Here is a 144,179-nt window from a genome sequence, read left to right as displayed (position 1 = left end):
TTATTAAAATAAACGGTGTTCTGGAAAAACATTTCGACTGTTAACAGTCAAATATTTCTTCTTCAAAAGTCCCATAGCAAGGCAATACGAATATCTACAATTTATCTTCTTTGAAGACTTGTAGCAACTATATAATTCGCAGTTGCTCTATGTAGCTCGGATTATATGAAATCTCGATTTATTCGGAAAAATATGCGCCCAGACAAGGTGTAATGGTCATCTTCTGATGAGCCCAACCATTAGATAAGGGTGAAACGCACATATGAACACTTTTATGCTGGTTCGATTTTAAATCATATTTATTAAAATTGAGTTAGTTTGAAACTTTGAAATGTCAATCAAGAAAAAAAAAAGCTTGACGTTTAGGTGCGTACCATTATACCTTTTATAGTATTTTTTTTACTCAATATAAATAAAGAATTTAAAATTTCAATGATATTTCTACAGTCTTTTAATAACAAGATTTATTTTAAATAGCTCAGTATTTAGTCAACTATCTTTTTTTGACATTTGAAAAGCAAAAACTAACTAAAAGAACATTGTTAAAATTGAGAGATTTCGTATATCCCAATAATCAGCAAGGGATTGATTAAAAACCGAAGTGATGAAAATCTTGTAGTCCTAAAAGACAAACAGACACAAATTGGTTATGAAATTTTCTATGAAAATGTTAGATATTGTTAATGGCATATTTTTTATTTTACATCAAGATAAGTATAAATCTATTTCACTTAAATTACATCAATATTTTTAAAATTTAAAATGTAAGCATTACAAACGCATTATGCATATAAAGTAAATGTAAATTCCGCAACAAAAGTACCACATTGAATTTTACTTCCTACATATTTTAAAACTAACAGTTTGATTAAATTGAAAGAGATCAAATAGTGTTAATATATTCAATTAATTAGTAGTAATTATTTAAAATAACAATTCATTAAAACAAAACATTGATCTTACTGTACTCTTATGTCTAAAAAACATATTTTGTTTTGACAAATTAGCTAACAATCAACAATCAAATTAGCTAACTTAGGCCCTTTCATTCATATCAAAAAAAAATACTATTAATCACTAAAACTTGCCAACTTTAGGCCTTCAGCTAACTTTTTCATATATAATATTCATACATATATGTATGAATGTACCTCTGCAGTTTGCAATAAACTCACTTTATAACAATAAAACTAAAAGTCAATCTCTTTATCTTACAAAACTCATTAAATCCAAATCTTAAATTGTTTTCGAATAAATTTAACACAAACATATAAAATATAAGATTTATATTTATTCATTTACAATCACTTAAAAGTTTTTATTTTGCGCTATATCATTGATCATTGATGATTGACGGCCATCAATTTTAATAATATAATACCCCATCATGATTGTATACTTAACTTACGAAATTGCAACCAAAAAAATCGACTGCGGTTTCAGGTGATTTAATGTGTTCCGAATCGTCTTAAATATCAAAATAAAACAAACTAAAACAACCTTTCACACTTAGCGCGAGGTATAAGAGGTATAAATTTTGGCACAATTAATAAATCAAAAATGTGCAATTAAATTTGACGATTAAATTTTGTTTTTTTTTTCAAAAATAACAAATTTCCTCCTCTCTGACAGTTAAAATTTCATTGTTTGTAAATCACTTTCACTCTATCATCTAAATCGCAGCAAAATCACATCTCAAGACTCTGACTACTTCTGTATAGTGTATTAGCAAACAAGATTATTATCAAGACCCATGTTATAAGTCAAAACAATCAAAAAATGAAAAATATACAAAAATTAATAAAACAAAAAAACTTATTTTATTCAAAAAATTGAAAAACGAAACAAAACAATTCCCACTAAAAAAAATACCCACAATCATCTTTTTTTTAACATGGCATCAAATTAACAACCTGCCACACTACCACCGCCGCCGCCGTCAAAACACTCTCAAACCACTTAAAACGTGAATCATACTCATCTTGATAGTCGCATTCGAATCCGACAGCACCATCTTCATCATAACGATGATGCTCATCCAAGATCAGGTGCACTTTAACAATGGCTAGAAAACAAAAACTGTCTAATTTTAACATCAAAACATTTCGTCAATAATTCGATTTAATTGATTCATTGATTAAAATTTTGACCCAGAGATACTTGAGACGACTTAGAAAAGCCATCGAAAAACCCGTTCTCTTAAGATGGTCATCCGCATAAATATGTAGATCGAATTGACACGAACGACACGACCCAAAGTGATGCGGAGGGAGCTTAAATACACCTTTTTTTATTTAGCATATTTTTGTAATATCTTTGAATTAAATTGCTTAACAGATTAAGGCCCTTAAAATGGTGTCACTGTGCTATCGAAGTCCCGCATCAAGTTCAATTCCTACCCCGCCAAATTAAAAAAAAAAAAAAAACAACTTACACAATACCTATCAGGTTTTTGTTGTAGCTTGAACTTCGGCGGCTTGTCAATTTAAATTTTGTGATTTTTTTTTATTTGTGGAAGGAAGATGAACGAACTTCATCAAAACTTCAAAAATTACTTTGGCCATAGAGAAAAACAAAAACTACAAATTAATTTGACCAAATCTTATCTCGATGAAGGTATCTTTGACTGGCTTGTTTCATTTTCAGTTTTTTGATAACCATGAGAAAGTGAGAGTCGTCAGAAGTATCAGCAGCAGTCGCAGAAGCAGCATCAGTCCGCAAGTTCAAACATTTGTTTTATCTTCTTCTTATTATTATTATTTTTGGGCTTTTAAATAATTTTGGAGGGGATGGAGATATAAGTCTTCAGGCTTTAATTTTATACAGATCATTTCATTAGTAAAGTTTTTGTTGTCTGAACCGGAGCTCATCTCCAAAAATAAATCCAAAAAAATCACAAATATGTGGACTTTTAAGGTAAAAGAATTTCCTGAAAATAAACAAAATAAAAACTAAGACATTTTTTGTGTTTTTTTCTAATTTTTCTTCAAAAAAAAACAACACAGATACTTTTGGTGATGATGTCCATATCAATACTTGCAATTCAAGCCGAAATAAGTGGATTACAAAATAATATCAACAATGGATATTCATACGATCGACCAGAAGCAGTTCCTGCTGAGTTAGCTTATTATCAAAAAATTCCTGCCGGCGGCGGCACTTTTGCTGCCAACAATTTAAGGCACATCGATCAACATCAACAGCAACATTTCCATGGAGGAAATGCTCAAAGTTTTGGACAAAATCATCATTCACATTATAATCAGCATAGCATCCATGATTTAGTGTCTCAGAGTATATCTGAAAATCATGGAGAGTCTTTCAATTCTCATCAACATCATAATCATCAATTCAACGAACCTTCAACTGTGAACCAATACATTCCCCCCGAACCAGTGCCTAATCTGCCGTTTATTCAAGAAAACAGTGGTTTTAGGCCTATAAATTCACCTCATCAATATGAAGATCTGCCCTTTATTCGCGAAAACACTGGTCTGAGGCTTGTCAATTCGCCTCCTCATCCGTTTTCCAACCATCATCAACACCAGCAGGAACATCAGCACACTTTCGGAGCGAATCAACAAAATTTCCAAGCTGTCTTGAGAAACCATCAAAATGAAATTCCTCAAAATACCATAAATTTCCTTCAACGTCACCAAAATCAAAACTCTCCTTCGCCAAGTGAAAAATTACAACCCCCACCTTCCTTCAACGCTCAATCGGCATCCTCAGTTAATCCTTCGGCCACCCATCCACAACAACCGAATAATAGATTTATGGCTTCAATTATAGGCTCTGTCAATGTTCCTTTACCCTTTCCACTCGGAACTGTCCCCATAAAATTCGAACCTTTGCCCTTGAAAACCCATCTCCGACAGGAGAGACTTCTGCCCATAACCTCATATGAAGCCAAAGAGTTTTATACAAAAAAGTGAGAAACAAAAACTGAAGTAATTTTAGAAAATTGTGTGTGTGATAGTTTAAGTGAATAAAACAAAATCATTGACTGATGCGTGATTCGATTCTAAGTCAAAAAGCAAAAACAAAATAAGATTTAACTACCTCATGAACCAGTTGATTTGAATTATTCAAAAGAATGAACTCTTTTCCTTAAGTGAACTGAATTGTATGCAAAGTTTCTGTAGGTTTGTGTTTTTTTGTTTGAATAAAATGTCAGCTCTTGTTTTAAAGAAGGACTAAAAGTGCGAATTAAAGAACTTTTTTCAACTCCATACAAATTTCAAAAAACTTTAAATCTTTGATCTATATAAATCATAATATGCAAACTATCTTAATAAATAAAAAGAAAATATAAATCCATTAAAATCAATATTTAATAATATATAATTTAAAAAAGAAATATTAATGACTAATCTTTCATCATTTAATTATTATTCAAATTAGCTGACTGGCATATTATTCGTATCTATGCTAAGCTTGTTATTATTTATTTGTTGCAATAAAAGAAAGAAAAAAAAAACGTGTAAAACTATTCTGAATTTGTTTTTTTTTTGTTTTGTTAAATAAATTTATAAGCTTGGGAAATTAATTTCACAACAAACACTTTTTGACATAATGCAAATATATTGTGATGTTGTAGCTAATGATGTTGTGTGCAGGGCTGTAGCTAAGCACAGGATTGATGTAGACCAAGAAGTGAAAGGGCCCGTCAAGACCATTACATCGTTATGTGGATTTATGAATGTGGAATTATGAGTTATTAGGTGTAATGAGTAAAAATTACAATTTCTTTAAAGAGAATTAAGAATTTGAAAATAGTCCTTAAAATTGGAGAAAATATTCCTGTACACTTGAACTTGAAGAAAAAGAACTTTTATCTGAAAAATAAATTTTAATCAAAATGAAAAAATCACTTTTTGACATTTGTATGTATATTTCATTATATTTTCAAAAGAATTTTTGTTTTTTCAAAACTATTGGAGTAAAAAGTTCTCCGAAATTGCACTTAGTTCAGAAAAATCATCTGGTTTTCAGAAAAATAATTTTATTGATTTTTGGTCCAAGTACGGTAGTATTTTAGTTTTTCTGAATTCGATTTATTTAATTTTTACTGTTAAATTATTATTTACTGCATTTACATCAAACTATTAAGATATTTCATAGTGGCATTCAAATACAGAGTTTTCCATATTTCAGTTTCAAAAGTAAACGCAAATAAAACACTTGTAAAATATTTTTGTTTTATAAAATTTCTTTTTATTATATTTTTTGAACGATGACAATTATGTGTGAAACACAACATCAATTAAAAAAAACATCACGCAAATTGTTGCAAGCATTGATTCGTTTGAGTTAATTTTCGATCACTTTTTTGACATATTTTGAGTGGTATCTCAGCCATAACTGCATAAATGTTGGTTTTTAAGTGCTCAAGAATTAGATGTTTATCTGGATAAATACAAAAACAAGTTCAGCTGTGTCAAATCACATGATCTTGGCCAGATTATATCACCACCATGAAAAATTACACGGCCAGAATTGTCTCTTGCAATAAAGCCATGTTCTGTCGAGTTGTGTGGCATGTGGCACCGTCTTGTTGAAACCACTTATTCTCCAAGTCGTATTTTTTAATAGCAGACCATAACGTTCCGAAGGTGACAGTCGCTAAATCGTCATTTTCAAATAAGTAAGGTCAAATAACACCTCCTCACCACAGAGCGCACCAAACAGTGAATTTTTTTGAAGGTAATGGCCTCTCTTCAATTACTTGAGGATTCTCAGCACCCCAAATCGACAATTTTGTTTAATAACATATCCACCAAGTAAGATATGGGCTTCATCGCTGAAAAAAATGTTTTTCGAAAAATAGCCGTCCATTGCCTATTGTTAAAGCTTATCTACGAAGTTATGAATGGTCAGGTGAAGGCAGTTGTTTGTGTGAGCTGGTCTTTATATGATTTTAGATATAGATGCAAATACAAAAAGACAGTCCTAATTGCAGAGAACAAAGAAAAATCAACACATTCAGGTCTTCGGCAAGACTTTTACTTACAGCAGCGATATTTTCAATAGTACAAGCGAAACGACGATAGACAGGCCTTACAATATCAATAACCAATCAAGTCTCTTCCAATTTCTTCACAATTTTGCAAATTGCTTGCTTAATTGGACGATTATGCAAACCATAATCTCCTTTTAAAGCACTATACTCGTATGTCTCTGTGGCAGAATCACAAAAAAAAGGCTGGGATGCGAACCACACTGATAACTTCCCATCCTGTCTGACGATTTCTCTTGCTTAAAAATTTGTCTATATGTACTCGTATCAATTTTTACCAAATTTGCGTACTATTTTTGAAGTTTGAAGCCAATATTTTTAATTTTTGAAAAGCTATTTGAGCCGAATGTAAATTTTTACCAAGTTTTAGTTTTGTTTTTTTTTTTTAGAGTTTTATTTTTTGTAAAAAACTGTCAATTCGAATTTTTTCAAAACTTTACCAAATGTTGAAAACAATATTTCTTGCAAGATAAAATTTATTTGCAGCCAATATTTAAAATTTTTGAAGACATATTTGAGTCGAAAATAAATTTTTACCAACTTTTATACATTTGTTTAGGTTTTTATTTTTTGTAAAAAAAACTGTCAATTCGATTTTGCTCAAAATTTGTCCTAATGTTGAGAACAATATTTCTTATAAGTAAAAATTAGTCAGAAGCTATTATATCAAAGTTTTTAAAAGATATTTGAGTCGAAAATCATTTTTTACCAACTTTTGTTAATTTTTTTTCTGTTTTTAATTTTTTGTAAAAAAACTGTCAATTCCATTTTTTTCAAACTTTAACTGAATGTTGACAACAATGCCAATATCTCAAAGTTTTTAAAATATATTTGAGTCGAAAATCAATTTTTACCAACTTTTATACATTTTTTTTAGGTTTTTATTTTTTGTAAAAAAACTGTCAATTCGATTTTTCTCAACATTTTTCAAAATGTTGAAAATAATATTTCTTATAAGATAAAATAAGCTTGAAGCCTAAATTTCAAGTTTTTGAAAAGATATTTGAATCGATATTCAATTTTTACGAAGTTTGAGTAATGTTTTTTTTAGATTTTTATTTTTTATAAAAAAAAACTGTCTATTTGATTTTCTCAACATTTTATCAGATGTCAAAAACATTATTCTTCGTTGTACAAAATTGTTTTAGAGATTAAATCATATTTCAGTCGTAAAATTTTGGAGGTGACAAATTTTTTTTTCAGTTTTATTGATTTATAAAAAAAATCGTTATATTGATATTTTGCAAAAAATATACCTGTTTGGTATCACGTTCCAATATATTATATAAAATTTAATTCATATCTTTAGCGTTTTTTGTTCGTAAGATATTTAGGGTTAACCAAAATTTTCACCACCCACGCAATTTGCTTGAGAGCCCTTTCTGCATCTTTCTGCCTTATTATCTGTATAACAAAATTTATTTGAAATCGGTATCTCTTCTGGTTCTTGAGCTATGGAGGACGAAAAACGTCGCGAACGTGCGGACGTACAAACGTACATACACACGAACGCACATACATCTTTCTAAAAATCTTTTATTTCGACTCTAGGGGCCTTGAAACGTCGAGAAATGTCAAAATTTTCAATTTGATAAATCGGACCCATTACAATAACTTTCTATGGGAAGTTAAAAATGGCTACTTTTGGCACAGTTGCGTTTTTCCTAAGGTGTTCATAGCTTTGATTCAAAGTCTTTTATAACATAAGGTTTTTAAGATATTTTAAAATTCGATAAAACACATAATATAAACCTTTTGAAGGCTTTCTTAATTTATGAAGCAGCTTTTTGTCAATAATATTTCTAGTGGTTTTTGAAATACATATCTACACTAAAAAACATAAAAACAATTTCGAAAACGGATATTTTTATATTTCAACACTAAAAACTTACTCCAAAATGTGGTGTCAAAAATTGCAAAGCATTCAATTCAATGTTTGTTGTGCTATAAATTAGCATTAAGAACACAGTTTTTTGTTGTCTTTAGCGGCTTCTTAAAGTTGCATATTTCAAAAGTCCGATTTGATAGAAAAATGTTAAGTCAAAATCCATTATTAGAAAAAATCAATTTTGTCCACGAGTTCTATGTATAAGTTGTCCTGATTACTTGTGAGATGTTGACATTTTCAAATAATTGTTCCCCAGAAGATTGTTTGCTTTGTAATTTTTTTTAGAATGTCATTATTAGAAATACTCAAATGTATCGTTTTCAATAAAAGGGAATTATAATTTTAAAACTGTAGACTTTGGAAAAGCTAATAAATTTCAGAATATTTAGAAAATTGGGGAATAGTAAAATGCTTAGTCCGTAAATATTGGTAATTTTATATTTTTCAACATCGCTCTAAGATATAAAAACTGTTCATAAACAAAAAGTCTTAAATTAAGAATGGATTTTAAAATTAATTACAACATATCGCTTATGTCCCTTTAGTTAATAGTATAGTATAGGCTCAATATTATAAATTGAATACAAGAAAAATGAGAAGGTTTTCATTCACTTGTAAAATTATGCCAAAAATCTCTAGGTCATTTAAGATTTTATAAAATATCCTTTAAATAACACTAAAATTGTCAAGAGTTCAAGAGCCAACTTCAGTTTTTCGTATGATGGTTAAAATTGAAGTTCGAAACAAATACATTGGTGACAGTTTCCGAAGGTGTACAAGATTTCACCAAAAATTAACCTGAACTAATAAAGCAAAACTAAAACATAATTCACCTTCCGTTATTGATCTATTTTAATTAAGACAACAATGTCAAATAAATCAAAAGAAAAAGTAACAAATTTAAATCAAGGTTTTTCGTAGAAATCAAGTTCACATTGGAAATGCACAAATTTTTACTTTATAAAAATCCGTCCCTGTCAATTTTATGATGTTCGAGAGTCAAAAGCTACAAGAGTAGTTTATCATTGATAAAAATGAAGTGGTGAAGCAAGATCAAGCCCTTAGTTAATATGCTGTAGCCTATGTTATGTTGTATACAATGTTATGTTTTGTGGTTATTTTTTGTATGAAAAGTTGTTTTTGTGTTTACTTTCAAATTAATTTTTGTTTTGTATAAGGCCTATGCAATAAATTATTATTAAAAAAAAAACTGCTAAAATTTTATTCAACAGTGTAATCAAATGTTGTTTTGACTTTTGTAAATTTTATGAAGAGTTTCTTTGAACAGATTTTCCTTAGTTATTGGTGTTAATTTGCGTTTTGAATAAGATTAATTAAAATATTAACACTATTGATGAGAATGACAGGAAGCGTTTTGAATTGTATCTATTTATTTGTATGTACTTGTATTCCAAGTATTTTTGTATTTAATATTGAATCTTTAAATGATTTTTAATTTAGTTTAAGAGGAACAATGAACTTATTTTGTCTTGAGTTGGGAATCTGTGAACTGTTGTATTAATGGAGGTATTCATCACCTCAATTTAAAGTTAACCATATCGAACCCATACATACATTTAAAGAAACTTATCCGTATCCGACATGATTGAATTATAATCTTTAAGGAAAATTGAAAGTCTTTATTGATTTGACTTAAAAGTTTTAAAATTAGTAAATGTGGAACGACGAAAGCATATTTACTTGTTTCCATTGATTTTGAGAAGAAGCGAAACTCTAAATAAATATAAAAAGATTCATTCATATTTCTTTATTCATTTATTAACTTTCCATTGAAAAAGCTTAAAGTTTTAATTAAAAAATATTCTCAGTATGCAGGTTTTTAGAACATATAAATATACGTTTTACATTTCAATTTTGTAAAAAAAGGATACATTTTCGAGATATCGTATTTAAAAAAATCTTAATATTTTTATAAAACGAAAAAGTAAAATTTGACATTTTTGATAATCAAAATATTAGTATTGCAATATAGGTGCAGAAAATCGTTTAAACCTTTGGAGCAATACAAACAAATATGTTTAGAGAAAATTTAATTCAAAAAATTCTATCGATTTATTTTTAAGAAAAAATTATTATTATTATTAATTGAACTATAGTACCCGTGGCATGATAGTTAGTGCGTTGGACTGTCATGCAAGAGGTCTTGGGTCCAATCCCTGCTGTGCCACCTTAATATAAAAAAAAATAATTTTACTGCTCTTGCGAGGAATTGACAGTTCTCAAATTCAGCCTAAAATTGTAGGTCCCTTCCATTCCTGAAATCTCGCACACAGGAATGGTTGAGAGTTGTAAGTCACTTGCCCCTGGTTCACAACAGACTGTTGCGCCACCCAATTATTTATTTATTTATAATTGAACTATACATAAATGGACAAAACAATACTTAAAAGCTAATAGCTACCAGGGCTTCTAGCTGGTTTTAATAAAATAGGCTGGGATGAGAACCACACTGATGACTTCCAATCCCGTCTGTCAATTTGTCTTGCTTAAAAGTTTGTAAGTTTTTGTGTTTTGTTAAAAAAGTTGTCAGTAGAATTATTTTTACAAACGTTAAAATTAACAACAATGTTTTGCATTTAATGAAATAGTTTGATTTCTAAATTTTGTCAACGAAATTTTTGGTCGAAAACTAATTTTAGTAGCATTTCTTAAAAATTTGTATTTCTTATATAAACAAATACAAATTGGATCAACGAAATTAATTTGAAGTCAACATCTTCTATTGTTCAAGATATATCGAGAACCGAACATCAATTTTCACCAAATTTGCGTACTATTATTTATGAAAAAACGGATTTTTTGGATTAAAAAAAAAAGTTCTGAATGTCGAAAACAATATCTTCTGTGAGATTAAATAAGTTTGAAGGAAATATTTTTATCTTTTGAACAGATATTTGAGTCAAAAATCAATTTTTACCAACTTTTATGTATTAATGTTTTTTATTAAGGTTTTAATTTTCTGTTAAAAAAAAGACTGCCAATTCGGATTTTCTCAATATTGTACAGAATGTTGAAAACAATATATTTTATAAAATAAAATTAATTTAAATCCAATATCTCAAGTTTTTGAAAAGATATTTGAGACGAAAATCAACCAACTTTTAGTATTTTTTTTAGGATTTTATTTTTTGAAAAAGAAACTGTAGATTCGGGTCAAAATTTTACCTGATGGCAAAAACGTTATTCTTCGTTGCACAAAATAATTTTGGAGGAAAAATTATTTTTGTTCGTAAAATATTTATTTGTGTTCAGTTTTTTTTTTTTTTTTTGATTTATAATAAACCGTTAATTGGATTTTTTTCCAAAAATATACTAGTTTGGTATCACGTTACAATATAGAATTTAAAAGTCAATTCAAGTCTCTAGCACTATGGGTGCGTTAGATATTGGGATAGCCAAAATTTTCATCTTTTTTTAAAATTGCTATGTTTAGTATAGTACCCGACACCCGTAGTGTGATGGTTAGTGCGTTGGACTGTAGATTTGAGAACCGCGGTTTCATACGGTTCGATGACGATTCCTTGGCAAATGCCATAATCGACGAGCAAACGGGACCAAGTCCCTTGTTATGAATAATGCATATTATCCAGTGCATAGGAAGACCGCTGTGGTTCATCCTCTCCCGAAAAAAGGGAAAGGACAACTCCAACCCGTCAAATCTTCGTTCGATAAGTCTTCTTCCGAGCATCAGCAAAGTTTTCAAAAAAATCATTAATAGGGCTCTGACTAAGTGGGTTGCGAACAACAAAATAATTCCGGATAAACAGTTCGGGTTCAAGGCGGGTCCTGACACAATTCATGCTGCGTCTAAACTCGTTTCTGATATCCAATGGAATACATCAAAACAACAATGCAGAGGCGCTGTTTCGGTTGATTTGGAAAAAGCCTTTGACACGCTATAGTTAAAGAGTCTTTACATAAAACTGAGCAGACTTGGCATAAGCAAGCCATTGTTGTATATACTTTATGATACGCTTAACCGTAGAAAGTTTGTTGTCAAAAGTTGCAATGTAACTTCTACCACAACATTCTTAATTAAAAATGGTCTTCAACAGGGAGCGGTGAATTCGCCGATTCTCTTCAGCATTTACATTAGCGATCTGAGAGGTAGTCTTACAAAGGCAATTGCGGTTGGGGTTATAAGAATTCTCTTGCAGCTTGATTTCGACAAGATTCAGCGATATTGTGACGACTGGAAACGGACTCGGTTGGCTAGAGCCTCTAGGGATACGTGCGAGAATTGGCGCAAGATGGTCATCGTTGATCTTCACGGGCAGCCTTTAGCGAGCAAAAGTGTAGTGAAGTACCACGGTATCCGGTTAGATCAGTATTTATATTTCGACAGACATATAAATGCTGCTCTGACCAGGGCCAGAGGAGCCTTCGCTCTGACGAAACGGCTGTTTTTTAGCAGTCAGCTTGACCGCAGAGTGAAGATAATTTGCTACATGGCCCTCATACGGCCGATGATCGTGCATGGTTGTCCTGTGTGGTTCAACATTGCCCCTTCCCAGATGGAGATGTTTCGGGTCCTATAGAGTCCTATAGAAAGGGGCTCGAATCAACAGAATTGACAATTTCGTGATAAAACTCGTGCGAGGTCACATTGCAAGAGGTCTGTCTTCAACCAACAACTTAATTTTCTTGGCATTCTATCCGAACGACGAGTATTTAGAGAGTACACGCTTGAGCAGCTTCATTCCACCAGAGGCATTCCTCTTTTTAGACAAATGCGGTCTGATAGAGTATAAATTGGCAGTTCCGCTAATCTACCACGTCAGGCGACGAACCGGGGATAAGCGACTCCTGTTCAATAGGGCTGTGTCCGAACGGGACCGAACTGATAGGGTGAAGCAGGAGAACCAGTTTTTGATTGCTTGAATCAGCACTTGGTAGTGAGTAGTATTGATGGGGTTTTAAGCCTTGGCCGGCTTACATACTTGTTTTATAGTTTTAGGGTTTAGTTTTAAATAGAATAGGCATGGTGGGCTAAAATACAAACAAAATATAAACAAAATTAAAAATATAATTAAAAAAAACATGGAATAAGAAAACAAAAAATTACAACATAATATGAAAAACAAAAAATATTAGATAGTTAGATTTGCTGCTGTGGTTGTTCTAGTTTTAAGTAGTTTAGAGGTAGTTTAAGTTAGTTTTAAGTTTTATTTTAAGTAGTTTTTAAGTAAAAATGACTAAGGATATTGATATAAGGTTTTTTTCAAATTTTCTAATAAATACAAAAATAAATAAAATTCAATTGAAGTGAAATAAATCTTAGGGCCGAAAGGCATTAGTATTAAGTTCTATACTTTAACTTAGAGTTAGTTGTAAGTTATGGTTAATTAGGCAAGTTTTATGAATTTTTGTCTAGCTTTAAGATAGGTTTAAGATTGCATTGATAAAAATGAATTTAAAAAAAAGTGCGTTGAACTGTCATGCTAGGGGTATTGGATTCAATTAGTGCCTGTGCCACCTAACTTTTGTTTCACGGGTACTGCCTCTTGCGAGGAATTGACAAATCTTACAAGAGTAATTCTTGTCATGAAAAGTGCTTTCTTAAATTAGAGGTTCGGAATCCCGCATATAAACTGTAGGTCCGTTCCATCTCTGACAACATTACTTGCACACAGGGATGGTTGATAGTTGTAAGTCTCTAGTCCCACGAACTCAATGTTTTGAAATTCCTTTCTGCATCTTTCTGCATTATTGTCTGTATAACCAAATATATTTGAACTCGATGTCTCTACTACTTCTTGAGCTATGGACGACGAAAAAAACTTCCCGAACACGCACGCACAGACATTTATCTAAAAATCCTTCATTTCGACTCTCGGGACATTGAAACGTCGAGAAAAGTCAAATCGGACCGATTACAATAACTCCCTATAGGAAGTTTAAATGTCTAACACGAGTTATCTCAAAATCTTAATTTCCAAATGTGAACTCAATCTACCTAATAGTTTGGGCTTTAGGGTCAAGGAGAGACAGACAGACGGACAAAATCGTGGGACCCACTTTTTTCGACTATTCGAATTAACGATTGGTTTTATTTTTGCATAAGAAAAAGTTTCTGCAAATGTTTTTTCAGTACTTAGGTACTCATTTATTAAAAAAACGAATAGTTTCAAAACTGTAGGATAATATGATTTGATTTTTACACACATATACCTTTTCTTTATGTACCTTCCGATTACATCAAAAACAAACAATTTTTATGCACAAATATGTAGTAAATATTAATTGTATCATAAAAATGTCAATTATAAAAGAAATGTTATTTTCATTTGATCTTCAATTTAAAACTCGAGCTCGATTTATTTATGTTATGGTCTTTTTGCGTTTGAAGTAAGAAATTCTTTGCAAATAAATTTGTCTTTAAACAATTCTTGTACTGTATTTTTTAATTTGGTTTATAAATTGTCAGAAGAAAACAAATTAAAACAAAAATTAACTCAACACTTTCAATTTAATTGAATTTTATTTTAATCTAACAGAATCAGATCAACCGGTAATTCGAGAGCATTAAATAGATCATGACCCCATTTTGTTTAAATCCGCCGGTCTTACATTAAAATTAATGATACAAATCGAATTAACCAACAACAAAAATACCGAATACTTCTTAACTAGTTTTATACCTAATTAATACCTACACAAAATACATCTTCAAAATAAAATAACAGTTTAGTTTTATTTTTTTTTAGAATAAAATCTTATAATCTAATTTATACAAATGAACTTGAAAATGATTCACATTCAGATTTATTTTTTTTCTGTAACCAAAATCATGTGATTTGATTTGATGTGATGATAATGGGTTTGGGTCGCTGATTTACCTTGATAATTATTTATTTTTAGTCACCGTCAATATACACGAGAATAGCTTTGAATTTGTACTTTTACTTTCGTTTGGTTTACAAAAACACGACTTAAACTTGTATAAATCTTTGACCATTTAAAATATTCCGTAGGAAATTTATAATAACTTAATGAATAATTCAACGTTACAAAGATTTCCCAAGCGTTACAACTGAATGTCAACTTGACAATTTAGTTGAGTTACCATATTGATATCGGGTTTTCATTATCAAAAGTTCCATAATTTCTTTGGTCATTGAGTATGTTGGAATCAGCATAGTTTTCCCATCCTGTAGGTGGTGGATACAACCCTTGAACACTCACAGTATCATCATGAATGTTCCTCAAGGACGTCAAGGATGTACCAAAGTTTCTTAATGAAGGTTGACCTCCAAAGTGAGCTCTATAGCCAGCAATCGGAACAGCAGCATAAGCAGACACGCCCTGTCTGAACAAGGAATTCGAAAAACCAGAGTGTTTTAAAAGCGAGGGAGCAACATATGCTCCTCGAAACAGCCCTCCAACGGGTTGTCTGCTAACTGCAACAGGAGCTGCAACGGAAGCTGTCAACGGAACAAGCGTATAAGCTGTGTAGCGTGATGAGGAATAAGTCGCAGCTACTGATGGAGTGGCGATAATTGATGGAGATGAGTACGAAGCTATTCGGCCGTAGTTGTAATTGGCTGAAGGACTTGAGACTGCAGAATATGACACTCCGTGAAGTAAGCCTCCAAATGTTGACTGGATAAAAGTTAATATACCAAGTAAAATGGTAAACTAAAAAAAATTGAAAACAGTTTTGAAAACAATACAAATATTTAGGACTCAATATCTTACATGAGGAGCCATTGTAAAAGACTGGAAGGAAGTTACCGGAAGAATGTGCCATCTGCAATTCAAATTTTGGCTTTTATACCATCTGTCAACTTTCGCAATCAAAATAACGCACAATACACGATGAGCCTTAAAAATGTGCGATACATGCGTGTTTATTGTCCACCAAAAAATAAAAATACCATATCAAAAAACGACATTAAAAGGTAGGTACCTAACTTAACTCCTTGTCGAATTCAAGATTTATTATTCACGAAGTCGTTTAAGTTATGGCAACACAGACCTTCTACCTCACACCACAGCGGGCGCCTATCACCGCCAAGCCACTATATCGACCAAGCTTCTTCGTCATAATAATTGTCACGTTTTTGGCACATTATTTTTAGGTGCACCACGAAAAACCTGTCCAAAAGTCTATATGAGTATACTTGGTTACTTGCTTTGCTTATGCCTTACTCTAGGAACCTCACAATAACAACTTTCAATGACTCACTGCACTAGTGGCACATTTCTATCCATTTCCTGCCATCTAAAGTCATTACAGAACTTGGCTTGATCGCGTAATAAAAATCATTTAAAAGTGAACAACTTCAGCAATATCTAAGACAGAGCCCAAACAAATCGAGTAAAAGTTGTTGAACCTTATAGTTTGAGCAGAGTTAAACGATAGAAAAAAGGAGGGGCGATGGGACGTAAGCAATAAATTATGTAATTATAGACTTCTTGATCTTATTGATCTGAAATTATGGGCTTGTGGCTGAAATTGAAATGAACTTTCGATGACCACGTTCGATTTTCGATTCATAAAGAGTATTAACCATCTGAAAATAAATCGAGTGTGTTTTTATTGCATTCATCAGGGGAATTAAATGTCTTAAAAGTGTAAGTAATTACCTGGAAAAACGGTCTTGAGTCTAAACCTATTGCTGAGCTGTTGATTAACAGGAGCTTTGACATTGATTTTTTTGTTTGTATTTGGTGTGAATATGTAGCTTTATAGTTATCTATGGAAGATAAGATAAGTAAAATAAGCATTTTTTTTTTAAGTTGTTGTTAAATGACATTTAATTGGTATTTATTTATTTTGTCGTTGTTAAATTGAAAACAAATTATGGAATGAAAATAAGTTGGCATGACACAAATTCTACGTGTCAATTAGACAGAGATACTCGTATTTAACCTCATATTTTACACGGTTTTATGAATAGTAAAAGTGTGCATAGTCGTAATCTTTTGTGACAGAATTTAATTACTTTGAGTATAATTATTAGAATTTATGGGAACTGCGCTAAGAACTTCGGTGATTGAATGAATTTATTTATTTAGAGAGGAAAAGGCAAAATTGTGAATGTTGAAGTTTTAAACAAAATCCTTATAATACAAAATGCGCATTTATTTAGTTAAAATGGGCTAAAAATAAAACCATTTTGTATTAAATAACCAAAACAACAGCAAATGAAAAAAAGGGAAAGTGAAAATAATAAGCTTCATTTAGAAAAAAATCTTTTCATGAGAATTCCTAAAATGGTTTTTATAACAAGGTTTTCCAATAAGAGGTTTCATATTTTGATAGTAAAAAACAAGGAGTATGTTTTGAGAGCAATCAATGGGTGGCGGTTCATTTCTCTGTGAGGAAAAATTATGTTAGTAACAATGGGCAAATAGCCCCCACGGCAACTTTTGCAGCTCTATAGCACTTTTATTAAATTTTAAATGACCAATTCGTTTATATGTGGCTGTATCTCCTCAGTAACAACTTCGACAATTGAAAACATTGGGCATAAGTCTTATCTATCAAGTGGTTCCAAAAAAGTCTAAGGTGTTAAATCACAAGTCTTCGGTCACCATTTGAAATTAAGTCTTCGAAAAATAATAACATAGCTCCGTCTTGTTGAAACACCTTAATTGAACTCTCATAAAATGCCTTAAACAGACTAATACTTTGGGCTGATCGATGTGAACTGGGTGTGAACTCACACAAAACCAAATTAGTTTTGTTTTCGAGGAAATACAAAATTCCATTTGTTAACCTTCCCTATATTAAATGAATCCAAATACATTTTTCAGGCTAGGATAAGTACCTGTGTGTTATTTTAGACAAAATTCGAATGCACAAGAAAGAGTAATAAAAGCTACCTTACCTCTCTTTCTTGCAAAAAATCTATTGGCAATAAATAGACCCAGAACCACCCATTGGCAATACACATCTGTAATCAGATCGATTTTAATGTACGGTGTGGCAGCATAGTGGACTGCTTTAGAAAAATCTATTAACCGTGACAAAATAAATAAAGTCCAACGTTCTGCTTGTCTATGTAAAAGGGGATCGCTTCGCACGATCCCATCTGCGGCACTAGACACCCTATTCTGCCTTACATCTCTTGATATATTTAGTAAACAAATAGCTGCAAGTTCTGCATTTCGTCTCAAAGTTTCGTCACAGTGGATTAACAACAACATTGGCCACTTTGTAATTCTTAGGTATTTAGAATCATTACAAAGCACACAGACTAAACTATCCCCCAACTGCAATTCGACAGAAACTTCCAGATTTCTACGCTTTCCAGATCTTTCTCGGAAGATAGGGCATTCCTGGTAGACGACTGAGTCCACTTTTATACAGATGGATCAAAAACAAAGAAGGAGTTGGTGGAGGTGTGTGCTCTGAACGACTAAAATTAATTATCTCATTCCGCTTTCCCAATCATTGTAGCGTGTTCCAGGTGGAACTTTTGGCGATAGAAGAAGTCTTGTCCTGGCTTAAAGAAAACGTGAAATTAACATCTGATATTAGTATCTTCTTAGATAGTCAGGCGGCTATCAAATCCCTGGACTCTGTCTCTACAAACTCTATAACAGTCTGCAACTCGATCATCTCTAATGGAGATGGGAAAACAGTTTATTATTCACCTTTTGCTGTATGCCGGTCCATAGAGACATTCCAGGAAATTGTAAAGCAAATGAACTCGCGAAAAACGGTATACTACAAACCATTCTATTGCTAATGCAGGACGCTATGAAGATAGCAAACACCAGGTGTCAGGTCACAAAAAACATCTGGCCTGCACTAGATTTACAGCGATCAAGGTGATTGCTATCTCTAAGCAGATCGCTTATAAGCTCGATAATAGGTGTCATAACTGGGAACTGTCTAATAGGAAAGCACGCCACGTGGCTAAGCGTATTCTCAAATGACTTTTGCAGGAAGAGGAGGAAATAGTTCAAAAACGCAGGAATTACCTAGGAGCATTCTTCTGTAACGATCTAAACGATCTACATCATTTTAGAATCAGCCTCTGTGACTTTTCGTAAAGAGACTAAAACTGGTATCATTGAGTTTAGAAGAAAGGCTTAATATTCATGTTGTATTGCAATGGATCATTAAACTGGCCTAAGTTTGTCCTACTCCATCACGGACAACTACTCTAACCTAACCTAACCTCCGTCAAAGTGGTCCACATTAATATTTTAGAACTCCAGCTATAGAAAGTCATTAATAATTGCTCAGAAACACTTCCATTTTTGACCTCTACCAAATAGTGATAAGTTTAAATTGGAGAGATTTTTAAAAATCATTATTCGGTTCTCAAATATGAACATTTTACTGATTAAAAAATCTAATGGAATCCGCTTGTCAATGACCCAATCACCGAAGACTCGACTCAATGTTTTTGGTGATCGACTGATTTGAGTTAGGGTGGTATCCGAAATGCATTGTCTCAGTATCAAATCTCATTATTTTGAGCTTTTGCTAGCTTTCGAATGCAAAATTGTTTTGAGACAAATCTCACAAAAATGAGATCGATCTCATCTCAGCCAAAGCACATAAAATGTTGAGACTGGAAATTAGTTGTCTCAGGAATAACAATGGCTGAGTACATGAATATTTTTGCTCCTGTTGAGTCAACAGGAAAATATAAAATTCTTTATAGGTTTACCCAAACTCAAATTGAGGTCTTAACAGATTATTTTGTTCATAGTAGTGATACTTTTCGGGGTGGTTGTTTATCCAATAAAACCAGAATGATGGTTTTCCTACGATTCGTTGCTGATCCTCGTTTTCAAAGTGGAATTGCAGAAGATTTCGGAATCGACCAAAGTTCGGTATCCAGGATCATCATCGAAGTTGGTGAAAAAATTGTAAAATATTCATAATGAAAAATCAAACAATTATTATAAAAAACAATTGTATCTTACCTTCGAACCTATTTAGCACCGGATTCGGATTTTCAGACCCACTATTGAATAAATCAAATAAATCCTTTTACCATGACTTAAGTTTTATTTTTCTATTTCCCGTTTTATTGCGATCACATTTTTCTTTTATTCTTATTTTGATATTTGTAATTTTTTTGAAATTTGATTTATTTCAATATTTTTGCCAAATTTTTTTTCAAACTACGATTTGACTATTAAAGCATTTTTTTCTTTATTTTTAGGTCAGGAGTTTGACTTTTTGTCAAAAGAACTGTTTTTCTTTTAATAAAATTCACAAAAAAATATTTGTGTCATCGTTTTTTTTTTGAAGAGTTATCACAAACAACTTTCACTTGAAGAAGACATTTTGAGCTGAGATAGTGAGATGAGACAAAGCTTAACCAAATTGAGCTTTGTCTCATTGCAAATGCTCTATCTCACAATCTCGAGCTCATTCTTAGAGCTCAATCTCATGAGACTGAGACAAAGCATTACGCATACCACCCATTATATCACCTTATTGCTTGAGGTGACACAAAAGTGCTTTATTCTATTGCTAAAACCTTTCAGCATTCGTATAGAGAATAATAAAAATGTCCATTTTTGATAATGGCTTTTATTTTTCAATAGTGACAACTACCCAAAAAGTAGGCTATTCAAAATAAAACGCCTAATTGGAAAATTTATAACTAGCTCATTGACCTTGAAAAAAAATTAAAATTTACATTAAAATTTATAAACCAAAAAGCCAAGAATATAACATAAACTTAATCAAATTGAATTCCCTACCATGTGCGATATTTTCTAGTGTAGTTTTGGGGATTATGTAATCTTTAAAATCTTGAAATAATTTTAAACTTATTCATATTTTAACGGGCCATTTTCACATGAAACTTGTGCTATGCCACAAATATAGGAAATGTTTTTAAAAAATGTATATTATGTATCCAAATAAAAATGCGTATACGCCTAAGCCATACCGACGAAATATTTAAAATAATAACATTTTGTGGGTGGATATGACAACAACTTAGTCAGTAGTATATGAGCAATGTTTTCAAAAGAAAATTTTGATGATAGTATAGCAAACTTCTTAATTCGAAATCGTATTTTGTTGATTTTATATGAAATTCCCAAAATTTTCTTTTTTTAAACTCATTTATTTTAGAATTGAATATCTAGATTCAATAACCTACCCACAAAATCAAATCCTTTACGATTTGAGTATATAAAACATTCCATCTAAAATGCGTGACCAAATATCGCAGAGCACGCAATAAAGTCCATAAAATATAAGATTTTTTTCATGTCACGTGGTTAACAAGAAAGCCTATTAGCAACATTAACATTTTAGTATAGGTCGTCGTCATATTATTGTGTTTCATTGAGAAATGATTTTTGTCAAACGTGAACTACGTGCGTCATAGATCAATCGTCATTCGTACATCCATTTGATTATAATATATGTTATACCTAAAAAATGATTTCACATGCCCATTTTACTTTCAGTCTCATAATACCTTAATAGAATAAAAATATGGGACAGCTTCAAAATAAAAGAAAGAAAAAAAGGTGCAAGGACTCTTGATAAAAGGATGATGATTTTTGGAATACTTTAATATTTCTGTTTCTTGTTTTGATATGTCCCTGTTCAACGTGCATTCTAAGTTTATTTTTGAAAAAAAAGAACAATGTTTATAAAAAGTTATTTATTCTGGTAACATCCCATTCCATCTGTCAATTTGTCTTGCTTTAAAGTTTGTAGGTTTTCGAGTTTTGCTAAAAAAGTTGTCAGTTGAATTATTCTAAAAGATTTAAAAATTACCAGCAATATTTTGCATATATGTATAGTAAAATTGTTTAAATTCAAAATCTATTTTTACTCGAAAACTAATTTTTACCAATTTTAGTAGTATTTCTTAAAAGTTTTTATTTCTTATAATTAGTAATACAAAATGGACGAACGAAATTAATTTGAAGTCAATTCCTTCTAAAAATTGTATCGAATGTTGAAAACAATATTTTTTTGTAAATAAAATTAATTTGAAGCTAATATCTAAACTCATCAATAGAAATTTGCGTCGAAAATCAATTTTTACGAACTTCTACTAATTTTGTTTAGGTTTTTATTTTTTGTAAAGAACTGTTCGATTTTTCTCAAAAGATATTTGAGTCGAAATTAAATTTTTACCAACTTTTGGAAATGTTTTTTTTTGGTTTTTTATTTTTTATAAAAAAAAAACTGAACAAGATCACAAATATTTTTTTTAATTTTTTTTTTACCTGTACAAAAATCGTTGAATGTCTGTTTTTCCAAAAATATACAAGATTGGTATCACGGTTCAATATAAAATTAAAAATTTAATTCAAGTCTTTGGCGGGCGTTTTTGGTTCGTGAGATATTTGTTTGAAGTCGATATCTCTACTGGTTTTTGAGATATGGACGACTAAAAAAGTATCTCTCTATACATTTTGTTTAGCTTCTAGGGACCTTAAAACGTCGAAAAATTATCAACATTTTCGATTTGATAAATTAGACTGATTACAATATTTTCATATGGAAAGTTAAAAAAACAATTTGACAAGTAAATTTGCTTTCAAATAACCTATAACTTGGATTTACTATAAAAAGTTATGTTTTGACGTCACTATACTCTTTAATTTGCTCGGTGGTTTTTAAAAATTATTTGCAAATCAAAGACGTTGTCGTTATTCGTTATTCGTATGCCTTCAATTGCTGAGGAAATTGGACCTTATTACCAAATAAACTGAGAGCTTTATGCAGAATTATTCTTTTATATGTGAATACAATTTTGAGCTATTCATATCAATGGAAAATGTATGTTTCTGAATTGAGGTTCAACCAAGCACCGTTCTCTACACGCTTGCTGTCGGCATGCTGGGCGAAGTCCGGCAAGGCGCAAAACTCGAGGTCGGTGCAAAGGAAGATATGCCTTGCAGGCCGTGAGCTCACGCATGGATCCCGAAAGAACCCTCTTGTCCAGATGACATTAGTGAAATTATCAGGATCAGCAACCCGAACCTCCCTTGTCACGACGTGGCGGTTGCGAAACTGGAGGAGCCAAAGGGTCTTTATCGAAGTGCGATTATCGTAATCAATAAAGACTCTGTGGCATCTCTGGCGCGAGATTAGGGCATGATAAGATACGGTTTCTAGTCAGTCACGCTCCGCGTTTATAAAAAAGATGAGATAGACGCTTTATGCAAGCCTTCACAACCCCCTTCGACGGCTGTGTCGCAAGACGTAGGGGGTCCCAGTGCTGCTATCACCTTCCCATCCTTGGATGTGGATGAGAATGTGGCGGGCCCTCTTCTGTCGCAGCACAGTCTTCTTCTGAAAATGTCAAAAGTTTATCCCCAATGGAGACCGATGAGTCAAACGACAAAGCTTTTCCCAGTGAGGATGAAGATCAACTATTAGGTTCCTCTTTGTCTGATCTGGATGAGCTGGATTGAACAGTGGTGGAGGTTGATCTGCCTATTTGTAGCCAAAATGCTGCAAATACTACAGGTCAATCTCCAACACTCTGAAACGGTTTCGGCCTCCCTTCTTCTCCGCCTGACAAAAATTGGAGAATATGTCGTTCTCATCCAAGAGCCCTGGATTGTGAAATTACTGGTTCAAGGATTGAGAACTTCTGACTACTACGTGCTATATGTAACAGGAAAAGGTAACCCAAGGTGCTGCATACTAGTAAAACGTAATCTAAATGTATTTTTACTCCCTAATTTCAGTGATAAAGACGTCACAACAGTCAGTATTGTAATAGACAACCATACCTCAGGGTTGTATCAGCGTATTTGGGCCACAAACACCAGGGCCCACTGCCTGGTACCATTCTGGAGAAGACGGTCGCTGAATCAACAAGACAGAAAACAAACTTAATTATCGGTTGTGACGCCAATGCGCATCATACTACATGGAGGTGAGTCTCTTTTTTATTATATTCTAACAAGTAATCTGGTAGTAAGTAATGTAGGTAGTGAACCAACCAGTGAAGTTTTAGATTTGACTTTTGTCTCGTTAAATATCTCAAATAAAATATTGAATTGGAGAGTATCAAAGGAGAACTCGTTCTCCGATCCGGATCGTCAGGCTGCTATTAAATCTCTTGACGGTGTCTCAACAAAATCTCAAACTGACCTCGATTGTCGATCATCTCATATGGAGATGGCGCTGCAATTTAACATTCACCTATGTTGGGTGCCGGGCCACAGAGACATCACGGGTAATTGTAGAGCCGATGAACTCGCTAAAAATTGAACCGTCATGCCTATTTCACCTGAAAGGGAGAAGATAGATATACCAATAGCTGCATGCAAACTTATGCTAAAAGAAACAGCTTTTGCGATAGCAAATTATAGGTGGAACAATTTACCGAAATGCGCAGCCATAAAACTCATATTGCCTTCACTGGACCTAAAGCGCTCTAATGACTTGTTATCTCAAAGCAGAGTTTATATTAGCATATTAAAAGGTGTCCTTACGGGACACTGTCTTATAGGCAGACACGCAATATGTCTTGGTGTAGCCTCAAATTACTTTTGCAGGAGCTGTATGGACGAAGAAGAAGAGAAAACAATCTCTCACCTTCTCTGCACCTGCCCTGCTCTTTCACTAAGACGCAAACTTCATCTGGGAGACTACACTTTTGATAATCCCAGTAAACTAACTAAAAAGCATATAAAATATCTTCTTCGCTTTATAAAAAGCTCAAAATGGTTTGACTAGTAAGAAGTAATTCTCTAGATTTATGTGGTATCACAATGGGCCTTTTCTTTGGCCTAAATGTGTGGATTCTAAATCCGCAGACACGTTAACCTAACCTTAACCTAACCTAAACACCGTTCAAAAAGTGACTACAGGAACAATGAGTAGGTACAGTTCACAAAATACATGCAGCAACAATTTGAAAGAAGTTTTAAAAATTTCCCAGCGTTGTTCAAGAGTCAATTGGCTCATTTCTAAATATTGGTAAAAATTTTGCTGGCTTAACAGCTAGATCCTTTTTGATGATTTTAAACACATTTAAGCAATTCGCTCTCATCTCTGTCAATTGTTTACTAATTGGTATTTTTTCGGGATTTACTGACCTAGAAACAGCTTTTTCTGCATGAATTTCTCTTATATGCTATGTGGTAATAATTTAAAACTTGAAAATCCAAAACATTTGTTTAAAAAGTCCAGTGCTCATTTATTACAGCAACTAGTTGAGAAAAAGTTAATTATATATGAACTTTTCTTATAAATTTATTTGGACTTAACTTCCAATTAAAAAAATATAATATAATTTCACTTATTGATTATTTACCTATTGTATTTCTATAATCTTTTTAGATATTCTTCATCATTAATTGTTTAAGCTTTGACTATCAAAATTGAACATAAGGCCCTTGGAAAACCGTAATGATGACGAGACGAGCAACGAAAACATATGATTACGTCTTCTATGCCTTTTACAACTTTCTTAGGAATTTAATTAATTCACAGGCAACTAAAAGGTTGCAAAAGATAAAAGATAATTCTCCCCAAATGCACTCAGTTGACAAAGATTATCAACAAAAACAAACTGTTGAACGTCCATAAGCATCCACCACAACCACTACCACCTCCTCCTCCACCATCTCGACACTCGACAGTGCTGTAGCCTACCTCCGATCGGAGACCATATAATATTATCTAATTTTCCTGATGCTGTAACAAATCAAACACGAAAAGCCTATATAATTCTTCGTCTCCCACCCAGCATCCCTCTACCGCACCCAACTTCAAGCTTTAACTAGACATATTACGTCTGCTATGCAAGTATGAAATGAAATGAAGCCAAACTTATATTTGAAAAACACCAAAATGCCCACAAATTTACCACTAAGCGGTCCCAGACATAAATCAAGGAGCAAGAAATCGGGTGCACACCTCAAAATGGGAACGCGTGGAAAACTGCATTTGTCAGTGCTATGGCTTCGACTGTCGCTGTGGATGTGGCTATGTCTGTGGCTGTAGCTTTAGCTGGACAGGTGGCATTCGGTTAAGTAATTGGATTAATGTGGCAGTAGCAAGTTGGTAGGCATCAGTTATATAGAAAAAAAGTGCTCCAAATGCGAAGGAAGAAAAAAACTTACATCTCTACTGATTAGCCAGACCAATCTGGTTGCGTTGTTTTGTCGTCGTGCAACCAACGTGTTTTTTGGTCATCTCTCTTGTATAGGACAAGATGGGATATTTGAAACGGTCTGATCGGTCGATCCGTCGGTGCAGTGATTTACGCAGCAAATAAGCGCACGCAGTTTTTGGAAATCAAAAGCGATTCCTAGTTCACGCGCTCCTTATTATGAAAGGCGGTATGATTTAGTTTTTAGTATAAAATGCCTGAGGTGTTCCTTCAACGATATCATTCAACCAACAGTTGTCTATCATTCGACAAGCTCCATCAACCACATTAAATCTAGCAAGATGTTCAGATATGTAAGTATCAAAATTTTGAACTTTGACTACTGTTTTCGAAGGTACTTAGAGTATAGAACATCATTCATATTTATTTCTGTTCTTTTGTATAGGTTGCCGTTGCCTTCACTTTGCTGGTCTGCGTGCAGTCCAGTCTGGGAGGATTCTTGGGTGGTTATGGAGGATATGGGGGATATGGTGGATACGGAGGTCACGGATACGGTGGATATGGCTTGGGTCATGGATATGGCATTGCAGCTAGCTATGTTGCACCATCTGTCACGAAAATTGTGGCTCCTATCAGCCATGGATACGGATATGGCGGCTACGGAGGATACGGCTATGGCCATGGCTATGGCGGACACGGCTATGGTGGACACGGCATTGGATATGCTGTTGCAGCACCAGTTGCAGTTGCTGCACCTGTAATTAAGGTAGCAGCTAGCTACGGCCATGGCTATGGAGGATACGGCCATGGTTATGGATACGGTGGTGGCTACGGACATGGCTACGGTTATGGTCATGGTTGGTAAGAAGTTTCTCTAAATTCTTATGAAGAAATATTTTAGTAGATAGTTCGAGGAGCGCCATCAGTTAGAAAGAATGTATCCAAATATATAAATATACATATGTAAATTCTTTCATTATATTTTTTTTTCTCTCTCTTAGACTTGATAATTATATAGTCAACATAATATAATTTTATGTGCATTTATTTTTATAGTCTTAAGTTTTTAAATGTTTTTTTTTATACCAAAAAATATACAAAATACATTATGTGTTAAACAAAAAATTATGTTTTTCTTTATGAAGACGTTGGAGTGCTTTAAAATGCCTTTTTACTCTTTCAACAAATACAAATTTTCCTCTAACGACATTTTCCTTTTTTACCCTTTTGCAAATCTTTTTTTATCATTATTTTATCTTACAAAAATGTATCCAATTTGAATCATTGGATATTTTTTATTAATATTCTGATTTTTGCACATCTCATTTAAATTTAACCAATCTTGTCAAGATATTTGGAATATAATTCTGCTTAAATAGTGTTCAAATATTTATATTTCCAAAGTATAGAATCAAAAACAATCGCTCCCTTAATCGAACTGTAAAAAACATGAAAAATGTCTCTAGAATTTCTTCATGAATTTTTATCAGAATTGTATAAAGGTGTTCTCTCATCTCTTATCTCTGCTCTTAAGAAAATTAGCAGTAGTTATTTTACCTTCATTAAAACAATATGTCATTAGAAAAAGACTAGAAGAAAAACCTGAACCCTGTGGTAACCCATCAACGTTTATTTAATACATTTAATGTTATCAAATTGATAGTAAATTTTGAATTGATAAGCCTCACTTCTACAGAATAAGATATTAAATGGCTCCAATGGCCCATTATGATATCAATCTTTATCACATTACGTTAACTCTCAAAATCATTTCAATCTCTTAATTATTTTATGATCGTTTTTTCTTTATTTCGATTGATCAGATGCTAAATATATCGCTTACCTATATTGTAATCTATCTACTTTGGAATTCTTATTTACATAATGCAACCATTAGTATTCTTTGAGTTTCTATCATCATTTAAAGAAGAAGCTATTCTGTATACATTGTTGATGCCATATGACGCTATGCAATTGAGTAGATGTGATGATGATGCTCACGTTAAGCAAAGCCACCACTTTTATTCTACTAAATAAAGCCTGAGGGGAGCTTTGTTCGCGTCTTCACGATGTTTATCTCTTTTAAATGATCGTGTGGAATTTTCATTTCGGATCTAACAAACGCTAGTGCTAGTGTGCCTGCAGGCCGCCACCATACACAGTTTAAGTGTTGGGTTGGTTTAAATTATGTTTCGATTTGTTCTTTTTCTTTGTATAAAATTAATTTAAATTTATGGGAAAATCTATTGAGAGCAACATTGTGATCAACGACGACGACAGTGAGTCTAGCACTCTTGACGCAAAAGTATAATTTATTTAAATTTTATTCTATGAGAATAGTGAATTGATTAAGAGTCTTGAACAAGTTGCTTTTTATATAGAAAGGTACATGTAAATGAAAAACATAAGGCAAGCATTATACAGTGGGCAAACAAAGTTTTTTTAAAACAAAAAGTAGGAGAAAAGAAACTAGCCACATATAAAAACGAAAATAGGTTATAAGTTACCATTAAAATGAATCCGAGGTAAAGTTTAAAAATTATTTTGTTTTGCATATTTCAAAAGGAAGTCAGTTTTCGACAATGGATCAATGATTACTTATTTTTTGAATATTGTTTAGAATTACAAAATACTCCTTTATGTGTCTGTTTTTTGAATAGTTTTCCAACTACATCTTAGTTTTATAACGCCCCTGACGTAAGAATTCATTCATTGCAAAAAAGATGTAGAACTTTGAAGTATTGAACATTAAATTAAATAACGTCCAGAGAATTGATTTTTGTGATAAAATTCATAGTTTTCAATTATACCTATAAAGTGATACACTCAATTTCAATAACATTGCTATTTTCTTTATTTGAGTGCTCACTATTTTTAATTTTCCTATATTTATAACCTAATAGAAATAATTATGCAGCTTATTCATTTAAATGCTTCCATTTCTTATACTGCTTTTTTGTAAATACTTTCGAAATAATTTTGAAATGCTTTCGTTCCGTTTTCCAAATATTGTCAGGCCCACTGTTTCCAATCGACATCACATTGCGCTTTTGATTAAATACTTTGACATGCTACAGAGTAAAGTTTACGAGTATTATGAAAACCTGATTTTGACGTGAAGTCAGACTGAATTATTAAATTTGCATCATTTTCAAAAATGGTAAGTATCTTTTGCATCTAATTGCAGCTTGAAAGCGATCACATGAAATTTTCAATTCAAACGCGTTTTGATTGTTTCGATGAAAAAGTAATGATGACCTTGTTCGAATTTAAGATCATTGAATTCACCGCCTTGTTGTGCGGTTAGAACCGGACCTTCTGTAGGCAATACAGTTTTTGTTTCTTGGAAATTAAGAAGATACGTTTTTTTTAGGCAAGGTTTAATTTCGACTTTTTATTAAGGATTCATATGACTACATACTCGTAAACTGTATCAATTATAAAATACTTAGGAAGATACACTTTTCATTAAATTCTAATATCTTATTTTTGTTGTTTTTTAGAATGTTTTATACTTATCACAAAGATAAAGGTGTTACTTAATATTGCTTGTTTTCTAGAGTTAAAGTTTTTAAATTTGAGTTCTATGTTAAATAAATAAATTACGTAGAGAACTAGGGCCTAGTGACTGACAACTCTCAACCAGTCCTGTGCCATTACAGGTATGAAGGGGACCTATGCCGAATTCGAACGGAACATTTTAGAAAGCACTTTTTATGATAAGAACTAATCTTGAAGAATTTGTCAATTCCTCGCAATATACTGTTACTGTGAACAAAAAACCTCTAGCATGACAATTTGATGTTGGTAATCCTGAAATTAAGAAATTTAACAGTTGTCAGCATTAAAAATGATGGCCACAGTTAAAAAAATACGATATTCTTGCTTTTGTCGCCACTAGTAAGTACTGCTTCAATACTATATTGACTTTTAATGCCATTTTTGAGAAGGCAAAAATGGAAAAACGAAGCGACTTATTTTGGCGTATTATTGATTGTATTTTTTTATTTATCCAACGAGATCCCTTCAAAGACCATGTTTAGCCGAAGAATTAGCGGAGGTCCTAGACTGCTATAAGGCAGACATCACCGGCATCCATCAAATACGATGGGATGGATCGGGCAAAAAGAGGATGAAGCTGTGATATTTACAATGGTGACTGCTACCGAGGAAAGCAATAACGCTTATTTGGATGCGGCCTTGTCATTGGAGCCAGACTTAGGCAACAAGTCTTGATATATAAGCGCATCAAAGAGCATTAAGGCTAAATTTTGCAACATCAGCCTAATATGAGCGCACTCCCTCTCAAAAGAGAAGGATGACAACACAAAGGATATGTTCTTCAAGCTCTTAGACAAAAGATATGAGCAGTGTCCTAGCTACGATATAAAAACTTTCCTGGGCGATTTTAATGCCGTGCTTGGAAGGGAAGACACCTTTGGTGAAATATTCATTAAAAACAGCCTGAAAAACAACGCTTCCGACAACGGAATCAGGCTCATCGATTTTACTGCGGGGCGAAACGTCAATCTTAAGATCAATCAGCCGTTTGATAATATTACAATAGACACACTAAAAACGCTTCCAGCATCATGGATGTACGGACTTCCCGAAGAGCTAACATCAACTCGGGCCACTACCTTCTTGTAGCCAAGGTAGCACTTTGGGTTTCGAGACCCAACGCAAAACAGGGAAATGCTGGCAGAAGAAACAACGTCGAAAGGCTACAATCATAAGAGCTCACCAAATCCTTCTCCGACCAAGTCACATAAGTAAAAGAAATCTCTGCCACCAAAACAATGCATCGAGAACCAGTGGCAACATTGCCAAGATGCAATCAGAGAAGCCGCATCTAACGTGCTGGGTTTCAAGCAGCCACCAATAAGGAACCCCTGATTTGATGAGGGATGAGGTCTTAGAAAGCAGCTGGAGGTAATGTGGGTAGGAGTATGCACCAACTTATCAGTAAGATATGGTCAGAAGAAAGCATGCCCGATGAATGAAATCTCAGCATTGTTTGCCCGATTCTGAAAACAGGAGACCCTCTAAACTACACCAACTATAGAGGCATCAGGCTACTTCACATCACTTACAAAATCTTCTCTGACGTAATATCTTAACGTGTAAAGCCCATCATCGACAACCTGATAGGTCCTTACCAGTGAGGTTTCAGACCACGAAAGTCTACAGTGGATCAAATATTCTCCTAACCGCAGATCCTGGAAAAAACTCAACGGCATCAAATCGCAACCCACCATCTTTTCATCGATTTCAGGATTTCGTCCGTTTGTGCAGGATGACCATTGATAATTCGCGCACCTCTATAAAGGTTGGAAACAGCTTATCAGAACCTTTCTATGTCAAAAAAGGCTTTAGACAAGGATATGCGCTGGAATACAATTTTTTAACATCGTACTTAACAAAATTGTGCAGAGCTTCCATGTCAACAATAGAGGCACTCTTTTTCAAAAGCCTTTCCAGGTACTAGTATACGCTGATGACATTGACATAATCGGAGGAAATCAGCGTGACGTCAATGAGGCCTTTCTCGAGAGACCAAATTGTCGCTATTTAAGACCCTCATCATACCCGTCCTGCATCATACCCGTCAGAAGCATGGACTATGACAAAGCGGATGAAGTCACCTTGAGTTCGGTCTCGTATGCATAGAAGGGGAGTGGAGGAGAAGATGGAACGACGAGTTGTACGGGCTGTACAGATGGCTGGCTCACGTAGAGCGCATGGGAACCAATGCTCCGTCCCGGAAAGTCAGGTGGCACGTGAATTTGAAAGTTACCTCACCCAACTTGGAGCTCGAAATTGAAGACATATACATACCTAGGGACCGAGCTAGATCGAGAAGTTTTGTTGGGTGAGGCCCTAGTTAACAAAGGACTGTAGCGCCACCTTAAGTAAATAAGTGAGTAACGAGTTAAGGGTAACCAATATTTTATCTAGAAAAGAGAAAGAACTTTGAATCCATCCCTGCAATTACTCGCACACAGGAATGGTTGAGAGTTGTAAGTCTCTAAGCCCTGGTTCTCTACGGACTATTGCGCCACCTAATTTATTTTAAAACAACTGAATTCTGGATTCTTATAAATAATTAACTGTGTTTTTTGAATACTTGCATAAAATTGGACGGACTTTCCTAAACTTAGTGCCTCAAATGTTGTAGGCAATATTTCATAAAGGCAAAAGTATTCTTTGGTAAAATGTTAAGGTCTTGTTTTTTGCATTTGTAACTATTTTAATGTTCTAACACAAATTTGTAAACAATAAATTAAGCTTTAAAACTATGAGTCATTCATCTCCATTACAAATTCTCATTAAAACTAGGTTTTTAATAGCTACAGTTTTTAGAACCGAAAATTTTGACATTTTTCAAAGTCCTTATAAAAAAATTATTTTGTTTGCGTTACTTTAGGACATTTTTTTTAGTAAACTTTATCTCAAGAACAATTAGTGACATTAGTTAAATTAATTAATAATTTAAATATCTCGTCAGAAAATAGTTTTAAATTTAATTATTTATGGCATGAAAGTTTGAAGCCCCTTTTTTTAATCCAAAATAAACCCATTAGTGTTTTAAAGAATCTTATCCTTGTTTTGAATAAATCAAAATAAGTAGAATATAATTGCACAAAACACCAAGTAATTTGTTTTATTAAGTGTAACATTTTATGCAAACTTCAATAACTTACTTAAAATAGTCAATTTGTTAAACTAAATAATTAAAGCAAGGCACATTCTCTTATCACTTTGATCTTAATTGTTTCGTTTAATTAACAAAAAACTACGACAAAAAAGAACTTACCATTAATCATTTCCGTTTAACCCATAATTAAAGGCCATCAGAATCAGTGCCGCGTCGAGCCGCCACCGATTAACAACTACTCCGAATGCACACACATGATAATTGCCCAGCGACAATTATTCTGCACGCATGTGCAACTGTTCAACTTTATCTCTGCCTATATCTAGGCAAGCCACCCAAATTCACAGCGCACCATCATTGGCCTCTTATGCATGCATATAGCTTATGCTTGTAAATCCAGCTTACCAAGATCACAAAAATGCCCAATATAATAATTATTATTATCTAATAATTATATGCATCTGTTTATAGGTAAGTCACATGCAAAAGTGTTGTTCGATGTTGATCAGAAACTACGGCAAGTTTGACCGCAGCGCCGCCGCCACCGCCGCCATCAGCTAACACCACCAGGACCGACCAATTGTTGCAACAGCCGTCAGGCTTAATTTATTCCTTTGCCAATGGCATCATTACAGGTAAGGTATAATAATATGCGATCCCAACATATTACAAGCCTGTGACCATATGCTGGCCTGGTCTCTTGAGATACACTCCACCCCAACAGTCAACAGCCCTAGGAACAACTTCAATTGCAGAGGTAACTCGAAGGTTCCATATACCTATCTATGGTACAAAGGCTGAGGTGCGGTTAGGTTAAATGCTCTCTTAGACTTATAGTTAGAGACATTAGACCCCTGTGCTATCTGTATCTTGCCCCACAACACATTAGACTAGTATGTTGTTGTTTTTGTTGGAATAATAAATGTAACTCCGTGCAACAAAAAAGTAAAAGTCACCCAAATCGATTTTCATATAAAAGCATTTGCCTCCGAATCTGGTATCATACTCCGGTTAGGACAGTTCTCCAGTGATCAACAGCACTTGCATCCAGTTCTCCAGTTTAATTCACAATTTTTAATATCAATATGTTGAAATTCGTAAGTACAACAACATATAGCGGACTTTTGGTTACAAAAACCTGAAAACTTAATGTCTTTTGGATTTTCATTCATAAATCTTTTCGACAGATCACAATTGCCGTTGTCGCTTTGATTGCCTGTGCTGCAGCTGCACCAGGACTTGCATCTTTGGGACATGGACCCATTTTGGGAGGATATGGTTCACCCTATGGCTCACCATATGGCCTTTCGGCGCCAGCTATTTCCTATGCTTCTCCAATTGCCAAAATTGCTGCACCCATCTCGTATGCTCCTGCCATCACTAAGATCGCTGCACCATCTTATGCACCATTGGGATTGGGTCTGGGACATGGAGGACTTATCGGTGCTCCATTGGGATTGAGTGCTCATGGCTTGGGATTGAGTGCTCACGGTTTGGGATTGGGTTTGGGTGGGCATGGCCCAATCTGGTAGACGAACCAATTTAATGTATTCGCATAAATGTATATGCGAGTATTTATGATTTTGTGTTGTTTGCCGTGAAGTGTTTGTGTCTGAATTGGATATTAAAAAAGATACCGCTTGATTTTGAACAGAAAAATCCTTTTTTGTTTATTTTTGTAAATTGAATTAATTTATTATACTTTTTCATTCAAAAAGTATTTTAAGTGACTTTTTTGGAGACAGACAAAAAAAAAGATTAAAAGATTATTTTTCTCTAAATATGGCACGAGTATTGGGAACGTGGTAAATGATGACAGTTCAGAGAAACAGGATTTATTTGCGCTGCTAAGGGACAAACGATTCTATAAATATGTAAATTGTGTTATATAACGCAGCTCGTGGAGAGGCAAATAATGACTTACGAGAAGAACTAAGAATAACTATTGAGATTGTATTGAATTTTATGGCTATAAAGGGGTACTACAAATAGGTGTATAAAAATGAATGAAACATTGTGTGGCTATTTTCTAGCACTTTACAACGTCCTCTACATAAAAGAATTATAAAATCAATTGATTTCAAGATTCATCCACTAACGCAAAACATTGATTAAAGCTGAGGTCTAAAATTTATAATATTTAGACTTTCATTGACCGATTTTCAACTGACTATTATTATATAAGGGTTTTACAAAAAGGTATTACATTTTAAATAGCCATTGCCGAATGGACAATTGTCACCGTCAAACTATCATCTTTTGACATTTGACAAGTAAAACCTATGCCAATTTTGTTTTTTTAATTAGTTTACTCGGAAAATGGTAAAAAAATTTCTGCTACAGTTCACAACATTAAATCAATTTTAAGTCGTTAAGAACCAATGTCGAAGTTGGTAAACAAGTCTGATCTGTTGAAAAAAATAAAGTTCAGGACTAGACCGCATACACTTTCTCATATATTAACAGAATCCGTATGCATAAATAAATAAATTAGGTGGAGCAACAGTCCGTGGAGAACTAGGGCCGAGTGAATAACTGTTATTTTTATATCAAAATTACCCCACAATACCCTATTTTATTTATTGCCATCTATGTATCAAATATGTATGTAAAACTTACAGTCAGTATTACCAACTTATACCAACTTATGTATTATACCAAATGTAAATACCTATATCTATTATAATGAATACTTAACCTTACTTGTAATAAAGAAGTCTGTGAAGATTAACCAACGTGTTTTTTCATTAGGTTATGGGCCCAGACCCAATTTCTTTTTGATTAAATAAAATAATTAAAGTTGAGTTTCACAAGAATGGCTACTAATTACGCATTAAACGTTCCTAAGCTAAAGGGACGCGAGAACTACGATGAGTGGGCTTTTGCTGCCGAGAATTTTCTTATCTTAGAAGGAATGCTAGACTGCATCACAGTTGGGAAGGCTGTTGGGGTCGCCGATGATGCAAAAGCTAAGGCCAAATTAATTTTAACAATTGATCCTTCATTATATGTTCACATTAAAGATGCTAATAAATCCATAGATCTCTGGAAAAAATTAAAAACCATGTTCGATGACTCAGGTTTTTCTCGAAGGATCAGTTTATTGCGAAATCTCATTTCAATTCGACTTGAGAACTCTGATTCTATGACCAGCTACGTCACTCAAATCATCGATACTGGACAGAAGCTAAGAGGTACTGGGTTCGATATCAATGATGAGTGGATAGCAGCATTGATGTTAGCAGGCCTGCCAGAACGATTTGCTCCAATGATAATGGCGCTAGAACACTCAGGAACAACTTACACCACGGATTCCATAAAAACAAAGCTCTTGGATATGGAACCAGAAAGCGGTGGGGCTAAGGGTGGTGCTTTTGCGAGTAGAGGCTGGCAGCAGCGGGGTAAGAAGACTGGAAAGAACGAGTCATTCAGCAATTCGAACACCAAAATGATAAAATGCTATAAGTGCAAGCAAACAGGGCACTTCAAGAGTCAATGTCCAAATTCTTCGTTCGCAGACGGCAAACGAAAACAGTCCAATGCTTTTAGTGCTGTGTTTCTAAGTGGAAGATTTAGTAAGCAAGATTGGTACGTCGACTCCGGTGCTAGCGCGCACATGACTGCAAATAAAGACTGGATTGAGAATCCCTCTTATCAGAGTCACATGCGAGAGATAATTGTTGCGAATGAATCAAAGGTACAAGTGTTGTGTGCTGGAGATGTCAAAATTACCACTATAGGCAATGAATGCTCTTACGATATCACTGTGCGTGACGTTTTGTGTGTTCCATCACTTACAACCAACCTGTTATCAGTTAGTCAGCTGATAAAGAATGGAAACAAAGTTAGTTTTAAATGTGATGCTTGTTATATTTACAACCAGCAAAATAAGCTTGTTGCTTCAGCTAATTTATCAAATGGTGTGTACAAACTATATATCAGCTCTTATAATTGCTTACTAACTTCAACTGTGGCTACTGCCGAGACCTGGCATAGACGATTAGGACATATAAACACAGTAGATATGGATAAGATGAAGAGCGGGGCTGTTGAAGGTATGTCATACTCGAGCAAGGCCTGCATAAGTAAGATGACATGTACGGTGTGCTGCGAGGGAAAACAGTCAAGGTTGCCATTTTCCCATGTTGGTACTAGGAGTACTAACGTACTAGATGTAATACATGGAGATGTATGCGGTCCAATGGAGACAAAGTCCATCAGTGGATCGATCTATTTTCTTCTCCTTGTAGATGATTATAGTCGCATGGCATTTGTTTACTTTTTAAAATCGAAAAGCGAAGTGTTCAATTGTTTCAAAGAATTCAAGGTAATGGTTGAAAACCAGAAGAGTAGACGGATTAAGGTGCTTAGAACGGATAATGGTGGTGAATTCTGTGGCAAGGAATTCGATGCTTTCTTGAGGAGCACAGGGATTATTCATCAGAAAACCAACCCGTATACTCCAGAACAAAATGGGCTTTGTGAAAGGCTCAACCGTACCGTCGTAGAAAAGGCAAGATGTTTGCTCTTTGATGCCAAGCTTGAGAAGAGATTTTGGGCGGAGGCCGTCAACACGTCAGTGTACTTGAGGAACAGGTCAATTTCATCTGGTCTAGAAGATAAGACCCCGTTTGAGCTTTGGACTGGCTGTAAACCAGATGTGAGTAATCTGAGGATTTTTGGTAGCTGTGTGATGGTGCACGTTCCAAAAGAAACGAGACTTAAATGGGACAAGAAATCCAAAAAGCACATCCCTGTTGGATACTCAGAAAGTGTTAAAGGATACAGAGTATACAATCCTCAAAACAACAAAGTTACTACAAGCAGAGATGTTATCATAATGGAAGCTGCTGTTGAAGAAACTGCAAACGTATACATTGACGAAAAACAAATCCCGAACGAAAAAAATTCAGTTTCAGTGGGGGACTTAGAACCAAAAAACAACAAATCTGATGTCAAGCTTGAAGACGATGCATCACTCCAACACGAAGAGCAGGAGAAAGAAGATGCTTATAATGTCAATACGCCACAGCATTCACCGAATGACGCAAGCGATTCAGAAGATTCCTCTGAGATCCCGGAACCTGCAACTATTACAGATGAAACGCGACCAACTAGAACGAGGCGTGAACCTGAACGTTTTGGTTATACAAATATGTGTGTTGCAAATTCTCCAGGCACAGGTGGCTGCATAACGTTGAGTGAAGCTATGAATGGACCAGATAAGGAAAATTGGATGCGAGCGATGAAAGACGAGTTGATGTCTTTCGATGAAAACGATGCTTGGGAGCTGGTGGATGCACCTACAGATGCTACAATTGTTCAGTGTAAATGGGTCTTCAAAAAGAAAGTAGACTGTCAGAACGAGATTCGCTTTAGAGCACGATTGGTGGCGAAGGGGTATACCCAAAAACCAGGTATTGATTTTGATGAGACGTTTTCGCTAGTAGTTCGGCATTCAACTTTAAGATTATTATTTGCTTTATCAACTAAACTAGATTTTGACATAAGACATTTAGATGTAAAAACTGCCTTCTTAAATGGTGTTCTTGAGGAAGATGTATATATGTATAAGCCGGAAGGTTTTGAAGTTTCAAGTTCCAAAAAGGTTTTAAAATTAAAAAAAGCCATATATGGCCTTAAACAGTCCTCAAGAGCGTGGTATAAAAAGGTAGACGAGAATCTTGAAGCATTAGGTTATAAAAAGTCTAAATTAGAACCATGTTTATTTACAAAAATTGAAAAAGATTCTAAAACTATTGTGGCATTATATGTTGATGATTTTTTTATTTTCTCAAATAATTCAAGTGAAACAAATAATTTGAAAAATGTTTTGAATACTAAATTTAATATAAAAGACTTAGGTCAAGTGAAACAATGTCTAGGAATGAGAGTTATTATTGATAAAAAACAAGGTGTTATAACATTAGATCAGGAACAGTATGTGCATGAGTTGTTGAATAGATTTAATATGTCTGATTCCAAGATTGCTTTAACTCCAATGGAGGCAAAATTAGATATATCTAAAGGAGATAAATGTGAATCTAAATTTCCATACCAACAACTTATTGTCAGCCTAATGTACTTATCTGTTTTGACCAGGCCAGACATTGCTTTTTCAGTAAGTTATTTAAGTCAATTTAATAATTGTTTTACAGAAATACATTGGAATTATGCTAAACGAATATTAAGACATTTACAAAAAACTAAAAATTTTGGATTAAAATATGTAAACGGAAATGCAGATTTGGAAGGATTTGTAGATGCCGATTGGGCAAGTAACACAGTAGATAGGAAGTCATATACTGGTTATTGTTTCAAGTTAAATAATTCTGCAATTTCGTGGGAAAGTAGAAAGCAAAAAACAGTTGCCTTATCGAGTACTGAAGCCGAATATATGGCTATATCTGAAGCTTCTAAAGAAGCTATTTATTTAAGAAATTTACTCATTGAAATAACACAAAAAACATGTATTATAAAATTGTATAATGACAATCAGAGTGCACAGAAGTTGGCGGTGAATCCTATCTTTCATAATAGATCTAAACATATAGATGTAAGACATCATTTTGTAAGAGAAACTGTTGCAAACAAAATAATTGAAATTAGTTATTTGCCTACAGCTGATATGCCCGCTGATTTATTAACAAAAAGTTTATGCACTCAGAAACATTATGATTTTATTGAAAAATTAGGTATTATTGAATTGTAATCTTGATATAGTGGGGGTGTTATTTTTATATCAAAATTACCCCACAATACCCTATTTTATTTATTGCCATCTATGTATCAAATATGTATGTAAAACTTACAGTCAGTATTACCAACTTATACCAACTTATGTATTATACCAAATGTAAATACCTATATCTATTATAATGAATACTTAACCTTACTTGTAATAAAGAAGTCTGTGAAGATTAACCAACGTGTTTTTTCATTAATAACAACTCTCAACCACTTCTGTGTGCGAGTAATTGCAGCGATGGAGGGTAACTACAGTTATTCCGAATCCGAACGGCTAATTTGAGAAAGCACTTTTTCAAGACGAGAATTACTTTTGGAGAATTTGTCAATTAATCGCAAAAGGCAGTACCCGTGAATAGAACTTTTTTTTGGTGGCACAGGCAGGGATCGAACCCAAGGCCTCTCGCATGACATACCATCGCACTAACCATCATGCCACGGGTACTACGAATCCGTATCAAATAGAACTTATATTTTAAAATTTACCAATCAAATATGTATGTGTGTCCTCAAAATTTTAAATACCATTCAACTAATAAAAAAAACTTGATGTTTGACGTTTTTTTTCGAAATCGTTAGAGCGTTAAGAAAGAATCTCTATACTTAACAGTACGCCCGAAATTGAGCTCAAGGTTAAACTGAAGATCATTCCTGTAAGTGCAAGTTTACGGCTGAATCATTTAAGGGGAGACATTGCGGCGGTGTTCTAGCAATGAAAATGTTTCGATTATAGGTCTATCGCCTATCATTTTTAAAGCCCTTTTTTGTATTGTATCCAAAAGATTTAAAGTTGTTTTAGATGCGCATTCCCAGATAAGCAAACTATATTCAAGTTTTGGACAGATGAAGGCCTTGTAAATTACAGCCAGATCAGAAGGGGTGAAACATTTCTTGCATCGTCGGAGAAATCCTAAGCACCTGGCGGGACAATGCTGTAAAAATCAGAATTTAATGGGCTTATCATACGCTGATATTTAAGTTCCACATCCGAAGGACAAGGATGTGAATCTAAAAACGAGTATGATAAGCTGATGGTACTGTCGTTGGCAAAACAGTTTAATGGATTAGAAGTCGCAGACATAAGATCATTTATGAATATAATGAAGAGAGTCGGAGACAAAACGGAGCCCTGGGGGACACCAGCATTTATTTTATGAATTTAAGACTTGAACCATCCAATACAACTTGTATTGAACGGTTCGAAAGGAAATTTCCATTCCAAGAGATTTGTCAATACCCAAACCACGCATTTTCGATACGAGATCGTTGTGCCAACTTTGAGAAAAATCGAATTGAGAGTTTTTCTTAAAAATAAAAACTTAAAAGAAAATTTAACAAAACTTGTTTAAAATTGATTTTCGACTCAAATACCTTTATAAAACTTTGAATTTATGGCTTCCAACTAATTTTCAGAAATATTATTTTCAACATTCGTAAAAGTTTTAAATTTTTTTTCACAGAAAATATTGTTTTCAATTCAAAAAATAGTACGCAAATTTGGTGAAAATTTATTAATGTTCCGATCTTGACATCTTGATCATCCAATTTGTAAAAATTTAAGAAATGCTACTAAAATTGGTAAAAATTTGTTTTCGGCTAAAAATCTCTTTAACAAAACTAGATTTTCAAACTAAACTATTTCTTGATATGAAAATTAATGTTTGTAATTTTAAAATGTTTAAGAATAATCGAACTGACAACTTTTTTAACCCAACACGAAAACCTACAAACTTTTAAGCAAGACAAATCGACAGACGGGATTGGAAGTTATCAGTTATGTTATTGGACCTAACTTATTCGAAAATAAGGCTGGTCCTAATTGTATGGTGATTATACCACCGAAAAAAGGTTTTGAATGACTAGAATTGTAAGATAATGATGTACAAAACACATCAGGTTTAATTTTAAACAAGCAACTTTTTATTTTAAGCCCAATTGATAAAAAAGGTCTATGCCAATGCTCCACAATCCGGCCCATCTCCAGGGTAGCCATTTGACTGATACGAATAATTATTGAAACTTTCTTCATTACAATGAAATAAACTAAAATTCATATCTCTTAAAAAATACTCCTTTTTCACATTATCGAAATAAAACTTCGTTTTGGAAAACCTTAAATATTATTTCTTCGTACACCTTTTCATTTTTCGAAATCATATTTCGGAATTAAATGATATATTTTATTTTACGTGAAATCTATTTTTAAAATTAAGATTTCGGATATAACCAACATATTCTTTTGTAATTTGATACTAAACGTGTTTTCTTTTTATTCAAGTTAAACCTTTCAAAAGCTGAATTTGTAATACAATTATATGAAATCAGTATTTTTTTTTCTATAACTTGTCACTAATTTATGCTTTTCTGCGATTATGGCTACACTGTTTTCAATATATTTGATGTAACTTAAAAACAAAGCCTAATTTGTGGATTTATTTTGAGTGTTTTTTGACAGATAGCTTAAGCTGTTTTAGAACAAATAGATTCAAAAGAATATAAAAATCACGGATTTTCAAAATACGCATTTACAATTTGTTCTTTTCTTCTGATATTTTTTATGCTTTAAAGAATTCTTTTCAAGTTGAAAATTTGAAAAGTTAACTTTTTAAATCTGTCCCAGGTTCTTTCTTTCTTTGTTAACAATCTTCAATATTTTCAATTGGATTGATCAATTTTTGAAAAAAAATACACCTTTTTTTTAAGTTACTATTTTGTATGGCACTGCTCCTAAAGAATTCCAGACGCAACAGATAAATAAAAAGCCAAAAACCGTTTACCTTCAATATGTCTTAATTTCTTTAATCCAAATCACACTTGATACAAGTTCACTTAATTATCTACTTCTTCAATACAACGGGAGCAATTGGAGCAACTGGGGCAACTGGAACGGCAGCGCGAGCAATTGGGAAAGCACGTGCCACTGGAGCGGTGTAAGCGAGTGGAGCAGCAACTGGAGCACTGTAAGCGAGTGGGGCAGCAGCTACAGCTGGAGCAGCAGCATAAGCGAAAGGAGCATTATAAGCCAATGGAGCAGCAGCATAGGCAGCTGGGTAGGCAGCTGGATAGGCAGCGGAATGGATGACATTACTGGCAGTGTAGCTGGATGCGTAGGGAGCAACAACTGGAGCAAAGCCAGCATTGTAGGCCAATGGAGCAGAGTAGGCGAATGGTGAAGCTGCCAAAAGTGCAGGCTTAGCTGAGGCACAAGCGAACAAGGCCAAAGTGCAGATAGCGAACTAGAATGAACAATTAAAATATCACATTCCTTACTTTGAAATTCTAAGGGGTATAATCAAGTGAAGACTTACCAATTTGAACATATTGAAGTTTAGTTTGTTTGGTCGTGTGCTTATTGAGCAAAGTCTTCAAATAGAATGATAAGGTCTGATAGCGACCTATCTTCTTTTATACTATCAAATATTTTGTATGACAAAACTTAAAAGAATCCTTGATAGTTATTTGGTATTTCAATATGTTCGCACACGTTAAGCTATGAACAAACTTTAAAAAATCGAAAATAAAAAATCTTAATTTACGCCCGGTCACGTACAGTTTCACGGCCAAGCTAAGAAATTCCTCACAGGTTCGATGATTTGAATAATGAAGTTTGTTTTTTGTTTCGCTTGAGCATTAAACTGTCGTCTCTCCATACAGTACAAGCTTAAACGAATATCTCACCCCTTTGCTTTCAGAACCAGAAAATTGATATGCAGGAATTTAGATCTTTTTTTCTTTCGGGAAATTTCGAAAAAATGAAATAAAAAATACCATTTTATTGAATCGAAAGTGAATTCTGATTGATATGGTCATTAGAGGTGATGTGATTAATGAGGATAATAGTTTTTTATTTGTACTCAATTTGAAAATTTGAAATTCAATTTTCGAAATGGATATCATTAGCTGATGTGATGGGTATTTTATTAAACAGTATAATATTATAATTCTAAGACTTATTTTAATGCTTAGTTTTTAAAAGTTTCAAGTCGCTGCGCTGCTGGCAGAAAAAAAAATAATGTAGCTAACGTGGGCCTAAATATCGAATGTTATATATTTTTTTCATACAAAATTAGAATATTAAACATTTTATCAACATTTTTGAAACAGTTTTCAAAAATTGGAAAAATACGAACATTTTTCACGACCTATCTGAATCAATTTATACACAATGGTTTTGTCATAGGAATTAATTGATGGATTTCTTAGACCATTAGATTATGGATTTAAAAAGAATTTCAAATGTTCGTTGTTTTTTTTTCGGAATATTTAATTCTTATGATCATAAGATAAGATAAGTCTATAGAGTGTTTTCTTAAACAATATTTTAATTTTGCAGTTATTAATTTTCAAACAAAAACTAAAATTTCAAATTTCGAAAAAAATGTTTATTATTTTTTGACATTTTTGTTCATCAAATATTATTAAGACAATATAAGAGCTTATGCAGAAAACATTATTGAAATGTTTCTTAAGAAAAGTTAAAAACAAAATAACGGTTCTATGCGGGGTACCCTTCCGGAGCATATTTATTTCTTTTTGAAAGAAACGAGGCTAAAAAAAAACATTTTTAGAGAAAACTTCATACAAATCTATCAGCTCCTTTTTTGGACCAAATTCGAATTTTCGTAGATTATTATAAGTCTTAAAAAACAGAAAAAAAAAACTTTATTTAAATCAAATTCAAACCTTAATTTCCAAGTTTGAACTCAGTGGACCTAGTTGTTTGGGCTGTAGGGCCGTGGAGATGTAGATAGACAATCGAACGGAATCAGGAAACACACTTTTTTCGATATCGTAATTTTATGTTTGATTAAAATCTCGAGTTCGATTTTTTTTAAGACAATTCTTGCTATATAGTTTATGTAAAAGTACAAATTCTAAATACGTATTGTCAAAAAAACATTTTTTCGTGAACAGTTTTATCAATTTTTTTTTTCTTTCACTTACGCAAATTCTTATTAGTTTTATTTCATCCATGAGTCCAAATTTTGTAAGAAATTTCAAAGAAGAACCGTTATAATAAACATAAAATCTGGCTAGTGAAATTATTTTAACAAAAGGAAAGGAAAAAGAAAAGTTTCGTTATATTAAAATAATATCATTATTTTATGATTTTCTTGTCCATTTTCTACTAAATAGCTTAACTCCTTTATATTACTTTCTCTTTATAATTTTCTTTATAACTATTTGTAATAAGTCTGATTTAAATGGTGTTTTTTACACATGAAGTTTTCAATTAAAAAATAAAATGCATAGCCATAAATTAATGTTATGTTCGAGAATTTAGCTTTATTATAAATAAAAAAAATAGGTGGCGCAATAATACATAAAGAACTAGGGTCTAGAGACTAACAACCCTCAGTCATTCCTGTGTTCGTGTAATTTTAGATTGAAAAACTCCTGCTGAGAAGACCAATGTTCGATAACTTTTTATAGCACTTGAAGCCGTTAACAATGACCCGCCGAATATTCTCTTCCAAGGCGTCAAACGTCTCTGGTTTATATGCGTAGTCCAAGACTTCACATTGTTCAGCAGTGTTAAAGCTCAAGATTTTGTAGGCCACGCTGCAGACCGACGTTTCTTGCGTAGCTCAAACCGAACCATTTTTTGAACGATTTGCAAACGTTGTTTAAAAGTAAATCGGTGCATTTTGATATGGCATACCAAACTGATCAAAAATAAAGTGACAGCTGTCAAAAAGACCTTTACAATACTTTTTTCTGGATGAATATTGAATAAAAAGGCTTAGTTAGAATTAATAATTTTTACCAAATGCAATGTATGTAATAATATTGAACTTAGCAGAACTGACAGAAAATTAAACTGATTTTTCAATTTGCTTAAATATTATTAATTCTTTGATCACACAGACTCAATGAATTTAAGAGGCTAATATCAAACAAATATTATTTTTTTCTGTCTTACCGTCTAAAAACTAAATTAATACGATATTAAGCAGTTATTCTAGACACAAGTTGGGGATATAGACCAAAAAAGGCAAGTACACTAAATCATAAAACTTAAGTTTTAAACTTGACCTAAGAAATTTGTACCTAACGAAAAAGATTTTTAGTTGATATTTTAAAAGTTTCATGAAAATACATGTACGAGTAATAACATTTTTTTCAAAATAAAATTCAAAAATTACAGAGCTTAATATCTTTAAAAGTATTTCAGTTTTTGTGACTGTCCAATTATCAGTTAAGGAATTGAATTTTATGGTGAGCTACATGGAACCGATTGCGAAACACTTATAGTAAACATAGATTATTAAATAAATGCTAAGATAGAACTATTGCCCGGGTGCTTTCTTCAACCCAAAGCCATATTAGAGAAAAATATCAATTTTTTCAAGTTCGAAAACATTTTATCATTTTATTGAGTGATGTAAAATCAAATGAAAATAAAAAACAAAAAGTTAAAAACGAAAAATAAAAACAATGAGGATAACCCATTTCAACGAATCGAAATTAAATTAATCCTCATCCATATAGGTGGTCGAAGAAGACAGCAGTACAGAGAGTATGTAATTAAAGTTGCATTTAGGTCAGGTCGCAGCGTTATACACAGTCAACGAATATTTTATCCTATGGACCGCACTTAACGGAAGTAAGAGGCAGCATATGGGTATGCTGAGTAGGCTGAAGCGTATGGGTAGGCTGAGTAGGCTGAGTATGCGGCATAGGGAGCTGAATAGGCAGCAGCGTATGGTGAAGTGTAAGCAGCGGTGTAGGGTGATGCCACTAATGGTGCTGAGTATGCTGAATAGGCCAATGGAGCAATGACAGCTGGCTTAGCGGCAACAACGGCGATGAGGGCGAACAAGCAGATAGCGAACTGCGAATAAAAATAAAACACAATTTTAATCACTTGAATATCCTTTTGATCCCTTATCGGGAGGGAATTAGAATCAGAGAGAACGAAAAACTCAACGTACGAATTTCGACATATTGATTTTGTTTGGTGTTGGGTGTTTTGACTTGTTACGAAGAAGAGCTGTTTCTAAGAACTGATGTCTTTCTACTTCGAAACCTGTTGCTTTTATACCCGAATTTTACTCATCATAATTTGTTATTGCTTATTTGGCCAACACTCGCACGTAATATCTACCCCCTATTAACGCAATGTATATATGAATTTTTGATTCTGCCAAGACAGCGTCTGAAGGCTATTATGCTGCTTACTTTGCCTATGCGCATTTTGTGGACAATAGAACACAAAAATACCCGCCAGCACACGCAGGGTTGCCTTTGCCTCTGGCTCAAGGAAAAATGAACAAATTTGTCCCGAATTATTGTTTGGCCCTCCTCACGCTGTTTGTTTGTATAAATATTTAGCTTACTTTGACAGCAGAATATAGCTTTACACATCAGAGTCATAGGTATAAGCCATTCGATAGCGAACGCCATCTGCATTCGTAATTAGCTTAAAAGACTCATTTGTTAGCTTATTGTCATCATGCCAAGTATTCAAGCAGCTAGATGAAGTATATAAATGAATGCCGCTGTGAATTCTCAATCACAGACGCTCATTTAATTTGTACCTACCGACCGATCGGGGCATAAAAAGATCAAAACAACTTCAAACCCAACTGCCTATATTGCAAAACAAAAATCAGTGCAAAATGTTCAAATTCGTAAGTCAGACCTATTCGAAGCGGAAAAGTGACAGCAGTCCGTCATCGCAATTATAAGGCAAATTGTTTTCATAATCAATATTTTGACTTTTGTTTCAGGTCGTCCTTTGTGTGGTGGCTCTTGTAGCTTGTGTTGCTGCCAAGCCAGCTGTGTTCGCCCCGTTCGCAGCCTATTCAGCGCCATTGGTAGCAGCGGCGCCCTTCAGTGCAGCATACGCAACAGCTCCAGTGATTGCACCATACGCAAGCACCTACAATGCCCACTCGATTGCCCACTCCGCCACTTATCCTGCAACAGTGTATGCAGCTCCTGCACCGATTGCACCAGTTGCCCCAGTTGCACCAGTTGCTCCTGCTGTTCGACCGCCAGTTGTGGAAAATGAAGCAGCGGAAATATTGTTCTAAAATGTTGATTTTTATGACCTTAACTTAAAGCTTCGCGTTAAATTTTGACCTGTTACCTGTACCTATGTTATTTTTTTTAATATTTTGTTCTTTATGTTTTTTTACTTTACCTTTCTACCATAAATAAATAATGTGATAATTTTTATGAAAATTAATAATTTTTTTTATGTTTGTTAGTTTTTTTGACGATATGGACAAATTTTTAAATTTGTTTTAAATTTGCTAGTATGACGAAGTTTAGCTTAAGATGACTGGATTGAGTTTCTTAAGAAACTATAAAGATACCCAAATGGCATCTCGTTTCAATTTCAAATTTTGAGTGAGAACCGAACAAAGAAATCGAAAGAAATCTAAAGAATCTTAAGAAATGTTTCGGTTAAACAATTTGACAGCTTTACTAGACAGAAATCAGTCGAAATTCCGTCTTGCTGTTGAAAACTCAAATAAGCCAACTGCGATTTACAAAAATGGGAACACTTTTAAGGGAACAAATTTAGCCAAAGCTTCATTAAATACAACACAAGCGTGTTAAGTTAAGAATGTGAAAAGGTGGTGATATTTACAAATGGATATTGTAGGCCTGATTCAAAAAACATTTGTACTTATTAACCATAAAAGAAGATAATTATTGCTCTATAAGAACATGTACTCTTAAGCAATATTTTTGTCAACATGACCATCAAAGAATTGCAGGAAACGGCATTAAACGAAGTAAAGTCTGAGAAATATTCATGTAAGTCTTCTTAAATATTGACTGTACTTTGAAATAGCTTGAAAAATTCTTTTTATTGAGTCTCAAATATCCATTTAGACATGGTCAGATTCAACAGATATTGAACACGGCAATATTTCATACAAATTGACAGGTAAAAATTTACACCTTCCTGATAAATCTTTATTACATAAAATATTGACATGTGATAAGTATGTTAGAAAAATATAATGACACATTTATCATGACAATTTTGGCGTTGTCACATACTTACCCTTTTTTCGTGACAGTTTTGGCAATGTCATACTTGCATACACTTCTTGACAAAATTGTTGTTACAATTTTATTGTATAATCTTGAAATGTGTTACAATTGAAAAAAGCTGTCACTCTTGAAATTTTTAAATGCAACAGTTTGCAAAATCGTTAAAAAAATGTTCAGCATAAATTTGTCGAAAAACTCTTGACAATTGAGGACAAGTACTTGAAAATTTCTTTATAAAACGAAAGGAAAATTTTCAAAATTGTCTATGGTCATAAACTTTAAGCTCCTGGGTCAGTTTGATCTTGTACAGGTGTAGGCCCAAGTCCCGCCGCAAAATTCGCCAAGTTAAAGTCTGCGAAAGGCCGAATTTACACTTCTACGTACCGCGGCGATGCTCTCTGCTGATCTTGCGTTCCTTGAACGTACGGGTGTTGACTGATTGTTTACTGAACCGGTTGTCTCAAATTTGGGCACTAACCGATTAAGAGTCGATTGTGAGGGGCCACCACGTCTACCGTGAAATGGGCGCAATGTGCGCAACGTTTGCGTTAACGATGAACACTCATTTTAATAATCAAGTTTTATCATTTAAACGTGCTGTTCAATCATGCAACTTGCCATTATGATTTGGCATAAGCAACTGAATAATAAACCAAAGATTTGTCAGATGTCACCAAAACAAAATGGCTGCCACGGGGCACCAAAAACTACCCGCGCCAATTTAAAAACCCTATAATTTACAAATTGCACAAGCCTGTGGATGATGGCTTAATAGAATCATTCCTTTTAAACCCGTGAAGTTAAAAAATAAATCAAAAACCTGGGCAAAATATGCAGTTTTGAAATTTAAACATATTTAAAATTCTCGAAGCTGACATTGAAATACAGCATTTCACTAAAAATGTTGCTAACTCCTTAATTTTTAATTTTGATAATTTCATAAAATAGTAGAACTCAATTAATGATCTATGTTCTGATAAATGTATAGAACTTTGTATTTCAATTCTCTCACCCAAATAAAAACTAAAAACTATGTCTTATGATAGGTATGTACTTCGCTAAGCTTACTCATAGTCCACTAAAAGTTAAATAAAATAGTAAAACCTAAGACGTCAAAATATTCCACATTTTGGATTAAAATTAAAAAAACCGAAAACCATCAACTTTTCGTGTACGACAGTCTCATGAGTCTCTTTAAAAGAGTTTAATGTCTCCAACCTTAGACTCAAAAATTTAAATCAACGCAAAAAGTGTAAACTCAGCTGCCAAAACTTCAGATATTTTGAACTACCCGCAGAAAGTTATTGAAAATTTTGACATTTCTCGACGTTTCAAGTCAATAGAGTCAAAATAAAAGGTCTTTAGAGAGATGTCTGTGCGTGCGTCTGTACGTAAGTTCGTACCACCGTACATTCGCGACATTTTTTTGACGTCCATAGCCCAAGAACCAGAAGAGATATCGACTTCAAATACAATAGCAAATTAAAAAAAGATGAAAACTTTGGTTAACCCTAAATATCTCACGAACCAATAGCGCTAGAGACACTTGAATTAAATTTCATATTATAAATTGTAACGCGGTACCAAAACAATATATTTTTGGAAAAAATACAATCAACGTTTTTTTTTATAAATCTAAAAAACTGGAAAAAAATGTCACCTCTAAAATTTGATGAATAAAAAATGATTTCATCTCCAAAATAATTGTATGCAACGAAAAATTAAGTTTTTAACATCTGGTAAAATTTTGAGAAAAGTCAAATTCACAGTTTTTCTTTATAAAAAATAAAAACCTAGAAAAAACATTACTTAAAGTTTTGTAAAAATTGATTTTCGACTCAAATATCTTTTCAAAACTTTGAGATATTGACTTTAAACTACTTTTACTTATTAAGAAATATGTTTTTTAACATTCAGTACAATTTTGAGAAAAACTTAATCGACATTTTTTTAAACCAACACGAAAACCTACAAACTTTTAAGTAAGACAAATCAACAGATGGGATTGGAAGTTATTAGTATGGGTCGCACCCCAGCCTTTTTTTGTCTAATTTTTGTCATGCTTCATTCAGTTCATTGATCTTCTATAGACGCTTCTCCTATTAACTTCGTTTACTTCTTAGGTCGCCTGAAAGCTAAACAAATAATAAAATATCAATCTTTTCAATTTTCATTATAATTTTATTTTAAACAATAAAACAGGAAAAAAATTAAAAATAACATACAACTAAAATCAATTGACATTTTTTTTTTGCTATTTTGTGGGAGGCTTGAAGAATTTTTTTTTAATTTTTTAATAAATCTTGTTCAGGTATTCGTATTCAGTCTGGCATCTTTTCAATTTTAATTATTCTGTCTGGATAATATTTGTTTTTTTTAGAAGAATGAGGTGTAGGCGGCAGCATTGTATGGATAGTAAGAAGCGGCATAAGCAGCTGGAGCAGTGTATGCAGCAGCAACGGGTGCTGTGTAGGCAGCAGCAGCTACAGGAGCGGTATAGGCAGCAGTTACGACTGGAGCAGCAGCTATACCATTGTAATTCCTAGCAATGTACTGGGAGCTGGATGCGGTGACAACGGGAGCAGGAGCGGAGTATATGAACTGGGGCTTAGCTGAAACAGTGCAGGCCAGAGCCAAGACAACAATGGTGATCTACAAAAACAAAGAAAACACAAAAATAAATATTACTTTTTTGATAAACAACAATTTTAAATAATTTAATTTTACCAATTTGAACATTTTTGAAGGAGGAGGTGGTTTTGAGTTAGTGCTAGTTGAAGATGGACTACGTTTTGATAATCAAGAACTCTTACTTTTATAGTTCACCACCCCCAATGGAATTAAAAAATTGTCCTCCAAAAATTAAGGTATATGCTAAACTTAAGGCTATAACAACACCGACTTTGAATTATTCTGTCCAATTCAACAATTTAAGTTTCATTTCAACCAGCAATGAGCCATCAGTGTAGAATTAATGGGCAAAAATATATAAAAATATCTATAGCGTCACCAGTAAGCCATTCTAACACATTAAGCTTCTCCCAAGTATATAAGGGTTATATACTTTAAATTATAAAGTGCAAATTCGCTAGGTCCGTCCATCAAACTTTAAATTAAAGACAAACATAAAGTATTCAAATCACGTCCTCATTGATTTGACACATTTATTTGTACTTACTGATGGAAGCTTTTCTGACTATACCTTCGACTACGACTATGTTCATGATGATGATGATGATGATAAGTTTTAAATATAAAAACGTGATGTGCAGCAACTTTTGGCACTAAACACCGTTTTTGTTTTGATTTGATATTTTATTTACGATTGTAGTTTAATTTTATCAGTAAAAATTAAATCTTCCGAAATTCAAGTAGCGTGGGTATTTTGAATATTTTATAATAATAATAAAAAATGCATTAATGCAATTCCAAAACCGTCTATAAGTATAAACGCAACGCAAGTAATTGCAGCATTATGTTGATGATGTCTGACTTAATTTGGCAAAATAAAGTATGGCTTTTAAGTAAATTGGGGCGATATAAGTCAGTATGCAGCGCCACCAGTGCAATGTGGGGATCAAGGTAACTGTGGCAATTGAAAAATTATAATATATTTTAACACAAAGTTCAAAAACAATAAATATTTCGGTCAGGCATTTCAAATCAAATCAAATTGGTTGTTGAACATAATCTTTAATCTTTGTGTATTTGAAAAATATATGTACATACTCAAGTGTGAAGAGCTTTTGAACAAAGATGTGTGTCGTAAATATTTTAACAGCCTTTAGAAACAGAAAAATAAGAAAAATAGAAGAAAAGAGCTAAGGCATTTGAGACCAAGGTAAATGAACCAATTAATCTTATTCTACTTTCTTTGTATATATTTTCAGTTTATGACGCAAAAAAAAACTGAAAAATTAATATTCAGAAACGTTATAGGTACCATTGTTCACAATAATACGCGAATTCTAAGTGACTATAATCTTTTTGTTGTAATTTGTTGTAATTTGTTACACATTTAAATAAACCAATTAAAGTCAATCTAGACTGAGTTCTTTAGTGAAGAATATTGTTCTGCATTTATTATTATTTCCGAAGTCTTTCTGTATATCAATTCATGGCAGTTGAGATTTGTATATTGTGAGCTAATGCCTTCCTTTCCTTTTTATCCATATGGCCTATAGCTTAAGTACTAAAAGGTTTTTTCAATTAAGTATTTCAATTTTAACAAACCGTTTTTTAGGAAACTGTCAGTTATGAACTTCTTATCTAAAAACTATGACATTCTGGAACGATTCACCCTTGAAGAATGCTATGAAAATTTTCAAATTTATTCAAAATTATATGGATTTCTTTTCGATCATTGAAATTGGACATATCACAAAGAGGTCAATACCTAGCATTTTGTATAGAATTTTAAAACTCAAAATAATTCAAGTTAGTAAATTACCTCAACCGTTGAATCTTCCATTTTGAAGGCTTTTGAGGCTTGGAAAATCTCAACATTCAATGTGGTTCAAATATTACGGTGAAAAGATTGCAGTACAAGCTATTATTAATTACGGAATCGGAAAGTATTAATAAAATGGCTCTACGGGCGATACATGAAACTAAACCATCACAATTTTACTAGAAACGTTTAATGATCGTGTTAAATCTCGAAAACGTGATGATAATTGGCCTCCTAGATCTTTCGAGATTTACCACCTTTAGGGAAAATTTTCAAGAAGAAATAGTAAAAGAAACATATGGGATTTGAGATTCTATAAAAAAAAGATCATTTAACAATTGCTTCAAGAAGGTGGGTTGTCCTAGACTACTACATTAACATGTGGTGTTGAAGTGAGCTTGAAGATCACCTCAATTCTTTATATACTCGAATCGAGTTGAAATGAGCTTGATTTAACTCAATTCCCGTCGGAGATCGGAGCCAAGTCAAAATTTGAGAAGAAAAACCTGTGTGAAGGAGTTGGTTTAACAGACAATGCATTATGGTCTGTTTGTTTGCATATTTGTGTACAAAATCAAATTACAAAAAAAAAGAGGCTGGGATGCAACATACACTGATAACTTCCCATCCCACCTGTAAAAGTTTGTTTGTTTTCAGTTTGGGTTAGAAAAGTTGTCAGTTTTAAATTTAAATTATCAACAATATTTTTCAAAAAAAGGAAAAGTTTAGTTTGAAAATCCAGTTTTGTTAAATAGATTTTTAGTCAAAAAAAATGTTACCAATCTTAGTAGTATTTCTTAAATTTTTACAAATTGTATGAACGAAATTAATTTGAAAGATATCAAGAACCGAACATCAATTTTTACCAAATTTGCGTACTATTATTTTATAAATTTTATTTTTTTATGAAAAAACGGACTGTTGGATTATTATTAAAAAAAAGAAGTCTGAATATCGAAAACAATGTTTCCTCTGAAATAAAAAGACTTTGAAGACAATATTTTTAATTTTTAAAAGCATTTTGAGTCATAAGTAAATTTTTACCAAGTTTTAGTATTGTTTTTTTGTTAAATTTTTATTTTTTGTAAAAAAAACTATCAATTAGATTTTCCTCAAAATTTAACTGAGTGTTAACGTGTTAACAATAATATTTATTAGAAGATAAAAATAGTTTAAGATATTTGAGTCGAAAATTAACTTTTACCAACTTTTGTTAATTTTGTTTCGGTTTTTATTTTTTTGTAAAAAAAAACTGTCAATACCATTTTTCTCAAAATTTGTCAGGATGCTGAAAAAATATTTCTTATAAGTTAAAATTAAACGAAAACCATAATCTCAAATTTTTGAAAAAAGTCGAAATTCAATTTTTATCAACTTTGAATAATGTTTGTTTTCTTATTTTTTTTATAAAAAAAATTGTCAATTCGATTTTTCTCAAAATTTTAGCAGATGTTAAAAACTTGATTTTTCGTTGCAAAAAATTGTTGCGGAGATACAATTATTTTGTATTCCCAAAATTTTCGTGGGGACGTTTTTTTTTTTCATTTTTTTTTTGTATTTATAAAAAAAACGTTAATTGGATTTTTTTCAAAGAATATATTTGTTTGGTATCATGGTACAATATATAATATAAAATTAAATTCTTTTGGTTTAACACGAATCAAACTATCTCACTTGCACTTCACACATCGAAACACCATTTGCATTTTAGAAAATGCTGTCATACTTAATCATTTTTAAATCATCTTGTGCGGTGGAAACACCAAACATATTTATTTAATCTAAACTGAGATAAGCCTTTGGTGAAAACATAACTAAACTTAATTATCTTTTCTATTGTTTTCTTTTGCGAAATAAGACCAGTTAGTCCATTTTCATTAACAAAACTAAATAATATCAACAGTAACAGATTGATTTTTTCCCTAATGGAAAGCACATACATTATTCCAAATGCACAACTACCCAATAAACGCAGCCATCGAGATACAAATGCAATATCAATCGTACCAAAATTTGAGAACGAAATCACATAAGATCCATTCGAGACTCGTATAAATGTCAAAAACCCATCCATAGTAAGATTCTACTCTAACTTTTATTGATGATATTTATACTATGGATATTGTTTTTGTTATTTGTGTAAGATCCTACTATACAATGGATAGATTTTCCAACAAAACAGAAAGATTCAGAAAGGACTCTCAAAAATTGAGTGGATGGTTTTTTACCATAGCAATTTTAAAAAAATTTAACATTTTGGTTACCTCAAGATATCTTACGAACAAATAATGCTATCGAGTTGAACTTAATTTTATATTATATGATATGAAATTATACCAAATTAGCATATTTTTGGACAAAAAAAATCCCACTCACATTCTTTTTAATAAATCATAAAAACTAAAACAAATATGTTTGTCACCTTGAATATACGTTTTGACATCTGGTAAAATTTTGAAAAAAAATCTAATTGACAGTTTTTGTAAAAAAAATAATAACCAAAAAAAAACAAGTAAAATTTACTTTCGATTCAAATATCTTTTCAAAATTACAAATATTGGCTTCAAACTCAGCAAACTTTTTATAAAAATCCAACAGTTCGTTTTTTCATAAAAAAAATAGAATCTACAAAATATAGTACCTACGCAAATTTCTGTTCTCGATATATCTTGAATAAATGAAGGTACTAACTTAAAAATGATTTCAATCTGTGATAAAATTTCATACACAAATCCTATCTGTATTTGTTTATAAAAAAATAAGAACTTTCAAATAATGATACTAAAATTATTGAAAATTATTTATTGACTAAAATTTCGTTAACAACAAAAATACTTTGAAATCAAACTATTTCATTATATACAAAATATTGTTTGTAATTTTTATGTTCATAGAATAATTAAAAAGACAACTTTTTTAACAAAATACGAAGACCTTCAAACCTTTTAAGTAAGACTAATCGACAGACAGGATGGGAAGTTATCAAAAATGGATTGCCCTGTATTTTAAACTAGATTCTAAGTGAACAAGAGTCTAAAGTTAACTTATTCTCGATTAGTTGGTTTATTTTTAACGTTTTCTAGTGTTAAAAACCGCTTAAACTTTGGTAACGTCATGTTTACTTTTAAACTCTAAGCTATCGGTTAAGAATAATGGGTTTTAATTGTCTATGGATAACATAAATTGTAGTTTAGTTTAGCAAAAACAAAAGCAGAACAAATCGAAGAACTATGAACATGGTCATTAAAGTTTTCTTTTTTCTCATTTAGATAAACTGAAAAAATATCAACTTAGCATTATCTTAAGCGTGGTGTTAGTTATGTTAGTCGGAAATATAAATTAAGCCTACTATCTTAACTAAATATCTTAACTATCTTTAAAAAGCCTACACTATAACACCCATAAATAGACAAATAGAACAAAACTAGTATAGTTTTTTTTTTGTGTGACGTAAATGGCGCTAAAAGTCACAACATTAGACATTTTATTAATTAATAAACATAAACAGAGAAAAACAGATATTGGGTGTGTATGGTGAAAACAAAATTTAAAGCACCCACACTAATTCTGAGCTTTGGTGGGAAACTGGAGTTGGAATTATTATGGGCCTTTAGTTTGTCACATATGTTTCATTCTATCAATAACAGTTTATAATGGACTATTGAGACCATAAATGTAACACGATTAATGGAACGATTTTACCTTCTGTGACCATTTTATGACCCTTTGCACGTTTTATAATTGGATTGCTGCTCCCAATCTCGACCTTGAAAAATTAAACAATCTTAAAATCATAGTTATATCTTTTAATGACCAATTTTTGATGATCTTTGCGATAAAATATTTGGATCACGGAACTGATCAAATATGTTTTGTTTTATTTATAGATAATTATGTCGTGATTTAAAAATGTTTATTGATATTTTTATAAGAATGAAATTAAAACAACATCATAAACGAAAGCAACATTAAACAATGTTTATGGTTAATTTTTCGAGTAGTTCATTGGTTAAGATAAAATGTCGAAATGCTTTCTTTTGGTTAAAATCTTAATCTTCTTAATATATATAAATTACGTGTCACGATGTTTGTCCGCTATGAACTCCTAAACTACTTCTCCTATTTTCATCAAATTTGTACACCGTACGGAGTTTGATTCAACTTGAAAGATAGGATAGCTTATATCTCAATTTATGATCGCAATATTATTTTATTGCAAATTATTTGTCTTTATTTCCGAACAATACATTACTAGACGTTGGGAATGGTAAAATTAGAACTGAAATGCATTAAATTGCCAGACAACTTCAGGATATGACTTGATTCAGAGTATTATCTCAGATATACAGAGTATTTACTTGAATCATACCTTGCTCAGTCATATGACTAATTTGGCAGCCAAAAATGTTGATGTTGACGAAATTAACTTCCAGATACAACCGTTGTTACCAGTCTTTTAAATCAATCGTTACTATTGTTAATAAAAATGATACCGCAGCATAATCTTCTATTAAAGATTGGTTCACCTATTATTCTTCTGCATAATTTGAATCCATCTCAATTATGCAACAAAACACTTTTGGTTTTCATAAAGATCACCGAAAATATTCTTGAAGCAAGAAATTTATCTGATACCGTTAAATTCTACCATACCCTTCAGAAAGTAAAAGTTTCCAATTCGATTAGCTTTTGCCATGTCTTTAAATAAGTCTTAATGCCAAACAATATTGTGCACCAACTAGTGCTAAACTAAATTGGAATAAAAAGTACTTAATTCAAAATTATAAACATTATTGTCAGACATTTTAAACTGTCGACCCTATATACCTAATTTATAAGTTTAACTGTTAGATGTTATTAACTAAAAACTTTGTAATATACTCATTTGTTACAAACTAATATAATAATAATAATAAAATACTTTTTAAACTTAATTCTTTTGTATTGATTTCTACTTTACATCAATTGTACGAAAATTTTGATCAAACAACAATGTTTTATCACAAAAACGTTAGCAACAGCAACGCGTGGCCGGGTCAGCTAGTTCAATATAAATTATAAAATTCTAATTCGAAAAATGTTTCAACGTTATTTAAAAGAAATTCACATAAATGTGAACATTTGTAACTTCTTATCAAAATAAAAACCTGTCTTAATCTTTCTTTTTATTTTTGTTTAAAAATTCGTAAAAATATTAATAAGGAGTTTCGAAAACTGAAAACAAAATTTCAAATCATTATCAATTTCTTTAAAATTTTGTTCCTAATTTTGATTGTAAAAATCAACGATTGACAATAAATTAAATAATGTTTATTAAGAAGAAGTTATTGTGATGGGTCCGATTTGTCAAATCGATAATTTTGACAATCCTCGACGTTTCAAGGCCCTTAGAGTCGAAATAAAATAGTTTTAGAAAAATGTGTATGCATGTGTACGTACGTTCGTACGTCTATAAGTTCGCGACGTTTTTTCCGTTGTAAATAGCTCAAGAACCAGAAGAGATATCGACTTCGAAAAAACTTTGTTATACAGATAAAAAGAGAGAAAGGCCTCTCAAGAAAATTGCGTGGGCTGTCTAGAGACTTGAATTAAATTTTATATAATATATTGTAACGTGATGCCAAACAAATATATTTTTTGTAAAAGATATAATTCACGGTGGTTTTTTTTTATAAATCAAAAAATCTGAAAAAAAATTGTCACCTTAAAAAATCTACGAATACAAAATGATTTTATCTGCAAAAAAATTCTGGTAAAATTTTGAGAAAAACTGAATTTTCAGTTTTTTTTATAAAAAATAAAAAAATAAAAAAAAAATTACTCGAGGTTGGCAAAAATTTAATTTTGGCTTAAAACTATTTTTTCTATTAAAAAATATTGTTGTCAATATTCAGTAAAAGTTTGAGAAAAGTCAAATTGACAGTTTTTCTTATAAAAAATAAAAACTTGAAAGAAAATTTAATTAAAGTTAATAAATATTTATTTTCGACTCAAATATCATTGCACAAATTTGATATTATGGCTCCCACTTAATTTCAACTTATAAGAAATATTGTTTTTAAAATTCGACAAAATCTTGAGAAACATCCAATTGACAGTATTCTTACAAAAAATAATCGAAAATAAACAATACTAAAACTTGGTAAAAATTTACTTACGACTCAAAAAAATATTGTCTTCAAACTCTTTTTACTTCACAGAAAATATTGTTGTCGATATTCAGTAGTTTTTTTTTTTGAAAATGCAACAAGAAACAAAATGATATTCGGTTCTTGATATCTCTCAAATTAATTTCATTCATCCAATTTGTAAAAATTTAAGAAATGCTACTTAAATTGGGAAAAAATTGTTTTCGACTTAAAATCTATTCAACAAAACTAGATTTTCAAACTAAACTATTTCTTTATATGAAAAACATTGTTGGTAATTTAAAATTATTTAAAGAATAATTCAACTGACAACTTTTTTAGCCCAACACAAAAACCTACTTACTTTTAAGAATGACAAATCGACAGACGGTTTGGAAGTTATCAGTGTGAGTGGCATCCCATCCTATTTCTTTTTTTCATTAAATTTTATATCAGAAGTTATTATTACCGTTCCTAAAATTGAATGGTTGCAAAAATTGCTACATATTTTCAACGACTTTATAAAATCTAATTGGTGATTTTGATATCGCTTAACACAAGTAATTTAACTTTTATCTATTTACTGAACATGACTTCTTGATTCTAAGAATAAGAGTTCATCATTTTCCCCGTCAATTTTTTTTTTGCTTTTTTACAAACTGTCACTCTTTAGACGTGTTCAGTTCAAATGCATCGTTTAAAAAAAATAATTTAAAATGTAAATGTTTAAAAACAGACTACTAATTTAAAAAATTGTTCACTATTTAGAAAATTGCTTACTAGTAAAATGTTACGTACGAACAATTTTGTTTTGAAGTGTGTGACATTGTCTCTTGATGCAATTGCAATTCTAACCCAATCAATAAAACCAGTCACATAATTTCTGGCTTTATTTATAAACTGATTTTTTTAATTATGTTAACTCTAAGGAAGTAGTTTATCTTTATTATTAAGACGTTAAAAAGACAATTTTCTTTAATTTCTGTCGGCAACTTATAATCCTATCAGCTCAATCATGTAATAAAAATCCCATCTTGGAAAAATGAACAAAAAGAATTTGACAGAATTCGAATTTTTTGGTTCGTAATTTGGCACTTTTTATTTTTATTGTGTATCAATGAAAGAGGAAATATTGAAAATCAACAAGAAAAAAATTACAATCGACAATTCTTGACCTAACCTAAACCAAAGTACCTTCATTGAAAATGGAAAACGTGCTTTGAATTCGACATTTTCGTCTGGCTCAACTTTTATAACTTAATTTACTTATTCTCCCAGCCTATGTCTTTCTTGTGATTCAATAAATCAAAATAAAAATATCAAATTAATAATATAAAAATGTGTATTTCTCACCTTGACTGTTTCCAATGTTAAAAGTACAAATTGTCAATCAATCGTTCACAAAACAAATACAAAGTTAGGTACAACCACTTAGAATACTAAGTAAGTTTAAGTATTAACTCGAACTTCAGCAGTCAATCATCTATAAAGATTTTTTTTTATTTCTTGGAACTTAATAAATATATAAAAACTGTTAAAATCTAATTAATATGCGCATATACTAGATACAAAAAAAAAATAAAATCACGCACTTTAATAATATTGAAATGTCAGTGATCCATGGAAGTGTTCATGGTGACATTAGACCGAAATACAATACTTCCATTTCGTCCGAATTGACCTGAATAACGCCTTCGTTCGCGTTTTGCGTATTTTACAACAATCATTACAATAGCCAAGATGCCCGCACAACTCAGAATAATCATCACAATTTTGAGGCCAAGCAAGTAGAGTTCTAAACGCTTTTCATGGACCTTAAGCTGATTAATAGTATTGCGCAAAACATCGATTTCCGACTCTTCTTGAATTTTTGGTGCAGCACCATCGTTGTGCTTGGTACTGGTGCAAGTTATGTCCCGAATGTGGGTGGACTCCTCCGTTGAGGTTTCCGGTTCAATGTGCAACTCGACAAAGCCCGATAAGAATGGCGGAGATAAGATCGTGTGCAAGTAAGAACAATTGAAACGGTTCTTCGACAGACCAACCTTCACTAAATTCGGAAACGCGTAGGCAAAATGAATCCCATGGATTTCCGTCAAGTTATTCCCGTCAACGTAAAAGTTCTTAATTTTCGACATATACGGGAAGAAGATGTTCAGATTGAGATCGGTCAGATTGTTGAAGGAGAGATCGAGGGTTTCCAAGGCAGTCTGTTTGGAAAACATACCGAAACTTATTTGAGAAATGTTCGTACTTCGCAGATAGAGCTCTTTGAGACGACGCAATTTCTCAAAAGACGTTATATTCAGCGGACCAATTTGGTTGTAGGACAAATCGAGCACCAAAAGACTTGTTATATTGGTGATGTTTGAGATGTCGGTGAAGTTGTTTCGTCCAAGGACTAGCTTCTCTAAGAAATTTGCGTTCAAAGCTGTTATAGAGGAAATTGTGTTGTTTTCCGCCCTCACCACCTTGGTTGAGTTGATAACCAGAGATGTAAGTTGGTTTCCATCCAAATGAAGCCGCAAAAGGATGTTTTTGTCCTCCAGGTTAAAGTCAGTCAGTTTATTGCCACTCAGAAGAAGAGTTTCAATGCCGTAAGCCATCTGGAATGTGCTCGGATGCAGAGAGAGCAGTTGATTATTCGACAGATTAATTTCCCGAATGCGACGAAGTCTCGAGAACACTTCCGGATCTAGACTCCCCAAGAGATTATTATCCAAGGCAATCACTTCGAGATATTGATTTTCAACAAAGATGTCCTTACTGAGGTTTGAGATTTTGTTGTAAGACAGTACGATCTTGTCAACTTTTGGCAAACCTCGAAAACTGAACTCATTAACATCCTTGATCGCATTTCGACTAAGATCGATTCGAATCAGGGAATTGGCTCCATTAAACACAGAAGTCCCGATAGTCGTGATATTATTGTTGCTCATGTTTAAATAGGACAGAGAATTGGCCGATGCAAAGGTATTCCGTGTTATATCCAATATTTCCGTAAACGAAACATCCAAAGTTCGGAGGTTCGGAAAGTGTTCGAAAAGCTTGAAGGGCAAATAAAGAAGTCTTGAATCATAGAATTTCATAAATTTAGTCATATTCGCTCGGGTGTAGTTCATCATTTTGACATGTTGACTGTGAGTGACGTAAAATCCACTGACCGTACAAAAGGCTTCCTGACTCTCGTAGTTACTTTCCGATTCGTCGCACTTAAAATGGACCTCATCATTGCCCAGGACCAGAGTGCAAAAGAGTCCTATGGACAAAATTACTGTCCATTCAAATTGCATTTTCAGACGAATAAAATAAAACCGACCTATCCCGACGTAACGATAATTTAAAACTGAAAAGGATAAATTATTGTTTAAAAGAAAGAACAATGCATGAAATAATTTTATATCGGCAAATGTCTTATCACAAAATGCATGTTTTTTGTTTTTGACTTATTGTTTGCTGAAATCAAAGCTATACCCTGCTTTGCATTGTGATAAATTTATTGAGGATTTTGCTTGCGTATACTCTTAGCGAGGTTGTCCATTGCGGATGGTCAAAGTACTTTGTTGCGATAAGAATGCAATTTTTCTTTTTGCAATCAAGAGAAAATTATAAGAAAGAGTTTGTTTCAAGTTCAAATTTTGTTATCAATAAAAATTATAGAACTTTGAATCTTATTGCATTGCACGAGACTTTTCAAGACTTGTTATATTTCTAGCTAAATGATAGGCCTATGTTAATAATATACTTCCGATCTTATAGGTTGAGTCCTTCTGTTATTTATGGCCTTGTGTATTTCTGCGGAAATATTATATTTATAGATGATGATAATATCTTCCTGAAAATAATAATTTTTCCTCAAGCTTAAAAATCAGAGTTAAACATTGAAACAAATTGAAGGGTCTGTTGAATGGAAGATATTTTTTTTAACAGGCGCTATGTATTTTTAGAAAAGAAGGAAATAATCTTTTGCAGTTAGACATTTGAGAACTGATATACCTTATAGAACATTTCAAGGAAGAAAGATTTGTACAGCTTTTGCAGAAGTTAGAAAAGATTTCAAAATCCTTAACGTTACAAATTAATAAAAACAAACAAACAATTTTTTCGTATCAATTCGTCAATCTTTCGAATATGAACTTTTATTTATACCATTATCTCTTAATTTATCTTTCACACATTTTTTAGGAACCGCATCACTGATCTTGAAGACTATTCAATTTACTTGAACAAGTAAGGAGTAGTATAAGCAGCAGCGTATGGTGAAGCGTATGCAGCAGCATAAGGAGCAGCGTATCCAGCACTGTAAGCAGCAGAAACGTATGGTGAAGCTACCAAAGGAGCAGCAGCAGCGTATGGGGCAGCAGCGTATGGAGCAGCAGCGTATGGAGCAGCAACATAGGGTGAAGCAAAGTTTCCATGGTATTCCCGTGAGTAGACAGCTGAAGCTGGTGCAGCAGCAATCAATGGTGAACTATAAGCCAATGGAGCTACAATACCTGGTTTAGCAGAAGCAATAGCAACCAAAGCGAAAAGGACAACAGCGATAAACTTGAACATGTTGAATAGTAGTAATGTAAGTTGCTTTCGAAGAGAAGACGAACTGAATTATGCCTTAATCACAACAAATGGTTCAAGTTTTATAGTAAAAGAAAACATACGAACAAGTTCAGAAGAGTCCTTGAAACACACGCCATATACCACACCATACCAGTTCAACCTTCAAAATTTACTTTCCGTCATTGAAATCAAAAGTTAAGAAAGACACACAGAAAAGGGGCAGTAAACCAACACCGTCTTTCGTTTTGCCAAAACAATTCTCGCCACCACCAACTTTAAAATCTCAATAACACACTACGCACTCTTGGGTTTTCTTGCAGGTTATGCAACGAATTATTATCATACCAACTAACTATTAAGCCCAAAGTCTGCCTTGCATACAAATCACATCCATCGCCACTTTAACAAATGTTTGTCGTGAATAAAATTAATCGTCAATCAATAACAAAAATACAATAACACGAGCTCCTCAGCAAAGCAACCCTCAATTTGGGTGCTGGTTTGTGGTAGACAGAGAAATATTTTTGACAGAATTTCGAGGCGAACGAGGCTTAGAAGAAAATTCATCGATTTCGATTCAAAAGCTTATATATTTTGAAACTAATGGGCTTGGGAACTATTGTGATCCTTTCGAAGTTGTGTTACGATGGGTTTTTAATAATCTTCAGTTATTCGAGTAGAATTTTTAATAAATTTTTCAAAAAAAAACTTGGTATGGCAGAGGAATACAAAACAAACAAACAAAAAAATACTTTGGAAGACTTGTGGCCACTATGAGCAATTTTTTCTTAACATCATTCTGAATAAGCAAAGTTTGAAAAAATTGATTATATTGTCTCAGTTATTTATGATTTAATATCAAATAATTTAAATATTTTACATAAATTATGTTGTTTATTAAGACGTGCAAATTCAGCATACATAGTTAGATCTTACAAACTCTTATAATTTAAATTCGAAAATTTAAAAAAGGCCAAACAACGATTTTTTTATAACAAACAAAAATATCGATGATAAAACTCCTTAAGATATGCAATGGCTTGAGATCTAAGAACTTGCTATTGTGAATGCACCTCACTCCATTTTTGAATTTTAGTTCGAAACGGGTGAAGCCTAACGATTTGTTAGTTTAAATTCACTTTACTTGACCCTTAACTAAGCCAATGTAAATGTAAAACTGTCGAACAAAAATAAAATTTAAATCTTCCATTGTTACTTTAATTATTTGTTATAAAGAATATGGCACTATTTAAATCTTTTCAATCCTTAAATGCTTTTATTATTAGTCGGCCAAAACTTTTGCGCTATTTTTAATAAAAATTAAAATTAAAAGCCAAATCTTTAAAGAACTGACAGATAATAACATATTTTCTTATACGACGATTCACAAAAACGAGAAATGAGAATTTCGTAAACTTATAGGCTTGAGAATGTTATGTCTATGCTATGTGGAATAATGTCTTTTGGTAACCTAATTGTTAATTTTAAGCGAACATAATATCGTACTTAGCATCTCTCAAAACTGCTAACTTAATTAATACATCAGTTTAACTTTAACATAAAGAAACGTCGGAAAAGGTTGGTTTATAAACTGGTTAAGGCACCAGTTGATACAAAACTAAGCTTCCGAACATGGTAATTTGCCGATGAAATGAGAAGCAGATGCGTCAAATTTTTGAAAATAATTTTGAACAAACATAACTTCTTAATCCATTTTCAATTTTCGACGAATCAATAACAATGAATTATAAGACTTATAGCGTCAAATATTTTAAGATGATATTTAGGTTTTCCAGGACAGTACTCATATCAATGATTGAAGATGATCTTAATGGGAGAGTAAGACGTAGACATAATTATATGGATCTGAAGATTATGACTTCCATCAAACAACGGGTTATCCATTTGCGGTTTCAAAAGTATAAATCTGGAATTCGACATCTATCAAACTAAGTTGTTGAACCAATTTTTTGCAGTTGAAAGTATGATATTTACGAAAATGGATCGATTAACAATCGCACAACTTATAAAAATTGTTAAAACATACTATTTACAAAAATGGTGATTCTGCCACAGCAATAAATTGTGCTTTAAGAAAAGATTATAGTTTTGTTCAACTGCGAAAGAAATTGGAAAAATTGTGAAGAAATTTGAAGAAACTGGATTGGTTACAGACATTGTAAGGCCTGTGCAGTGAAACCTCTAAGTGAAAGTATTCCCTAAGAACCAAATGTCGTGCCCAGGAATAGTATTGGTGTATTTTGCATTTATATCTATACCTACATCCAGCTTACACAAAACTGATGACAGCTGACACTTTACAACGTCTGTTTGGTGCGCTCTTTGGTCCGGAGGTGTAACTCGATACCGCCCAATATGTGTCAAAATGTGCTCATAAATTACCCTAGAAAAAGAGACTGGGATGCGACCCACACTAATAACTGTCGATTTGACTTGCTTAAGAGTTTGTAGGGATGGGTTAAACAAATTTTTAGTTGAATTATTCTTAAAAAATTTAAAATGACCAACAATATTTTCCATATAAAAAATAGTTAAGTTTGAAAATTTAGTTTTGTTGAATAGATTTTTAGTCGAAATGAAATGTTTACTAATTTAAGTAGCATTTCTTAAATTTTTACAAACCGGATGAATGAAATTAATTTGAGAGATATCAAGAACCGAACATCAATTTTTACCAAATTTGCGTACTATTTTTGTAGATTTTATTTTTTTTTTTCATGAAAAAACGGACTATTAGATTTTTATAAAAAAACTACTAAATATCGAGAATAATATTTTCTCTGAAATCCAAGGAAGGTTTTCCAGGAGAGTACTTAATGATTAAAGATGATCTTATTGAGGAAGTAAGATGTAGACATATATGAATCCGAAAATTATGACTTCCATCAAATAATGGATTATTCATTTCGTGGTTTTGAATTGTATAGGGCTGGAATTCGACATCTGTCAAACTAAGTTCTTAAACCATTTTTTTTCGGTTTAAAGTCTGACATTTACGACAACTGATAACTTAACAACCCGTCGGTAGATTTGTCTTGCTTAAAAGTTTGTACATATTCGTGTTGAGTTAAGAAATTATTAGTTGAATTATTCTTAAAATTTTAAAATTACCAACAATATTGTCATATAGAAATAGTTTAGTTTGACAATCTAGTTTTGTTAAATAAATTTTCAGTCGAAAGCAAATTTTTACCAATTTAAGTAGCATTTCTTAAATTTTTACAAATTAGATGAATGAAACTAATTTGAGAGATATCAATAACCGAACATCAATTTTTACCAAAATTTGAGTACCATTGCTTGTAAATTTCATTATTTCATAAGAAGACGGACTATTGAATTTAAAAAAAAAAAAAAAACATACTGAATATAGAAAACAATATTTTCTGTGAAATAAAAACAAGTTTGAAGACAATTATTTTTAATTTTTAAAATGCTATTTGAATCGAAAGTAAATTTTTACCAAAATTTTGTTTAATTGTTTCGTTTGGTTTTTATTTTTTGTAAAAAAACTACCTATCAATTCAATTGTTCTCAAATTCTTTTAAAATGTAAAAACAATATTTTTAAAAGATTAAATTGGTTGAAAGAAACAATCTCAAATTTTTGAAAAGATATTAGAGTCGAAAATCAATTTTTACCAACTTTGAGTAATGTTTTTTTTATGTTTTTATTCTTTATAAAAAAACGCCTATTCGATTTTTCTCAAAATTTTACCAGATAATAAAAACGTTAATTTCGTTGCAAAAAAATGTTTTGGAGATGAAATCATTTTGTATTCGTAAAATTTTCACGATGGCAAATTTTTTTCAAATTTTTTGATTTATAAAAGCAACTGTTAATTGGATTTTTTTCAAAAATATATTTGTTTGGTATCACGTTACAATTTATAATTTTCTTATGGTTCGTAAGAAATTTAGGATTAACCAAAATGTTCGCCTTTTTTTTAAACTGGGATGGTAAAAAAAACGCCCACGCAATTTTCTTGAGAGCCCTTTCTGCATCTTTCTGCATAACAAAATTTATTTCAAGTCGATATCTCTCCTGGTTTTTAGGGTTTGGACGAAGAAAAAAACGACCCGAACATACGGACTAGGAAAAAACGTCGCAAACGTACGGACGACGGTACTGACGTACGAACGTACGACTCTAGAGACCTTGAAACGTCGATAAATGTCAAAATTTTCAATTTTACAAATCTGACCCAATAAAATAACTTCCTATGGGTAGTTAAATATTATTATAACCTACTACAAAAATTGTGAATCTGCCACAGCAACAAATCGTGCTTTTTTTACAGACATTGTAAGGACTGTGCAGTGAAGCCTGTAAGTGAAAGAATTGCCGGGGAATACTTTGTTTGGATTCTTTGTCGTTCTAAGCAATTGGGACTGTCTTACCGCACATTATGTCGTAGTATGCATTTGGATTTACACCTAAATCTATATAAAGTCCAGCTCACATAACTAACTGAAGCCAGCTGACCATTCATAACGTCGTAGGTACTACGAATGCGTGCTTGAACAACAGGCGGTGGACGGCAATTTTTGAACAAAATTTTCTGAGAATCCTCAAGTAGTTGAAGAGAGGCCATTACATCCATAAAAGGTCACTGTTTGGTGCGCTCTTTGGTCTAAAGGTGTGATTGGATCTTACTTCTTCGAAAACGACAATGAAACGACAGTTACCGTCCATTCGGAGCGTTATGGTCATATGATAACCTATTTTTTGTTTGCCTATTTTGAGGAACACAACTTGGAGAATATATTTGGTTTCAACAATAGGGTTCCACATGACAAACAACTCGAGCGAATATATATATATTTCAAGAGACATTTCAGCGTAATTTTTCTTTGTGGCGATATCAACAGCCAGATCATGCGATTTGGCACTGCTGAACTTTTTGTTATGGGACTACGCAAAAGACAGTGTTTATGCAGATAAACTTTTAACTCTTGAGCACTTACAAACCAACATTCGTCAAGTTATGATTCCGTCTAATATGTGTCAAAAAGTGGTCGAAAATTATTTCAAAAGAATCGGTGCTTGCAACAATTCACGTACGGGGCATTTAAATAATGTTGTGTTTCAGACATAATGTCAACGTTCAAACTTTATAATCAAAAGAAATATTATGAAGACAAATATTATATGTATATGTGTTTTATTTACGTTTATTTACGTTAACTATATAACGATTATCTAAAAGTTCAAAATCATACCAGGGTTGAATATTCTAAAGTGAAAATAAGCTGTTTAAACATTCTTTTAAAAAGAGACTGAGAAGGGATCCACACTAATAACTTCCCAATCTTGGCCATTTGTTGATATTTCTAAAAGTCTTTGTTAAAAAAGTGTCAATTGGATGATTCTTAGAAATTAAATAAAAGTTAAAACCAAAATTTTACTTAACTTATTAAATAAGTTTGATTTCAATATCTGTTTTTTTCCCGGGATATTGTAGTCGAAAACCAATTGTTAGCAGTTTTAGGTAGCACGTTTTGTAAGGTTTGTTTTTCTTTCAGTAATGAAATGCACGACTGGGCCACACAAACTTGCTCATGTATCCAAACACTCTGTTTAAAAATACAGTTTCTGTTAAAAGATATTAAAATATTTAAAAATTCAAATGCCATATGATTTTTGAAAAAAACCTTAATTTTTCAAAATTCGTATTTAAAATCGTTAGAGTTTTTTTAATTAATTTTGCATGTATACAATTTTTCAGTTTAAGTAACAATTTGTAGTTATTTAGAGCTTATTAATATATATACGTTTTATAATTCAATTTCTTAAAAAAAATTAAGACCGATAGTGACTTTCGAAAAAAAAAAATTCTTTTAAAATGAGGATGAGACGCTGATAACTTCCAAATCGCCATTTGTTGTTATTTCTTAAAGTCTTACAAAATATAAATAACATTTTTGTATTACACAAAAGTAAAACTTCTTTATTCAAAAATGCCAATTTGATTATTCTCTGAAATTAAATAAAAGTTAAGACCAATATTTTGCTTAAATTATTAAATAAGTTTGATTTCAATATGTGTTTTTGTGCCCGACAAATTTTTAATGTTTTGTAGAAAACAATTATTGAAATCTATTCATTAGTTCTTCAGAAAACTTAATAACAAAATAATGGTTTCATGGAGGTTACCCTTCTGGAGCAATACAATTTTGTTTTTGTTATTGGTTCGTTTTTGAGAAAATTCGAATTATCGATTTTTGACCAAAAATTGTGTACTACTGTTATGTGTCGTCTCAAAAAAAAAAGAAAACAAATATTTAACTTGATTCACAAAACCTTAATTTCCAAGTTCGAAATTTTTACGAATGTCCTTGTATGTCGTAAGTAAAAAGTATTACTTGGTTCAATTTGAAGAACCCGAAATTATTGCACTGTGGTAAGAGTTCGAAACTCACTTCATTATTTTTTGTTTCAACAAAAATTACTTAATAAGATAGAAAAAGAAGATAGATTAAAAATGCATGAAAAAATAAACTCCAGTCCACCAAAATAATATCTTTTGGATTTTGTCAGCATCAATTCTTATAAAAGAGAAAGGAAAATAAAATAATTTAACTCTATGTTTAGATTCATAAATTAAAAACCAATATTTGTATATCCTCTTAAATCCTTCCTTATCATCCCAAAACTCATTCAAAACATTTAATGAACAAAATAAATCAGATATCTCATATAAAAGCTGGTCCTGCGAACAAGTTGAATTAAAGAATTAAAACAGATAGACATTTGTTTTCCAACAAAAACAATAGTTTATTCGCTTTACAGTCATTTGCAAAAACATTAAAATGTTTTAGACTTATTTTGCATCCAATATACGAATTTCAGGAACTAATGAATCAATCCACCAGAAATCAATCCGCTTTTAATTCCAATTGGTACACCAACTCGAACACCAACTGGAGCAATAATTGGCGAACGAATAATTCCAACAGGTGCTGCTGAAATAATTGCTGGTCTAGCTGCAATCGAGATGGCTGGTCTGAGAATTCCAGGCTCAGCAAAGACTGCAGCAAATAAACAGAAGAAAACGACCTGACAAATAAAAATACAAAATCCATCGTTAATTCAATGGTAGATCCTTATAAATGTTTTTTTTTTGAAAATTCTTACGTATTTGAACATGATTAAGGGATTGCTAATAAAAATATTTGAAGTATTCTTTAACTGAGAGCTGACTGATGCTGTCTGATGCTTAGGGTTGGGTTCTCTGCATAATTTATATCAAAATCCAAAACTAAGAATGACTTCATCGAGCAATCTGTTTCCAACCCTTCTCTAGCCTTGAAATCACTTTATACAAGAAGCTATAAAGTTTGTGTAGGTATACACGCTGTTCTCTTTATGTTTGCAATGCACTTGTTTTGATTGCAAGAAGTTCATTTCGCCATAAGTGGCCATAGTGGCTTATTTTGTCACACCAGAATGCAATTCAAATATAATCTAAAAAAACGTATAAACTACTTTATACCGACGACACTGATATCCATCCACTGTGGCAAGTATTAATTTACAATTACTCTTATTTTTTCTAATTTCGCAAAGTGTATGCAACCACAAGTGCGGCAAAGGTGCCTCACCTTTATTGCACCTACATATGCTAACCCCAGTTCGACCACCTTAGGCTTCAGGGGTGATTGCTCAATATAGTTCACTTCGTACAAAGAGTTGAAATGAAAAAATAATTGAAAACCTAATCTATCACGCAACGATTTATTTTATACCCTCCATAAGAAGAGTGAGGCTCTTGCTTTTGTAAATAATTACTATAACCCTTTTTGGCTTAACAAGGGATGACCAACAAGTCGTCAACAATCAAGAGTCTATGTTCTTTCGGTAATCTGGCTAATTGAAATGGAAAAATTAGATTATGCGAATAATATGTTAATTGTATTTTATAAACTTGTTGACTTTTTGTCAAAATATTTTGTATTCTTTTGTCTAAAATCTCAATAGAACTCAGTGTCGTCTATCCTGGATGAGCTCTATTGATGGGAATAGTCACACGTGCCGCAATCTTTAAACTGTCTATGATGGTGGCCGCTGGTGATGGCGGTATACAACATTATAATTAATTAATGAAAATGTATGCACAAAATCAAGGAGATAATCCATGGACCATTGGAAAGAAAAATATATTTGAAGCCTTATAGTGATTTTCAGTGTGACCAGCATTAAACCAATTTGAACTTGAAAACGAAATTTTAAAAGTTTTGTCCAAAGCAGTGAAATCGGTGGAATATGTTAGAAATGACGAAAACACAGATTTTGCCAATTCTCGTCAATATAAGGAAAAAGGGTATCCGGGCTCCATTTAAGACAAGAAGCTGGTTACCAATAAAACGTGATTATTCCCAATGAGCACTGATGGTAAATGCATCAAAGGATTCGGATAGTCAAGTTCAGTATCGAGGCAAAGTTAATATGCAGAATTGACCCAACGTATTAGTTTGTGGCTTGGATTTGGGCTGGAGGGCGATTTGACTTAAAATGAGGCTGGTGGAACTGTTACGCAGAATAGGTTGTGGTACGCATCATGATTAATGGTTGTTTATGGCCTTAATTGAAGATATTGATGTGAGCTGGACCAAGCTTACGACAAGAAGACGCTACGTACCACATAAGTAAAAAAGCAAATCCAATTTTGAAAGAAAAGTTTCATAACCATGTTATTTTCCGAAGAAGTAATAACACTTAGTCATCCATATTTTGTGAATAAACGCATTAAGACTTAAGACTACCTTTATGCTTATGCTCGACATTCGAATCAAGAGCTAAAACATTGAAAGTTTTCGAGGACATGGAAGTAATGTTAGAATTGGTCACGGAAAATTTCATGAAAAGGATACGTTGCTCCAACAGTAAATGGCATACTTTTCCCTGTAAAGTGAATTGATTTATTTCTTATTTTACTAACTTTCCATAGGAAGTTATTGTAATGGGTCCGATTTGTCACATTGAAAATTTTGACATTTTCGACGAAGATTTTTAGAAAGATGTCTTCGAGTGCGTGTGTACATACGTTCCTATGTCCGTACGTTCGCGACGTTTTTATCGTCGTCCACAGGTCACGAACCAGAAGAGATATTGACTTCAAATAAATTTTGTTATACAGAAAATAAGTCAAAAAGATGCAAAAAGGGCTCTCAAGAAAATTGAGTGGGTTGTTTTTTTACCAAAGCAGTTTAAAAAAAATATGAACATTTTGGTTTACTCTAAATATCTCATGAACCAAAAACGCTTACAACTTGAATTAAATTTAATATGATATACTGTAACGTGATACCAAACATGTATATTTTTTGAAAAAAATCCAATTAACAGTGTTTTTTTTTAAAGAAAAAAACTGAAAAAAAATCTGACACATCCAAAATTTTACGTATACAAAATGATTTTATCCCCAAAAGAATTTTGTGCAACGAAAAATAAGTTTTAAACATTTGATAGGATTTTTTTTTTTAATTTTTTTTTTTAAATAGAATCCTAAAAAAAACATTGGTAAAAGTTGGTAAAAATTGGATTTCGACTCAAATATCTTTTTAAAACTTTGAGATATTGACTTAAAACTACTTTTAACTTTTAAAAAATATTGTTATCAACATTCAGTAAAATGTTGAGAAAAATCGAATTGACAGTTTTTTTTAAACAAAATTAAAACGTAACAAAAAAAAACAGTACTGAAACTTGGTAAAAATGTACTTACGACTCAAAAAGCTTTTTAAAATTAATTTTTTATAAAAATCCAACAGTCAATTTTTTCATAAAAAAATAAAATCTACAAGAAATAGTACGCAAATTTTGTTAAAAATTGATGTTCGGTTCTTGATATCTCTCAAATTAATTTCATTCATCCAGTTTGTAAAAATTGAAGGAATGCTACCTTAATTGGTAAAAATTTGTCTTCGACTAAATATCCATTTAACAAAACTATAGATTTTAAACTAAACTATTTCCTTATATGAAAAATATTGTTGTTTATTTTAAAAGTTTTAAGAATAATTCAACCAACAACTTTTTTAACCCAACCCTACAAACTTTTGAGCAAGACAAATCTACAGACGGGATGAGAAGTTATCAGTGTGTATCGCATCCCAGCCTCTTTTCTTATTTTGTTCATCGTCTCTTAGGTTTCAGGAAATGCTTACTTGGTTGGCAATAAAAAAATGCTCTAAGCTATAGATAATTAACTTAAATTGCTTTAAGTAAGATAAGCCTTATATGTAGTTATTTTAAACGGTCTGATTTGTCCAAATAAAATCCACTCTAAATAGAGGGTTTTTCAATAAGAAGGGTAGATGGTGAAATGGAATAAAACAAGCTGTGTGTGAGGTATTTACAAAATAATTTTTTATTTGAAAAGCGCATGAATGCCATTAAGTGTAGAATATGACATCATTCAAATCCCTGCTCAGCTTCTTACGGTGGCACGGATCCGAGTGATCCAATTTTCAATGATTCTTCTGCATAGATCCAGCTGATTTTGAGCTATGGCCTGTGTTATTTTCACCTTCAGCTCATGGGTCAGTTGCTATTTATTTGCATAGACTTGCTCCTTCAAGACACCCCACATGAAAAAGTCTAGCGGGGCTTAATCGCATGACCTTGATGGCCAATTCACATCACCCCTGCGAGAGACAACGTTACGCAAAATGTCAATCGTGGCGTTTGCTGTGTGGCATGTAGCGCAAACATACTGGAAGCACATGTTGTCTAGGTCCATATGGTTAAATTCGGTCCATAAGAAATTAGTTATCATCGTTATGTAGCGCTAGCTGTTGACGGTGACCGACTCACTAACGTCGTTTTCAAAACAGTACGGACCAATTACGACGCCGCCGCCGCGCCGCCGGAGTCCAAACGGTAACTTTTTGAGGATGCATTATTACCTGGTGAACCTCGCGTGGGTTGGTGTCGTCCTATATACTTTAATTTTTCTTGCTAACACAGCCACTCATCCAAAAATGCACCTCGTCACTAAAGATGATTTTTCGGCCAAAATTGGGGTACTCTTCAAAACGATTCGAAACCCAGTCAGCTAACAAAGGGCATTGTCTATGGGAATATACTTTGAGCTCCTGAGCCAGTTAGAATTGGATATTGTACGGGAGTAGGCTCAAGTCCCGAAGCAAAATTGGTTAAGTTGAAGTCTGCGGGAGGCCGAGTTCTTGTGCATGGCGAGGACCAGATTGCCTCGGGTTTGCTGTATACTTTCACGTTCTACGGCGATGTTCTCGGCCGATCTTGCGTTCCTTGAACGTACGGGTGTTGGCTGATTATTTACTGAACCGGTCGTCGGTTGGCTACCAAATGCTAAAAATTCGACTGTGAAGGCCCACAAAATCTACCATAAAATGGGTGCAATGCGCGCAACGTTTGCGTTAACACTTATTCAACCGTGTTACTTGACATGATGATTTGGCATAAGCAACTGAATAATAAACAAAAGATTGACAGACCACCAAAACAAAATGGCAGCCACGGGGCGCTAAAACCTTTATCGTTATAATTTTTCAAAAAAACATTTAATTGTATTTTTATTTAAACAACAACATATTGAAATTAAACTTATTTTATCATATTTATAAAAAATATTGTTGTTAACTTATATTTTTTTGAAAATTCCAACTGACCTTTTTTTAAAAAACTAATTCCTACAAACACAACAAAAAACTCACAAGAAATGGTTTTCCACTCAAGTATTATATTTTTAAAACTTTTTTTTTCTTATGCAATATTTTTAGAAATATCGAAAGACGGGCAAGAATGGAAAGATATCAGTGAGTCCTAACCTTAGTTTTTGAATTCATATTAATCCAACATTTTAAACGATTCAGTATCATATTAGGGTTATTTAAATAAGTCACTAAACTGTAAAGTTGATGTTTCTATTATTTTAGTATCTTCTCAGTTTTTAACATTTGAATTAAGTTAAAATCACAAAGTTCCTATTTTAACTTTTAGTGATTGTGTAAATTCATAATGACTTCTCAATTTATGACATTTCGAATTATTAGGTCTGTTTACCATAAGTATTATTGTTTACATTTTTTCATGAACTACTGTCTGTCATTGTATTTATTTTGGTAACAACTTGGACTATTATTTTTATAAATTGGTTTGATTCTTTAATGCCTATAACGATTTTTTTAAGTGTTCCAAATTTGTCGTTTCCTGGTTTAACTTTCTTAAATAAACAAAAGCTGTACACACAAATTTTCAACTACCAATTACTTATGATTTTTATTTATTATTTTACAAAACAAAAAAACAGTATACTTGTTAAAATATGTACAATAATTTCCAAGAAAGGTTTTGCACAAATACAAAAACTAAAGTAAACATGTGTAATTCAAAATGTTTAACAAATAAACAAAATCAACAGTCTTTTTCGAGTAAATTATTTATTCAGCTTTTATTTGAATAGTTTTTTTTGCTCCACAAATTGTTATTTGGTGTCTACGACCCCCAACATTTTGGCTGGTGACGATGTTTTATTTTGAAAAAACCATCTCCATTTTGGCTATTATTCATTATACACTTAATTTAAAAAATAAAAACTAGAAAGAAAAGCTCTTTTTCATTCAGATTCAAAAATGGAATTTGAAAAAAAACAACTTTTAAAAAAAAAAAAGATTCAGAACATATTTTTTAAACATTTTTTTCAAATAATACAAAAATATTCGTAGCACCATAAAAACTCTTTTAAATTCAGAATTTTTTGGTGTCTTTGTTATTCAAAGATACTATTTTAAATGTTCTTCAAAAAAATTCGACAACTTATGGTAATAATTTTTGTTGTGTAGATCTATAATATTCGAGGTCTAAAAAACGAGTTGAAATTTGAATCATTGAAATTTAAATGTTTTATACAGATTGTAGCTCTTAAAAAAATGCCTTCCCTTTATTTATTTTAGTCAAAGAATCTCGAAAAACGTATTTTTGTTTGTATTTTAAAAAACTGAAATCGACTATTTCTCAAATTAGGAACAAAATGGTAACACTAACTAAGACGAATATTACCTAATAAAAATACGTGCAGGCGCCACTGCTGTCTCTCTTAAAGATTTTTCATAACCTAGAGTTTACTCTTTTTGCAATGTTGGCTTATAAGATAATATATAGGTAACCTACATATATTTCATTAACAAATGCGTCTCATAAAAAGACAACAAAACTGACAAGACTAATTCTAGACAAGTCTTCAAATGAACTAATCGAGCTTCACGTGCCGAACTTTTAAGAATTTTTCAAAAATGTTTATAGGATGAGAATACACCGAAAAAAAGTCTTAAATATTAGGAGAAAAACAAAAAAAATAAACTAAAAGTTTTCAAGAAAGTATTGGCTTCTGTCTGTTGTATGTTTCTCTTTCTTATATTTTTGAATATATCCTGAAAGATTTTAATGGGGTATACCTAAACTCAACCCATGCAAAATAAGGAATGCAAATAAACGAAAAGACAACTTGTTAGAAACATGAATGAAAACGAGTGGCATTTTCGAAACTGATTTTGAAATATAGTTTATGTAACAGAACTTGGAAATATAAGGGAATATTTTGTCTTAAAGCATGAGTTCATATACAAATAAAAAGAAGATACCAAGTTCGAAGCTTTTGGAAATTGATAAGATTTAGGGGTATATACGTCTGGGAATTCCTTGACATTTTAAATCAACGTCAACAACAGAACTATCACGTTTATAAGTATAGTATTGAATTTGTTACTCAGAGTGCAAAAAAGGGTAGACAAAGTATTTTAAGTCCTCCAAAGAGATTTCATATGAAATTGATACAAGTCTATACTCTCATAAAAAGGGAAGAGTAACTTAATAAACAAACTAAAAACTTATATTTGTAATTACTTTCATAATTGAATTATATTATTATGTCAACCAAAAGTGAAATCAATCCAAACTTTACGCCAATCAATTAAATGTGACTGATACAAGTTGAGGAATCAATGAATTTTTCATGACTAAACTAGACTTGTCTGCAATTGAGACGTAATACGACACATCTGCGATTTAAACTTCATTTTTTTATTAAGGGTTTTACATGTTGCTATTTCCCTATGCCCACAAATTCATATTGCAATTGCAATATCTCACAACTTCAAGTCCCTCGAGTCTATAACTCATGGAAATGCATCAAGACCCATGATATCTAACATCTTGCTATAAAATGCAAAAGAAACAATGGAATCAGCATCAGACATCAGCTGTCAGCATTTATTAAAGGTTCATCTCTTCAAGCTTATCCAAATACCAAACAAAAATCAACATGCTTAAATTCGTAAGAAATTTTTAAATATTTTTAAAATTCTTTAACTAAATGTACAATTTTTATTCATAGGTTGCTTTGTTCTGCATTATTTCCGCTGCTAAGGCTGGAATCCTTTCTCCTGCTTTGAGTATTGGTGCTGTTGCTCCAGCAACTACTATTCTGTCGGCTCCTACCGTCTTAAGAACAGCACCCATTGCAGTTGCAACAACAACTGATATTAGAGCTCCAATAGGAATTAGCAGTGGATTGATCTCAAATGGTCTCATTTCTGGAGGATTGATCTCAAATGGAATTGTTTCTGGTGGACTAGTAGCCAAGAGTGGATTGATTTCCGGAGGAATAATTGGTGGAGGAAAATTGTTGATCTAAGATAAAATCTATAATGTACATAGGAAGATTCGAAAGCATATAAAAACTAGTTCCTAAATCCTCTGATATTGGATACTAATAAAATTTCCATTTTTAAGATGAATTATGTTTCTTTTTTCTCTAAAACATTCTTATTATTTTCATCAAACCTCAAAGCAAATATTTATAAAAATTATAACGAAAAGTATTTTGATAATCATAAACAAAATAGTCTCCGCCATTGAAGGGTATTCAGATTATTATAAATGCTAATTTTCAATGTGTATTTAGAACGTTCGTTAAAGCAAAATTCGTTAAAATTATAAAGTAGAAAAGGCGGGAAAGATATTTAGGTAAAATGTATACTGACAAGTTAATTTTTATATATGAAGGGTAAGGCTATAAGCGAAAGGCACTTTTAAGGCGTTTACTGTATATCAATGAATAAACAAACAAATTTTGTTTGAAGCTTTTTTTTTAAATACTGGTATTTTATATCCCGAAAATTTTAAAAATTGAAATTTGTTTTTCTTTTCAAAAACAATTTTTATTTGCGATATAAAAAAACTATATGACTAGTTTTCCATTCGTAAAACATTTCAACCTCGAGATTTTTATCAAAAATTACATTCCAATGGTAGGGAAGCTCCATTGCTTCCGTCTGGCTGTCAATTCTTGCCACACAGCCCAAACCATTGCCTTGTTTCGATTTAATTCAAAAATGAAAATAAAGATTTTAAGCAGATTCACTTTAGGTTTTTTAAAGTTTTTTTTTTAAAGACTAAAAATAACAGTAGCCCGCAAGCTATTTTTTCGTCAAAAATCGAAAATTCGAATTTCCTCAAAAACGAACAAATAGATTTTTATTAAATTTTCTTTTAATTTTTAACTTCCCATAGGATGTTATTGTTATGGGTTTGATTTTTAAAATTGAAAATGTTGACCTTTTGCGACGTTACAAGGTGCCAAGAGTCGAAATAAAAGATTTTTAGAAAAATATCTTTGCGTGCGTGTGTACCTTCGTTCGCGATGTTTTGTCGTCTTCAATAGCTTGAGAACCTTTTTCGTTGTTCATAGCTGAAGAACCACAATAAATAACGACTTAAAATAAATTTTCTTATACTGATAATAATGCAAAAAGATGGATAAAAGGCTCTCAAGAAAATTTAGTGCGTGGTTTTTTACCATAGCAGTTTAAAAAAAGTTCAACATTTTGGTTAACCCTAAATATCTCTCGAACCAATGACAATAGAGACTTAAATAAAATTCTATATAATATATTGTAACGTGATACCAAACCAGTATATAAAAATCCAACTAAAGTTTTTTTTTGTTAATCAAAAAAACTGAAAAAAAATGTGTCACCTCAAAAATTTTACGAATTAAAAATGATTTCATCAGCAAAATAACTTTGTGTAACGAAAAATAACGTTTTTAACATCTGGTAAAATTTTGAGAAGAAACGAATTTACAATTAAAAAAAAAAAAGAGGCTGTGATGCGACTCACACTGATAACTTCCCATCCCGTCTGTCGATTTGTCTTGATTTAAAGTTTATAGGTTTTCGTGTTGGGTTAAAAATTTTTACAAATCGGAAGAATGAAATTAATTTGAGAGATATCAAGAACCGAACATAAAATTTCAACCAATTTGCGTAATATTTTTTGTAGATTTTTTTTTTTGTATCAAAAAACTGACTGTTGGTTTTTTGTAAAAAAAAAACTACTGAATATCGAAAACAAAATTTTCTGTGAAATAAAAAGAGTTTAAAGACAATATTTTTAATTTTAAAAATCTTTTTGAACCTTAAATAAATTTGTACCAAGTTTTAATATTGTTTTTTTTTTTTAAATAGATTTCCTTGAAATTTTACAGAGTGTTGACACCAATATTTTTTAAAAGCCGAACATTAATTTTTACCAACCTTAAGTAATTTTCTTGTTTGGGTTTTTATTTTTTTATAAAAAAAACTGTCAATTCAATTTTTCTCAAAATTTTAACAGATTTTAAAAACTTTGTTTTTCGTTGCACAACATTTTTTTTGAGATAAAATCATTTTGCATTTGCAAAATTTTCGAGGTGTAACATTTTTTTGTCAATTTTTTTGATTTATAAAAACGCCGTTTTTTTTGGATTTTTTTTTTAAAAACTATATTTGTTTGGTATCACGTTATAATTCAATTCAAGTCTCTAACATTTTTGGTTCGTAAGATATTTAGGGTTAACCAAAATGTTTACCTTTTTCTTTAAACTGCTATGGTAAAAAAACCACAAACTCAATTTTCTTGAGAGAGCCCTTTCTGCATTTTTCTTCAATAGTGTTTTCAACATTCAGTAAAATTTTGAAAAAAATTGAATTGACAGTTTTTTTTATAAAAAATAAAAACCTAATCAAAAAAAATTTCGGCTCAAATTTTGTCCATTATTTAATTTTGAAGCCTTTTCAAGATTCTCTGTAAGAATTTCGTTTCAAAATAATTGAATTTGGTTTTAATTTTAAATTTTTGAAATTTTGTTAATTGATTTCTTTTAATAACTAAAGCATTAAAAAATAAAATGAATATTTCTTAGTTTGTACTATGCTACAGGCTTACTAATTTATTGCAGACCATTTAAGGAAAATACAATTTTTAAAAGGCCCTTTAATCAAAATCTTAAGTAATTTAAACTAGGTTACAAATTGAAAATTTTAGGTGTAGCTATTTTCGAAATATGTAATTTAAAAAAAAAAAAACATTTTTTAATATTTATACAGTCCGGAATTCCAATTTCGCATATACCTTTTTTAAACAACCTATTCCAAAATGCAATCTTTTTTTTGTTAGTTAAAAAATAACATAAAATAAGTTAGAGTTAAAATTTTTATGATACTCGTATATCATAAAGTAAGAAGTCGAATTAGGAGACTACTAAAAGTTCAAATAGATTTTTGTGATTAGTGATCATAGCAATTTATACTTAAAGTTAGCAAAATTATCTTCAATATTTTACTAAATGTTGAAAAAGCTTTCCTCTTTACTATTTTAAAATTAAATAATTTAGAATTCGTTTTAAAACATTTTTCCCTATGTTAAAAATAATTGATCTTCACTTCTGGATATGTTTCGAAAAAAATTATTTTCAATCTATGTAAATAAAATATGATTTTTAATCTCAATTAAAAAGCCTTCAAAATCCAAAAATATTTTTAAAAAACTTCTTAAACACGAAATACAAATATTTACTATGATATTTTTACATATAAGTAGTTATTTAATACATTTCCTTTGGTCTTTTTGTCTAGATATTAGTTCGTACCACTTTAAGGCATAAATCATACAAAACTTAAAATATTTAAGGATAAAATAAAACAATAAATGTTTCAACTGTTTTTTTTTTTTATTTTCTGCAATATCAAAAATCTAGGAACTTATAATGCTTTGACTCCTTATCATATTAATTTAGATCAACAATTTTCCCGAAGATATCAAGCCATTGTTCAAAAGTCCTCCAGATATCAATCCACCGGAAATCAATCCCTTTGAAACGATTCCACCCGAAACAAGTCCGTTTGAGATTAATCCACCCGAAACCAAGCCATTAGTAGAAATCAATCCATTGGTAAGACCAATTGGAGCTCCAATTGTTGCTCCCAAACCAATTGGTAAAGTTCTTACAACATTCACTGAAGGTGCTGAAACAATAGTAGTTGGAGCAGCAGCAATGCTCAGAGATGGAGAAAGAATTCCAGCCTTAGCGATGGCAATAATGCAGAAGAAAGCGACCTAAAATTGAAAACAAGTTAAATAGATTTAAAATTTTAAGACTTGTGATTGTATTCATCTTACGAATTTGAACATATTTGTTGATGTTAATTGGCTTGGAAGCTAGTTAAACCTTTGATGAATGCTGACAAGAGTCTGATGATTTTTTCAAACTTCCTATCTCATTTTATAGTCACCAGAAATCTATAAGAAAATAAAAATACAGACGTGGCTTAAGACTTATTTCATAATTGCAAAAGAAGCTGAGGTAAAAATCACAGACAAAAACACCCTTCACTCACCAAGATGCTTATTGGCATAAGAATAGATACTATGAGTCTATAAGCCTAAGCATATAGAGTTATTAACGGGCTGAAGTAGACAAGTCTAATTTGATAATGAAATGCAACCCTTCTCAGGTTTCAAGTAAGGTGCCATATCATTTTTAAGCTTGTTGTGCGATATGGTTTTGGCATCAACCACATGGTATAGAAAATTAAACCACTTGAAATTGAGTGAGGACAACGTACACTTCTTAAGATCTAATAACTGTTGAGATTATTTCACCTCTTTTCATTTTTATAATTTTCTTAAAAAAAAATTGATAACTGAATTTAAAGCAGAGGAATTAAGTGCTAAAAATTAAAGACGAATTATAATTGTACATATGTAAACAAAAAACTTTAACATAAAAATGTTTGTTTTACATAAATAGAATTTTAATTTTCGGAACTAAACATACCATAAAAGGACCAGATTATAGTTTCATTTGCTACATAACCAATGTTTGAGGCAGTAGATGCTACAGAATCTTTTTTGAAATTCTAAAACATGACGTTTATACAAAATTTACTAAATGTCCAAAGCAATATTTTCTGTGAGATAAAATTAGTATGAAGCCAATATTTTTAATTTTTAAAAAGATATTCGATTCGAAAATCAATTTTTACCAACTTTAAGGAATGTTTTTTTTTCAGGTTTTATTTTTTTTTTTAAAAAACTGTCAATTCGATTGTTTTCAAAATGTTGCTAGATTTCAAAAACGTTATTCGTTTTAAATATTCATTTAATATTAAACCTTGATATGTCGAGAAATGTCAAAATGTTCAATTCGACAAATCGGACCTGTTACAATAACTTCCTATGGGAAGTTAATAATTAAAATTATTTTGTATCACATTAAACGTTGATGGCTATTTGCATGTCTTAGATTTGGTACTGTTTCTAAATTATAAGCTTTTGAATTGTTGTTTAAGATACAATTTAGTTTACTGCTAATAATATTTTGTCGGAAAGTTCTCGATATTTTATAAAAGTAACAATTTTACTGATTTTTTTATTTTTAAAGTTTCTTATGTATGAGTTTTTTGTTAACTAAGTGATACTTATTTTGGAAGGTTGCAAAATCTTCAAAAAACACATATAGTTCCAAAAAAAATATTATAACTTGCCAGTATTGTAAAAGGTAACATATACATGGAATGAATCAACAAATTACCAAAATCGTCAAGAAATTTCGGAATCCCCAATTCCTAACTTCGTTTACTGATACCATTTCTCTTGTGGCTTTTGCATGACATTCCTTAACTATGATAAGATGATTTTGTAACTGACAATCAATAGAGATTAATTGATGGCTTTTTCTTTAAAACCGACTTCAAAATCATTTTATCACCTTAGTTTTTTGAGACATTATTTTCTAAGATTGTACGAAAACCATTATATAAGGCATTTGATGACTATGAAAATTAATCAAGTAGTTTTTTTTTTACTTAAATGTTTACGATTTTCAAATCTATAATTTCTAGCATATTCAAATTAAATATTTTCAATTTCTTAATATGTTTGAGTAGTACTCATGCAATTTTCCAAACATTAAACCAGTAACACTTTTTGTAAGAAAACTATCAGTTGGATTTCTAAATAAGAAAAACCAAAATACCAAATTTCAAAAACTTGATTATTTGTAGAGATAGAGTATAGAGCTGACCATTATTTAATGATTTTATCAATTAGTAGTTGGTTTTGATTCATAATTTTCACAGTGCGTTGAAGTCGGAACACCTTTTATTTTTATACATCTTCAATATTAACACTGATTATTTTTCTATAACAATTCCTGTTTTGTGACCTTTTTCTTAAAACAAAATACTACCTACATACATATTAATAATTAGAAACTATTTTTCAACAAAATGAATTTGACAAAGTGACATTTTAAAGAATAGGATCAACAAAATTTAAATGAATTTTATACACAACGACGACCTTTTAGTCTTATTTTTGAAAATAGAATTCTATGGTTAATCATTATAAAAATGAATACTCAAGTTTTCTTTTTTAATTTATAAACAAATAAATTAAGCCTTAAATAAATCAACTCGTGGATGTGTTGTCTTAAAAGAATTTATTTTGAATTCATTTACATTACAAAATATTTAGAAAATTATCTCTTATTTTCATCTTCATCTCAAAGTAGTTTATATCAATCCTTTGGTAATAACTTTTCCAGATGTTACCAAACCACCATTGATGATTCCACTTGACACTAGTCCACCGGAAACCAATCCACCAGAAATCAATCCTCCTGAGACAAGTCCATTTGCGATTAATCCATTTGATACGAGTCCATTCGATACCAATCCACTACTAAGGGTCAATGGAGCACCTATTGTGGCAATTGGAGCTGTCCTTACAACACTTATAGAGGGCGCTGACACAATAGCTGGAGCAGCAGCAATACTTACAGATGACCCCAAAATTCCTGGTTTACCATAAGCGGCTGCGACAAAAACACAAAGCAAAACAACCTGAAAGGAATTAAGATTACTTAGATTAAAAAACAGGGACAAAGACATAATATTTTTATGAATGGCTTTAAGTTCTTACAAATCTGAACATAATGAATAGAAATTAATAGGACTTCTTGCAAACGCTGATAACAAGTGTCTGATGCTCAATAAAGAGATTCTATAGGGTTTTATAGCCATTATCATCATCAGCATCAGCAGCACGTAACGCGATTTCATGTTTGCAAATGGAGAGAATGTGAGACAAAGGCGGTACAGAAGTCACCGCACCCGAGAAAGTGCGATAGAATAACAAAATGGTTTTGTTACTTTTTTCTTTTAACAGAAATCAAAGGAAGATAACCTACAATAAATGAAAGTTGATTTATTGTTACTAAATCATACTCAATCCCGCCACAAAATAACAAAAAGAGAAATATACAGTTTTTATTTTTCTAGTTTCGTTGGTTTCCCAACAAAAGGGGAGTGTTGCACTTCATTTTATATTGTACCACGATTTCTTGGGAAACTTAAATCAAGTTTTGTTCGTTGCTGCTTCAATTTTCAACTGTTGCATCTTGCTTTTTGAACACAAAACTACATAGTCGAAGATATGTTTCCATCCAAACCCCTTCCTACTACAACTTTACCTATATCTAAGGGTTGATCTTGATATTTTTCTTAGATGACTATAAAACGAATAAGAAACTCTTAACTTAACATCAGACTCAAGTGAACATTCAATAGAGGTTCCATTATAGTTCTCTCAAAGCCACATCCATTATGTTCAGATTTGTAAGAACTTCGAGGAAGCCTTTTCAATTGAACTTATTATTTAAAATGTTCTTTATTTTTTTCTTTCAGTTGACATTACTTTGTGTTATTGTTGCAGCTTATGCTAAACCAGGTATTCTGGGGTCATCCTTGGGTATTGCACCCTCAGCTATTGTTACAGCTCCTGCTTCCGTGCAAATCGTGAGAACAGCTCCAATTTCGTTAGGTTCGACAATCGGTGCTCCATTGACCTTAGGTGGTGGATTGATAACCAATGGGCTTGTATCAAATGGATTAATCTCAAATGGACTTGTGTCAGGTGGATTGATTTCTGGAGGATTGGTTTCTGGTGGATTGGTTTCCGGTGGTTTAGTTTCCGGAGGATTGGTGACTTCGGATGGAATTATCAATTCTGGACTGATATCAAATGCTAAATTATTATCAAAAGGATTAATATTATAAGTGTAAGAGCTTTAAATTTTAATGAGGTCTAATAAATAGATTGAACAAAAAAAATAATTTTTGTACAATTGTATTTTGATTATGTCAATTAGAGGAAAAGTTCATACTCCAAAACACTTATATATTTGAATGAATTTTCTGTAATACAGTTAGAACGAAAACAAAAATTGTAGGCAGATTCCAATAATAGCAAAAAGAATGCTGGGATGTAACACGCACTGATAACTTAATATTAGTAAGTATTTAAAAAATTACAACAACATATCGGAAAAAGTTAATTTCATTAAAGAGTAAGTTTTTTAAATAAACTTTCAATTTAATTTTATAAAAATTTAAACACATTTTAAAGAGCAGTTTTAAGCCATAAAAAATGTTTTGTTGGTAATTTAGTTTTAATTCAATTTTAATAAATAAAATATTTAAGGTGACAAATTTTTTTGTTAAAATTTTTGTATTTATAAAAAAATAGATCGTTGATTTTTTTGTATTCATACCAATTTCGTTTGATTTCAAAATAAATAAAATAAGGTTTACGATATCATAATTGGTTCGTATGATATTTGGGGCCTTCTAATTTTGAATCGTTCTTTTTTTAAATTCTCATATCAAATTATTGTAATCAGTGCAATTTGTAAATTAAAAATGTTGATATTTCTCGACGTTTCAAGGCGCTTGGAGTCTAAATAAATAAAAGATTTTGAGACAAATTTCTGTGCGTGCGTGAAAAAGAACTAAATAAACCAAATTTTTTTACCATAGCAATTTTAAATAAAAGTGAAAATGATGGTTAACCCAAAATATCTCACGAACCAAAAACGCTAGTGACTTGAATTAAATTTGAAGAAGTTGAACGTTTTTGACATATTGTAAATTTTTGTGAGAAAAATAATAAATTCGTAATAAGAACATTACTGAAAGTTGGAAAAAATTGATTTTTTAATTGAATATATCTCTTTGAATATTAAAAATATTGGTTTAAACTAATTTCATCTTACAAAAATAATTTTTAACATTTAGTAAAATTTTAAGGAAAATCGTATTCACAGTTTTTTTACAAAAACTAAAAACAATGCTTAAACTTGATTGTCCAATCTATTCAAAAGTTTAAGATGAAACTAATTTCATCTTATAAAAAATATTGTTTTCGGCACCCTGTCGGAAATCCAACTGTTAGTTTTTTCCATACAAATTAAAATCTGTAAAAATTAAGTAAGCAAAATTGGTAAACATTAATCTCGTGAATAAATGAAAATATTAACTTCAAAATGAATTCATTACGTGATTAATTTTCTCAGAAGAAAACAAAAACGAATTCTTTACGTGATTATTTTTTCTGAAGGAAACAAAAACAAATATGTATTTGATTTTATAAAAAATAAAAACTTTCAAGAAATTCTACTGAATTGGTAGAAATTGGTTTTCGACTTAAAATCTTGTTAATAAAAATAGATTCTCAAATCTAACTGTTTTATCATGCAAATTGTTGTTGGTGTTAGTTAATTTTTTTAGAAAAATTAAATTGGCAACTTTTTTAACAAAACACGAAAACCTACAAAAACAAATTGGTTTTCGACTCAAGTATTAAGAGAACAAAGAAAAATATTGACTTAAAATTATTTATCTTACACAAAATATTGTTAGATGTTCAAATGGTAGACATGTGCATTCAAGAGGACACAAGCGTCCACAGGTTTTTCTGAAAACCCACCTCTGTCTATCAACTCCTACTCTCACCTCCCCGCGGTGAACATCGGGTGCCTAGTACCTCAACTGGAGATTGGGTTCCAACCCCAGTGGAAAGTTGTTGGGGGCAGCAAACGAGAGAGGGGGGGAGAGGTGTTTCCACTAAGGCACCTCTCCTTATCCAGGCGGCAGCGGACGAATTCTCGAGATAGAATCAACGGTGGCGTCTACAGTTCCAGTAAGGTTGAACTACTTAGTGAACACCTTATAGGGCTTCTTCGACATATTCGGAGCCCAGGCCTATAAGGAGCGGTTCATCCGGCTCCCCTTCCTTGGAGTTATACTAAGGATCTGGCCCTCCAGGTTGGGGGTTGTGCCGTCGGGGTGACTTCCTGGCCACGTAAAAGCATCATAGTTTCGAAGCAACAACAAGCCTCGGATACGGACGGATTCACTGTTGACAACCCACGCAAACGAAATAAGGACAACGAACTTCGGATATGTACGTGGAATGTTAGGTCCCTTAACAGACCACGTGCAGCCGAACAATTAGCGGAAGCCCTAAACTGCTGCAAGGCAGATATTACAGCCATCCAAGAAGTGCGATGGGATGGACCGGGTAAACGCAAACTAAAAGACTGCGATATCTACTACGGCGATTGCTACCGAGAACAAAGACAGCGTCTATTTGGGTGTGGATTTGTTGTTGGAACTAGGCTCAGGCAAAAAGTCTTGAGTTTCAACAGTGTTAGCGAGCGCATCACGACAATCCGCATCAAGGCTAAATTCGCCAACATAAGCCTAATATGCGCGCATGCCCCAACAGAGGAGAAAGATGAAGACACCAAAGATATGTTCTTCGAGCTCTTGGACAAGACATATGAGCAGTGCCCTGGCTATGACATTAAAATTGTCTTAGGAGATTTTAATGCCAAGCTAGGAAGAGAAGACATCTTTGGTGGCATAATCGGAAGATACAGCCTGCACGACACCACCTCCGACAACGGATTCAGGCTGGTCGATTTCGCTGCGGGGCGAGACGTTCTGGTAGCTAGTACGCAGTTCACGCATCTTAATATCCACAAGGGGACATGGAAATCTCCTGATCAATCAACCGTCAACCAGATTGACCACATTGCGATCGACGCACGACACTTCTCCAGTATCCAGGATGTCCGAACATTCCGAGAGGCCAACATTGACTCGGACCACTACCTCGTTGTAGCCAAGGTACGGCTACGGATATCCCGATCCAAGCCAAAACAAGGAAGTACTGTGAGAAGATTCGACGTTAGACGGCTACAATCGCAAGAGACTGCCATGTCCTTTTCCGATCGAGTCTCTAGTAACCTCCTAAGGAGTCCTATGCTTCCTGCATTAAGCATTGAAAACCAGTGGCAACATTGCCTTGCAGCCATCAGAGATGCCGCCTCTGAAGTGCTAGGTTTCACACGGCCACCACAGCGAAACCCCTGGTTTGACGACGAATGCCGGCAAGCGCACGCAGCGAAACAAGAGGCATACAAAACGGCGCTGCACAAAAGGACTAGAGCTGCTCGCGAGCTCTACGAGCAGAAGAGGAGAGAGGAACACCGGCTTCTTAGACGGAAAAAAAGAGAGCATGAGAAGCGCGCGATCGAGGAGATAGAGGGATGTCACAACAGGAATGAGGTTCGTAAATTTTACCAAAAGGTAAAAAAAACCTCCCAAGGGTACCAGCCACGAACCGAAGCCTGTAAAGACGATCAAGGGAACATCGTAGTAGAACCACAGTCGATGCTGAGAATATGGAAAGATCACTTCTCCAAATTATATAACGGCGATGACGAACCGAACTCCGCTGTAAGGGAGATAGAACCACTCAACCTCGGCGACGCAGATCAACAATTCCGCCCACCCGACCTTGACGAAGTGAAGATAGCTATATCTAAACTTAAGTCAAACAAAGCTGCTGGAGCTGACGGCATCACCGCCGAACTATTCAAAGCAGCAGGCGATGACTTGGTAGGGAGCATGCACCAACTCATCTGCAAAATTTGGTCGGAAGAAAGCATGCCCGATGAGTGGAATCTCAGCATAGTGTGCCCCATACATAAGAAAGGAGACCCTCTAAACTGCGCCAACTACAGAGGCATCAGTCTCCTTAACATTGCGTATAAGATCCTCTCTGCCGTATTATGTGAACGTCTGAAGCCATTCGTCAACAACCTGATTGGTCCTTATCAGTGTGGCTTCAGACCAGGAAAGTCCACTATCGACCAAATATTCACACTACGGCAGATCTTGGAAAAAACCCAGGAGCTTCAAATCGATACCCACCATCTCTTTATCGATTTTAAAGCCGCGTATGACAGCATCTATAGGGAAGAGCTCTACCGAGCAATGTCTAGTTTTGGCATCCCTGTCAAACTTATCCGTTTGTGCAGAATGACGATGGAGAATGCACGCTGCTCTATCAAGGTCGGAAAAGATCTTACCGATGCATTTGATGTCAAAAAAGGTTTTAGACAAGGCGATGCACTGTCATGCGACTTCTTCAACATCGTTCTGGAAAGAATTGTGCAAAACTCAATCGTCAACACTAGAGGCACAATCTTCCAAAGATCCATCCAATTACTCGGATACGCAGATGATATTGACATAATTGGAAGATCAAAGCGTGATGTCAGTGGAGCGTTTTTGAGCATTGCGACGGAAGCGAAGAAGATGGGTTTAGTGGTCAATGAGGGCAAGACCAAGTATATGCTGTCATCAAAAAAGGACACTGAACGACGACGTCTTGGGCAAAACGTCACCATGGACAGCTATAACTTTGAGGTAGTTAAGGACTTTGTCTACCTAGGCACCGCTATTAATGCAGACAACGACACCAGCGCTGAAATCAAACGAAGAATAACTCTTGCAAATCGCTGCTTCTTTGGACTTAGAAGGCAATTGAGAAGTAAAGTCCTATCTCGAGCATGTAAAATCACCATCTATAAGACACTCATCATCCCGGTTCTCATTTATGGCGCTGAGGCCTGGACCCTGTCAAAGAAAGATGAGAGCGTCTTAGGATGCTTCGAGAGAAAAATTCTTCGGGCGATTTTTGGTCCCGTACGCATAGATGGAGAATGGAGGAGAAGATATAACGACGAGCTGTACGGGCTGTACAGCGACACTGACCTAGTTAGCAGAATCAAAGTCCAACGGCTTAGATGGCTAGGTCATGTAGAGCGGATGGACATCAACGCTCCAGCCCGGAAGGTCTTCGAATCCAATCCCGAGGGACGGCGCAGTAGAGGAAGACCGCGACTCAGGTGGCGCACCCAGGTGGGAGAGGACCTCAACCAACTTGGCGTGCGAAACTGGAGACAGCTAGCTAGGGACCGAGCTGGCTGGAGACGCTTGTTGGTTGAGGCCCAGGTCCGCCCCGGACTGTAGCGCCACCTTAAGTAAGTAAGTAAAATATTGTTAAGTAAAATTTGTTAAAGTTTTTAGTAAGACAAATCGACAGACGGGATGACAAATTATCAGTGAAGATTGCATCCCAGCCTCTTTTTGGAAAATCGTATTTAAAAGAAAAAAACACTGAACTGATTTGTTATTTGCGATTTTAGAATGTTTTGATAATTTTATCTGTAAAACAGAATGACATAAAATATATATCAACCTATTGTTAAAGGTCTAACATTTTATATGTCCAAAATTTCAAAAACATTCTTTAGCAAATTGTTAAAAGATGTTAAGATGTTAAAACCGTTTAAAATTAAATGAGATGATTGTTAAGCTTTTGCATTCAAAAGTTTTTCTAAAAATGCCATTTTGGTTTTATTTTTTCAAAAGTTATTGAACAATCAAAATTTATCATAAATTATGTGAAAAATTTCTCGATGTGGCATTTTGTCAGTCAATTTAAAAAATAAAGATCTTAGCAAGTACTTTTAATGGTTAGCACAAACAAAGAAAATAGTGAAAAAAAAAAGAGGCTGGGATGCGACCCACACTAATAACTTCCCATCCCGTCTGTCGATTTGTCTTGCTTAAAAGTTTGTCTATATGTACTCGTATCAATTTTTATCAAATTTTCGTACTATTTTTTGTAGATTTTATTTTTCATGAAAAAACGGACTGTTGGATTTTTATATAAAAACTACTGAATATTGAAAACAATATTTTCTGTGAAATAAAATAAATTTGAAGCCAATATTTTTAATTTTTGAAAAGCTATTTGACCCGAAAGTAAATTTTTTTAGGTTTAATTTTTTGTAAAAGAACTGTCAATTCGATTTTTTTAAAAATTTTACCAAATGTTGAAAACAATATTTTTTATAAGATAAAATAAGCTTGAAGCCCAAATTTCAAGTTTTCAAAAAGATATTCGAATAGATATTCAATTTTTACGAACTTTGAGTAATGTTTTTATTTTATTTTTATTTTTTATAAAAAAAAACTGTCAATTAGATTTTGCTTAAAATTGTATCAGATGTCAAAAACATTATTTTTCGTTGCACTAAATTGTTTTAGAGCTGAAATCATATTTCAGTTTTAAAATTTTGGAGGTGACAAGTTTTTTTTCAGTTTTATTGATTTATAAAACAACCGTTATATTGATTTTTTTTCAAAAAATATACCTGTTTGATATCACGTTACAATATATTATATACAATTTAATTCAAGTCTTTAGCGTTTTTGGGTCGTAAGATATTTAGGGTTAACCAAAATTATCACCTTTCTTCAAACTGCTATGGTAAAAAAACCACCCACGCAATTTTCTTGAGAGCCCTTTCTGCATCTTTCTGCTTTATTATCTGTATAACGAAATTTATTTGAAGTTGATATCTTTTCTGGTTCTTTAGCTATAAAAAATAAATAAATTGGGTGGCGCGACAGTCCGTTGAGAACCAAGGCCTAGTGACTTACAACTCTCAACCATTCCTGTGTGCGAGTAATGTTGTCAAGAATGGAGGGGACCTACAGTTTATATGCCGACTCCGAACGGCTAATTTTGAGAAAGCACTTTTTCATGACAATAGTTACTCTTGGAGAATTTGTCAATTCCTCGCAAGAGGCAGTACCCGTGAAAAGAATTTAGATGGCATATCGAACCCAAGACCTCTAGCATGACAGTCCAACGCACTAACCATCATGCCACGGGTTCTTTAGCTATGGAGGACGAAAATACGTCGCGAACGTAAGGACGTACGAACGAACGTACACACGCACGCACAGACATCTTTCTACAAATCTTTTATTTCGACTCTAGGGACCTTGAAACGTCGAGATATGTCAAAATTTTCAATTTGACAAATCGGACCCATTACAATAACTTCCTACTTGAAGTTAAAAATCTTTTCAAAAGTATCTTGTATAGATAAACATTTTTTGAAGTCAATATATTTTTCTGTCTTAATTTAAAATTAAATTTTAGCAATTTTAAATGTATTGTTTATTATATTTTTTTTCTAAAAATTTTACAATAAGATTGTCATTTCTTATATAGCAAACAATTATTTCGAATGTACCATCATATTTCATTCTCTAATCATTTGAGCTGATGAAATTTTTAAATTACCAAATTTTTAAATAACTTTAGGTAAATACGTTTGTTTTAAAGTATTCAGAAAACAACTTTTACACATTTTGAAGTTTATATCTGTAAAACAAAATTAATTTGAAGGCTTTATAAAACATATGCACCTTCGCACTTTTAATGGGAAGTTAAAAGTTTTGATTTAAATGCAAAACAAGATAAGTTTGAACCCTTTAACTATATAAGAATATTTAGTTAACAAAGGAATTTAATCTCAGGCTTATTTGAATGTAAAAGTTTCTGATTCATTTTTTAAACAAATTGTTAAATTTTTTTTTTTTTACTATTTGTAAAAAAGTATATTCTGCACATGTATCAATTCTTCAATTCTAAATAAGAGTAACTCAAATCTATTGTTTCTCTTCTTTATTTGAAAATTAATAATTTTAGGAAGCATAAACTTCCTTTCCGATTAAACATTATTTTCAATATTCATTTTTATTTAATGGAATGTTTAGTAAAAATGAAAACAAAATAAAAACAAACACTTTTGAAATGTTTTCAATATTATTATTTCTTTCTTTAATTTTATTTGTTGTTGTTGTTTTTATTGCAATTAAGTCAATTCTATTCAGATTATAATGTTTATGTGCTTCCGTACACAAGGTGTTAAAATCTTTTGTTTTCAATAAAATGTACGTACCTACCTAATTGAAATGGCATATTTATGTTGTATTGATTTTAAATATTTATTTGTATAAAGTGGAATTGATTTCAATTAAAAATTTCCTAGAATATTATGTGTTCCAAATACTCTCTTATTGTTTTCATTTTATGTAAATATTTAATAGGAACATGAGACTACTTTTGATTGTTTCTGTTCAGCAGTCTTTTGTTCTTTAAAATTAAAAAAAAACTGTGTTTAATGCTTAAAACAATACAATTAAAAATAAAAAAAATTATTTTATTTATTTATTATTTAAGACTAGGTTAGGTGTAAAAATGAGGACAAGAAGGGTACAATAAAGTAACGTACACATTTTGTTGCAGAAAATAATGAAATATGAGCAGGGTTGAATTTTCATTGCCAAATCTCTGTCTGTCTAGATTTCTACCCCACGGAGCACATCAACACATTTTGCACAACAACTGATTCAAGTCTATGTAATAAAATGAACCAGGCTGTCGTTTGTAAATAATTTCGTCACAATTTCTTTTGCAACATCGCAAACCCAACTTACCACAATTCATATTGTTCATTCTCTTATGACTTATTCGCATATACGAGCTTCACATTATCTTGCAACAAATTTATAGAAATTAAACTATAAAATCCCATAGAACTGGTGCATTCAACATCAGACACTTGTCAGCCTTCAAAGACTTCTTTAAGCTCTCAAAGAAAATCCTAAACAAAACTCATCATCATGTTCAAATTCGTAAGGACACATTAGCAATTCAAACTTTAATTAAACTGTTTAACAAAACTTTAATTTTATTTGTAGTTCGTCTTCTCTTGTGTTATTGCCGCAGCTGTTGCTAGACCCGGTGGACTTCTTGGACCAGCATTGAGTATTGCTGCTCCTTCAACCATCGTTACAGGACCTGCTGCCACTACCAGTATTTTAAGAACTGCTCCAATTGCGTTGGGTTCACCTTTGGGATTGAGCGCTGGAATTATCCCAAATGGACTTATTTCTAATGGATTACTTACAACAAATGGAATTCTATCAAATGGCTTAATTTCAAATGGTTTGATTTCAAATGGATTGATCTCAAACGGAATTATTGGTAATGGACTTATTGCCAATGGACTTGTATCCAATGGATTAATTTCAAAGGGATTGATTTCCAATGGATTGGTCTCAAAGGGCTTGATTTCTAATGGATTGGTCTCTGGTGGTATTTTGAGCAACGGTTTGGTGTCATCTGGCAAATTGTTGATTTAAAGATCATGTTCAGTTGTTGTTGTATAGTGGAATAAAAAAATATAAAAAGCTTTCTTTAAACAAATATGTTTATACTTTTATTATACAATTTGAAAAAAAAGGAATGGTGCTCAGAAGTTTAAAGCCATTCAGCTCAAAAACATAAACGTGATAAACTGTTAAGAAATTTGAACTATACTGCCTTGAAGTAACTAATTCAAAAGTTTTGCAACAAAATATGAGACAAATATTTCAAAACATCTTCCTTTATTCGAAAATTTGAATGTTTGACATTCTAGACATAAGCAAAAGAATGAGGACTCTGGAATATCCCAGTTATTGTTTCTTTTTGCGGTCCTTATATCCTACTGCTGACATTTCTACTTTTTTATAACGGAAAATAAAAAACTCATAATTTTATGCTGTAAGTTATTCTCTTTTACATATAAGTTTAAGCTTTGAGATTTGCATAAGGTAAATATTAAAAAATAAAAACATTCAGTACAAAACTCAAAGTTTATTTATAGGTTCACAAACCCAAATTTAACAGGCTTTGTCGATTCGTTGAATAAATACATGAACTGATATAAAATATAAGAAAACCTTGTCTTCGTTTTGATTGTATGTGTTTATTGAAAAAAAAAAAAACGAAAAATTAGATATTTTAACAATTTGGAAAAAAATGTGATCAAAATTATTAAAGAAATTTTTGACACAATTTTTGAAAGAAATATTTATGTTCTCTAAGAATAGCATATCAAAGTACTATAGATCAAGTTTAACTTTAAGTTATCAAATGCTCACATTCAAAATTAATCTAAAATAAATGACCACACTAAATACACCCTTATTCAATAAAATTTTTAAACAAAGGTTGTTTTACGATATAAAATCCCTTTTTTTTAATACTTGCTCAGCTTATTCATTTAATTGTTAATGTTTTTCAAAACCTGAAACTAAAATGTAAATATTTCAAAACAGTAAATAAAATGATAACAAAATAATATCGAAATTTAGGATTGATTGTAAATAGAATTGAAAAATTTACAATGTTACTAGCGATTCACTATTTTAAGCCCTAATTTTTCGAAAAAAATATAATTTCAAGCAGATTATCATTTGACGTTTGTAAGGCCACCAAAAAAATACCATTCAAAATATACATTTTTCGGTCAAAAATCGAACACATCATTTTTTTCAAAAAATGGATTCAAAGATATTTACAATTTTTTTCCTTTATTTTGTGTTGTGCTTACTATTAAATAAAAAAATAACTTTGTGTTTCTCCAAAAGGGCACGCACCCCCATAGGATCGATAGTTTGTTTTCAAATTTTCTCAGGAGCTAATTAAAAACCAATTCAAATATTTTACCTTATTTTGTCAAAGAATTCTATTTCATAAAAAAAATTAAATTATCCAAACATGGAGGATTTATATTTTTTAAGAATTAATTAACTTCATATTAAAAATAAAATATATGCTTTTTAAGACGGATTAAGATAAAGGACAATTTATAACTTTGAATTTTTTTTTAAATACAAAGACATGATTTCTCTTTAAATTTTTTGACTTAGCGTTTTTATTTAGTTTTTTAAAATACAAAATTCTCCTAACGAATAAGCTTACTTGATACCAATCCACTCGAGACCAAACCTTCAGAGGATAATAACTGTTTGCCAGAACCAATAACTCCACTTGAAATCACTTTTCCAGAAATAAGATCACTTGACAAAAGTCCATTTGAAGCGATTCCACTGCCTACAAGTCCACCAGATACAATTCCACCTGACAAAAGCCCACCAGAAACAAGACCGCTGCTTGACACAAGGCCACCCGATAAAAGTCCATCACTCAAAACTCCACCAGAGATTAATCCACTCGAGATCAAGCCATTCGAAACTAAACCACTGTTTATTGTCAATGGCGAAGCAATTGTACCCAAAGTAGCTATTGGGGATGTCCTCAAAACACTAACAGCAGCAGCTGCTGGTGCCGAAATAATGGTTGGAGTAGCCGCAATACCAACTGAGGAAGAAAGCACTCCGGGCTTAGCGACAGCAGCGACAATCACACAGAAAAGGATCACCTGCAACACAAGAAAATTATAATTATTTTTCCTGTGCATTTTTGTTTAAAGTTCTACTTACAAATTTGAACATCATATTGTCTTTGATATTATTGGTGCTTTGATGGCTTGAGGTTTAAGCTTGTTGAATGCTGAGAGCTGTCTGATACTTTCTCAAAAGTGTCTACCACAATTTATGCAAATTTGTCTTCTCTTGTCTTTGGGAAAGTGTGAAGCTGTACGAGTGAAGTCGGTGAGATATACCATTAAGGGCATCTTTGGCTTTGAAAAAGAAAATACTGCAAAGAGAGATTGACTAACACAGTAAGACTCAGAGAAGGGCTTCATAGGGTACACAAGAAATGGCGTAATTCTGTGTCTTTCAATTTCTTGCAATTTCTTCGTGGTGTCTTGTGTAGTGTGTAACTTGGGTTTGACTATAAATGGTGGAGAACATGAACCATTTATTATCAGTCATCCATCAGCCTTCATCAAAGAATCGCTTAGTCTACAAAACAGTAACCACTCATCATCATGTTCAAAATCGTGAGTCTTTTTCAAACTTAGATCGGAGATATTAGTATACTTTAACTGAGAGATTTTGCTTTGTTTTCTGTAGATTGTGTTCTCGTGTGTCATTGCTGCTGTCGTTGCTGTTGCTAAGCCTGGAATTCTATCTTCTTCACTAGGTGTTGGAGTCGTTTCGTCACCAACGGTTATCTCAGTTCCAACAGCGAATATCGTTAGGACTGTTCCAGTGGCCCTAGGCACTACCATTACAGCACCTTCAAGCCAAATAATTTCCAGTGGATTGGTTTCTGGAGGAATCGTTTCCAGTGGTCTCGTATCAGGTGGTTTGATCAATGGCGGCTTACTATCATCGGGAAAATTATTGTCAGGAGGTTTGATTTCTGGAAAATTGATTTAAGGACAATTTAAAAAATAAAGCGAAATATTAATAAATATGCAACTTTTTGGTGTTTTAAGAAAAAAAAATCTTTAAAAATTTTGGAAAAAAAAACTTTGATGTGATAACTTCCATTTGTTCTAAAGTCTAAAACTTTGAAAATTATAAATTACAATATTATCTGTGAGAAGTTTGAAGTCAATATTTTTCTTTTTTCTCATAATACTTGATTCCAAAACCATTTTGTATGAGTTTTTTTGGGTGTTCGTATTTTGTAAAATAAAGTTGTTAGTTGATTTCTTCTAAGAAATCACTTTAAAAAACCAAAAATATTTGGCATATGACAAAATAAGCATGATATTTAGATTGGTTTTTGTTCCCGACATTTTTAGTCAAAAACCAGTTCTTACCAAAATCAGAAGCATTTTTTGAAGTTTAAACTTTTTTTTTTAAATTGAAGTTGGATTCTTTTAAAAAACTATTCCGTCGATAACAAAAATTGACATTCTTCGTAGATTCGTATTTTTCATAAAAAATTGAGTGTTGGATTTTTCTGGAAATTTGAATAAATATCAAAACAATATTTTTTATAAGATACCACTCAATTTAAGGTAGTATTTCTAATGGTTGCCAAGATTTTCATGTCAAAATACAATTGTTACAAACTTATAGTAGTGTTTTTTTTTAGGTTTATATTTTATCACAACAATTAGATTATTCTTCCATACCTAAAATTATTCTGAAACTTAGAGAAATGTCAAAATTTTAATTTTGACAAATCGGACAATGACTTCCTATGCGAAGTCAAAAATCAGATGCTTAGAAATTCATAACTTTATTCTTGATGATTCTTTTTATACACCGTTGAAGACAGAAATTTAAAAATTATTTTACGTTTTCGAAGACTAAGTACCGTTGGTTACAAAAAGTATGATTTGGTAAAATAGGGAATGAAGTCCTGTTTAGCTGATGATCAAGACTTGACGATTTCCTACGTTCGCAGCAATTGAACTTGTCGTGTCGATTGTAGATCAAATTCCTAAAAAGCAGGACAGCAAGCCACCAAACACAACTAATTAGGGCTTCAATGGCTGAGAAGTTTTCTGGCGTGTATTCAAAATATGTAAACATAGCTTAAGATTTGAAATTAAAATAAGAATCTTTTTTATTGAATTTTAAAAATCAATTTTTTGAACACATGCATTTGAGATTCTGCAACCTTTTAGATACCTTAAAATTTGTGTGTTATGCAATTATCAATCAAATCTTGAATCAAATTTTGAATATACATTACTTTAACGATTAATTTACTCAGTTTGAGGTTCAATAAGAATTCATAGATTTTGTACTGAATGTACAATTTTAGAAGAAGATTTAGTAAATAAAATAAATTAGAAATTGTAATTTCACCTATTCATATATTTAATTTCTTAGATCGATTTTTTCCGAAATAAGAACTTTGTAAAATATAAGGACACACTATTTTTATTTTCTGATCTTCAAATTTTGAATCAAGTGTTAAAAAATAAAATAAAATTAAAAAAATTGGTCTTTATAACTAAATATTCTTTATTTTTCAAATTTTCTTTAGATCAATTTACCAGAAATCAAACCTCCTGACAATATTTTTCCCGATGATACTAAGCCGCCATTGATCAAACCACCTGATACCAGCTCATTGGAAATCAAACCACCTGATACAAGACCACTGGAAACGATTCCTCCAGAAACCAAGCCACTGGAAATTATTTGGCTTGAAGGTGCTGTAATGGTAGTGCCTAGTGCAACTGGAACAGTCCTGACGATGTTCGCTGTCGGAACTGAGATAATCGTTGGGGATGAAACGACTCCAACACCTAGTGAAGAAGATAGAATTCCAGGCTTAGCAACTGCAACGACAGCAGCAATGACACAAGAGAACACAATCTACAGAAAACAAAGCAAAATATCTTAGTTAAAGTATACTAATATCTCCGATCTAAGGTTAAAAAAGACTTACGATTTTGAACATGACGATGAGTGGTTACTGTTTTGTAGACTAAGCGATACTTTGAAGAAGGCTGATGGATGTCTGACAATACATTGCTCATGTTCTCCACCATTTATAGTCAAACCCAAGTTACACACTACACAAGACACCACAAAGAAATTGCAAGAAATTGAAAGACACAGAATTACGCCATTTCATGTGTGCCCTATGAAGCCCTTCTCTGAGTCTTATTGTGTTAGTCAATCTCTCTTTGCAGTATTTTCTTTTGCAAAGCCAAAGATGCCCTCAATGGCATAATCTCACCGACTTCACTCGTACAGCTTCACACTTTCCCAAAGACAAGAGAAGACAAATTTGCATAAATTGTGGTAGACACTTTTGAGAAAGTATCAGACAGATCTCAGCATTCAACAAGCTTAAACCTCAAGTCCTCACAGCAATAACAATCTCAAAGACAATATGATGTTTAAATTTGTAAGTAGAACTTTAAACAAAAATGCTCAAGAAAAATAATAATAATTTTCTTGTGTTGCAGGTGATCCTTTTCTGTGTGATTGTCGCTGCTGTCGCTAAGCCCGGAGTGCTTTCTTCTTCAATTGGTATTGCTGCTACTCCAGCCATTATATCGGCACCATCTCCAATAGCTACTTTGGGTAGCATCGGTACAATTGCTTCGCCATTGACAATAAACAGTGGTTTAGTTTCGAATGGTTTGATCTCGAGTGGATTAGTTTCTGGTGGAGTTTTGAGTGATGGACTTTTATCTGGTGGCCTTGTGTCAAGCAGCGGTCTTGTTTCTGGTGGGCTTCTGTCCGGTGGAATTGTATCCGGTGGACTTGTGTCTGGTGGACTTGTAGGCAGTGAAATAGCTTCAAATGGACTTTTGCCAAGTGATCTTATTTCTGGAAAAGTGATTTCAAGTGGAATTATAGGTTCAGGCAAACAGCTGTTATCATCTGAAGGCTTGGTTTCAGGTGGATTATTATCCAGTCAGATAATTCATTAAAAATTATTGACTCAATAAAATAAATAGTTTGTAAATTATAAAGACTTTTGTTTTTTGAGTGGCTGGAGACTCAAAGTAGTAACGTAAAGAATATGTCTCAATGTCAATTGATTTTAAATGTGCTGTGTAAATGTTTGATTCATATGCTTCGTTTATCATTATGAGCTAATGAACAGCCAATTCTTCACATTTAAAGGGAGCAGCCCTAGTATCCCTAGGATTGCGTTTTGAACACGTTAAATTATAAAACAAAATACAAAAAGGTAAAGTGTTTCCTGCTTTATTCCTTTTTCAGCATTGACAAATGACAATTTCTATCTAAAATCAAGACGAACCAGTCAAAACAATTTATTTTTTTTAACTTAAGGTTATGAAATAAGATATAACAAATTATGTTGTTCTCTTTTGTTCCGTCAGCAGTTTGCACCACTGACCAGGTGGTTGAGATAATGTGTCTAGTTTGTTAAACTATTAAATGGCATTAATTTTATTAATATTTAAGCATGATAGTTTTTCGTTTTTTAAAGGCTGACGTGCACCCACTTCTCTGGTGGCAGGTTTATATTAATTTTCTTAACTCAGCTTCATCCAACATTTCAAAGTATTTTTATACTTTAATCAGTTTGACATACTCACCCAGAATATCTGACAAATTTGAAAATTCCAATTCTAAATTACCAAAATATAATTCTACAGTACTATTTAATGAAGAATATATGTGAAGCCTTTAAATATCTAGAAAACACAGAATTTAGTATTTCAAAACATTCCATTTAATGAAATGATAATTTAAACTTTCTTATTTTTTTAAATTGGGTACAGTTGACATTAAATAACTGACAACTTCTGGGTCTGTAAGATCGCAGTAGATTCCTGGGAAACCACGTTTTGCACAACCAAGTCCCCAAGATACCACTCCAATCTGTATGTTAGTGCGGGGAATAGAAAGTGGGCCGCCGGAATCTCCTTGACATGAGTCCTTTGATGGTCCATCGGCACAAATCATTGACTTCATAATCGATCTTCCATAACCGTATTGGGGAGATGCGCATTTATCATTCGTAAGGAATTCCAACGTAGCTGCTTGCAAAACCGATGCAAGATTACCGTCCGTTTCGCTCAATTGTCCCCATGCAGTTACCACGACAGGCTCATATAGTGCAGGTAGAACTGCAGGCAGTGCGATGGGTTTTATTTTATTACCAAAAACAAGACTTCCCATTATTTTCACTAGACCCACATCGTATATCATAGAATGTTGCTCATAAAGTGGATGCATTGAAACAAACTCAGCTTTCTTGACAACACCACTGTGAAGCCAATTTGAAGACCCAGCGCGAATAGTAAGAATGTCAATCTGATTTTGGGCAATAATATCTCTCAAACAATGAGCAGCTGTAAGGATCCAATTTTCCGTCAAAACACTTCCTCCACAGTAATGTGAATTATATTTTTGGAGAGAGACTTGAAATGGATATTGCATAATTGAAGCTACTTTTCCATTCACGATACGGTCTTCCAAACCCCATGCTAGGGACAGAACACTCAAAGCAACGATTAAACGAAACATCTTGACTACTTATGATTTGAACAATTCAAAGTTAGGTCTTTTATAGTTGAAAAAAATATCGTTGTTTATTTACTTGATTTTTCTGTTTCTTAAACAAATAATAGTTTTAAAACAGCAGCAACCAAATAAATAAATTATTACCGACAAAAAAAAACTTGATCAAACAAAAGTCTTGTTATTCTATAACATAACTTTTATAAAAAGAAGAAAAACAATTGATGGAGAAATACAAACCTAACAATCAATACAATAAATCTTTCCTTAAAATACAACAGCTTCCAACCTAAGTCCAAAGGTTTAGTGAAAAAATTCTAAAAATAAAGGAGCATTTGAGATGAGCCCCTTAAACGTTTTTAAATAATTCAAACCTACATTTAAAGAACTTTGTTTCAAAGATGTCAAAAACCACATTCTACGTAGTATAAAATAAGTCTGGCATGGAATTGGCAAAGGTGATTTTTGATTGATGACAAAAACTTAATGAATTCGGTCTGTGTAGGGTAATGGTTAAACTGATAGCTAAAACGCTGTCACAACAAAAAGATGATAGCTATTTTCGAAGAAATATTTTATTACTGAGTAGGGTTGCCAGACGCTAAAACATTTCCTTCGTTACCTTTTTTTCGTAAAAAAACATTCTTGTGACCGACAAAGCTTACAGCAATGGAAAAAAACAAGAAAAGTAAGTATGTTATTAAAACACAGAAATTTTAATACTTTTACTTAGATATTTTATAAGAACAATGAATTTTAACATATATAATCTGAAATATATCAATCAAATTGTATAGAATTGAGTCCACTTACATAGGCGGACAGCTAGTTAATAGTCAATTTGACTATCAAAAAAGCGATAGTCACTTATCACCTTCGCCGATTCTTCTCCTAAAAGTAATTTCTTCTAATAATATTTGCAACAATATTTATTAATACTAATTAACTTAAATGAAAAGCGCATTCTCAAATAAGCCGTTTTGATCCAGCTTGAAACTGTAGGTTTCCTCCATCCCTAAAGACATTACTCGCACACAGGAATGGTTGAAAGCTGAAAGTCACTAGGCTCTAGTTCTGAACGGAAAAACCAAATAAGAAAAACAAAAAATCGATTCATTTCAATAATAATCTAATCTTTATTAATTATATAAATTGGGTACTTTTGACTTTAAGTAAGTTACAACTTCTGGATCTGTAAGATCGCAGTAGATTCCTGGGTATCCACGCTGTGCACATCCAACTCCCCAAGATACCACTCCAATCTGTTCATTCTTGCCGAGTAAAACAAGAGGGCCACCGGAATCTCCTTGGCATGCATCCCTAGACGGACCATCGGCACAAATCATTGACGTCATAATCGCTGATGAATAACTGTATTCGGGTGATCTGCATTTCTCAGGAGTAAGGAATTCTAACGCAGCCGCTTGCAAAGTTGTTGGAAGACTACCATTCGTTTCGCTCAATTGTCCCCATCCAGTTACCACCAAAGGCGCATACAATGGAGGTAAGACTTTAGGTAAAGCGATGGGCTTTATTACATTACTAAAAACAAAACGTCCTATTGTTTTCACAAGACCGACATCGTATGTCATTGGTTGAGGTTGATAATTTGGATGTATTGAAACCCACTCGACATTCTTGACAACACCACCCTTATCCCAGTCTGAAGATCCAGCCCGAATAGTAAGGATGTCAACCTCGTTTCTGTTAAGAACATCTCTCAAACAATGGGCAGCTGTAAGGATTAAATCATCCTTCAAAATACTTCCTCCACAGTAATGCGAATTATACTTTTGAATAGAGACTTGATAGGGAAAATTTACAATTGAAACTGTTTTTCCATCGACGATACGATCTTCCAAGCCCCATGCTAGGGACAAGACACTCAAAGCAACAATTAAACGAAACATCTTGATTACTTATGATTTTTACATTTCAAGCTTATGTCTTTTATAGTTAAAAAAATGTAATGGCTTATTTACTTAAAAACAAATGTGTTTCTTAAACAAATAAGAGTTTTTTAACTAAATAAATAAAATAATACAGGAAAAGAAATTGATCAAACAACAGTATTGTTATTTTTAATTATTTAGTCATAATTTGTATAAAAATAAGAAAAAGCATTAATGAAGAAATATCTAGCAATTGATTGAATAAATCTTACCTGGAGACTTTAACAGTAACCTACTCGTAGATTCGAACCTTGTTGACAGTATGCAAATGATAAATCTTTACCCAGTTAATACATCAATACCTACTCACTTTACGAAAGATAGTTGTACCCTACTTGATATATTTTTTGTAAGTCATTCATATAAATTGCTACATTTCAGCCAGCTTTCTACTTCATGCTTTTCTCGTCATGACCTTCCACATTATTTTCCAATGTGAGCCAATAGTAAAAAGTTTGAACTATAGCTATCGTGATTTCAAGAACATAAATTTAACTCAGCTTGAAGAAGATTAGAGAGTAGTTCAATGGTTTAGAGTGTATGGAATGACTTCAGTAGATGATCAAACCGCTTTTATACTAGACAATATAGTTGATCTTTTTAATACTCATGTCAAAATTAAAACAAAGACTTCACGATCAAAGAGTCAACCTTGGTTTACGACCTACATACAAACATTAATAATCAGTAGAAATAACGCATATAAGTGTTGGAAACGTTTTCGATCAAATGCGATATTAAATGTTTACGAGGCTTTGAGGAATAAGGTTATTTATGAAATAAGAGAATCTGAAAAGCGGTTTTATGCTCCACGGCTTGATCCATCTATTGCCCGACATAAACTTTGGAAAAACCTAAAATAAATTGGAGTTGGAAGGCAAACAAACTGCATAACTACAAACATTGACTGTAATGAACTAAACAAGAACTTCATATCAACACCTGATATTCATTCAAACTCGGACAACGCTTACTCGTATTCCTTGTTCACAAGCAATAAGAGATTTCAAATTTGAAAGAGTAGAAGAGTCTGATGTATTAGAAAGTTTTTTATCGATTAAATCAAATTCTGTTGGATTCGATAATATACATCCGGTTTTTGTAAAGGCTGTTCTTCCTTATGTTCTTAGGTATATAACGCACTTGTTTAATACCATTCTTATGAGTGGTGTTTTTCCTACTTTTTGGAAATATGCAAAAATTGTTCCTGTTCCCATGAACAAAGATGAATTCAGGCCTATTGCTCTTTTACCCTTCTTATCAAAAGTATTTGAAAAAATTATGAATGGACAGATACGAAAATTTTTTCATACAAATCGGTTACTTTGCCTAAACCAGTCTGGATATCGTCCAAGGCATAGCTGTACAATAGCCCTAATAAATGTAGTAGAAGATATTAGACAATCGGTAGATAGTGACAACATTGCTTTTTTCTCACATTATTAGATTTTTCTAAAGCATTTGATACTGTGAACCATAGTATATTATGCAAAAAACTTAAAGAGCAGTTCAAGTTCTCATCAATGTCAGAAATGCTGATTAACTCATACCTTCAAGGTAGATCTCAAGCAGTTGCAGTTGGTGATTGTATTTCTGACTGCTTGCCTTTAAGCAGGGGTGTCCTACAGGGATCAATTATGGGACCACTACTCTTTGTTATGAGCTTCCCTCATGTCTTGTTAACTGCTCCATTGATATGTATGCTGATGATGTCCAATTGCGGAAAAGTTGTCCTTTAGGTCTTGTAGAGAATGGAATAAGCGAACTAAATGATAATCTCAATCGAATCTTACACTGGTCAGAAATAAATGGACTCTGCTTAAACCCAAAAAAATCAATATGTTTAATAATATCCCGTAGGCTTAAATGAAAATGCTATTGAAATAGTCGACACGACAACAAATCTTGGAATTATATTTAACAAACAGCTTAATTGGGACAGTCACATAAAATTAATTCTGGGTTCAACATATGGGGGTCTCCGAATGCTTTACGTCACACAGAAGATAACACCAGTTAGAACTAGGATGATTCTCGCAAAAACATTACTAATTCCGATATTGATGTGATCTCATACCCGAACGATATACTTTCTTAATATCTGAGCGTCATTTTTTCATAAATGCCATCCGTCAATGGAATTCCTTACCCCGTTTTGTTAGATTAATAAGCTGCTCAGGCATGTTCAACCTAAGGCTTAAAGAATACCTAGGGACACTTAATTGAGATGGATGTTATATATTTCAATTAGTACTTAGTAAATTAAATTAAATATTCTTTTGTTTATTTTTCAAATACTATTAATTTTAGATAACTGTTTTTTATTTTAATAACATTTAAGTTAATTTTTGAGTACGGTTTTTGAATTCCATATGTATATTATTAAATAATTAACATTTCTCAAATTTTGCTTTGTTAAATCACTCCTAAAGTAGCACACGAATTTGAATTTATATATAAAACTTGAGCTTTAAAGAAGATATTGTATCTTACTGTGTTATGCTATTCCTTTCAAATAAAGAACTAAAGAACTAAAATACAATACCTCCTAATCTTAGCCCATATGTTAAGTGAACAAATTCTAAGAATAAAGAAGCGATTGGGATGCGATCGGGATTAGTTCCCTTAAGGCCCATTTGCTGATATTGTTCTTAAATGTGTGCCGCAACTCGCAACTTAGTACATCTTAAACCTTAAGTGCAACATAATTTATTTTTGGTTGTCAGAAAATATTTAAGATACACTTAACTAGGTTCCACATAGCTTGAAACGCATCAAACCTCGTTTCATTACAAAACCCCAAACAGATATCAATGTACACATTCATAAAATTTCAAAACGGGAAATTGCTTTAACGTTGCCTAGCTTTAAAACTACGGATCAGTTTTCGAAAATATCTGCAAGCTTAAATACTAGACCCAAAAAAATTAAGCTTCTGAAAAAAAAATAACAAACTCTATTGAACATGAGTTGAGAAAAAGATGATTTGAATTTCATATTGAAATCAAAACCGTTAAGTAAATAGTGATGCCTTCAAAATTTTCCCAAACAAGTATACGGTTTCAAATTGTGGGAACGTTTTTAATGTATTCAAAAAAATCAATTTCTTAACTCATCTTCAAAAGAATTGGATTGCTAAGAGTGTGTTTGTTGTTTTTTTTTAATATTATTTTAAATTCTCAAGACGTATTAGATATATAAGTAGTTTCCATTGTAACACTTTTTTGTTATTCTTAAAAGGGTTTTTCGCTGGTATGTGGAATTAATAATGTATACAAAATATTCGGGCACAAAAACTAAACAGTTAAGTAAGTTTCGAATCGATTGATTTCATATTGAGTAGTTTCTAATGGAGTTTTTTAACAGAATGACTTTTGCCACGCGTTATTGTTGTATCGTATCTGGTAGGCTCATGTCGGGTAGACTTGTATCTTCTGCATTTGAAGTCAATGGAATCAATTCAAATGGACATTTTTTAAGAGATCTCATTTCTGGAAAAGATATTTCAAGGGAATAATCGATTCTGGCAAACGTTCTTATCGTACATATGCAGACTTAGGTTCAGGTCAACTCATTACTTTAAAAATAGAGGCTGAGATCCGACCCACACTGATAACTTCCCAACCCGTCTGTCGATTTCTTGAAAGATTTGAAGATTTTTGTGTTTTTATTAAAAAAGTTGTCAACTGAATTATTCTAAGAAAATTAAAAATTAAAAAAACTTATCTCAGTGACTGCACAAGACATTTACAAATTATAACTCTTCAACGAATTATGTGCTTATTAAGTATGTTGCTACTCTTTGTTCTGACAGTAGTTTGCACACAGTGTTTAGGTGGCAGAAATGGTTTTATTCGGTTTTGAATGCTAGGCTATCATAATTTTTCGAAAATGACACTTTTTGTTCAGCTTAGCATGTTTGACTCTTCTACTGTTTCAAAGAAATTTCAAACTTTTATAAAAAGTGACATGGAACTTAGTATTTTGATAAAATTTGAAATTACGCCAAAATAAGTTCGTCATTGCAGTGGCTACAAAAATCGATATTTTTATGACGATATAAATCTGCAAAATACATTTATTTGGGACTTTATCAACTCTTTCAAAAAAGGCAGAATTAAGCATTTAATGTTGAAATTAGGTGGCTCAACAGCACGAAGAGGACCAGAGCCAAATCCAAACGGCTAATTTGAGTAAGAACATTTCTGACAAGAATTACTCTTGGGGGATTTGTCAATTCCTGGCAAGAGCAAGATGCAGTACCTGTGAAGAAAACTTTAAATCCGACTTCCAGAAATTGAATTGAAGAATTGTCGTGCGAGAGAACGACAGTCCTACGCACTAACCATCACGCCACGACTCTTACATTATTTTATGTTGATATACTCAAAAAACTATAAATAAATACAAAAGCTCGATTCAATGCAAATGATAATTTAATCTTTATTGCTCGTAATTATAAAGATTGGGTACTTTTGACCGTAAGTAAGAAACAACGTTTGGATCTGTAAGATCGCAGTAGATTCCTGGGAATCCACGTTTTGCACATCCAAGTCCCCAAGATACCACTCCAATTTGTACATTGGTGTCGACTTCTACAAGAGGGCCACCAGAATCGCCTTGGCATGAGTCCTTGTATGGTCCATCGGCACAAATCATTGAAGTCATAATAGCTGAAGCATAACCAAAATGGGGAGATCTACATTTCTCAGGTGTAAGGAATTCCAACTCAACCGCTTGCAAAGTTTTTGGAAGATTACTTTCCGATTCGCTCAATCGTCCCCATCCAGTAACCACGACAGGCTCATAAAGCGGAGGTAAGACTCTTGTTAGAGCAATGGGTTTTATCAAATTACTAAAAACAAAACTTCCTATTGTTTTCACAAGACCCACATCGTATACCATTGGTTGAGGTCGAAAATTTGGATGTATAGAAATCCACTCAGCATTCTTGACAACACCACCCTCATCCCAATGCGAAGATCCAGCACGAACAGTAATCGTATCAACCTCGTCCTTTTGAATAACATCTACTAAACAATGGGCTGCTGTAAGGATTAAATCATCCTTCAAAATACTTCCTCCACAGAAATGTGAATTATATTTTTGAATAGAGACTTGGTATGGATATTCTGAAATGGATGCTGTTTTTCCATTGACGATACGATCTTCCAAGCCCAATGCTAAGGACAGAACACTTAAAGCAACGATTAAACGAAACATCTTGATTACTTATGATTTTTACATTTCTAGCTTGGGTCTTTTATAGTTAAAAAAATGTAGTGGCTTATTTACTTTACAACAAATGTGTTTCTTAAATAAATAAGAGTTTTTTTACTAAATAAATAAAATATTTGAGGACAAGAAATTGATCAAACAACAATCTTGTTATTTTTAATTATTTAGTCAAAGTTTGTGTAAAAATAAAAAAATTAATGTAGAACTATCTAAGAATTAATGTAATTAATCTTACCCAAAAATACGACCGACGCGGACGCTTTCTAATCTTAGCCCAAATGTTTAGTGAACAAATTCTCAAAATAAAGAAGCGATTGAAATGCGATCTGGGGTGTCGCAACTCGCAACTTAGTACATTTTAAACCTTAAGTGCAACATAATTTATTTTTGGTTGTCAGAAAATATTTAAGATACACTTAACTAAGTTCCACATAGCTTGAAACAGATCAAACCTCGTTTCATTACAAAATCCCAAACAGATATCAATGTAAACATTCATAAAATTTCAAAACGGGAAATTGCTTTAACGTTGCTTAGCTTTAAAGTTACGGATCAGTTTTCAAAGCTATCTGCAAATCCAAATACTAGACCCAACAAAATTAAGCTTCTAAAAAAAAATATTCAAACTCTATCGAATATGTGTTGAGAAAAAGATCATTCAAATTTAATATTGAAAAAAAAAGCGTAAAGTAAATAGCGATGCCTTCACAATTTTCCCAAACAAGTATACGGTTTTTTTTTTTTTTAATATTATTTTAAATCCTCAAGACGTTTTAGATATATAAGTAGTTCCCATTTTAACACTTTTTTGTTATTCTTAAAAGGGTTTTTCGCTGGTATGCGGAATTAATAAGGTATACAAAATATTCGAGCACACAAACTAAACAGTTAAGTAAGTTTCGAATCGATTGATTTCATATTGAGTAGTTTCTAATGGAGTTTTTTAACAGAATGACTTTTGCCACGCGTTATTGTTGTATCGTATCTGGTAGGCTCATGTCGGGTAGACTTGTATCTTCTGCATTTGAAGTCAATAGAATCAATTCAAATTTACTTTTTTTAAGAGATCTTATTTCTGGAAAAGATATTTCAAGTAAATAATCGATTCTGGCGATACATATGAAGACTTAGGTTCAGGTCAGCTTATTACTTTAAAAATAGAGGCTGATATCCGACGCACACTGATAAATTCCCACTTCATCTGTCGATTTTTCTTACTTGAAAGGTTTGTAGGTTTTTGTGTTTTTATTAAAAAAGTTGTCAACTGAATTATTCTAAGAAAATTAAAAATTACCAAAAATGTTTTACGTAAGATAAAATTGTTTGATTTCAAAATACATTTTTCAGTACCATTTCTTAAAAGTTTTTATTTCTTATGCAAGGAAATACGAATGGGATGAAAGAAATTAATTTGAAGTCAATATCTTTTATTGTTCACGAGATATAGAGAACCGAACACCGATTTTTACCAATTTTGCGTACTATTTTTGTAGATTTTATTTTTGTATGAAAAAAAAGGTTGTTGGATTTTTATAGCCTGAATGTCGAAAACAATATTTTCTGTGAGATAAGATTATTTTGAAGCCAATATTTTTAATTTTTGGAAAGATATTATAGTCGAAACTATTTTTTAATGTGTTTCTTAAGGTTTTTATTTTTTGTAAAAAAAAATTGCCAATAAGATTTTTCTCAAAATGTTACAGAATGTTAAAAACAAAATTCCGTATAAGACAAAATTTTTTTGAAGCCATAATCTCAAATTTTTGAAAAGATATTTGATCCAATTTTCAATTTTTACCTTTTTTTTAGTAATGTTTTCAGGATTTTATTTTTTATAAAAAAACTGGACATCCGATTGTTTTCATAACTATACTAGATATCAAAAACGTTGTTCTTTGTTGCATACAATTATTTTGGAGCTAAATTAATTTTTTTTTGTAAAATATTTGCGATGCCAATTATTTTTTTAGTGTTTTTGATTTAACAAAAAAAACGGTTATAGGTTTTTTTTCATAAAAATATCATTGTTTGTACAATATATAATTTAAAATTTAATTCAAGTCTCTAGCGTTATTGGTTCGTGAGTTTCACCAAAATTTGTAACTTTTAAATTGGTATGATAAAAAAAAACACCCACGCAATTTTTTTGAGAGTCCTTGAGTGCAGCATCTTTCTGCATTGATATCTCTATAACAAAATTTATTTGAAGTCGATTTCTCAAATGTTATTGAGCTACGGACGTACATCTCTCTAAAAAATTTATTTTGACTCTAGGGACCTTGAAACGTTGAGAAATGTGAACATTTTCTGTTCGACAAATCGAACCGAGAAATTAATTAAATGGACTTAAGTTCCAGTCAACTCATTCCCTTAAAAATATTGCATTGAATACATAAAATAAATGATTGTACTTTGTATCTAAAGTTTAAATTAAACTTATCTCTTCAACGAATTATGTGCTTATTAACTATGTTGCTACTTTTTGTTTTGGCAGTAGTTTGCAAACAGAGTTTATGTGGCAGAAATGGTTTTATTCAGTTTTGAATGCTAGGTTATCATAATTTTTCGAAAATAACACTTTTTGTTCAGCTTAGCATGTTTGACTCTTCTTCCGTTTCGAAGTAATTTCAAACATTTATAAAAAGTGACATGCAACTTAGTATTTTGATAAAATTTGAAAATACGCCAAAATAAGTTCGTCATTGCAGTGGATATTTTTATGACGATATAAATCTGCAAAATACATTTATTTGGGACTTTATCAACTCTTTCAAAAAAGGCAGAATTAAGCATTTAATGTTGAAATTAGGTGGCTCAACAGCACGAAGAGGACCAGAGCCAAATCCAAACGGCTAATTTGAGTAAGAACATTTATGACAAGAATTACTCTTGGGGGATTTGTCAATTCCTGGCAACAGCAAGATGCAGTACCTGTGAAGAAAACTTTAAATCGGACTTCCAGAAATTGAATTGAAGAATTGTCGTGCGAGAGAACGACAGTTCTACGCACTAACCATCACGCCCAACTCTTACATTATTTTATGTTGTAATACTCAAAAAACTATAAATAAATACAAAAGCTCGATTCAATGCAAATGATAATTTAATCTTTATTGCTCCTAATTATATAGATTGGGTACTTTTGACCGTAAGTAAGAAACAACGTTTGGATCTGTAAGATCGCAGTAGATTCCTGGGAATCCACGTTTTGCACATCCAAGTCCCCAAGATACCACTCCAATTTGTACATTGGTGTCGACTTCTACAAGAGGGCCACCAGAATCGCCTTGGCATGAGTCCTTGTATGGTCCATCGGCACAAATCATTGAAGTCATAATAGCTGAAGCATAACCAAAGTGGGGAGATCTACATTTCTCAGGTGTAAGGAATTCCAACTCAACCGCTTGCAAAGTTTTTGGAAGATTAGTTTCCGATTCGCTCAATTGTCCCCATCCAGTAACCACTACAGGCTCATAAAGCGGAGGTAAGGCTCTTGTTAGAGCAATGGGTTTTATCAAACTACTAAAAACAAAACTTCCTATTGTTTTCACAAGACCCACATCGTATACCATTGGTTGAGGTTGATAATCTGGATGTATTGAAATCCACTCAGCATTCTTGACAACACCACCCTCATCCCAATGCGAAGATCCAGCACGAACAGTAATGGTATCAACCTCGTCCTTTTGAATAACATCTACTAAACAATGGGCTGCTGTAAGGATTAAATCTTCCTTCAAAATACTTCCTCCACAGAAATGTGAATTATATTTTTGAATAGAGACTTGGTATGGATATTCTGAAATGGATGCTGTTTTTCCATTGACGATACGATCTTCCAAGCCCAATGCTAGGGACAGAATACTTAAAGCAACGATTAAACGAAACATCTTGATTACTTATGATTTTTACATTTCAAGCTTGGGTCTTTTATAGTTAAAAAAATATAGTGGCTTATTTACTTTACAACATGTGTGTTTTTAAGACAAATAATGATTTTTAAACAGCAGGAACCAAATAAATAAATTATTACAGACTACGGACAAATAAACTTGCTTAAACAAAAATCTAGTTATTTTTAATCATGATATCATAATTTATAGGAATTCGAAAAACAATTGAAATTATGATTTTCAAAATGTCTATTGGTTTTTTGCCGTAAGATTGTTTTTACTTTTGAATGGAGTTCCCCCTGAGAAAAATTGAATAATCAAATTTCTTCAAAAACACACCTTTATAATTAAATCATATCATTTGCGCATCAGAGACTTTACGTTAAAAAACAGAACTGTCACTTTTTGGAATCGAAAAAGACAGACAAAGATTGTTAAAAGCCCTTTCCAAAATCAGCGGTTAGCTGTTTCTTGCTGTTTTTGAGTTGAGCTTTAAATTGAGGCTGATGCTTTTTACTATGATTTATGTTTTTTTTGTTAGAATTGAATGATACCTTTGTATAAAATGTGTCTTAAAAATTAAAACGAAGTTGACTTTATTTTCACCGATTTTAGCAAGACCTTTAATAAAATATCCCATAGACTAAGAAATTTTTAATTCTTGACTTCGAATCGATTTTATTGAAATATTTTTCTTCTTACTTACCTTTTTCTTGCTAACTACTTCTGAAGTACCCCAAGGTAGCCACTAAGATTCTTTCTTTTTGAATCCTCACTTTATGGAACTATTTAACAAATATTTCCAAATATCACTTAAAGCTTCAAGTTTTTAAAGACCATTACGTCAATGATAGATCTTAATATAAACAAATGAAAGTTACTTACTTTTCATGTAAACGTGTAAAACCTTAAGCTTGTCAATACTTTTTCCGTAATCAAGAAATTGGCGGGTTTATTCCCGACCTTGGGTTCTTATGCAACCAAGAACTCAATTATCACCTTACATAGTCTAGTTGCTTAAGGTGCTGTGTTCTCTACTCTGTACATTGATGTGCAAAGTAGTGTGAAATGTAATGTAATTTCTTGACCCACATAGTCGACATAATACTTTAAGCCAAATCAGCAGTCAGGTTGAATTAATTTTGTAAGCCATATTTTACCAGATTTTCTATATAACCTTTGTCCATTCCTTCTATGAATACTCCTCTAAAGCATAGCCCTTGTATTACAAGGGATATGTACATATTCCAAGAATTAAAAGTTTTCAAAGGTGTTCCCTTAAATTTGCTCTTCTTGGCTTTCATGACATGGCATTATACTTTCCACCTTACACTTTCAAATAATTAATTTCAAGACTTTGGAAGGTACCTGACATCTTGTTTATCCATCGTCTCCTTTCTGGTTCCAAAATTTTGCCTTTAACTAGTCTCATCTTTATAACTAAAACTTACTTAGCTTTAAAAGTTAGATTGAGTTATCTATAATATAATAATAATAATAATAATAATAATAATAATAATAATAATAATAATAATAATAATAATAATAATAATAATAATAATAATAATAATAATAATAATAATAATAATAATAATAATAATAATAATAATAATAATAATAATAATAATAATAATAATAATAATAATAATAATAATAATAATAATAATAATAATAATAATAATAATAATAATAATAATAATAATAATAATAATAATAATAATAATAATAATAATAATAATAATAATAATAATAATAATAATAATAATAATAATAATAATAATAATAATAATAATAATAATAATAATAATAATAATAATAATAATAATAATAATAATAATAATAATAATAATAATAATAATAATAATAATAATAATAATAATAATAATAATAATAATAATAATAATAATAATAATAATAATAATAATAATAATAATAATAATAATAATAATAATAATAATAATAATAATAATAATAATAATAATAATTAATCATCAATAAATCTGATTTAACAAATCCACAAATGTCTAATGTTCCTTTTACCCATAAGACATAAGTGAGTGCGGTCTTGAGTTGGTTCTTAAATCTCTCTCATCAGCTGATGTGCGCAAGTGAAACCTGATTTGCGTAAATATATTATAATAATTTTAATAATAAACAAAAAATATACATAAATAAAAACCACTTTATGTAACTCATCAAATCAGTTTCTGTTTTATTCCACAATATAATAATTAATAGAGGTGTCACATTACCATTTAAAAACTTGCACTATGATGCAAGGTATATGATGCTAAAAATTGTGGTATATAACTTCGCTGCTTGACACTCTGCGCCTTCATACAAGTTGCATGCTTAGTAAATCAAGCCAGCGGAATAGGTCAATGGTTTGTAATCGGATCGGTATTGTTGCTGGAATGAGTTGGCTGTTGCCACACTGTTGTAAGTTTCCGATGCAGTTGGTGCACTTAGCTTGGTGTAGGCCAGTGGAAGGGCAATTGGCAGGTTTGGTGATACAGCGGCATAATAGGTTGGTGAGTAGAGCAGTGGATTGGCAGTAGCCACGACCAAAAGACATGCGAGTAAGTACTTGGAAAAACAAAGAAGATTCTTATTTAGGAAAAGTCACCAATAAAAGGATAATAAATTTAACTTACTGCTTTGAACATATTGAAAAAGTGCTGTGTTGTTTCTTGTCCTGGCGGTTAAACTGAACTATGATCCTAGATGGAACTTTGGTTCTTTATATACGCGTCCACACCGCTTCGCCACCTTGTGCTGCCGCTAAGGTGGACAGAGTAGCGAAAAAGAATATATTCTTGATGAGGTTTTTTTTGTTGCTTGGGGAATGCATGAAGGCCATCACCGTGGGTCCATCGCATCTTAAAGGAAAAACAAGAAACTAGTTTTTTTTTAAATTCAAGAATAAGAACATTGCAGTGATGCTATTAAAAGATTGAAACAAAGGATTGTTAGTTAGCGTTCTTGTAGGGAATGTTTTGGACTTGAAAAAAAAGGCAAACTTCCCAATATGAGGGGTATTTAATCGTATGACGGGGTAAGTATATTTTGACGGCAGGACGCTGAGGAAAGTTTTTGTGTTTTTTAATTGATACGCAAGCAATGGAATCTGAGATAAGGTACATATATTAAAAACAAATGCAAATAAATGCTTTTAAAGTAAGTGTTCTAAAAAAATTGTATTATTTACTTTCAATAGTTATTGTTCGATTTGTCAAATTGAAAATATTGACATTTATTGACGTTTCAAGGTCCCTAGAATCGAAATAATTTTTTTTATAGACATGTCTCTGCGTGCGTGTGTAAGTTCGCGAAGTTTCGTCGTCCATAACTCAAGAACCAGAAGAGATATCGACTTCAAATCAATTTTTTTCGTACAGTTGCAGAAGAGACTCTCAAAAAATTGTGTGTTTGTTATTTTTACCATAGCAATTCAAAAAAAGGTGAAAATTCTGCTTAACCCAAAATATCTGACGAAACAATTACTCTAGTGAATTAAATTAAATTTCATATTATACATCGTAATGCGATACCAAACAAATATATTTTTAGAAAAAATTCCAATTGTTTCACCTCGAAAATCTTACGAACAAAAAAAGATTTTATATCCAAAACAATTTTGTGCAACGAAGAAAATCGAATTGGCAGCTAGAAAAATTGATTTTCGACTCAAATAACTTTTTAAAACTTTGGGATAATGGCTTTAAACTAATTTTATCTTTGAACTAATATTTGTATCAACATTCAGTAACATTTAAAGAAAAATCGAATTGACAGTTTTTTACAACACATAAAAACCTAAAAAATTATTAAAAGTTGGTAAATATTGATTTTCGACTCAAATATATTTGCAAAAATAAAAAATATTGGCTACAAACTTATTTTATCTCACAGAAAATATTGTTTTCGACATTCCGTTAACTTTTTTATAAAAATCCAGCAGTCAGTTTTTTATAAAAAATTAAAATCTACAAAAAATAGTGCACAAACTTGGTAAAAATTGATGTTTGGTTTTTGATATCTCGTGAACAATAAACGACATTGACTTCAAACTGATTTTATTCAATCAATTTGTATTTGTTTATATAAGAAATAAAATTTTTTTAAAAATGCTACTAAAATTGGTAAAAATTGGGTTTCGAATAAAAAAACTCGTTAAAACAACTTTTTTAACCCAACACGAAAACCTTCTAACTTCTAAGCAAGACAAATCGACAGACGGGATGGGAAGTTATCAGTGTGGGTCGCATCCCAGCCTCTTTTTATTATATTGATGTGAATAATCTTCTGGCACTTAATTTTAATATGATTTTGGACATATCAAAACCATGGATTTCTGGTATATTTAATCTAATCTAAAAATCCAATTTTCGTCGACTTCCTCCATCATTTGTGGCCGTATATCGTCAAAAACGAATTTTGTCCTCCAGTTAGTCAAATAATTCGAGCTTATAGGCGCAGACTATAGCCACTCAAAAAAAGTCAAGCAGCGTTAAATCGTGTGATCTTGGAAGCCAATTTATTCAGGAGTCTGTTATGTGAAACTATTACTACTATATGCTATTCCCAAACGTTTTATTTAGAATTTCAACTGTGGTACGGGCTTTTGACATGTTGTTAAAAATAAAGTTCCTTAATTTTCCAATTTCAGTTTTTTTTCGACGATAATACCAGAAAATCAGTATCATTCATTCCTACGCAGTAAATATTCTGAAATACGTTGGTTAATATCGAAAACTTATTTCCAAAGTATTGTTTAGAGTTTTGGCTAAATAAACATTTTATGACCAAGAATAAGGAGAATTGTACACAAAGATTTTGGACTCAACATTTAAAGGTATATGGCCCTCCACTTCGTTAATACTCTCAAATTTGGGAGTTAAAACCGCTTGGGTACAACAATTTTTGGGAGGAAAATCATCTTTTCTGATGATAAGCATTTTCACGTTGGCAGCTAAGATTCGAAAAAAAATCCACCCCAATCGTCTTAATTCCATATAAAAGATTACTTTATGACACTAGTTCAAAAGTTTTTGTTGTTAACATTCAATTTATATTTGTTCTGTTCGGATGTTCCTTTAAAATTAGCAAAAAAATTGTTTTAACTTGTATTCAGTTTAAATATTTTTAGTATTTTACAAAGTTTTCGAAGATCATCATTTACTTATAATCCATTAGGAGACATTTTTGATTGCTCACAAAACCTGGAACAGCTATATCAATTACTTAATATAAACAAACCATGTGCGTAACCATTTTTGAGTTGATAAAAAGTTATTTTTATACTTACTTGACACTCTTCATTAAGTAAGTTAAGTCGTTAAAAAATAATTATGAGTGCTTTTTATTTTAACATATAAGCCCACCCACTTCAATATGTTTAATGTTTATCTCCTTTTTATCAATACCCATTTTATTCTGCCCTTAAAAAAGGAACTACCATTACTTACTTTACTTAGAATTCGAAATTCTACTACCATTGTTCTTGCAGTCAGAGCTTTGAAATTCCATCACAATTCCCTTGAGTGCAGTTATACTTCAATACAATTTCCTTTCACTTATACCCGTCCTATTCGAATGCGAAAAAAAACATCTTTATTACCCAAATCAATTTTGACATCCTTCTGCGATATATTGCGACATTAAACATTGAAGAATAATAAATTAAATGTGTGTTTAGGTAGCTCATTAAAAAAAATATATTTATTTTATATTCAGAAAAAACACTCACAGTCTGCTAAAACATTTTTAAAACTCTCTTGAGAATATTTGCAAGATATTAAAAGGCAAAATTCATACACATTTTGATATGCTTAAATCCTTCTGTGCTGGTGCCGCTACCGCACCACATCGTGAGCAAGTTTGTAAGCTTACGTTTAAGTACTTTATATCACAATATTCATACTTACAGCTATGACAAAAATAACAGTAACATTTCAAATTTTGAGGCTAACATACTATGAAAAAACTATATTATATTAAAGTCAATTCCGAATTTAATAACTGCACATAAAATATGTAACATAGAGTGTTTTTTTAGCTCCTGAAAATATTAATAATAATAAATAAATAACTACTGGAGGACAAATTTCATAGTCTTCTTTGAAAACTTGATTATTGGTAAATGAATTCTCATATATGATTGATTTCAAAGTTATGCTTAAGATTTCGTTAAATAGCAAACAACATGAAAAACCGCAATTTAAAATTATTTTAAAACAACGGAATGGTATCATATTCCATAAGTGAGATTTCGAAAGTAAACAGCAAGAATGTCATACAAATAGAACAACTCGCAGAAACTAAAAGATATCTGTTTCAATTTAATTTTGGAGACAGAGACATTTTAGGAAGAAAATCTAAAGCTATTGGAAATGTAATCAAAAAATGAACGATGAGATTTTTACACTTAAGTCAGAAGTTCTTCATATCCTGCAGGAGGCAAACCTTAACGTAAAATCTCCATGGACAGTACAATTTCAATGCATTAAGGGAAAATAAGGGACGGAACGCGTTTTAAGTTGATAAAACAAAACTAAATTCGATCCCTAGCTTATAACACAATGTTTAAAGATGGACATAAGTTTGTTAATCAGGTGTCTAATTATTGTTTTAAATTGAATAATTGGAAAAAAAGTCTCATTCAAGATCAAGCTCCGCTGGTGATCTCATGGTTTATCTTACCGAACAGTTGAGCAAATCTTTACATCGCTTTGGAGAAAGTAAGATTACCGCGCTTGATATTTCAAAAGCATTTCATAGGTTTTGGCATCAGGCTCTCTTATCGAAAATGCGTGCTTTTGGTTTTCATGAATACCTACTTAATTAGATTAGTAATTACTTAGATGGAAACCATAAAGTAAATGCACGTGTACCCCAGGGGTCTGTTCTATCTCCAAAACTATTTCTCATTTTTATTAATGATCTCCTGTTTGCAACTTCTAATACAATACGCTGGCGATAGGTTAGGTTAGGTTGGAGTGGCTGTCCAGATGTCATTGACTCACTTAGACCTCAAGGGTCCATTATGATACCACTAATGAGGTTACTCATGGGAGAATAATGAATTTAAACAAACCATTTTGTACTTTTAATAAATTTAGAGAGACGTTTTGTGTCAATCGTTGCCAGTTCACTGGTGTTATCGAAGAAGGGATTACCGAGAAAGTAATTCCTTCTAATGGAGAGTGCTGGACATGTACTGTACATAGAAGGTGTTGGACTGTTTCCTGTTCCTCCTCGTCCATGCAGCTTCTACAGAAGTCATTTGTGTAGACCCCTAGCCTCAGAGCATGTCCTCCTATGAGGCAGTGTCCCGTTATTACTCCAATTGTAGAGCTTATACTTTGTCTGCTCAGTGATATCAAGCTTTTTGACCGTTTTAAGTCAATACTTGGCCATATTTGATTGGTTGCCAGGCAGGTGGTACTTTGTGACCATCTAGCATTTGTTGTTTCTAGAGCATATTGCTTGAGAAGATATTTGCATGTAGCAAGTGGTGTTCCTATGTTATGTTTTTGTCTAACATAAGGCAGAAGTGTTCCGTTTTTGGCGAGATCATCGGCTTTGCAATTTCCCGGAATGTCTCTGTGGCCCGGCACCCAAATAAGGTGAATGTTAAACTGTTCCGTCATCTCATTCAGAGATGATTGACAATCGTGGACTGTTTGAGAGTTTGTGAAGACAGACGGGAGAGATTTAAGAGCGGCTTGGCTGTCTGAGAAGATTCGTATATCCTTACAAGATATAACGTTTTCTTTGAGCCAGGATAGTACTTCTTTAATCGCCATTACATCTGCCTGGAATACACTACATTGATTGGGAAGTCTATATGATAGACTGAGATTCAGTTGTTCTGAAAAGATACCACTTCCAACTCCGTGATCGGTCTTTGAACCGTCAGTATAGAAGGAGGATCTTGAATGGATGGACACATGGAATCTTTTACCAAATACCATTTTTGGGGTGGTATAGTCTAAGCGATCTGGGATAGATCTGAAATTCTCTAGAATAGTAGTATGTCCAGTATTGTTACTGGTCCATTAAAAGGTGGCTCTAAGCCTTACACATGAGTTGGCAGCCACCTTTTAAGAGAAGATGTCAAGTGGTGTTAGGTTTAAAAGCACTTCCAGTGCTGCGGTTGGTGTTGTGCGAAGTGCTCCTGTGATGCACAAACCTGCTGACCGCTGGACTTTGATGAGCTTATAAATAAATATATGATAAATGAGTATCGGTCTGATTACCAATGTGTATAGCCAGTGGGTTATTTTTGGGGAGAAGCCTCATTTTGATCCTATGGCCTTTTTACAAGTAAAAAGCGCTACAGTAGCCTTTTTTACTCTTTCATCAATATTTGCCTTCCTTCTAAAATGAGGCCCAAATATTTAGCTTGATCGGAAAAGCTTAATGGTATTCCTCTAATCTTGGGTGGGCTAATCTAAGGAATTTTATATCTTCTCGAAAAGAGTATTAATTCTGTTTTGTGTGGGTTGACGTCCAATCCACATTGCTTAGCCCATTTAGTTAGCCTGTTTAGGGCATTTTGTAGGAGTTCCGAGAGAACTTGGGGGTACTTACCAGATACGGATATCGCAACGTCGTCAGCATAGGCAATCACCTTAAAACCCTCTGCTTCCAATGCTGTAAGTAAGTCGTTTACTACCATGTTCCATAAAAGAGGCGAAAGGACTCCACCTTGGGGAGTGCCTCGATTCACCGATCTGGTGGTAGTAAAACTTCTCATGTTAGAAATTATTGTCCTGCTTTTGAGCATGAGACTTATAAAATCTATGAGTGACTTCTCTAATTTCAGCTTATACATTGCTGTTGTGATCGCCTGGTAACTGACGTTGTTGAAAGATCCTTCAATATCTAGGAACGCTACCAGGTTATATTCTTTGTATTCGAGGGAATGTTCAATAGTACGTACCAGTGAGTGATAAATTTCAATCAATCTTTCCAAGGTTTTAAGAAGGAAGGATGATAGGCTGATTGGTCGTAGATCTTTAGGGTTAACGTGTGAGGGTTTCCCTGCTTTGGAAATGAAGACTACTTTTGCCATTCTCCAGGCTTTGGGAATATATCTCAACCTTACACAGCTTGTCAGAATGATTTCCAATGGTGGAATAATCATGTCTGAGCATTTTTGTAGTTCGGCCGGAATGATTCCGTCTGGTCCTGGAGATTTATATGGATCAAAGCTATCTCTGGCCCATTGCAGTTTTTGCCGCGTTATTAGATCAACTAAATCGCTTGTATAAGCTAAAGACTCTGATGTTAAGTCATTGATTATGTTAGAGCTAAATGGAAAGTGGGTGTCTAATAACAGATTAGGAGATTCTTCATCTGGCGATAGAACTCTAAGCTTTTCATATTCGTTTTCAGAATCACATTCCTCTTCTTTGGATGTGGTACTGCAACGACAAAATATAATAAGCTCATTATATTACAACCTACATAGCACTGTGCGGATTAAAAAACCGTGTGGAATTTAATGCTATACATAAACCTTTTAACAAACCCAGTAAATGTAGTACTCAAATCCTCAAGAAAAATTTTATTTTTTAACTTAGACATCAAACATAATCTCTTAAGATATACAATTATTTAAATTGGTTTGTAAAATTTAATTTTATGTGGCTAGCCTTTTATGAAATCTACAGCAAATCGTCTCCATAATCTTGACAACCAATATCGCTTTTTAAAAATCGCATGTTAAGAAAAACTAACAAAACATTTACCACCCATCTTTGATTTAAGATTTGTTGCCTCACGCTATAGCCAAAAATATAATTACCAAATTAAGTATAGTTCCTATTATTTTGGCCATAGCTGTATGTTGTATTTATGTATATAATAAAACCATTTCATTTTACATTAGAATGCGGTTAAATGCAAACAAAAACCATTACCAACTTATTAACTCGAAAACCTAGAAGTTCTCTCATTCCATCATAAGAGACCAATTTGTAATCTACCTACACAATTAATGAAAATTTTCTACAAAATTTCCTTTAAAATATTAAAGCGTCCTATTTTCTACTACGCAGTTTAAGCTATTCTAACGTCGTATCGGTCGTCGAAACAAAAAGACCTATTTTTGTTTACAAACAAATTAATTCCCACCCGTAGAGTGGATTTATACCAAAATTGATCTACATTTTCCCACCTTAATATTTCATTGCCAAAAACACCAAAACAAACTTCATACCCTTGGCGGAAGTATACGTGAGTGAAACAAGCCCGCCCGCACGCAATTCTAGCCTCCTTCTCATATCCTTCTTATCTATAGGGTTAAGCAACAATAAAATGATTCAATAGCGTGCGTCGTTTGTCGTGCGACGGACGTTTGTTGTTTAACATTTTGTCGCATCGCATAGCTCATAGTCCAAGGTACTGGCGGTAAGACATTAAAAATAGTCTTCCTCTTGAATCTTGATATAAAAATAAAATAGCCCACTTCTAGCTTTGGTTCGGGGTTTCATTAAAACAAAAGCAAAATTAAGAACAAGCCGCCACAGTATATCATAACAAGAAGCCCCCTTAAAAAAAATATGACCATTTATCGCTTTCATTCATGCTACCAGTAGGTATTAATTTATTTCAAAATAAGGCGCATAAAATTTCATCTTAGTTGGGTGTAGGTATGTGGGTAGAAAATTGAAAATAGTAAACATAAACAACTAATAGCATTGGTGGGTTTTGGGCTATGAGAGGACACTTCCTTCTATAAAAGCTTTGAATCAAATCAAGCGAAACATGCCATATTGTTATAAGTATAGATTTATAGTGAAAACGACAATATTTAGTTAGACGTGGGAGTCCAAAAATACATTTTCGAAGGAAATCTCACGAAATGTGTGAGAAGATAACACGAAATTCATGTAGAACATATTTTTTCCTCGCCTAGGTTAAGGAGCGCACTTTTTGGTAACTGATGTTTATTTTTATTTTACTGGGAAATAATTATATTAGGAAAATTATTCATATAATGTTAAGGGTATACTTTTCTAAGTGAAAAACAATATTATTTTTGAAACTTCCTAATAAATAAATCAATTTATTTTGATAAAAGGCAAAGGCTCCACTAACTATGACAACAAACATTGGAATTAGATAATAAGGAATGTGACAAGGTTTTCAAATCTACACTAATATTATAACGAGGAAAGATCAGTATTTTTGTATGTAACGAATAAACTCAAAAAGTACTGAACCGATTTTAATAATTCTTTTTTCATTAGAAAGCTACATTATCACTGAGTAACTAGGCTATATTTAGTACTAGATTACTATAGAAATCTTTATAAATTCCTATTAAAACCAACCGAAAGTGTAAGAAAATTAGCCATAAAAAATCTCTTATCGCATACGCTGCGAAGAGTATTAATTATAGGACAAATAAATGTTCGACAATATTATAGAATATATCAATATCTAAAAAAAAAAGAGGCTGGGATGCGACCCACACTGATAACTTCCCATCCTGTCTGTCGATTTGTCTTGCTTAAAAGTTTTTACCAAGTTTTAGTACTGTTTTTTTTTAGAGTTTTATTTTCTGTAAAAAAACTATCAATTCGAATTTTTTAAAATTTTGTTGAAAACAATACTTCTTATAAGATAAAATTAGTTTGAAGCCAATATTTCAAATTTTTGAAGAGATATTTGAGTCGAAAATCAATTTTTACCAACTTTTATACATTTCTTTTTTCGGTTTTTATTTTTTGTAAAAAACTGTCAATTTGATTTTTTTCAAAATTTTATCAGATGTCAAAAACATTTTCTTCGTTGCACAAAATTGTTTTAGAAATGAAATCATATTTCAGTCGTAAAATTTTACACATTTTTTTTTCAGTTTTATTGATTTATAAAAAAAAACGTTATATAAAAAATATACCTGTTTGGTATCATGCTACAATATATATTATAAAATTTAATTCAAGTCTCTAGCGTTTTTGATTCGTAAGATATTTAGGGTTAACCAAAATTTGTACCTTTTTTTTAAACTGCTATTGTAAAAAAAACCACCCGCGCAATTTTCTTGAGAGCCCTTTCTGCATCTTTCTGCTTTATTATCTGTATAACAAAATTTATTTGAAGTTGATATCTCTTCTGGTTCTTGAGCTATGGAGGATGACGTACGTACACACGCACGCACAGACATCTTTCTGAAAATCTTTCCCCATTACAATAACTTCCCATGGGAAGGTAAAAATCGCGAGATCATATGTCTAACAATTGTAGTTACGTCACTACATTGGGCATAAAAACCTGACACATTTTAAGGACCCCTTGCTCCGCCCTACCGAGACGCGAGATATTCGTGGTTGCGAGAACGGAAAGTAGACGGTTAAAGGTTTTTTTTTTTAAATACTCGTGATCCGGTCGCGTCGCTATGGAGATTCTTATCACACAAGAACTCTTACCGACCGATTATGCGGCGAGGTTACAGTTTGTGAAGCAAATGACAGCGAAGTTAGCCAGCAAAATAATTCCACGTGAGTTCCTAATGATTAGATTTGAGACGCATTTTTATTTGAATGAAACTGTTAATAAGCACAACTGTCGATTAAACGCTGTCGAAAAACCGATTTGGGAAAAATCAGATGAAAACTGTTTTCATTTAATTATCAAAAAGATCAACAAAGCCGATGTGAATCACCACTATAATTGTCCTCAGTTAAACATAAACATCAACTTGGTCAAAATTATAGATCATTAATTTTATTTGCTTCAAACTCGACCTAGAAATGATTTGATGCGGCTGAGCTAGGGGTCCTTAAAATATGTCAAGTTTTTATGCCCAACCCTTTATAACTACTTTTTTATATTTATTTGATTTATAGAAATGCCGATCAAAATCAGACCGTGTTATCCATATCATTTATAAATTTGTATCCAAATAAATAATTTAGTATTCAAGACTGTCTCAATACCTGATACTTTTGGAACTATTGATATCGGACATTCCATTAAAAAGATATCATGAAATAAAAATAAAAATACATGCCAGCGGCGGCCGCCCAGCAGCGCATCGAGTAACTAACTCGTTGAGAGAGGGGCAGTGCGGAATAAGGGGGTGCACCATTATGAACCGCGCGCCTCATTCGCGCGATCGGCTCCTTGCAGTGCACGCAAGCGACATTGAATATTTAGATTTTTTTTAACACATTTGTATGCTTCGCCTAAAAATTTCTTTTTAGAGCTACTTAGTTTTAGTATTAAGAATCAAACTTTTTCATAATATTTTCAAAGTTCTTTTCAGATTTCAGAATTTGAATAATTTCTTTTTCATTATTATTATTATTAGTTCATTTTTAGTTATTAGTTTATTCTTAATTTCTCTGATTTAAAATAAATATCCTTTATAGCAATATTATTAGAAGAAGATGGTCAAAGCTATCTAAGAATAGTTCACAAGCGAGATTACTAAAAGTTCGTCCTATTGGAGATTCTTATTCTGAAAATGCAGATCATCTGGAAAGTATGAGACTGTACGCGTGCCAATCGCGAACCAGAGAAAATGTAAGATTGTCGCAGCCATATACGAACGACAGTCAAGTGCTGAGCACTCTCAGCGACTTGCTGAAAATAGGGCTAGGATTTCACAAACACGGGCAAGAGAATGTAGCACTGATCCTTCACTTCGACTTGCAGAGCAAAATGGCAGATCATCGCAGTTATACGAACGACAGTCAAGCACCGAGCTCTCGCAGTGACTTGAAGGAAATAGAGCTAATAACACGCGAACCCGTGCGCGGGAAACTAGAACTGAAAGCTTGCAGCGGCTCCTGACACAGCGAGACAGACAACGGTCAATAACAGCTCTTCCTAGTATTAAATAATGTCGTTAGACAAATGTTATTGTAACGCTTTAGCGATTTAGTACCTTTGACATTATCGTCATTGGAGATCTTTCGAAAGAGGAAAAGTTAACATCGTCATTTGTTTGTACTAAATTGTATGAATTTTTGTTTGAATGGCAAATAAATAGGACTTATTTTTAAATAATTATCGCTTCTTAATTTTTCACTTACTTGTCACTTTTGAAGATGTTATCCCTTGGTTTTTACAATTAAAAAGTACGTTATTTAAAAAAAACCGAACAATACACAATTCAATAATGTATTAAAATTGTTAAAATTGAAATTGACTACACATTTGGTAAATATTTTTAATTCACACTTTACAAACCCAAGGCACTTGTGGTTAAGCATGTTCTAAGACAGCAATAATGAAACAAGTGCAAAAATTTTAGCTTTTGAAAAGAGTTAGTAGTTATAAAAGCTTAAAAGGTTTGTAGGTTTGTCGTGTTTTGTTAAAAAAGTTGTACGTTGTATTTTGAATTTAAAATATTGGATGAATGAAATTAATTTGAAGTCAATAACTTCTATTCATCACGAGATATCAGGAACCGAACATCAATTTTCACCAAATTTTTTGTAGATTCTATTTTTCTTATGAAAAAAACGGACTGTTGGATTTTTATAAAAAAATAAACTGAATGAAATCAATATTTTCTGTGAGATAAAATAGGTTTGAAGGCAATATTTTTAATTTTTGAAAAGATATTTGAGTTGAAAATATAATTTTACCAACTTTTAGCAAAGCTTTTTTTAGGTTCTTATTTTTATAAAAAAAAATGTCAATTTTTCTCAACATTTTACCAGATGTCTTCATTGCTTAAAATTATTTTGGAGATAAAATCATTTTTTGTTCGTAAAATATTCTACTATTTCTTGAACTATGAGCGTCGAACTTAACTTCGCGAACGTACGGATGTACGAATGTACTTACAGACGTACGCACGGACATCTCTCTAAAAACTTTTATTTCGACTATAGGGACTTTAAAACATCGAAAAATGTCAACATTTTCAATTCGACAAATCGGACCGATTACAATAACTTCCTATGTGAACATTTAAGTTCTCAGTAAAAACAAATATTTTAAAAATAAGTTGGGATGCTACCTATACTGGTTTCTTAAAATGTGCAAATGTTTTTTTTTTTATAAGACCAACTGTACTTTAAAGAACTTCTAATCTAAAGTATGCAATCAATAAATTAAAGTTAAACCTTTTTTCTTTCAAGACACTCTTTCTAAAACTTATTTAGTAGTAACTATTTTTAGTATGATTTTCTTTAAACTGTAAGTGTGTTTTTTTCTATTTAACAAGATTTCAAAAACTTCATTTATGGAACACTTTGTTCATTTTAAAATGTTTGTTGATTTTTTTTTAAATTCATTCAAATTTTAACAAGTTGCAAAACAGAATTTAATTTAAATCAATATTGCGTCACTTTTTCTTGAGATATTTGCGTACAACGTAAAATCTTGCAACCTACTGTCAGATAAGAAAGTTACACTTGGGCTATTAAGTGTTCATCAATCATACGCATTTTTCCAACACCGTGGCAAGTACCGACATATACTGACCACAGTTCTAAACATATCAGAGAAACTCATATTTTTGAGATCTGCCTTCTTCGTATTGATGTTGATGACACATTTCTTAATTAATTGCAATGTTAAGTAAAAGTATATATTTGATTAAATTCAAAGTACCTAAAACCTACAATAAAGTTTAAATATTTGTGTTTCTAAGGAAATATTTAAGTTTATTTATGGTGCTTATACTATATTTGAAAAGAAGAACATTTGTATTACATGCAATTCAAGAGTTTTTGGAAAGTGTGTACAAATACTTTTACTCTTAAAAATCCATAAGATATAAGTTTTGACGAAAATGCTCTTCAAATATATCTCATATCATCTTAATTTTAACTCGATTGTAACCAATTCCAGCAACAACTTAGACTTTGCACACTCAATGTCTCGCCTAAAATTCAATAATCATATACCCTCCTTCCCAACCAACTTGTTGCAATTTTCATCCATAATTCTTATTTTTAAGATGCTTATATATCTACTGTACATAATGGTAAACCTAGTAACAATTGGAGCTTAGCATCAATGTTTATCTAATGTTATTTAACACTCAACATCAAGGCCATTTACGCACAGCCCCATCAATGTCGTTGGATCAGCTTTCAACTTCCATGGAAAATCAAATGATATATAAATCTCATACTCACAAGTCTTAAATTATCAAATCATCTCAAAGCTTCTAACTTTCAACACCATTCAAGTTAAAGAAATCAAGAACTACAACAAGATGTTCAAATACGTAAGTTACATCCCTACAAAAATCCAGGATAAATCTTTAATATCAAATTTTTGGCTAAAGGATTAAGATTTATCAATATTTTATTTTCAAGCTGGTATTCTTCTGCATCATCGCTGTGGCTTTGGCTGCTCCAGCTGGAATCATAGGACCAGCCATTTCTTTAGCCGCACCATCTTTGACCCTGTCAAGTCCAATTATTCGTACACCAATCTTGAGCACACGCATTGCTGCTGCCCCATTGACCATCAATTCGGGATTATTGCTGTAAGGATTATGATGATGATGTTGATGGTGAGGCAAGGCAAAAAGGCAAATTAAAAATGCAAAAAATGCCATGTAACAATCATGAGCCATAGAACCTGCCTTCATAATGCGAACAAACAACAAAAAAAAAACAACAACAAAATCAACATCAACATAAATAAAGCAAAACGCCGCTTGATTGACGCATCAACAGCAATAAAGACTTCATAGGTTTTAATAAATAAAAAAGAAAAATGAATCTTCGATATTTTCTTTCTATTCTATTTTTTTTGTATTTTTTGATAAGTTGTTGTCTTAGTGCTTGTTCTTCTTTAGCACGTGTACGAATCTTAAGATATTCAAGGCTAAGCCAAGGGGTTCGTTTGGTACAAAAATAATCAGCTTAAAAAATATCATAAAAATAACAATAGTAAAACGATAACAGTTAAATATCAAGAAATGCTAAAGGATGTACATATCTGCAGCCAACAATTGTATCTATAGACATTCCATTTGATTTGATAGCAATATAAGGCTATAAATGTTTTCGTTATAGATATTGTATTGTTTAGAATCAATTTTTATTTAAACATATCCCGGTATACAAATAAAAGCACAGGTATTCGGTGTTCTTTTAGTTCCAAGCAACATTATGAACATTATATAGGGTATAACATTTGAAGATGAAAGCAAATATTGGACTATTTATACGAAGAGTGGCGGAAGATGCCAAAGTTGAATTAGATTGATTTATTTGTTTTAATATATTTTTGTATTGAAGAAAACGTACAGCACTCGAAACGCATGTTAACATTTTTTCATACAGTTTTGGTAAATTGATATAACTTTCAATTGAAAGCAGTAGATCAACGTCACAAGCCTACAGAATATTTATTAAACAAGTGCAAGGAGAACTTTTCTGAGTAAGGGATTAAATTGTCATTGATTTGATGGTTAGTTTAATAAATTAAATGAAAGTTGCAACACACACTCAGATCGAGGCCTTACCTTATAATACGAGTATCTATAAGAGATAACACAGGTTTTCTGACGATTTTTACTTCCCATTGGAATTTAATGTCATAAATTTGATTTGTCAAATGAAAAACAAATTGACGATTCTCAATGTTTCAAGGTCAGTAGAATCATTGACATAGAAACAGCGACTTAAAATAAATGTTTCCGTACACATTGTACGTCAGATAGAATTGAAAAACATCTTTGTCATTCCGAATATATTACGAACATAAAATGCTAAAATGTTATTATATCCTCACAACTTTTACTGCTAGATTTTTCCGATTTGAACGAAAAGGTAAAATATTTTACAAAATGTAAACAAATTTTTTTAATGAAAATAAACTTCTAGCCTATTGAGTATTAGCCACAATTTAACAAAAATTATTTTGAAGAAAATTTAATTAGCTAAAAATTTGCAGTACCATTAATTTTTTCTATGGCAGAAAATAAACTACTTTCGTGGAAACGAACAAAAGAAAACGGTTGTCCATGTCCAGTCTCTAATATCGTTTTTTTATAGAATTCTCGAATTTTGCTGTACCTGTTTAATAATCCAAATGATTTGATGACTACAACTCTAATGTTTAATGCCCATACTATTGAGTTCATTCAAAAATGTGTTTAATCTCGAAAGTAGATTTAAATTGGTTTCGAGTTTTTTTTTCAAATTTTTTTTTTTGAAATTTTCGTTGAATGAAAAAAGTGTTTAAATTAATTTCATTCACATTTAAATTTAAATTAAGAAGATCCTAAAACTCGAAACTTAATTATATGGGCATATATACATAAGTAATATTTTCGTGGAGATTATTTATTCTCGATAAGATAAAATACTCTTGATTTCTTATCGAACTAACGACATCGAATTTCTTTTAAAAAAATAATATTTTTTTAGAAATCCACAAAAAAAATAGTTACATTTTTCATCACTGAATATTATTAAGACAGTATAAGAACTTTTGCACACATTATTATTGAAATCGGTTCATTAGTTTTTGAGAAAACTTAAAAAACAAAATAACTGTTTATAGTAACACAAGAAAATATTTGTTTTCTTCTTGAAAATTTAATAAAAATCTATTAGTTCGTTTTTGAGAAAATTCGACTTTTCGATTTTTGGCCATAATATTTGTATATTTAAAGTTTGGACTCAATCGAATGGTTTGGGCATTAGGGGGGAGGACAAACAGACAGGCAAACAGACAGACTGAATCGGTTGAGCCACTTTTTTCAACTTTCCTAAGATCTTAATGTCATATTTGATTAAATCTAGAGTTCGAAATTTGTTTTGCAGAAAAAAAAACTGTCTATACATATGAAAAGAATCATATAAAATCTTTAAACACCCCTATCAAACATTAACAATACATTTTTGAAACAGATATAGCGGGTTATCCATTTTGGGGTTTCAAAAGTATAGTGCTGGAATTCGACATCTAAACTAAGTTATTAAACTAAATTTTTGTTTGATAGTCTCACATCTATTAAAATGGATCGCTTAGCTATCGAACAACGCATACAAATCGTTGAAACCTACTACAAAATTGGTGATTCTGCAACAAGGTGTGGACGGCGGTTTTTTAAACAAAATTTCTCACCCTGTGAGAATGTTAATAAACAAAATTGTTCTATTTGGGTTTTGCGAACCCTCAAGTAATTGAAGAGAGGCTATTACATCCAAAAAATTCACTGCTTGGTGAGCCCTTTGGCCCGCAGGTATGATTGGACCTTACTTCTAGGAAAACGACAATAGAACGACTGTCACAGTCAATTCGGAGTGTTATAGTCATATGACAACCGATTTTTTGTACCTGCTCTATACGACTTGCGGAAAATGTCATATAAAAAAATAGTTTAAAGCCAATACCTCAAATTTTTAAAAAGATTTTTAAGTCGAAATTCAATTTTTACCAACTTTTAAAAATTTTGTTGTTTAGGTTTTTATTTTTTGTAAAAAAAACTGTAAATTCGATTTTGCTCAAAATTTTACTGAATGAACAATATTTCTTATAAGTTAAAATTAGTTGAAAGCCATAATCTTAAATTTTTTAAAAAGATATTTGAGTCAAAATTCAATTTTTATCAACTTTGAGAAATGTTTTTTCTAGTTTTAATTTTTTATAAAAAAACTGTCAAATTGGTTTTCTCAAAATCTTACAATATTCAATATGTTAAAAACGTTAATGCCCTTTCTGCATCTTTTTGCCTTATTATCTGTAAAACAAAATTTTTTTGAAGTAGATATCTATTCTGGTTCTAGAACTATTTACATGTATCTAAAATCTTTTATTTGACCTTGAAACGTTAATACAGAAAGTATTTTTATGTTCCTATTTTGCCTGGTGAATAACTTTTTATCATTAAAAAGTTAAAAAAAAATCAAGTTCTGTGACCAACGATAATTGTTCTAACTTTATCTTTAAACAAATTGCTTACAATATATATATTTTCAATAAAAGTGTTTACGGTGGTGTTTTTCCAAGCGCTCTCAAGATTGCTGAAGTCATTCCTCTACACAAAAAATCAAATCCTTGCATTATGAATAATTATAGGCCTATTTCACTGTTACCTTTTTGTTTTAAAGTTTTTGAAAAAGCAATCAAGAAAAGAATTTTGAAGTTTCTTGATAAAAATAATTTTTTTAGTGAATCTCAATTTGGACTTAGAGCCCATAAATCAACTGAAGATGCGTTAATAAAATTTTGCAGTGAAGTTTATGAAAACATAAACTAGAATTTGTTTACAGCTGGACTCCTCATTGATTTAACTAAAACTTTAGATTTAGTTGATCATAATATTCTCTTGAGAAAATTAAAAAATGCAGGAATGCGTGGATTTATTTATAATTGGCTATATTCTTATTTATCCAGTAGAAAGCAATTAGTGAAAATAAATAGTAGTTTAAGTAGTTTGTGTGAAATTAGTATTGGTGTTCCCCAAGGTTCGGTTTTGGGTCAATTACTTTTTCTGATCTTTATTCATTCTATTTTCAATCACAATTTCAAAGGCAAAATTACAGCATTTGCTAATGATAAGGCCTTTTCATATGGTTATAGTTCTGTGGTTAATTTAATTTCTGACATTAACTCAGACTTGGATATTTTAAGACGCTGGTTTGCAGTTAATAATATGGTTTGCAAATAATAAAATGGTATTAAGTAATAAAACAAAACTAATGTACTTTAGTCTGTCAGGTACTTCTAAATTAGTTGATTGTGATATATTTTATCATTCCTCAGATTGCCAAAAATTTAAATTCAGTGTAAATGAATCTAATAGTTTTGTCTCAAGGGGGCCCTGTTCAACTCTTTGCTTTCAGATAGACATTGTGAATACCTTTAAATACCTTGGTGTCATACTTGATAGTAAAATGAATTGGTCCGAACATACATTATCGTTAAAAAATTATTTACTTTGTTGCTCCAGACAATTTTATACACTTGGTTTATACTGCTCAAGAAAAATACTTGTTATGATCTACTTTAGTATTGTTCACTCTAAAATTCAGTATCGAATAACCTGTTGGGGAGGGTCTTATAAAAATAAAATCAATCCGCTTCTTGTTCTTCAAAAACATGTAATAAGAATAATTTGTAAAAAAAAATCGCTTTCATAATAGTTTTAATTTATTTTAGGAGTTAAAAGTTCTTCCTTTAAGACATCTATACTATTTTAATTCATGAGGGTGTTTTTTTATTTGAAGTGGATATTTACCAATAAGAAATAATCTTCGATACAATTTAAGAGTGAATTCTATGAATTTAGTATCTATCCCCTCTTATTAAAAAATTGCCTTTCTCAATAAGAAGTCTTAGAGTATTGTCTATTTTCCTACAAAGTGTAAGGTCATGGCTGTTTGGTTACGATCACGTACAAATTGAAACCTTATTATCTATAATAAATTAATTTATAAAACAAAAAAAAAATTCATTTCTTTCTAACACCTTGCACGCAAATATGTCGATAATTTTGTCAAGATAAGCATTCGCCACTAGCTCCAACTGTAAGCTAATCTAAAGAGTGTCTCATAATTTGTTTTGTTAGGGTTACATAGAAAACTATGGTTATTTGGAAGATCACTATGTTTTTATTCTTTATTATATATTTTTTGCTGTTATTTTTTTATATAACTACTAAAATCACTTAATTAATACATTTTTGTTTTAAATTATTCTGATTTTTTTTATATAATGAATTAGCTCATTATTATATTTTGCCTTAGTAGCTACCTTTTAATATTAATTAATTGAGATAAATGATATGTTTTTATCTTTAACGTCTTCTACTTAAATTATAATTGTAAGCATTGTAAACCAACCAAAGTGAATTAATAAACACAATACAATACATCGATAAATGTCAAAATTTTCAATTTGACAAATCGGACCCATTACCATTGGGAAGTTAAAAAGAAATATCATGAAAACAAATATTTCATATGTGTTGTATTTGTGTTTACAATAGAACTACAGTGTCTCAAAATGTATACAATATCGTCCCTCTATTAAGGCACTAATTTCACAACCAGAAACTAGAAGACACTTATTTTGTTCACTAGATATGCCACAAATTTATTGCCTATTAAAGCTTTAAACACTTAACTTATGTGATAGCAACAAATTCAAATACATATTTTTCGAATTTTTCTATAGTATTGAATAAAAACATACATTTCCAATAATTCCACTTAATTCTTTTGTAATATTAAATAGTAAATGTCTATTTTATTTCCAACAAAATACAAAACAATTTTATTTGTTTTCATTCTGGAAAAGAAATTAAAATAATTATATTTTTACATACACATACATACATAGAAGGGAAATTCTATAAAATTTTAAAATTAGTAGGTATTATGTATGAATGGAAAATTCCATATAAACATTATAATAAAAAGAAAAAATTGTCTCTTTTCTTATAATTGAATCAGAAAAAAACATACTTAACCTCAATGTGATTTCACCATGATCCATGCTGTGTTGATTGAATATAATTTGAGTTTCCTTGATGTCTAGAACATCAACAATTTTTATTTATTTATTTATCATTATATTTATCTTTTCAGACAGGAATTTTATATGCCTGGTGGTTAGTGTTGGTAGATAAAATAAATACGCCATAATGTTTGTATCTATCATCGAAATCAGAACGAAACGAAAATTACAAATAAACAAAACGATTATCTTAGTATGAGTACTTTTAAAAAATTGTCACAAAATTTGTAGGTCTATTTGGTCTTTTCACAGGATATGTTCAAAAGTGTAGTATCAACAGTTCAATTGGCATTTTTTTTTTCACGCCCACTTTTTTAATTCAATAATTTAATTTAAACGTCAAAATCAAAACATATATATTTGTGAGTATCTAATTCGGGACAAACCAAGACGAAGACGTAGAGAAGAACCAAGCAAAAGGATGTTTCTAGGGATGTAAAAATAATTCCTGCTAATTTTATATTTTTAAAATTTTTGTATGTCTCCTATCCTATAATAATATTGACATCACATTTTGCTTCAAAATATTCCAGTCATTTGAAATAATCAATTGAAATATTGACAACAACAAAACCAAAATAACAGACAAATATAATGAAAAAATCTCCTCAGAATTCGTGTTGCACATCACACAACAAGGACTTAAATTTCTCCTTGATTCTTGATTATAATGATAAATAAAAAAACACTTTGTATAGAATACGTACTTATATAGAAGCATGCAAAATACAAAAATATCCTTAGGCCAGACGAGATACGATATTCGTATACAATAATACGCTTGGAACGTGTTGAGAACCGTTGGCGTCGTATATAGTCTCTAGTATTTTGTTTGTTAATTGAGTGCGTTTTTGTTTTTTGTTCACTTTAATGTTGGTAAATAAAATCGTTATTAATTTAATTTCCATAAGGACTTAATTTTTATTGGGGAATGTCTTTAATCACGTCGAACAATAACAATAATAGAAAAGACTTAAAATCTACGGGTAGTGTGTTAGGGGGGGTGGTAAAAAGCTTTAGCTACACAACTGAACTCTGTTCTTCGTCCTTCCTTTCAACTTTGACATTGTTTTGGTATTACATGTATGACAACACCTACCCTCAGTTAATCTTCATTAAAATAACTGATGCAATCTCTCAAAGGAGTATTTCACATACATACATTATTATTGTATCCTTTCCATATGTCTTATAAGCGTGTTGCTTTAAATATTTACACGATGTTCTACTTGAAAGGTACTTCAGGTATCGGAATAAGGATATTTTCACAGGAGTGCAGAATATATTATTCTTGCTCGATACACGTGGATGTGATTTAAACGAAACCAAGTAAATGTGTGCTTGTACTTTAAACACAAGGAAGCACTTTTCAAAATTGGCATAATTTAGCTTAGGAAGTGACAGGAATAAAAAGTAAGATGGATATCTATCTATCTTCTAAATATTTTAAATTGATTTTGTTAATTTTAAGAAAGTCTATAACTTTCATATCAAAATAACCAACACACGTTCTTAAACACACTACACATTTTGCAGCTTATAAAAATGAAGACTCTCAAGGAATTTTTTTTTTTTCAAATTGCAATAACACACTTTGAGAGTTTAGAATTACGAGGAGTATGGATACCTTACCTACACCACGGGAATCTATTGATGATGATATTTATTTTATTTTTTGAAATTTATATAAAACGGGCAATTATTCGAAATACACTTGTAAATTGTGATTTTATCCAATAACAGGTAAAAAAAGCAACCCGTGTATGATTTATAAATTTCAAATGGAATACACATTGATCGATTTGTAGCTATGTACGTTCATAGTAAATATTTTTTTTTGTCATTGAATGTCACTCTTCTTAGAATTCGATGGGGATTCAATAAATATTACAATTAGATATGCACACCGAATATATGTATATGTATATCTATTTATATTGGTACTGAATTGTACGTATCTTATTTCCAAAAATTACGGAGCGCGTGGCAGTGAAATTCTGTGAAAAATTTACAATTCCATTTAATTCAATAATCCTCATAGTATAGGCAATATTATGTACACATAGATACAAAATAAAAACTACCCTCCAAAATAGGGTGGGTCTGATTTAGATTTGTATTCTAAAGTCAAAATCAACAAATTTTGTTTGTTGGTAAGGAATTTACATTTGTAGTGCCTGTGAAGGGTATATTGATTCCAAGTCCAAAAATGCCACCTACAGATAAAAATGTTTTATGTCTTGAATAAATGTTGACCAGTGAAGCTATAGAATGATGTGAATATGTGATGTTAATGAAACACTTCGCAATTAAAGAGAAAGATTTATAGAAAAAATACGTATACGTCTAAGTGAACGCTCAATGAATGGATTTGAACTGAAGCACTTATTGCACTAGTCAGTGGAATTTTAACGATGTAAGTTTAAAAACCGTTTAGAAAATAACTGAAATTTAAACATATAAGGCTACATTGTTGAAATGTGCATATATTATATTGAAAGTGAATCCTTCAGCTGAAATAAACTAAAATTGTTAATCACAATTTCTGTTTCTGTTTAATAATTTTTACTTATGGTTTTGGGTAAATGTGTCTGTTTCCCTGTTATTTTGTGTACTCCTTCGGTTGCCCTCATTTACATAAATTTGGTTTTAAAGTTATTTGTCTACCTTGAGCTCTTCCCTAATGGCGGGTGCCGTTTGCTAAATGTATTCTATATTTTGAAATTTAATTCGTTTTGGCTTTTCCTTCTGATCTTGGTACATATGTATATTGAAATAAATAAGGTGGCGCAACAGTCCGTAGAGCCTCAACCACTTCTGTGTGCTTAATTGCTGAGATGGAGGGGACCTACAGTTTATATGACAAATCCGAACGGCTAATTTGAGAAAGCACTTTTCATGGCAATAATTACTCTTGGAGGATTTGGAAGTTCCTCGCCAGAGGCAGTCCCTGTGAAAAAAAACTTTAGGTGGCACAGGCAGGAATCGAACCCAAGACCTCTCGCATGACAGTCCAACGCACTAACCATCATTGTGTAAGTAAAAATTGGTTACAAAAAGAATTAATATATTGAGTTTTTACTTGTATGGTTTTAAAATTTAAGCATTTATGTATTTTCATATTCCTTAAAAAAAAAAAAAAACACCCTTACACAATTTGGGGCACTTCAACGTATTATTGATACACTGAGTTAGTATAAAACATACAAATAGGATACACGCTTTTTGAGTCGATAGAAACAATAAAAAAAAAGGACAATAATGATGTAGTACTAGTATGAAAAATACTTTTATTTTTAGAAAACTCAAATATTCAAATTTTAAATGGCTATTAAAAAAGAAACTTGTCCAGTAAAATGAGTATTTCTGCTCGGATTGATAGATAGTTAGTTGAGAAGTCGTTTATAATTTCCTTTTGGAGTTCGCTAAAATTTTCAAGCATACACTTTCAAATGATTTAGAGATAAAGCAGAAGGAATGGCCATTTTTGTTTATAAAATAAATTGTGATTAAAAAATGTGTCGAATTTTAATTTGTATCTATATAATTTTAAAATCGTGTCTAACAGTAAATAATAAAATGGAATCGGGTTTTGGTGCTCCAAAATAATTCCAATTGATATTTTGTAATTGTAAGAACAAAATAAATAGTGTTGTTGAAGAAAGTTAAAGCAACCTAGAAAAGATTCCTTAAAAGAAGGTCCCCAAATTCAATATTAAGCTTTTTTAGATCATGACTTTTCAAAAAAAAATGTCTGTGGCTCAAGGGTGAAATTTAAAACAAATATTATTCTTATATTCTTTGTTGCCCATCTGTAAAAAACATAAAATGATGAATTCCACAAAACGATGACTCTAATTTTGATGGATTTGAAAACCTTTGACAAATTATAATTTTTCATCTGAATATCGAATTTTTTAAAATTTCTGTATTCAAATAGTTCAAGCCAATATTTAAAATTTTTAAAGAGATATTTGAGTCGAAAATCAATTTTTACCAACTTTTATAAATTTTTTTTTTAGGTTAATAATATAATATAATATTTCTTATAAGATAAAATAAGTTTGAAGCCTAAATTTCAAGTTTTTGAAAAGATATTTGAATCGATATTCAATTTTAACGAACTTTGAGTAATGTTTTTTTTAGATTTTTATTTTTTATAAAAAAAAACTGTCAATTAGATTTTTCTCAAAATTTTATCAGATGTCAAAAACATTATTCTTAGTTGCACAAAATTGTTTACAGATGAAATCATATTTCAGTCGTTAACTTTTGGAGATGCCAATTTTTTTTTCAGTTTTATTGATTTATAAAAAAAAACCGTTATATTGATTTTTTTTAAAAAATATACCTGTTTGGTATCACGTTACAATATATTATATAAAATTTAATTCAAGTCTCTAGCGTTTTTGGTTCGTAAGATATTTAGGGTTAACCAACATTTTCACCTTTTTTTCAAACTGCTATGGTAAAAAAAACCACAAACGCAATTTTTTTGAGAGCCCTTTCTGTATCTTTCTGCCTTATTATCTGCATAACAAAATTTATTTGAAGTCGATATCTCTTCTGGTTCTTGAGCTATGGAGGACGAAAAAAACGTCGCGAACGTACGGACGTACGGACTTCCAAACGTACGTACACACGCACGCACAGACATATTTCTAAAAATCTTTTATTTTGACTCTAGGAACCTTGAAACGTCGAGAAATGTCAACATTTTCAATTTGACAAATCGGATCCACTACAATAACTTCCTACGGGAAGGTATAAAAGTGTCGATTAGATTTTTAAAAAAATATATTTCGAATATTAAGTATAAATTTAACTGGAGGTAATTTCGTTTTTGAGCTTAATATTATTTCGTGAGAGATGTGCAGATTTTAAAATGGTCAAATAACCCAGTCTTTTGCCTGCAGTAATATTTTGTGTTTTTCGTCTTGACTCGGGACAGTATCCGTAAAAATTGTTTTTCCATTGGTCTTCATCGTTGATTCCCATTTCTTTATGAATAGGTATGCCAAGAAACGTCCAAAATATTCCAAAAACAGTCACTTTTTGTGTGGAGGTTCGACTTTCGATCTACATTTCTTCTAAAACCATCTACGGCGAGCTCTAAAAATTAACGATTTCCAACTTTGATGACATAAATCTTAACATTAAGTTTCAACAAAAGTCACATTAATAATTCGACACGAGTAATTCTAGAATATTTCCTTTCACTTTCAAATATGGTGATGTTAACTAACTATCTATGTCATGAGATTTGAGCCCATTAGCGTTTTCGTATACAATTTTTTAAAGTCAATAGTTCTATACGAATAAGCTGCAAACCACATCGGTCAAAACCTGGACGCATTGATAAGATCTTTTGCACCTTCTCACAAAAGGTAGATGCCCCAAAATAAATGTTTTTAAAATGATTGATTATGACATCAGGTCATTAAACCTACCCTCACAATAATTGCACACCTTAAAAACTGTTGAAGTTCAAAAAATCTTACTATTACAACTCAACAAACAACAATAACCATGTACTCTACGTACATGTACAATATGTTGTATAGTGCACAATTCACACTTTCATTCTTCTCTGACCCAAATAAGGCTGACGACCTCTTTTACTCGCACAAAATAAAACCCGTTCTCACTCTCGCATAGTAATACACGGACAATAGCTTCAAGTTCAGCCGATATCATAATCAACAACAGATTCACGCATTGAACCTGAACTTGAAAAACGAAAAACGCAAACATCGTTCAAGGATTCATTGATGGTTCTTCACCTGTCCCCACATCACATTAACCTGTCTTTTAATATGGAGTGTCGCATATGGTTAAGGTTATGGTATAGCAAATTTGTTGATGCCAACTGGTTGTCATACTTAATAAATCTTCATTCCCAGATTCGTCCCATATACACCTCATACCCTCAATGACGGAAAAATGTCTCCAACTCTTTACGATTGTTATTGTCTTATATATCAGCATGTGGGAACGGGGGCTAACACATATGAGCATAAAGAGTCCTGGCAACAATAATTTATTTCAGCTGTAAGAGTCACGGAGGTAATCGTGTTAAGTTCCACACATCTCTTTTCTGCGAATTGAACCAACGCAACGCGTTTATTCGAATCATGTCATACATCGCACACAAAAACGCTCGCTTTTTAAGATAGAGGTGCAAAAGGTGCAACATCAAAGTTCAAAGCTATGTCAATGATGCTTGAAGGAAGTAAATCGAACATGTGACTCTACTAGTCACGTTTTTGCTAACACTTAATTGTGATGCTGTTCACCTATGTCATGGATTGGCAGTTGGCTTGGCGTTTGGCACACACACCTCGGGTGGCGTGAACTGCATTCTAGCGCCATCAAAGCACATTGCTAGGAATCCCTTTAAAAATTTTCCAACTCAATTCATTGCACCCGATGACGTAAATTCTAGAATTAGTTCTTAAAATATACTTTCTGATGTCGATGCTGGTCGTTGGGTGCTGAATGCTGGTTCTGAGTTCGACACGGTTCAACTTGGTTAGTGTGAATTATTGTTTGAAATACATCACACCGGAAGAAACGAGTAGAGTGGGCGTTGCGTTGGTTTTCTTCTTTCTTTTATGTGAGTACACCTTAAAATGTGACTCGTCGGATTTACCTGTAGGTTACTTTATATCTATCATCAGAGAAGAAGAGTTAAAAAGCTTTTGGGATCATTTGCCTTTCAGGCCTTGAAAATCCATTTTATTAACGGTCAACAGCAGACAAATCAATGGTCCATCTGGGAAAAACAAATAGGTTTTGATCCTTTTGTTTGTTTTTTGGAAAATTCCAAGAAAAATCTAACGACACGACGGACGACAGGGTGTGATGACGATGACAACGTTTATCTGTAGACCTTATCCATCTGCGATGCGATGACCTACAGATAGCAGTGGACGAAACCAAGGCTCTTGATTTTTTTATGATAGAAACACAATATTCACATCAAATCTGTCAAATGTATGTACCTAGGTATATGGAAAGAGTACAAGATTTCGACGTTTTCTTATAGTTCATTTAGTTCGCATAAAGTTCAATTTTTGGTAGAGTTACCTTTGCCTGTGTGCATAAGGTCATTTATATCTTAATGAACCTTTTGTGGTTTTTGATGACGAAATTTTTGAGGACATCCAAACAAGGCGGCAAACGCACGCAACACAAGCTATATGCTCCATAAAAGTTCAATGGAATATTTTGGGAAATGAGAGTTGTGCAAGAACGTCATCACATGATGTCATTATTGATAATGCATGGGAATTCAAAGCAGGTGATGGTGTTTCAATGATCTCATCAAATGTGGCTACGTTGATGGAAATAAACAAGTTTATGGAACTTCAAAGGCCTTAAAATATCTCTGCAAACACGAGAAACTCGTTCGTATGTCTTGACGTACTTATAATTCAGGTACAAGCTCTGTAAGTTTAACTTAACATGTCATTTTCACTTTAAAATTTACGGAAGACATTTTTGACTTTTTGAATTCATGGAGTTAAAATTTTTGACAAGTGTTTAACAAAGACTTCATTGACCTTTAATGACTTGACGTAGGTTTTAAACCCTGAAAAATTAGTTTAAGTGGACATATGGGAAAATTAAGAATCAAATATTTAAGTAATTGCGCACTGTAAAAAGCAGTCCAGCTTTTGGAGTTTCCATGTTAAAAATTGAGTAAAAGACCAACTTGTTTCATCTTGTTTAGTTTTCATCTTAAATGTTTTATTTTTTACAAATATTTAGTCAAATTGCTTGCTTTTCTATGTCAGTGAGATGAAACATGTGTATGAAAAATCAAGGATGTTTGTCAAAAGATGGCTCCAGCAGTTAGTTCTGCTCAATTTTGACACATTCATAACATTACATTTTGGCTTCCAAAAATAATTGATTGTGTCTAAATGTTTGCCAAAAAAATATGATTTTCATCCATGATTCGTTGAAAATTATTAAAAACATAGAAGTTGGGTTTTTCATAAATATTACATTATACTG

General features: G+C 32.0%; 23 protein-coding genes and 1 long non-coding RNA gene across 25 annotated transcripts; 9 read left to right on the top strand and 15 right to left on the bottom strand.

The window, feature by feature from the left end:
* Nucleotides 1-2,648: 2,648 nt before the first annotated feature.
* On the top strand, nt 2,649-4,842 carry LOC129946893 (GATA zinc finger domain-containing protein 14-like). The gene is made up of 2 exons (XM_056057261.1): nt 2,649-2,916; nt 3,006-4,842. Exons 1-2 carry the CDS (start codon nt 2,902-2,904, stop codon nt 3,933-3,935), a joined length of 945 nt encoding a protein of 314 aa, XP_055913236.1. The 5' UTR covers nt 2,649-2,901; the 3' UTR covers nt 3,936-4,842.
* Nucleotides 4,843-14,388: 9,546 nt separating this feature from the next.
* Nucleotides 14,389-16,287, bottom strand: LOC129947187 (uncharacterized). The gene is made up of 3 exons (XM_056057640.1): nt 16,080-16,287; nt 15,627-16,025; nt 14,389-15,566 (listed from the first exon to the last, which is right to left on the bottom strand). The coding sequence occupies exons 2-3, from the start codon at nt 15,636-15,638 to the stop codon at nt 14,991-14,993; spliced, it is 588 nt and encodes a 195-aa protein (XP_055913615.1). The 5' UTR covers nt 15,639-16,025; nt 16,080-16,287; the 3' UTR covers nt 14,389-14,990.
* A 9,242-nt stretch (nt 16,288-25,529) lies between these two features.
* Nucleotides 25,530-27,049, top strand: LOC129947857 (glycine-rich protein). The gene is made up of 2 exons (XM_056058594.1): nt 25,530-26,307; nt 26,400-27,049. The coding sequence occupies exons 1-2, from the start codon at nt 26,296-26,298 to the stop codon at nt 26,817-26,819; spliced, it is 432 nt and encodes a 143-aa protein (XP_055914569.1). The 5' UTR covers nt 25,530-26,295; the 3' UTR covers nt 26,820-27,049.
* Nucleotides 27,050-33,553: 6,504 nt separating this feature from the next.
* Nucleotides 33,554-34,271, top strand: LOC129946525 (glycine-rich protein-like). The gene is made up of 2 exons (XM_056056735.1): nt 33,554-33,709; nt 33,800-34,271. Exons 1-2 carry the CDS (start codon nt 33,698-33,700, stop codon nt 34,142-34,144), a joined length of 357 nt encoding a protein of 118 aa, XP_055912710.1. The 5' UTR covers nt 33,554-33,697; the 3' UTR covers nt 34,145-34,271.
* Nucleotides 34,272-42,131: 7,860 nt separating this feature from the next.
* On the bottom strand, nt 42,132-42,826 carry LOC129945642 (A-kinase anchor protein 14-like). Its single transcript, XM_056055485.1, has 2 exons — nt 42,668-42,826; nt 42,132-42,595 (listed from the first exon to the last, which is right to left on the bottom strand). The coding sequence occupies exons 1-2, from the start codon at nt 42,677-42,679 to the stop codon at nt 42,197-42,199; spliced, it is 411 nt and encodes a 136-aa protein (XP_055911460.1). The 5' UTR covers nt 42,680-42,826; the 3' UTR covers nt 42,132-42,196.
* Nucleotides 42,827-45,702: 2,876 nt separating this feature from the next.
* On the bottom strand, nt 45,703-46,454 carry LOC129945644 (cuticle protein 4.9-like). The gene is made up of 2 exons (XM_056055487.1): nt 46,295-46,454; nt 45,703-46,194 (listed from the first exon to the last, which is right to left on the bottom strand). Exons 1-2 carry the CDS (start codon nt 46,304-46,306, stop codon nt 45,958-45,960), a joined length of 249 nt encoding a protein of 82 aa, XP_055911462.1. The 5' UTR covers nt 46,307-46,454; the 3' UTR covers nt 45,703-45,957.
* A 384-nt stretch (nt 46,455-46,838) lies between these two features.
* LOC129945643 (cuticle protein 38-like) lies at nt 46,839-47,565 on the top strand. The gene is made up of 2 exons (XM_056055486.1): nt 46,839-46,993; nt 47,093-47,565. The coding sequence occupies exons 1-2, from the start codon at nt 46,982-46,984 to the stop codon at nt 47,396-47,398; spliced, it is 318 nt and encodes a 105-aa protein (XP_055911461.1). The 5' UTR covers nt 46,839-46,981; the 3' UTR covers nt 47,399-47,565.
* A 3,321-nt stretch (nt 47,566-50,886) lies between these two features.
* LOC129945641 (insulin-like growth factor-binding protein complex acid labile subunit) lies at nt 50,887-62,303 on the bottom strand. The gene is made up of 2 exons (XM_056055484.1): nt 60,306-62,303; nt 50,887-51,026 (listed from the first exon to the last, which is right to left on the bottom strand). The coding sequence occupies exon 1, from the start codon at nt 62,243-62,245 to the stop codon at nt 60,563-60,565; it is 1,683 nt and encodes a 560-aa protein (XP_055911459.1). The 5' UTR covers nt 62,246-62,303; the 3' UTR covers nt 50,887-51,026; nt 60,306-60,562.
* Nucleotides 62,304-63,050: 747 nt separating this feature from the next.
* On the bottom strand, nt 63,051-63,611 carry LOC129946819 (cuticle protein 16.5-like). The gene has a single exon (XM_056057163.1). The coding sequence runs from the start codon at nt 63,507-63,509 to the stop codon at nt 63,171-63,173; it is 339 nt and encodes a 112-aa protein (XP_055913138.1). The 5' UTR covers nt 63,510-63,611; the 3' UTR covers nt 63,051-63,170.
* A 6,671-nt stretch (nt 63,612-70,282) lies between these two features.
* LOC129948279 (uncharacterized) lies at nt 70,283-70,784 on the bottom strand. The gene is made up of 2 exons (XR_008781851.1): nt 70,668-70,784; nt 70,283-70,589 (listed from the first exon to the last, which is right to left on the bottom strand). It is a non-coding gene; the product is annotated as an uncharacterized LOC129948279 (long non-coding RNA).
* Nucleotides 70,785-77,734: 6,950 nt separating this feature from the next.
* Nucleotides 77,735-78,310, top strand: LOC129944009 (uncharacterized). The gene is made up of 2 exons (XM_056053133.1): nt 77,735-77,847; nt 77,908-78,310. Exons 1-2 carry the CDS (start codon nt 77,836-77,838, stop codon nt 78,205-78,207), a joined length of 312 nt encoding a protein of 103 aa, XP_055909108.1. The 5' UTR covers nt 77,735-77,835; the 3' UTR covers nt 78,208-78,310.
* A 3,235-nt stretch (nt 78,311-81,545) lies between these two features.
* On the bottom strand, nt 81,546-82,134 carry LOC129948243 (uncharacterized). The gene is made up of 2 exons (XM_056059163.1): nt 82,014-82,134; nt 81,546-81,950 (listed from the first exon to the last, which is right to left on the bottom strand). Exons 1-2 carry the CDS (start codon nt 82,023-82,025, stop codon nt 81,627-81,629), a joined length of 336 nt encoding a protein of 111 aa, XP_055915138.1. The 5' UTR covers nt 82,026-82,134; the 3' UTR covers nt 81,546-81,626.
* A 2,187-nt stretch (nt 82,135-84,321) lies between these two features.
* Nucleotides 84,322-84,883, bottom strand: LOC129948415 (uncharacterized). Its single transcript, XM_056059419.1, has 2 exons — nt 84,819-84,883; nt 84,322-84,739 (listed from the first exon to the last, which is right to left on the bottom strand). The coding sequence occupies exons 1-2, from the start codon at nt 84,828-84,830 to the stop codon at nt 84,410-84,412; spliced, it is 342 nt and encodes a 113-aa protein (XP_055915394.1). The 5' UTR covers nt 84,831-84,883; the 3' UTR covers nt 84,322-84,409.
* A 496-nt stretch (nt 84,884-85,379) lies between these two features.
* On the top strand, nt 85,380-85,975 carry LOC129944156 (uncharacterized). The gene is made up of 2 exons (XM_056053367.1): nt 85,380-85,513; nt 85,583-85,975. The coding sequence occupies exons 1-2, from the start codon at nt 85,502-85,504 to the stop codon at nt 85,952-85,954; spliced, it is 384 nt and encodes a 127-aa protein (XP_055909342.1). The 5' UTR covers nt 85,380-85,501; the 3' UTR covers nt 85,955-85,975.
* Nucleotides 85,976-94,482: 8,507 nt separating this feature from the next.
* LOC129948420 (uncharacterized) lies at nt 94,483-95,142 on the top strand. The gene is made up of 2 exons (XM_056059423.1): nt 94,483-94,588; nt 94,655-95,142. Exons 1-2 carry the CDS (start codon nt 94,577-94,579, stop codon nt 95,096-95,098), a joined length of 456 nt encoding a protein of 151 aa, XP_055915398.1. The 5' UTR covers nt 94,483-94,576; the 3' UTR covers nt 95,099-95,142.
* A 1,545-nt stretch (nt 95,143-96,687) lies between these two features.
* Nucleotides 96,688-97,305, bottom strand: LOC129944138 (uncharacterized). Its single transcript, XM_056053336.1, has 2 exons — nt 97,226-97,305; nt 96,688-97,164 (listed from the first exon to the last, which is right to left on the bottom strand). The coding sequence occupies exons 1-2, from the start codon at nt 97,238-97,240 to the stop codon at nt 96,688-96,690; spliced, it is 492 nt and encodes a 163-aa protein (XP_055909311.1). The 5' UTR covers nt 97,241-97,305.
* Nucleotides 97,306-97,516: 211 nt separating this feature from the next.
* LOC129944341 (uncharacterized) lies at nt 97,517-98,100 on the top strand. Its single transcript, XM_056053699.1, has 2 exons — nt 97,517-97,689; nt 97,763-98,100. Exons 1-2 carry the CDS (start codon nt 97,678-97,680, stop codon nt 98,069-98,071), a joined length of 321 nt encoding a protein of 106 aa, XP_055909674.1. The 5' UTR covers nt 97,517-97,677; the 3' UTR covers nt 98,072-98,100.
* A 1,503-nt stretch (nt 98,101-99,603) lies between these two features.
* LOC129948035 (uncharacterized) lies at nt 99,604-100,185 on the bottom strand. 2 transcript variants are annotated; one of them, XM_056058846.1, is made up of 3 exons: nt 100,050-100,185; nt 99,745-99,976; nt 99,618-99,714 (listed from the first exon to the last, which is right to left on the bottom strand). In XM_056058846.1, exons 1-3 carry the CDS (start codon nt 100,059-100,061, stop codon nt 99,638-99,640), a joined length of 321 nt encoding a protein of 106 aa, XP_055914821.1. In that variant the 5' UTR covers nt 100,062-100,185; the 3' UTR covers nt 99,618-99,637. The 2 variants fall into 2 exon arrangements, with proteins under 2 accessions (XP_055914820.1, XP_055914821.1); XM_056058845.1 differs by having other exon boundaries at nt 99,604-99,976.
* Nucleotides 100,186-100,379: 194 nt separating this feature from the next.
* On the top strand, nt 100,380-101,046 carry LOC129948034 (uncharacterized). Its single transcript, XM_056058844.1, has 2 exons — nt 100,380-100,514; nt 100,576-101,046. Exons 1-2 carry the CDS (start codon nt 100,500-100,502, stop codon nt 101,044-101,046), a joined length of 486 nt encoding a protein of 161 aa, XP_055914819.1. The 5' UTR covers nt 100,380-100,499.
* A 750-nt stretch (nt 101,047-101,796) lies between these two features.
* Nucleotides 101,797-102,618, bottom strand: LOC129947078 (trypsin delta-like). Its single transcript, XM_056057511.1, has one exon. The coding sequence runs from the start codon at nt 102,614-102,616 to the stop codon at nt 101,846-101,848; it is 771 nt and encodes a 256-aa protein (XP_055913486.1). The 5' UTR covers nt 102,617-102,618; the 3' UTR covers nt 101,797-101,845.
* Nucleotides 102,619-103,722: 1,104 nt separating this feature from the next.
* LOC129947088 (trypsin delta-like) lies at nt 103,723-104,520 on the bottom strand. The gene has a single exon (XM_056057523.1). It carries the CDS (start codon nt 104,518-104,520, stop codon nt 103,750-103,752), a length of 771 nt encoding a protein of 256 aa, XP_055913498.1. The 3' UTR covers nt 103,723-103,749.
* Nucleotides 104,521-108,980: 4,460 nt separating this feature from the next.
* LOC129947501 (trypsin beta-like) lies at nt 108,981-109,786 on the bottom strand. Its single transcript, XM_056058081.1, has one exon. It carries the CDS (start codon nt 109,783-109,785, stop codon nt 109,006-109,008), a length of 780 nt encoding a protein of 259 aa, XP_055914056.1. The 5' UTR covers nt 109,786; the 3' UTR covers nt 108,981-109,005.
* A 3,099-nt stretch (nt 109,787-112,885) lies between these two features.
* LOC129946914 (hypodermin-A-like) lies at nt 112,886-113,716 on the bottom strand. Its single transcript, XM_056057294.1, has one exon. It carries the CDS (start codon nt 113,688-113,690, stop codon nt 112,920-112,922), a length of 771 nt encoding a protein of 256 aa, XP_055913269.1. The 5' UTR covers nt 113,691-113,716; the 3' UTR covers nt 112,886-112,919.
* Nucleotides 113,717-115,875: 2,159 nt separating this feature from the next.
* On the bottom strand, nt 115,876-116,509 carry LOC129946548 (uncharacterized). The gene is made up of 2 exons (XM_056056777.1): nt 116,348-116,509; nt 115,876-116,279 (listed from the first exon to the last, which is right to left on the bottom strand). The coding sequence occupies exons 1-2, from the start codon at nt 116,357-116,359 to the stop codon at nt 116,046-116,048; spliced, it is 246 nt and encodes an 81-aa protein (XP_055912752.1). The 5' UTR covers nt 116,360-116,509; the 3' UTR covers nt 115,876-116,045.
* Between the last annotated feature and the right edge of the window lie 27,670 nt (nt 116,510-144,179).

Source organism: Eupeodes corollae, chromosome 2, assembly GCF_945859685.1.
Source record: "Eupeodes corollae chromosome 2, idEupCoro1.1, whole genome shotgun sequence".
Lineage (NCBI taxonomy): Eukaryota > Metazoa > Arthropoda > Insecta > Diptera > Syrphidae > Eupeodes > Eupeodes corollae.
This window is presented reverse-complemented; position numbering and strand designations above follow the sequence as displayed.

Coding starts and splice junctions, on each gene's coding strand:
- LOC129946819 (XM_056057163.1), bottom strand. CDS start 63,509: ATGTTCAAGTTTATCGCTGTTGTCCTTTTCGCTTTGGTTGCTATTGCT.
- LOC129946914 (XM_056057294.1), bottom strand. CDS start 113,690: ATGTTTCGTTTAATCGTTGCTTTAAGTATTCTGTCCCTAGCATTGGGC.
- LOC129947078 (XM_056057511.1), bottom strand. CDS start 102,616: ATGTTTCGTTTAATCGTTGCTTTGAGTGTTCTGTCCCTAGCATGGGGT.
- LOC129947501 (XM_056058081.1), bottom strand. CDS start 109,785: ATGTTTCGTTTAATCGTTGCTTTAAGTGTTCTGTCCTTAGCATTGGGC.
- LOC129947088 (XM_056057523.1), bottom strand. CDS start 104,520: ATGTTTCGTTTAATTGTTGCTTTGAGTGTCTTGTCCCTAGCATGGGGC.
- LOC129945641 (XM_056055484.1), bottom strand. CDS start 62,245: ATGCAATTTGAATGGACAGTAATTTTGTCCATAGGACTCTTTTGCACT.